We start from the raw sequence: 144,179 nt of genomic DNA on the forward strand, positions 1-144,179 counted from the left end.
ATCATCCTCATGGAAAAGAAATGCAAAAAAGCAAAGTGGCTGTCTGAGGAGGCCTTACAAATAGCCGTGAAAAGAAGAGAAGCAAAAAACAAAGGAGAAAAGGATAGATATACCCATTTGACGGAGAAGGCAATGGCACCCCACTCCAGTACTCTTGCCTGGAAAATCCCATGGGCGGAGGAGCCATAGGCTGAAGTCCATGGGGTCGCTAAGAGTCGGACACGACTGAGCAACTTCACTTTCACTTTTCAATTTCATGCATTGGAGGAGGAAATGGCAACCCACTCCAGTACTCTTGCCCGGAAAATTCCATGGACAGAGGAGCCTTGTAGGCTATAGTCCATGGGGTCGCAAGGAGTTGGACACGACTGAGTGACTTCATTTCTAATCCACATGACAACCCTATGTGATGAGTGCTCTAATTATTTTATTTAATTTTTTTTTGGATTCCCTGGTGGCTCAGACTGTAAAACATCTGCCTGCAATGCTGGAGACCCGGCTTTGATCCCTGGGTCGGGAAAATCCCCTGGAGAAGGAAATGGCAACCCACTCCAGTATTCTTGCCGGGGAAATCCCATGGACAGAGGAACCTGGTGGGCTACAATTCATGGGGTCACAAAGAGTCGGACACGACTGAGTGACTTCACTTCACTATGGCTAATTAATGATACAAAAACAGCAGAAGTTGACTGGTTCTGTGAAGACCTACAAGACCTTCTAGAACTAATATCCAAAAAAAGATGTCCTTTTCATCATAAGGGATTGGAATGCAAAAGTAGGAAGTCAAGAGATACCTGGATTAATAGGCAGGTTTGGCCTCAGAGTACAAAATGAAGCAGTGCAAAGTCTAATAGAGTTTAGCCAAGAGAACATATTGATCATAACATTTTTTTCCAACAACGCAAAAGATGACCACATATGGACAATACCAAATGTTCAATACTGAAATCAGACTGATTATATTCTTTTCAGTCAAAAATGGTGAAGGTTTATACATTCAGCAAAAATAAGACTGGAGCTGACTGGATCAGATCATGACCTGCTTATTGAAAATTCAGGCTTAAGTTGAAAAAGGAGGGAAAACCACTAGGCCATTCAGGTATTACTCAAGTCAAATCCCTTATGATTACACAGTGAAGGTGACAAAAAGATTCACGGGTTTAGGTCTCATAGACAGAATGCCTGAAGAACTGTGGACAGAGGTTCGACCATTATACAGGAAGCAGGGACCAAAATCATCCCAATGCAAGAAGGCAAAATGGTTGCCTGAGGAGGCTTTGCAAATAGCTTAGGAAAGAGGAGAAGGGAAAAGCAAGGGGAAAAAGGAAAGATACACCTAACAATGCAAAGTTCCAGAGAATAGCAAGGAAAGAAAAGAAGGCCTTCTTAAATAATGCACAGAAGAAGAGGACAGCAATGTAATGGGAAAGACTAGAGCTCTCTTCAAGAAAATTGGAGATATCAAGGGAATATTTCATACAAGGATGGGAACAATAAAGGGCAGAAACAGTTTGGACCTAACAGAAGCAGAAGAGGTGGCAAGAATACACGTAAGAACTATACAAAATGGTCTTAATGACCTAGATAATCATGATAATGTGGTCAGTCACCTTAAGCCAGACATCCTAGAGAGTAATGTTTAGTGGGCCTTAGGAAGCATTACTACAAACAAAGCTTGTGGAGGGAATTCAATTCCAGCTGAACTATTAAAAATCCTAAAAGGTGGCCACAGGACTGGAAAAGATTAGTTTTCATTCCAGTCCCAAAGAAGGTAAATGCCAAAGATTGCTCAAACTACTGTACAATTGCACTCATTCCACATGCTAGTAAGAATATTCAAAATCCTTCAAGCTACTGGAGAATGAGATAGCAGAGGAGTAGGTGGATGTGGAGTACATCTCTTTCCACAGATACATCAGGAATACACCTTCAGACACAGAAGTGCAGGCAGATCACCAACTGAGAGCAAACAGGAGTACTTGACCAGTGGAAAAATATATATAGAACCATGAAAAATTTGGTAGGATGAAGTAAATAGGGGGGAAAACAAGAGTGTAAGTAGGACTAGACTTGCTCTTGGCAGGTGGGGGAACTGAAGCAGGTGTCTGATCCCCACATTGGGGCAGTTGTCTGAGTCAGAGGAGAAATATTTAAGGCTGAGAGTGAAACATCTGACTGTGGTAGCCTAAATAGAATGAGAATCAGGCAGCCCTTGCCACAGCCACACATACCCTGGACAGGGACGCAGGTCCCCTAGAAGGTGCAGCAGCTGGGAGCTGGAGTTTAGGGACTGTGGAGCAATTCCAGGGCGAAGGTTGCTGTTGACTACAGAGACAGATCAAGGGGATGTGAGGGAAGAGACTGTGGTGGGAAATGCCTGTGGAGGAAAGCCAGGCAGCCATGGAAGCAAGGCGATACGGCTGAGTCATGCATAGGGGGTGGAGCCATCACCATAGCCTCTCTCTCCCCACATGTCAGCATCTGCAGCTGAACAACAGAGAGGCTGGCCAATCAAACACCTGATGCAGTGAACTACAGAGTAGGACTCCACCCAGGGTATCCCTTTAAGTGCCTATTGTGCCCATCTACAGAGTAGGACCCAAGTCAGGGGGGCCCCCTCTATGTGTCTGATGCACCAAACAACAGAGAAGGACCCCAGGCAAGGGAACCCACTAAGTGCCTGAATGGGCGGAACTAGGGAAAAAGACTGACCAAAGAGGTCTTCTGGTAGCCAACTACAAGAGGCTCAAAAAAAGACTCTGATAGGGCCATAACTCCTGAGGTGGAGGCAGTCCGTGTCCCTACACACTTGGCACTGCCAGGGTCCACACAAGCCAAGCAGCTGTGCCATATTCATGCTCAACCGTCTCTGGGGCAGTGTTGCCACAAGCAAAGAGAAGTCTTGCATCTATGCACACAAGGTCACTTTGGTCATTTCCAACTCTTTGCAACACTGTCAACAGTGACTTGCCAGACTTCCCTGTCAAGTGGGTTCTCCAAGAAAGAATACTGGAGTGTATTGGCCAATATTGGTTGTCACACCCTTCTAGAGCACTATATTTCCTGCTGCACTAGCTGCCAACTCCCCTGAATACCTCGTGCTGCCAGAACCCCTGCAACCCAAGAAGCTGCACCACCTCCACACCTGGCCTTCACTGGGACAGACCCAAGTCCTCCAGGGCAGCCTCAGGAGCAAATCCCAATGGACGACCCACATGCAGAGATGGAAATAAAACCACAACCGAAACCTAGGGGCAGTGTGACTAAGGAAGAAGATCCACAATCTTCCCACCTGTTATACACACAGCAGATTAAATCCACATGACTAGGCAGATTCTGTGTCTATGCTATATGTAAAAGGACACTGAGAGCTCCCACAAAAGAAAATACATTAGTTCTGATAGTGCATTTCCCTCAACTCAGCTATAAAGGTCTTCTCTCATAGCTCAGTTGGTAAAGAGTCTGCCTGCAATGCAGGAGACCCTGGTTCAATTCCTGGGTTGGAAAGATCCCTTGGAGAAGGGATAGGCTACCCAATCCAGTAATCTTGGGCTTTCCTTGTGGCTCAGCTGGTAAAAAATCCGCCTGCAATATGGGAGACCCGGGTTTGATCCCTGGGTTTGGAAGATCCCTGGAGAAGGGAAAGGCTACCCACTCCAGTATTCTGGCCTGGAGAATTCCATGGACTGTGTACTCCATGGGGTCACAAAGAGTCGGACATGACTGAGCAAACTTCACTTTCACTTCCTGATAGCTGTGTTTATTGGAGGCAATAACAGACAGGAGTAGGACCAGATTAGAATCGGAGTTGCTCCACAGCAGGTCCAGAGACCAGCACAGTGTTGGAGGACATCTTAGGGGTGAGGTGGATTATGATTCCCAGCAAGGGAAAAGACTGACAGCAGTGACTCAAGAAAATATTTATTATTCTTATGTTTTGACTTGTTCTGTAGATTATTTTAGATGTTTTTACCTTTTTTTCCTTTTTATCCCCCTCTGTTGTAGTTGTCAATTTTATTGGCACTATGAAATCTAATTAAGTTTTTTAGCTTTTTTTATTCTCGGTCACATTTTTTATTGCTCTTATAAACCTTAGCCTCTATGTTGGGCTTTTGCAGTTCCTTGGAGTCCCCCCTACCCCCACCTTTTTTTCTTTCCTCTTCCTTTTTTATTTTTTTCTTTATTTTCACTTTTTTATTTTAATTTTTTTAAATTTTATTTTATTTTTAAACTTTACAATATTGTATTAGTTTTGCCAAACATCAAAATGAATCTGCCACAGGTATACCCGTGCTCCCCATCCTGAACCCTCCTCCCTCCTCCCTCCCCATACCCTCCCTCTGGGTCGTCCCAGTTCACCAGCCCCAAGCATCCAGTATCGTGCATCGAACCTGGACTGGCGACTCATTTCATACAACCTATTATTAATTTTTCTACATTTATTCCTTTGTTTGCTTTTCCTACTGTTCTTTTCCACTTGCAGTTAATCTTTAATGTATATAAATCTGCTTTATCTACCTCTATTTAACTTTGCCTTTCTTTCTTTCTTTCATTTCTTTCTTTCCTATCAACATATTTCTCAGTTTTGTTTTTATTGCTTTATTCCCCACTTGGCACCTTGTTTTAACTTTGTTTCCCAGTTGGTGCTTTAATTAGTTTTGTTCTTAACTGGCAGGTATAAATTTAGGTTTCTTTTGTTCACTGGGTCAATCTATTGTACTTAATTTTTGTTGGAGTGTTTTGATTTTGCTTATGGGTGTATATGTATATGTGTATATTCAGTCACATTTCTTATTGTTGTTATAAACCTCTGCCTCTACATTGGGTTTTGCAGTTCTGTGGAGTTCTCCCTTTTTCTTTTTTTCTTCTACTTTTTTTCTTTCTTTTCAAATTTTTAAACCAATTATGTTTCTACATTTATTCCTTTGTTTCCCTTTCCTACTGTTATTTTCCCCTTGCAGTTAATCTTTAATGTATATAAATCTCCTTTATCTACCTCTATTTAACTTTGTATATCTATTCTTTCTTTCTTTGCTTTCTTTCTTTCCTCTCAACATATTTGTTAGTTTGGTGTTCATTGCTTTATTCCCCACTTGGCACCTTGCTTTAGTTTTGTTTTCCAGTTTCTTTTTATGTATGTTATTTTGTTGGACTGTTTTGATTTTGATTATGCGTGTATATGCATACGTGTATATTCCATTATTTTAATTATTATTTGCCTGATTTTGTAACTACCATTTGTCTGGTGTTCATATTTGGTTTCTCGTTTTTGGGTATTTGTTTTAATTTCACTTAATGTCATAATAAACCACTTGTGGAATCTTCGTTTCTGACTAGAGATCAGGGCCTGAGCCTTTGGGGTGGGAGCAATGACTCCAAGACCCTAGATTACCAAAGAACTAACCCTAGGGAGTATCAAATAGTGAGAACTCACACAAAGGAAACTACTTGAATACAGGATCCGGCATCACCAACCACCAGTAGCACCCTGTGCAAGACAACTCATCTAAACAACAAAGAAAACAAAAACACAAAACAAATCATCAGCAGACAGGATTATCACCTGTCCATCGGATGGACAAACAAACAAACCTCACCACAAGTCTCACCTGATAGGAAGCTTACACAACCACTGGACCAATCTTAGGAGGGCAGAAAGGGAAAAGAAGAAAGAATCCAACCTTTAAGCCTGGGAAAAGAAGATCTCAAACACAATCAGTTAAAAAAAATTTTATGAAAAGGCAGAGAAATACTACACAAAAGAAGGAACAAACTATAATCACAGAATTCCAAACAAATAAAGAGGAAATAGGCAAACTACCTGAAAAAGAATTCAGAATAATGACAGTAAAGATGATCAAAAACCTTGAAAATAGAATGGAGACAATGCAAGAATCAATTAACAAAGACCTAGGAGAATTAAGGAATAAACATACAGAGACAAAGAACACAATTACTGAAATTAAAAATACTCTAGAAGGAATCAATAGCAGAATATCTGAAGCAGAAGAACGAATCAGTGAGCTGGAAGGTAAAATGGTGAAAATGACTTCTGAAAAGCAGAATAAAGTAAAAATAATGAAAAGAGCTGAGGACCAGACCTCTGGAACCATATCAAATGTACCAACATTCAAATTATAGGGTTCCCAAAAGACGAAGAGAAAAAGAAAGGGTATGAGGAAATTTTTGAAGAGATTATAATGGAAAACTTCCCCAAGATAGAAAAGAAAATAGTCAACCAAGTCCAAGAGGCATAAAGAGTCTCATATAGGATAAACCCAAGGAGAAACAGGCCATGATAAATACTAATCACATTAACAAGACTAAACACAAAAAAAAGAATATTAAAAGCAGCAAGGGAGAAGCAACAAGTAACGTAAAAGTGAAATCCCGTATGGTTAACAGCTGATCTTTCAGCAGAAACTCTGCAGGTCAGAAGGGAATGGCAGGATACATTTAAAGTACTGAAAGGGAAAAATTTACAACCAAGATTACTATAGTCGGCAAGGATCTCATTCAGAATTGATGGAAAAATAAAAAGCTTTTCAGACAAAAGTTAAGAGAATTCAGTACCACCAAATCAGCTTTACAACAAATGTTAAAGGGACTTATATAGTCATGAAATATAACAGAAGAAAAAAGATTTTGTAAATCAACCCCAAACAATTAAGAAAATGGCAATAGGAACATATATATCAACAATTACTTTAAATGTAAATGAATTAAATGCTCCAACCAAAAGACACAGACTGGCTGAATGGATACAAAAGCAAGACCCATATATATGCTGTCTATGAGAAACTCAATTCAGACCCAAATATACATATACACTGAAAGTGAGAGGTTGGAAAAATATATTCAATGCAAATGGGAAGCAAAAGAAAGCTGGAGTAGCAATCCTCATATCAGACAAAATAGACCTTAAAATAAAGAATATTCCAAGAAATAAGCAAGGACACTACATAATGATCAAGGGATCAATCCAAAAGGAAGATACAACAATTGTAAATATCTATGCACCCAACGTAGGAGCACCTCAATAAATAAGACAAACACTGCTGCTAAGTCACTTCAGTCGTGTCCGACTCTGTGCGACCAGATAGACGGCAGCCCACCAGGCTCCCCCGTCCCTGGGATTCTCTAGGCAAGAACACTGGAGTGAGTTGCCATTTCCTTCTCCAAAGCATGAAAGTGAAAAGTGAAAGTGAAGTCGTTCAGTCGTGTCCGACCCTCAGCGACACCATGGGCTTGAAGCCTTCCAGGGTCACCCTCCATTCATAGGATTTTCCAGGCAAGAGTACTGTAGTGGGGTGCCATTGCCTTCTCCGAAGACAATCACTAATAGATGTAAAAGGAGAAACTGACAGTAGCACAATAATAATAGGAGACTTTAACACCCGACTCACACCAATGGACAGATCATCAAAACAGAAAATTGATAAGGAAACACAAGTCTTAAATGATACATCAGATGAGATGGATCTCATTGATATCTTCAGGACACTCCATCTAAATGCAGAAGAATACAATTTCTTCTGAAGTGCACATGAAACATTCTACAGGAGAGACCACATCTTGGGTCACAAATCAGACCTCAGTGAATTTAAGAAAATTGAAATAGTATCAAGCATCTTCTCTGACCACAACACTATGAGACTAGATATCAATTACAAGAAAAAAACTGTAAGAAACACAAACACATGGAGATTAAACAGCACATTTCTAAATAACCAACAGGTTACTGAAGAAGTGAAAAGGGAAATCAGAAAATTTCTAGAAACAAATGACAATGAAAACACAACAACTCAAAACCTTTGGGATGCATCAAAAGCAGTTCTAAGAGGGAAGTTTATAGCAATACAATCCTACCTCAAGAAACAAGAAAAACATTGAATAGACAACCTAACTTTACAACTAAAATAACTAGAAAAAGAAGAACAAAAATACCCAAAATTAGTAGAAGGAAAGAAATCATAAAGATCCAAGCAGAAATAAATGAAAAAGAAATGAAAGAAATAATAGTAAAGATTAATAAAGCTAAAAGCTGGTTCTTTGAGAAGATAAACAAAATTGACAAAACTTTAGCCAGACTCATCAAGGAAAAAAAAAAGAGAGAGAGAGAGAGAGAAGAATCAAACCAACAAAATTAGAAATGAAAAAGGAGAGGTTACAACAGACAATAAAGAAATACAAAGGATTATAAGTGACTATTGTGAACAACTATATGGCAATAAAATGAATAACCTAGAAGAAATGGATGGATTCTTAGAAAAGTTCAATCTTCCAAGACTGAACCAGGAAGAAATAGAAATTATGAAAAACCCAATTATAAGCACTGAAATTGAAGCTGTGATCAAAAATCTCCCCCGACCCCCCGCCAAAAAAAAAAAAAACAAACAAACAACACCTAGGACCAGACAGCTTCACAGGAGAATTCTATCAAACATTTAGAGAAGACCTAATGCCTATCCTTCTAAAATTCTTTCAAAAAATTCAGAGGAGGGGACACTTCCAAACTCATTCTACGAGGCCACCATCACCCTGATACCAAAACCAGACAAAGACTGCACCAAAAAGAAAACTATAGGTCAATATCACTGATGAACATAGATGCAAAAATCCTCAACAAAATTCTAGCCAACAGGATTCAGCAACACACTAAAAAGCTCATACACCATAATCAATTTGGGTTTATTCCAGGGATGCAAGGATTCTTCAATACATGCAAACCAACCAATATGATACACCATATTAATAAACTGAAAGATAAAAACCATATGATCATCTCAATAGATGCATAAAAAGCCTTTGACAAAATTCAACACCCATTTATGATGAAAACTCTTCAAAAAATGGGCATAGAAGGAACCTGCCTCAACATAGTAAAGACCATGTATAATAAGCCTACAGCAAGCATTATTCTAAACGGTGATAACCGGAAAGCTTTCCACCTAAAATCAGAAACAAGACAAGGATGTCCACTTTCAGCACTATTACTCAACATAGTTCTGGAAGTCCTAGCTATAGCAATGAAAGAAGAAAAAGAAATAAAAGGAATTCAGATCAGAAAAGAAGAAGCAAAGCTCTCACTGTTTGCAGAAGACATGATACTGTACATAGAAAACCCTAAAGATAGTATCAAGCAGCGAGCATTGGCTGAGCGGAGCTGGAGCAGTGAGTGGCGGCTGTGTGGCACTGGAGTGGTGAGTAGCAGAGAGGAGATACCCCACGTCCAAGGTACTGAGGGGCGGTGGAGAGGAGATACCCCATGTCCAAGTCATGAGTGGAGGCCATGAGGAGATACCCAGTGTCCCAGATAATAGAAACCCCAGTAAGAAAGTAGGCACTGAGAGAGGGCATCAGAAGGTAGACAGACTGAAACCATAATCACAGAAAACTAACCAATCTGGTCACATCAACCAAAGCCTGTCTAACTCAATAAAACTATGAGCCATGTCATGTAGGGCCACCCAAGACAGACAGGTCGTGGTGGAGAGTTCTGACAAAACTTGGTCCACTGCAGAAGGGAATGGCAAACATTTTCAGTATTCCTGCCTTGAGAACCCCATGAATGGTATGAAAAGGGAAAAAGATAGGACACTGAAAGATGAACTCCCCAGGTCGGTAGGGGCCCAATATGCTACTGGAGATCAATGGAGAAAAAACTCCAGAAAGAATGAAGAGACAGAGCCAAAAAAAAAAACAACACCCAGTTGTGGATGTGACTGGTAATAGAAGTAAAGTCCAATGCTGTAAAGAGCAATATTACATAGGAACATGGAATATTAGGTCCATGAATCAAGGCAAATTGGAAATCGTCAAACAGGAGATGGCAAGAGTGAACATTGACATTCGAGAAATCAGCAAACTAAAATGGAGTGGAATGGGTGAATTTAACTCAGATGACCATTATATCTACTACTGTGGGCAGGAATCCCTTAGAAGAAATGGAGTAGCTATCATAGTCAACAAAAGAGTCCAAAATGCAGTACATGGATGTAATCTCAAAAAGGACAGAATGATCTCTGTTCATTTCCAAGGCAAACCATTCAATATCACAATAATCTAAGTCTATGCCCCGACCAGCAATGCTGAAAAAGCTGAAGTTGAAAGGTTGTATTGTACCTACAATACCTTTTAGAACTAACACCCCCAAAAGATGTCTTTTTCATTATAGCGGACTGGAATGCAAAAGTAGGGAGTCAAGAGATACCTGGAGTAACAGGCAAATTTGGCCTTGGAGTACAGAATGAAGCAGGGCAAAGGCTAATAGAGTTTTGCCAGGAGAATGCACTGGTCATAGCAAACACCATCTTCCAACAACACAAGAGAAGACTCTACACATGGACATCATCATGGCCAACACCAAAATCAAATTGATTATATTATTTGCAACCAAAGATGGAGAAGATCTATACAGTCAGCAAAAACAAGACTGGGAGCTAACTGGCTCAAATCATGCGAAATTCAGACTTAAATTGAAGAAAGTAGGGAAAACCACTAGACCATTCAGGTATGACCTAAATCAAAACCCTTATGATTACACGTTGGAAGTGAAAAATAGATTTAAGAGACTAGATCTAATAGACAGACTGCATGATGAACTATGGACAGAGGTTCATGACATTGTACAGGACACAGGGAGCCTGTGAAATGCAGAAAAAGAAATGCAAAAAAGCAAAATGGCTGTCTGAGGAGGCCTTACAAACAGTTGTGAAAAGAAGAGAAGCAAAAAGCAAAGGAGAAAAGTAAAGATATAACCATTTGAATGCAGAGTTCCAAAGAATAACAAGGGGAGATAAGAGAGCCATCCTCAGTGATCAGTGCAAAGAAATAGAGGAAAACAATAGAATGGGAATCTCTTCCAGAAAAATAGAGATAACAAGGGAACATTTTATGCAAAGATGGGCTCAATACAGGAAATAAATTGTATGGATGTAACAGAAGCAGAAGATATTAAGAAGAGGTGGCAAGAATACACGGAAGAACTGTACAAAAAATATCTTCACGACCAGGATAATCATGATGGTGTGATCATTCACCTAGAGCCAGACATCCTGGAATGTGAAGTCAAGTGGGCCTTAGAAAGCATCACTATGAACAAAGCTAGTGGAGGTGATGGAATTCCAGTGGAGCTATTTCAACTCCTGAAAGATGATGCTGTGAACGTGCTGCACTCAATATGCAAGCAAATTTGGAAAACTCAGCAGTGGCCACAGGACTGGAAAAGGTCAGTTTTCATTCCAATCCCAAAGAAAGGCAATGCCAAAGAATGCTCAAACTACCGTACAGTTGCACTCATCTCACACACTAGCAAAGTAATGCTCAAAATTCTCCAAGCCAGGCCTCAGCAATATGTGAACTGTGAACTTCCAGATGTTCAAGTTGGGTTTAGAAAAGGCAGAGGACCCAGAGATCAAATTGCCAACATCGTTGAATCATTGAAAAGGCAAGAGAGTTCCAGAAAAACATCCATTTCTGCTTTATTGACTATGCCAAAGCCTTTGACTGTGTGGATCACAATAAACTGGGGAAAATTCTTCAAGAGATGGGAATACCAGACCACCTGACATGTCTCCTGAGAAATCTGTACGCAGGTCAAGAAGCAACACTTAGAACTGGACATGGAACAACAGACTGGTTCCAAATAGGAAAACGAGTACGTCAAGGCTATATAGTGTCACCCTGCTTATTTAACTCATATGCAGAGTACATCATGAGAATTGCTTAGCTGGATGAAGCACAAGCTAGGATCAAGATTGCTGGGAGAAATATCAATAACCTCAGATATGCAGATGACACCACCCCCTTATGGCAGAAAGTCAAGAAGAACTAAAGAACCTCTTGATGAAAGTGAAAGGGGAGAGTGAACAAGTTGGTTTAAAGCTCAGCATTCAGAAAACTGAGATCATGGCATCTGGTCCCATCACTTCATGGCAAATAGATTAGGAAATAGTGGAAACAGTGGCTGACTTTACTTTGGGGCGCTCCAAAATCACTGCAGATGGTGACGGCAGCCCTGATATTAAAAAACACTTACTCCTTGGAAGAAAAGTTATGACCAACCTAGGCAGTATATTAAAAAGCAGAGATATTACTTTGCCAACAAAGGTCTGTCTAGTCAAGGCTATGGTTTTTCCAATAGTCATGTATGGATGTGAGAGTTGGACTATAAAGAAAGCTGAGCCCCAAAGAATTGATTCTTTTGAACTGTGGTTTTGTAGAAGACTCTTGAGAGTCCTTGGACTGCAAGGAGATCCAACCAGTCCATCCTAAAAGAGAACAGTCCTGGGTGTTCATTGGAAGGATTGATATTGAAGCTGAAACTCCAATACTTTGGCCCGTTGATGCAAAAAACTGACTCATTTGAAAGGACCCTGATGCTATGAAAGACTGAGGGCAGGAAGAGAAGGGGATGACAGAGGATGAGATGGTTGGATGGCATCACCTACTTAATGGACATGAGTTTGGGTGGACTCAGGGAGTTGGTGATGGACAGGGAGGTCTGGCGTGCTGCAATCCATGGTGTCACAAAGAGTCAGACATGACTGAGAGAATGAACTGAACTGAAAGATAATATTAGAATATTACTAGAGCTAATCAGTGAATTTAGCAAAGTTGCAGGATAGAAAATCAATACACAGAATTCACTTGCATTTCTTTATACTAACAATGAAAAATCAGAAAGAGAAATTAAAGAATCAAACCCATTCATCATCACAACAAAAAGAATTAAATATCTAGGAATAAACTTACCTAAGGAGACAAGCAGAAGGAGAAGGGGATGACAGAGGATGAGATGGCTGGATGGCATCACTGACTCATGGATGTGAGTCTGAGTGAACTCCGGGAGTTGGTAATGGACAGGGAGGCCTGGCGTGCTGCGATTCATGGGGTCGCAAAAAGTCACACACGACTGAGCAACTGAACTGAAGGAGACAAAAGAACTGTACACAGAAAAGTATAAGACAATGATGAAAGAAATCAAAGATGACATTAACAGATGGAGAGATATTCCATGTTCCTCAATAGGAAGAATCAGTATTGTGAAAATGAGTCTACTACCAAATGAAGTCTATAGATTCAATGTGATCCCTATTAAATTACCCATGGCATTTTCCACAGAACTAGAACAAAAAATTTCACAATTCATATGGAAACACAAAAGACCCCAAATAGCCAAAGCAGTCTTATGAAAGAAGAATGGAGTTGGGGGAATCAACCTTCCTGACTTCAGATTATAGTACAAAGCTGCAGTCATCAAAACAGAATGGCACTTGCACAAAAGCAGAAATATAGACCAATTGAACAAGATAGAAAGTCCAGAAATAAACCCATGCACCTATACACAGCTTATTTTTGACCAAGGAGGCAAGAATATACAATGGAGCAAAGACAGACTGTTCAATAAATGGTGCTGGGAAAACTGGACAGCTACATGTAAAAAATCAAATTAGAACACTTCCTAACACCATACACAAAGATAAACTCATAAATGGATTAAAGACCTAAATGTAACCCAAAAACTATAAAACTCTTAGAGGAAAACAGGCAGAACACTCGATGACTTAAATCAAAACAAAATCCTCTATGACCCATATCCTAGAGTAACAGAAATAAAAACAAAAGTAAACAAGTGGGACCTGATTAAAGTTAAAAGCTTTTGCACAGCACATGAAACTATAAGCAATACGAAAAGACAACCCTCAGAATGGAAGAAAATAATGGAAACTGAAACAGCTGACAAAGGATTAATTTCCAAAATATACCAGCAGCTCATAAAACTCAATGCCAGAAAAGCAAACAACTCAATAAAAAAGTGGGAAAAAGATGTAAATAGATAGACATGTCTCTAAAGAAGGCAGACAGATAGCTTCTAACACATGATGGCTAACTAACACATGAAAAGATGCTCAACATCACTCATTATTAGAGAAACACAAATCAAAACTATAAGGAGATATCACCTCATACCGGTTAGAATGGCCATCATCAAAATTCTACAAAAAATAAATGCTGGGGAGGGTGTGGAGAAAAGAGAACTCTCTTGCACTGTTGGTGAGAATGTAAACTGATACAGTCACTATGGGAGATGGTATGGGGATTCCTTACAAAACCAGTAATAAAACTGCCATATGACCCAGCAATCCCATGCCTAGGCATACACCCTGAGGAAACCAAAATTGAGAAAAACACATGTATCCCATTGTTCACTGAAAAACTATTTACAATAGCTAGAAAATGGAAGCAACCTAGATATCCATTGACAGATGAATAAATAAAGAAGTCGTGGTACATATACACAATGCAATATTCAGATCAGAGATCAGATTAGTCGCTCAGTCGTGTCCGACTCTTTGCGACCCCATGAATCGCAGCACACCAGGCCTCCCTGTCCATCACCAACTCCTGGAGTTCACTCGGACTCACATCCATCGAGTCAGTGATGCCATCCAGCCATCTCATCCTCTGTCGTCCCCTTCTCCTCCTGCCCCCAATCCCTCCCAGCATCAGGGTCTTTTCCAATGAATCAACTCTTCGCATGAGGTGGCCAGAGTACTGGAGTTTCAGCGTTAGCATCATTCCTTCCAAAGAAATCCCAGGGCTGATCTCCTTCAGAATAGACTGGTTGGATCTCCTTGCAGTCCAAGGGACTCTCAAGAGTCTTCTCCAACACCACAGTTCAAAAGCATCAATTCTTCGGCACTCAGCCTTCTTCACAGTCCAACTCTCACATCCATACATGACCACAGGAAAAACCATAGCCTTGACTAGACGAACCTTTGTTGGCAAAGTAATGTCTCTGCTTTTTTTTTTGAATATGCTATCTAGGTTGGTCATAACTTTCCCCAGTCATAAAAATGAATGCATGTGAGTCAGTTCTGATAAGGTGGATGAACCTAGAACCTATTATGCAGAGTGAAGTGAGTCAGAAAGAGAAAGATAAATATCGTATTCTAACGCATCTATATGGAATCTAGAAAAATGGTACTGAAAAATTGATTTATAGGGCAGCAGTGGAGAAACAGACATAGAGAATAGACTTATGGACAAGGGAGAGGGGAGGAGAGTGTAAGACATATGGAAAGAGTAACATGAAAACTTACATTAACATATGTAAAATAGATAGCCAATGAGAATTTGCTGTATGGCTCAGGAAACTCAAACAGGGGCTCTGTATCAATGAAGTGGGGTGGAATGAGGAGGGAGATGGGAGGGAGGTTCAAGAGGGAGGGGATATATGTATATCTATGGCTGAATCAAATTGAGATTTGACAGAAAACAATAAAATTCTATAAAGCAATTATCCTTCAATAAAAAAATATTATTAAAAAACATTTTAAAAAAAAGTAAAAAAGCTAGTGGAGGTAATGGAATTCCAGCTGAGTTATTTAATATCCTAAAAGATGATGCCATTAAAGGGCTGCACTCAGTATATCAGCAAATTTAGAAAATTCAACAATGGCCACAGGACTGGAAAATGTCAGTTATCTTTCCAATCTTAAAGAATGGCAGTGCCCAAGAAAGTTCAAACTATCATACGATTTTACTCATTTCACATGTTAGCAAGGTTATGCTAAAAAATCCTTCAAGCTAGTCTTTAGCACCATGTGAACTGAGAAATTCCAGATATACAAGTTGGGTTTCAAAGAGGCAGAGGAACAAGAGATTAAGTTGCCAACACTGTTGGATCATAGAGAGAGCAAGAGAATTCCAGAAAAACATCTACTTCTATATCATTGACTACTCTAAAGCCTTTGACTGTGTGAATCACAACAAATTGGAAAAGTCTTAAAGAGATGGTAATATCAGACCACCTCATTTGTCTTCTGAGAAACATGCATGTGATCAAGAAGCAACAGTTAGAAACAGACATGGAACATTGGACTGGTTCAAAATTGGGAAAAGGGTATGTCAAGACTGTATATTGTCACCCTACTTAGATAACTTATATGCCATGCTCAAGGAATCACAAGCCGGAACCAGGATTGCTGGGAGAAATATCAAAAACCTCAGATATGCAGATGGTAGAGGAATTAATGAGCTTCTTGGTCAGAGAGGAGAGTGAAAAGGCTGGCTTAAAAGTCAACATTAAGAAGACTTAAGAAGACTAAGATCATGGCACCCAGTCCCATCACTTCATGGCAAATAGGAGCGGAAAAAGTGAAAGCAGTGACAGATTTTATTTTCTTGGGCTCCAAAATCACTGCAGATGGTGACTGTAGCCATGAAATTAGAAGACACTTGCTCTATGGAAGAAAACCTATGACAAACCTATATAGCATATTAAGTGGCAGAGATATCACTTTGCTGACAAAGGACTGTACAGTCAAAGCTATGGCTTTTCCAGTAGTCATATATGGATGTGAGATTTGGACCATAAAGAGGACTGAGTGCTGAAAAAATTGATGCTTTAGAATTGTGGTGCTGGAGAAGACTCTTGAGAATCCCTTGGACTACAAGAAGAAAAAACCAGGCAATCCTAAAGGAAATAAACTCTAAATATTCTTTGGAAGGACTGATGCTGCAGCTGAAGCTCCAATGCTTTGCCACCTGAGCCAACTCACTGGAAAAGACCTGACACTGGGGAAGATTGATGGCAAAAGGAAAAGGGAGTGACAGAGGATGAGGTGGTTAGATAGCATCACTGACTCAATGTACATGAATTTATAAAAACTCCAGGAGATAATGAAGGACAGGGGAGCCTGGCATGCTTCAGTCCATGGGATTGCAAAGAGTCAGACATGACTTAGCAGCTGAACAACAACAAGGGAGAAAATTCAAACTTTGCTGTTAGAATGGCATATATAATTGTCATTTAAATTAATTGATTTCTGCAATATGTCCTGCTTATGAAAGCACACAAAACATAATCTTTTTTTCCATTTCTGTTAAGTAATTATTGGAAAGAAGCTATAAATTATCTTCCTTAAAAACAAATAAACCAAGTCTTCACCCTACATCTCCTTACTTTATGGCACCCCTCCCATTTTTCTGTTCCTGGTAGTGATTTATAATCTAATTTTCTTTTTTCCCTCTTTTTCTTAGAAATAATTCTTCATCCCCATCACTCTGTTGACATTTTATTTTTAGGTTGCAATGACTTCCATTTTATAGAATAGATCAATTGTCAATCTCCTGATCACTTGATCTATCAGAAAGATTTGAAGCTGTGCATCATTCCTCTTTTTGAAACACTTTATTTCATTGATTTCTGGGGATTCCATCTCTCATGGCTTTCATCTTACCACACTGGCACATCTTTCTCAGTCTCTTATGGTATGCCCTTTCTTCTTTTTGACCTCTAAATGTTGGGCTGCCCTAGAGTTTAGTCTAGGACCTTCTATTTTTCTTTATTATAATCCCTTTCTAGATGACCTCTGCCTAATCTCATACTTTAATATCATATCACCTATATCCTCATGATGCCCATATCTATGCTGCTGCAACTTCTCTTTTTTGATCTGAATATCTAAATTACCTACAATGATATTTCCTTTTAGAATTAACACCTACAGTAAAGAACTTTTCATTTCCCTCCCAAACTTGATCCCCAGGGTTCCTATTTTAATAAATGGCTTCCAGGCACGTCCCACTCCCATGGATCCTACCTGGGCTGTCCACCACAGTTGTGCTTCTTGGGCACCCAAAAAACAAACTTCTCCAGCAGCCTATGGAATCCTGTCCCTAAGAAGCATACAACTATGCAACTGGCTACTGAACCAGATTTCTTATGGTTAAGGATATTTACTGTTGAGGCAGAGCAATGACTTTCACTGTTCTTCACTGTGTAGTGATCTGCAAGTACAGGGTGACATACCAGTAATCTTATGGTGCCAAGTAATCTTATGGTGCCCTCCTAGAAGCTCATATGTAGCAGTTTGCAGATGGAGATGATTGACTCCACTGGGGCTCTGCTCCAGACTCCCTTTACTTCCCTGAGAGCAAACCTATGGCATTTGCAACACATTAGTGTGCTTTGGCTTATGCATATGCCTTGACACACATGTTTGGGATTTGGAAAGAAAATAACTAGTAAACCTCAAAGAGCTGTTTCATTTGTACTGCACAGATAGTGTTAACTGTAAGTTAACACAAAACTGTTTTATATATTTGGTTAATGTACTTGCTGATACTGAAAAACACAAATTCATCAAATATATAGAAACATGAATTCTGTTTCAAAGAAACATCTAGGCTCTATATTCATCATTGATTAATACCTTCAACTCTCTTTTTGTCTGTTCAATACCAAGGTTCTGTGGAAGTTTTATTTATCAACATAATTGTGGTAGAGTTAGAAAGAAAGCCAAATGATTCTTTTAATCATATCTGTTAAAATGAGAAACCTGGAGATAGAAATGGTTCCATGTTTTCAGAAAAATATCAATTATGTTTCTTGGTGAAAGTCAAAATATGCTTATGTGTTCTATTAATAAATCCAGTTGTTCAGTCACTCAGTCATGTCTGACTCTTTGTGACCCCATGGACTGCAGCACACCAGGCTTCCCAGTCCTTTGCTGTCTCCAAGTTTGCTCAAACTCATGTCCATTGAGTTGATGATGCCATCCAACCATCTAATCCTCTGTCATTCCTTTCTCTTCCTGCCCTCAATCTTTCCCAGCATCAGGGTCTTTTCCAATGAGTTGACTCTTCACATCAGGTTTCATGTGTATTGAAAGACTAGAAATTAAATGTGAATTGGAAGTAAAGAGGAGAAAGTTGACAGTGTATCATCTATACATGAGTGTGTTCCCTCTTATAGCCTGCTGTGGATAGCAGTAGGGCAATATCTTTCATAATTAAAAAACATCTTTCAATTCAGCAATTCCAGTTGTCAGCACTGATGCTACCATTATATTTTCCACACATACAAAATTCTTCCCTGCAGCATTTCTGTGAGTTATTCTGAAGAGGGAAATGGTACATTCCTGGCCTGAATAAGACAAAGTGCTAACTAAAGACACAGACAGGAATTTTCCTGGAACAGTCTTTCATATATACATTATCGACACTAATCTCAAGGTTTTACAAAGACTCTATAAACAGCTGAAATTGTTATTATAACGATCTCTCTAGATGGTCCAAGACAGAATACACCAACTGGCCTCTGAATAGAACTAGCCAGCGAATCAGCAGCTTATTCAAGGAGAGGAAAATATAATATACACAGATTGTTATTATATTTTTATTCTTTATTTTGCCTCTATTTTTCCTCTATAATCCCTGGTGGGCTTTTTTTTTCTTTCATTTTTAGATGAAATCAATCTATTGATTGCTTTCCCTTATATACAAGTAAAATAACATGTTAATGTTACTATATGTCTGATCTAATTAGTTGACACTATCATATAGAAGGATTGGAAAGAAATTGTCTGCAGCCAAATCTATTTCTAAATTAGAAAAACCTAGATGTACAGTTACTCGAAGGGGTTAATAGACCAAATAAGGATGAATTTCACAAAGTAGCACAGTGGAGATTTTTACTCTTTCAGATGGTGGAGGGCAAGAGAAGAAAGGCTTTGGGAACTTCAATAAAAATTGGAAATGACAAGGAGAGAAAAGGAGGAGGGTAAAAGGAAAGGTGGAATCTCTAAAAACAAATCTCTGGGCTGCTAAAGTGTTTTGAGGCAAAGCATGGCTGTCAACAAAGGCTCTCTCTTGTGCCCCTTCCTCCTCTCCTGAGGGTCTTCAAATGTCATCTTCCCCATGAGATGGTATTCCGGCTGCTATTCCCAAGGCTGAATTCATTCACTTTAGTTTGAATGATGACCATAGGCAGGCATGACTGAGGACCCTGTAAATACTCATAAGGACATTGGTGTGTGTTATGGAGACACCACAGTATAGGAGTTAAAGACAGATTCTGCTGTCACCTGTGTGATCTTGGACAAATTTCTCTCTGATCCTTGGTTTCTTCATTATAAATGAAGTTAATAATAGTACCAACTACTTACAGTTAAATAAAACAAATATGCTGTTACATGTAAAGCACTTCAAGTGCTTTGAAACATCTCAAAAAAAAAAAAGAAAGAAAGAAATTGTCTTTCAAAAAAGAACTGTTTAAGTAAATTATTAAATATCCGTGTAATGTAATGGTGTGCATGCATGCTCAGTTACTCAGTTGTGTCCAATTCTTTGTGACCCCATGGACCATAGCCGTCCAGGTTCCTCTGTCCATGGGGATTCTGCTGGCAGGTATACAGGAGCTGGTTACTATTTTCTACTCCAGGGGATCTTTCTGGCCCATGGCTTGGCCCTGAGTCTCCTCCTTTAGCAGGCAGTTTCTTTACAACTGAGCCACCTGGGAAGACCCAATGTAATGGCATGTAGCTATACATAAGAACAGGATAGTTCTATAAGCATTAATCTGTAAAGTTTTCTAAGATACAAGCAATGTGCAGAATAGTACATGTAGTACACTATCTTGGAGCAGGCGATGGCACCCCACTCCAGTACTCATGCCTGGAAAATCCCATGGAAGGAGGAGCCTGGCAGGCTGCAGTCCATGGGGTCACAAAGAGTTGGACATGACTGAGTGACTTCACTTTCACTTTTCACTTTCATGCATTGGAGGAGGAAATGGCAACCTACCCCAGTGTTCTTGCCTGGAGAATCCCAGGGATGGGGGAGCCTGGTGGGCTGCTGTCTATGGGGTCGCACAGAGTCGGACACGACTGAGGTGACTTAGCAGCAGCAGCAGCACACTATCATTTGAAGAGGTTAAAAGAACAAATAATTATATAGTTTTAATACATACCACATCTTTGGAAAGAAACAAAAACTAGTAATGACAGTTGCTTTCTGGAAAGGGATGCTGGGGGCTGAGAACAGTAAAGAGAGACTTAACTTTTTCTGTATATTCTTGGAAATGGCAACCCATTCAAGTATTCTTGCCTGGAAAATTCCACAGACAGAGGAGCCTGGCAGGCTACAATCCATGGGGTCGCAAGAGTTGGACATGACTGAGTGACTTTCACTTTCACTTTGTAACTTGTTCAGTGGGATCTGCACCAGATTATAACATATGGAGGGCTTTCCACACTATCAATAAGCAATTCTGTGACACAAGTGGAAATGTCTACAATTCAACTCCATTCTATCTACCCAGAGATAGCATTGGATCCCACAGGTAAAGGTGCTCAGTTCCACAGGACTGTGTTGTGTTCCTGTCCCAGCCCACCACCCAGTTCAGATGCCAACCACAAGCCCAGTTTGTCACCTGTGCTTTTGACAAATGGGCTGCAGATTGGAGGTTCCCATGACCCCTTTCTTGGATTGGTTTAATTTGCTAGAGCTGCTCACAGAACTCAAAGAAACATTTTACTTACTAGATTACTGGTTTATTATAAAAATATATAATTATGGAACAAATAGATGGAAGAGATGCCTAGGAAAGACATGGGTAAGGGCACAAAATTTCCATGCCCTCTCCAGACATGCTGCTCTTTCCAAATTTCCTTGTGTTCACCAACTCTGAAGTTGTCTGAACTTGTCCTTTTGAGTTTTTATGGAGACTTCATTACATAAGCATGATTGATTACAATATTAGCCATAGATATAGATAGCCATACATATTAACTCCATCTCCTTTCCCCTTCCCCAAAATCAGAGGTGGGACTGAAAGTTCCAACCCTCCAATCACATGGTTGGGTATCCTGGCAACCAGCCCATACTCAAGTTACCTGAGGGCTTTCCAAAAGGGACTTCATTAACATAGGACAAGACATGTATATTGCTGTCACCACTTTGTAGGAAATTCCAAAGAGTTTTAGGAGCTCTGTGCCAGAAATAGGGATAAAGACCAAAATTACACAGACATATGTGTGTATGTGTATGTGCGTGTAGGCTCAGTTCTGTTTGACTCTTTGTAACCCCGTGGACTGTAGCCCACCAAGCTCCTCTGTCCATGGAGTTTTCCAGGTAAGAATATTTGAGTGGGTTGCCATTTCCTCTTCCAGGAGATCTTCCCAACCCAGGGATCAAACGTGGATCTCTTCCATCTCTTGTGTCTCCTGCTTTGTCAGGTGGCTTCTTTACCATTGTGCCACCTGGGAAGGTAACCGCCCCCCCCCACATATACATATGAATGTATATATTTTTCTTACTATAAATCACAATAAAACACTTGTGAATTCAGTATTTTGTGAATCTGTCAGCTGTTAGCTATGGAATAGAATATTAAGTTTGCATTTATGTTTTGCTTGACATTGATCTTTTTAATTTTTTAAATTACTTTTAAAATTTTGGCCTGTGCTGGATCTTTGTTAAAGTGTAAAAGCAGCTAGCTTTCTCTGAAGCAGCATGTGGGTTCAGTAGTTGTAGTGCATGGGCTTAGTTGCCACCAAGGAAGTCTGCCTCCCACAAATATTTATTAATATGCAAAATTGGAAAGTTACTGGAAAAAGAGTGAAAAAAACAAATATGTCACATGGCCCAAGCAACTATCGTTACCCCTAGTCTTGATATACTGAAGTGAAAGTGTTAGTCCCTCTGTAGCATCAGAACTCTTTGTGACACCATGGAATGTAGCCTGCCAGGCTCCTCTGTCCATGGAATTCTTCAAGCAAGAATACTGGTTGCTGTTCCTTGTTCAGTCACTCAGTTGTGTCCAACTCTTTGTGATCCCATGGATTGCAGCATACAGGCCTCCCTGCCCTTCAGTGTCTCCTGGAGTTTGCTCAACTCATGTCATTGAGTAGGTAATGCCATCCAACCATCTCATGCTCTGTTGTCCCCTTCTCCTCCTGCCCTCAATCTTTCCCATCAACAGAATCTTTTCCAATTAGTTGGCTCTTTGCATCAGGTGGCCAAAGGATTGGAGCTATAGCTTCAGCATGAGTCCTTCCAGGGCTGATTTCCTTTAGGATTGACTGGTTTGATCTTGCTGTGCAAAGGACTCTCAAGAGTCTTCTCCAGCACCACAATTCAAAAGCATCCATTCTTCAGCACTCCATCTTCTTTATCACCCAACTTTCACATCTGTACATGGCTACTGGAAAAACCATAGCTTTAACTATATGAACGATGGTCAACAGCAAAGTGTTGTCTCTGCTTTTTCATATGCTGTCTAGGTTTCTCATAGCTTTTCTTCCAAGGAGCAAGCAAACGTCTTTTAATTTCATGGTTGCAGTCGCCATCCACAGTGATTTTGGAGCCCAAGACAACAAAGTTTGCCACTGTTTGCATTTTTTACCCCATCTGTTTGCCTCGAGGTGATGGGACAGGATGCCCTGATCTTAGTTTTAACAGTAATGGAGTGGGTAGCCATTCCATTCTCCAGGGAATCTTCCCCACCCAGGGGTCCCTGCAGGGAGAGGGAGAGTTCTCTTCCATTGCAGGTGGATTCTTTACCATCTGACCCTAGCCCTAATCCAATTTCTTCTCTCAACTCTCAGGTATTCTACTTAGTAGAGGAGAGCCATGTACTGATTTGTGCTATTTGTCAGTCGCTTGCTTTTTCTTAAATTAATCGCTACTCTCTGATGCAATGTTCAGATTTCTTTCGAGAAGAATGAAGTGAAGTGAAAGTCGCTCAGTTGTGTTCGACACTTTGTGACCCCATGGACGACTATACAGTCCATGGAATTCTCCAGGCCAGAATACTGGAGTGGGTAGTCGTTCCCTTCGCCAGGGGATCTTCCCAACCCAGGAATTGAACCCAGGTCTCCCGCATTGCAGGAGGATTCTTTATCAACTGAGCTATCAGGGAAGCCCATGGAAAAGAATAAACAGCTGTAAACACTACTTTATTAAGCACGAGTGTGTAATTCTCTGAAATATTTCTTTGTGGGAAAGAGATTCTGCCCCGCACGGCCCAATTCAAAGCTTCCGCTAGTGCTAAGCCCAATGTTTCCGAATTTCCCGCTGACCGAGACTCCAGGTCCACAGATCGCCCCTCGCAGCCGATCCCCGACCCCGGCCCTGGCGGAGGCGGGAGACGGCTGCGGACCTGCAGCCCCGGTAGACAGAGGACCAGAGTGCGGGCCTCTCAAAGGCGGGGACTTGGTGGAAGCGGTCCAGTTCTCGCGAGGTTTCGTCCTGACCGGAGCAGGCGACAGCTCCGCGGAGAGAGTGGGTTTCGCTCACAGGAGGGAGCCGAAGGGCCCGGAGTGGTCGTTGCTACCCGGGGTCCGAGCCGGGGGAGAAGCCGTCACCTGTAAAAAGCCAGTTCTCCCTAAAGTCACCCCTGGGGAAGTCCAAGGCAGCGCTGGCCTCTTCCTTCGGCTGTGGGGGCAGCGCAGGCAAACCTTGCCGGCTAAAGAGAACCGCCCTAAGCAAAGTGAGAGCGGGGCCGGGATTGTGGGGAGTTGGGGACGAGTGGTGGTGGGGGAAGGGAGCCGGCAAACCTCGCGATAAGAGGTCTGTCCGGAGCAGTTGGGGGCGGCCGGGGGAGGGGCGGGAGCTTCAGCACCGAGGACAGAGGCCGGGGGAGGGGGCGGTGTCTGGGCGGCGAGGACGCTCTTAGACGTGATCTTTTCTGGCTTCGGAGAAAGAAAAATCGTTTCAGCCCGTGGATGTTTCCCGTCGAGGCTAGGACACTGGGCCCTCCAGCGCCGCATAGTGGTCTTGCATACTGCTGAGGGCCGCGGATCCGCCCTGTGGGTGCCCGATCTCGCAATAAGGAGCGTGGGGGCTTCACCGCCAACGACTGTCTGGTTTTAATTAAAAGATTTCTTGAAAAACGGCAGTGTGCACAGCCTTTTCTGACCTCACAGATCCCTTTTAGATTGTTCAGCCCTCGTCATCCTTTTGACAGCAGTATTCTCCGTGCATTTTATCCTTGAAATGAAATGAAGTCGCTCAGTCGTGTCCGAATCTTTGCGATCCCATGGACTGTAGCCCACCAGGCTCCTCGGTCCATGGGATTTTCCAGGCATGAATACTGGAGTGGGTTGCCATTTCTTTCTCCAGGAGTGGAGATTATCCTTAATCTTTCCTAAAATTCGTGTTTGTGTTGGATACGCCAAGAACATAAACACAGGTGTCCGGGCTCCCGGGGAGCTGGAGCTTAAGGTGGATCTAGTGAAGCAAACCAGCGGCGTCTCTCCCAGGTGGTCATCCGGTGGCTGCCCCCCAGCATCACCAAGGAGCAGCTGGAACAGCAGCTGCACCTGCTGCCCGCACACCTTTACCGAGCTCAGGTGAGAAGCCTTTACGAACATTAAAAGGCCAACCTGGAGTTCCCTGGTGGTACTGTGGTTAGTACTCCGAGCTTTCTCTGCTGGGCCTGGGTTCAACCCCTGGTTGGAAACTAAGACCCCACAAGCTGCACTGCGGGACCTTTGATTTTCTACCTCTGAGGACCAGCTTTCTAACCCTGGCTTTGTGCAGTAGAGAGACCAACCTAAAGTGCCTCTCTGAAATCTTTAAAAAGATCTGTTAATATTTTGTTTGGTTTTCTTGCTAAAGAATATCCAGATTGTTGAAAGTAATTGAGAGGTTATTCTTTGGCATAAAGGTTTTATCTGAAGTTGTCGGGAGCCACGTTAGGCATTACTGACAAAATGGAGGCATGGCCCCAGGCCCCTCTCCTCATTCTGCAGGCATGGACCTGGGATGAAGGAGTTAGGCCTTGTAATTCTGACTTGTTTTTTCCTCTCCTTGGCTGAGTTGACTAAAAAGGAATATGAAGGTACTTATTGTTCTTGCACAAAGCAGCTGTGCTCAGAGAATAATTCATAAGGTTAATCATTGACATTTGTTTAAGGACTTTTACAAAAGAGTGTTCCAGGATGAGCGCATAGGCTGCAGCTTGATAACATGAGAGGGATTGCTATCTGAAGCCTATTTGTGAGGAAAATGTTTATGGCAAAGGCATTTACTGAATTTAGGGCTTAGAAATAATTAAAATAGTTAGAAGTTAAAGATGTAAGGAATGTTGTAAAGTTAGCATATTTTACTATAGCTTATAGAAGTTAGGAATTTTTAGAGACACTATACTAGAAGTCTTTGTAAGAGATAGTGAGCTCAGGATGTTAGGGGCAAACAGGATTTAGGAAGATAAGTAGTAAACTGAGGAATGTAGCATGAGTTACAATGTAATCACAAGTTAACTATAGGACACATAAAAGGAAGTAGATACTAGATGGTAAAGCTGATTTGGAGACAATTGCTGAAGCAGAAACTCTGTTTGAAGAGCAACAATGATTTATGAAGATAATAAATCTGGGTGAGGGGGAACTGAAAATGTCAAATCTCTGACCTAATGGTTTTGTAAAAGTATAAAAGAGAATCTTAAACTTGAAATAAATAGGCAGTCCAAGAAAACTGAAAGGCTACCTCATTTTTCTCGCCGACACCGTCCATCTCTTCAGGTTGATTCCCTGGCTGCTGGGGCTGGACTCTGGCATGAAATAGTTTGTTATATTCAGGAAAAGAAAAATAAAAAGACATCTTGAGTTTCTTACTATTTTCATTGTTGTCTCTTCTTTAGTCTTTATACTCACCCCCACTCAAGAGCATACATTAACTTTAGAAATCCTGATGACATCCTTTTTTTAGAGATCATTTTGATGGATATATCTTCATTGACACTAAAGTTTGGGTCATTGGCCTTTTAAACTCTTTATTATAATTTCTAAGTACATTAACTTTTGCCAGATGTTTGTGAATTTTAATTAAGAATACTTAGATGCTAATCTAAAATAGTTTCATACATTTTGATTATGTTATTGTGATTATGGGCTTATGTTGAAAATTAAAATTACATATAAGCCAAAGAATTCTAGCAATTTTGTATGGTAATAACAACGTATTTATGTACTTTCATTGGAGAGTGAAGTTTTTCTCATAAATGAGTGTTCTGGATAAGTAAACTTCACTCTTTTATGTTCTCAAAGTAAATAATTTTATCCTAGTACTAGGTAATAGGCATTATGGATGTAGCATTAAATATGAATCAGACATTGTCCCTGTCAGCCTGAAGCCTTGCTCTCCTTTTGGTTCTTAACTTTATTCTGAGCATGACAGTGAAAGTGTTAGTCACTCAGTTGCATCCAACTTTTTGCAACCCCATGGACTGTACCCTGCCAGGCTCCTCTGTCCAAGGAATTCTCGAGGCAAAAATACTGGAGTGGATAGCCATTTCCTTCTCCAGGGGATCCTCCCGATCCAGGGACCAAACCTGGGTCTCTTGCATTGCAGGCAGATTCTTTACCATCTGAGCCACCAGGAAAGAGTTGAGTATGAAATAAATACACTCAAAAGTGATGATGTCCCTAACCAAGTCCCTTATGATCTAAGTCCTTGACGCTGTTTGTAAAGTCCCTGATACTTTTTACCTAATTACCTAACTCTTTCGCTAACTAACGACCTGACACTGTGCTAACCAACGTCTTGACACTATCTCTAATTAAGATGTTGATACTCTCTTTCCCCAAGCTCCAAGGATGTCCTTATCTAAGGCCCTGACATTGTCTCTAATTGCCTGAGCTTTCCATCACTAATACCCAGATGCTGTCTGTAACTAAAAGCCCTGATGCTATGCCTAAATCCCTGATGATACCATAACTAGCAGTCTTAAAAAGCTTTAACTAAGGCCCTGATGTTATCCCTAACTAAGGCCCTGATGCTGACTGTAATGTCTTGGTCTGTCCCTTACTAATGTTCTGACACTTTCCATAACTAAAGACCTGACACTGTTTCTACCCAACAGCCTGACTTGCTACCTAACTGATGTGAAGAACTTAGCCTCTCTGCACCAGTGCTAAACTGAACCCTAGAGACATAATTTTAGGAAGTAGAAAAGATTAGTTTTATCACTTTGCCAACCAGTTGGGGACACAGCATACTGATACCCTCAAAAATGTGTGTCCCAATGACAAAAGATTTGGTAAGGTATTTGTAGAGATAGTTCAAGGACAGAGTTTTTTTTTAATAAGGATTAGACTGTGTTCAGGCTTGCACTCCTTTAATCTGGCCTCAATGGTCTCTTAATCAGCTTTTCTGGAATGAAGAACGCCATCATCTTCCATTTGTTGGAGTTTTAGTTCTGTAAGGAGCTCAAAACTACTGTTATGTGTATCTCTTAAGGCAGAACCAGGACCCTGCCTAAAGATTGCACTATTGTTCTTGACTGTTCCTCCCTTGTCTCTGCATCCCCTTCTTTCCCTGACTAGCAACTGTTCAAATCTGTGCTTTGGAGCTCAGGGAAGTTCCCTGCAAAGAAGCACCAGGGTACACAGAAAGACTTCTATGCCTAAGAAACCCTTAATGTCCCTCTCAGTTTCACCCCTCTCTTCTCTTTGATACTCCTCAATCTTGCGGAGATCAGATGTTTTATAAGAAAAGGAATAATCATTTCAGATTGAGACATTAATCGTAAGTTTTGCAGAGGAAGTTGGTTTTAGGGAGACTCACTTTTAATTCCCACTTTGGTTTTATCTTTCCCCACATCTTTCAGGGGGTGGGGTGATGACTGCTCTGACTACTTAAATGGGACATAGGCCTGCCTAAATTTGGGGGAATGGATATCAGAGTAGTAATATTTGACTTTTAAGTCCTGAATCAGAATCTTGTATGGTGCAGCAAACGTAGTTAAAAGTAGGAGGAGTGATTGGTGTAGAATGGATACATAATACATGTATGGTTGAGCCCCTTCACTGTTCACCTGAAACTATCACAACATTGTTAAGCAGCTACACCCCAATATAGAATAAAAAGTTAAAAAGGAGGAACTATTACTAAATTTTAATAGTAAATATACATCTCATTTCCTTAGGAATTCAGGAGGCTGAGTCTGAAACCCAGTCTGGAATAAGCACTTTGCAGAGCCTGTTGTCTAATTCTATCTCAGTAGGTTTTAACTTCTGATGTACTATTAAAATATTCATAACAGGAGCTACTGACCGTTACAGGTATGTCTTGTCTTTCTATTAACATCTGATCTAATTTCATTGTTTAAAATTTGACAGTTAGGAGAGGAGTTCTTGAAAACTAAGGTTGCAACTACCTTCAGACATTGTTTTGAGAATGGCTAATGGCATCCAAAGTCTGACATGGCTCAGACGTATAAGCTCAGCACTGCAGGGATGCATCTACAATCACACCCACAGTGGTCACTTAGCTTCACCTTGGGTACCTGAAACATAGGTACTTCTTTTTGACTTTCAAAAGCACTCCCTTCCTCGATGCCAAAACAGATGTACAATGCATGTCTGAAAGGCCATGAAACAGGCCACTTTGGTTAGTAACATTTAGGTTAAACCATGTATCAGAGTGACTTCCTCATGCCTCAGTACGTGAAGATATTTTTTTCCCTTTTGATTACATGTCTTCAAAAGAGAACACTGATGATCAAAATATATATCCCTCAGTGCAGGAGTTATTCGGCTCTTTGCCCTGCATGTGTATCATGTCCCTCAGTGCTAGGATTCTTCTCTGTTTGCTGAGGTAATCCATGTGGGGGGAATACTGATCAAGTATTGTGAACATGCTCAGAGGCATGTTAATGAGAAAATGCTTTACAGGCCATACATTTTATCATTTATACCCACTTGTCACACAAGCATTATGCATGTGCTTTGAGCAGTAGACCTAAAGTAAGTAGTGATACATCATGCATCATTACACTCTGATAACTTCACTAGACAAGTTCCCTTTCCTTCTAAACATTAGGGAAAAAGCAAAGCTAACATAAATATGGAGTTCAGTACAGAGGTGTCATTCATCCAATTGCTCGAAGTCCTACTTAGCTTGAAGGGAAGGATTTCCCTATATCTGGAAAACAGATCTAAACCAGTAATGAAAGAAAACCCATAAACATAACCATGTTCACCAATTCACTCAGTAAACAATCCTTCTGTTAACTTTTTATGAAGCCATGAGATTTTCAAGTAAGATTTTTAATTTCTTATCCAGTTCAGTGGTATGATATGATGTTTGTTAAACAGTCCTCTACATCAACCTTGTCGAAGGTGGAGCACTTTTGCAAAATCGTTAGAGTACAATAACTGTCTATAAATCACGAAAAGACTTAAAAGGTCATAGTTAAACATTCATTCACAATGTGATTGACCAAGGAAACTTAGTTACTATTTTGACATTCAACATTTAAAATAGCTAGAATTATGACTGATAACATTTTATCAGGACTTACTAGATTTTTATGAATTCCATGTAATTTAACATACTGATCAAACATTTCTAAGATGTCTCAGTGGCCTTTTAAAGCATCTCAAAGTTAGCAGGAGATCAAAAGAACTATTAGAATCTGTCGAATAGTACTTACTTAGCCAAAGAGAATAGTTAATTCCAGCACAAATACAGATAACTTAAAGGCAAAGGAACTCACAGTTCAGTTCAGTCACTCAGTCGTGTCCAACTCTTTGTGACCCCATGAATTACAGCACGCCAGGCCTCCCTGTCCATCACCAACTCTTGGAGTTCACCCAAACTCATGTGCATCGAGTCGGTGATGCCATCCAGCCATCTCATCCTCTATCATCCCCTTCTCCTCCTGCCCCCAATCCCTCCTAGCATCAGGGTCTTTTCCAATGAGTCAACTCTTTTCATAAAGTGGCCAAAGTATTGGAGTTTCAGCCTCAGTATTAGTCCTTCCAATGAACACCTAGGACTGGTCTCCTTTAGAATGGACTGGTTGGATCTCCTTGCAGTCCAAGGGACTCTCAAGAGTCTTCTCCACACCACAGTTCAAAAGCATCAATTCTTTGGCGCTCAGCTTACTTCACAGTAACTTCACAGTGGAGTTACTTTCACTCCACTGGAAAAACCATAGCCTTGACTAGACGGACCTTTGTTGGCAAAGTAATATCTCTGCTTTTTAATATGCTGTCTAGGTTGGTCATAACTTTCCTTCCAAGGAGTAAGCGTCTTTTAATTTCATGGTTCCAGTCACCATCTGCAGTGATTTTTGACCCCACAAAAAATAAAGTCTGACACTGTTTCCAATGTTTCCCCATCTATTTCCCATGAAGTAATGGGACCAGATCTTAGTTTTCTGAAGGAACTCACAAGCACCTTCCAAATGAAATTTTCTGAAACAAAAAAAAATCACCCAAATGGGAACCAAGATTATGCCAAATATACGAAGTTAAAAGGACTTCAGACTTCATGCCAGGGAGTTACTACATGCGGGCCAAGGAGTCGCAACATCCCAAGTGATACTTTTCAGGTGTCCAAAATTAATTCCGTGGAGTAGGACATGTGAATAGGTCCAAACAGGATGAGTAACATTGTACAGGAGGCAGGGATCAAGATCATCCCCAAGGAAAATAAATCAAAAAAGGCAAAATGGTTGCCTGAGGAGGCCTTACAAATAGCTGTGAATAGAAGAGAGGCAAAAGGCAAAGGAGAAAAGGAAAGATATATCCATTTGAATGCAGAGTTCCAAAGAAGAGCAAAAAGAGATAACAAAGCCTTCCTCAGTGATCAGTGCAAAGAAATAGAGGAAAACAATAAAATGGGAAACTCTAGAGATCTCTTCACGAAAATTAGAGATACCAAGGGAAATTTTCATGCAAAGATGGGCACAATAAAGGACAGAAATGATATGGACCTAACAGAAGAAGAAGATATTAAGAAAAGGTGGCAAGAATACACAGAAGAACTATACAAAAAAGACCTTCATGACCCAGATAATCACGATGGTGTGATCACCAACCTAGAGCCAGTCATCCTGGAATGTGAAGTCAAGTGGGCCTTAGGAAGTACCACTACAAACAAAGCTAGTGGAGGTGATGGAGTTCCAGTTGAGCTATTTCAAATCCTAAAAGATGATGCTGTGAAAGTGCTATACTCAATATGTCAGCAATTTTGGAATACTGAGCAGTGACCATAGAACTGGAAAAAGTCAGTTTTCATTCCAATTCCAAAGAAAGGCAATGCCAAAGAATGCTCAAACTACCACACAATTGCACTCATCTCACATACTACTGAAGTAATACTCAAAATTCTCCAAGCCAGGCTTCAACAGTACATGAACCGTGAACTTCCAGATGTTCAAGTTGGATTTAGAAAAGGCAGAGGAATCAGAGATCAAATTGCCAACCTCCATCGGATCATTGAAAAAGCAAGACAGTCAGAAAAACATCTGTTTCTGCTCTATTGACTATACCAAAGCCTTTGACTGTGTAGATCACAACAAACTAGGGAAAATTCTTCAAGAGATGGGAATACCAGACCTCTTGACCTGCCTCTAAGAAATTGTACGCAGGTCAGGAAGCAACAGTTAGAACTGGGCATGAAACAACAGATTGGTTCCAAATAGGGAAAGGAGTACATCAAGGCTGTATATTGTCACTGAGCTTATTTAACTTATATGCAGACTACATCATGAGAAATGCTTGCCTGGAGGAAGCACAAGCTGGAATCAAGATTGCCAGGAGAAATATCAATAACCTCAAATATGCAGATGACATCACCCTTATGGCAGAAAGCAAAGAACTAAAGAGCCTCTTCATGAAAGTGAAAGAAGAGAGTAAAAATTTGGCTTAAAGCTCAACATTCAGAAAACTAAGATCATGGCATCTGGTCCCATCACTTCATTGCAAATAGATGGGGAAACAGTGGAAACAGTGAGAGACTTTATTTTTTTGGTTTCCAAAATCACTGCAGATGGTGATTGGAGCCATGAAATTAAGAGACAGATGCTTGCTCCTTGGAGGAAAAGTTATGACCAACCTAGACAACATATTAAAAAGCAGAGACATTACTTTGCCAACAAAAGTCCATCTAGTCAAGGCTATGGTTTTTCCAGTAGTCATGTATGGATGTGAGAGTTGGACTATAAAGAAAGCTGAGTGCAGAAGAATTGATGCTTTTGAACTGTGGTGTTGGAGAAGACTCTTGAGAGTCCCTTGGACTTCAAGGAGATCCAACCAGTTCATCCTAAAGGAAATCAGTCCTGAATAGTCATTGGAAGGACTGATGCTGAAGCTGAAACTCCAATACTTTGGCCACCTGATGTGAAGAGATGACTCATTTGAAAAGACCCTGATGCTAGGAAAGATTGAAGGCAGGAGGAAAAGGACAGAGGATGAGATGGTTGCCTGGTATCACCAACTCAATGGACATGAGTCTGAGTAAACTCTGGGAGTTGGTGATGGACAGGGAGGCCTTGCATGCTGCAGTCCATGGGGTCGCAGAGTCAGACACAACTGAGCAACTGAATTGAACTGAACTGCAACAGGATGAGAGAGGACTGTCCTCAAGGCAAAGTTGGCTTTGGTAGCTTCTAGGGCAAACCCTCTTCTTCTGTCTGCTCCTGTCCTGGAGTTTCAACTGCCAGGATGACAGATGGGTTATGACTAGGGCTCGGCCTTTCCAGGCAAGGGTCCCAGGTGATATGGTCTCTAAAGCAATTATCCAACCGTCCACTCTCTTGAAAGAGGCTGGCATGGAGAAAATCTTGGAGCATCTCATCAAGTCAGGGTACCCACAGGAACTGTGCCCAAGTCAGCACCTCTTGAGCACTCAATCTGATCCCAAAACTCCACATCTGTGCACATGTGCCAAACCAAAAATCTCAGAGACAGATTATCACATGAAGTAGAAAAGCATAGCTTTTTTCTCCAGGTAAAGAGGGACACAGGAAACTTGTGCTCTCAAAAACTGTGCCCCAATGCAGGAGTTTTTCGTTATGAGTTTTATAGCAATGTTTTAAGGGCAGAGATTTAATAAGGAGTAGGGTGTGTACAGGGTCTGAAATCCTTTAATCTGGCCTCAGGTGGTCTCTGGAATGGAGAATACTAAAATCTTCCATTTTCTTTGAGGGGGCAGGGTTATTTCAGTAAAGAACTCATAGATATTGTTATGTGTATCCCTTTAGCCAGAAACAGGACCCTGACCCAAGACCAAATTACTGTTTCTTGACCATGCCTCCCTTCTCTCTGCATCTGCTCCCCTTCCTGATTAGCATTTGCTTGAATCTGCCTTTTGGAACTCAGGGAAGGTCATAGAGCCTGGAGTCTATTCCCAGTAAATAAGAAACAGGAGACATGAGAAAGGCTTCCATTCCCAGGAGCCCCACAAGGTCCTGCTCAATTTCACTACCAGGCCCTGACCATATACTAATTATGGCCCTGAGCTGTCCGAGATGGCCTGAGCTTTCCCTTACTGTAGACTTAACTCTCTTCCCTAAGGCCCTGATGTTGGCTCTAATGAATGCCTTGACAATGTTGGTAACAAATGGTCTAATGTATCTTTTACTAAGATCTTTACATTTTCTCTGAGGCCCTGACACTGTCCCTAATTAAGACCTTAATGTTGTTTCTAAGTAATGGCCTGACACAGTCCCTCACTGCGTTGATGATTCTCTTACTAAGGCCTTGAAGAAGTCTCTACCTGAGGAGCTGACACTATCTGTAACTAATTCCCTGACTCTTTTCCTAACTAACATCCTAATTTTGTCTCTAAATAACACCCTGTGCATTCTCCAGATAAGAATACTGATGTGGGTTGCCATTTCCTCCTCCAGGGGATCTTCCCAACCCAGGGATGGAACCCGCATCTCTTTTGTCTCTTACATTGGCAGGTGGGTTCTTTACCACTAGCGCCACCCTGGTGGCGGGTGGTCCAATCCCACACTGGTCCTAACTAAGAGACTCTCAAGAGTCTTCTCCAACTATAGGATACAGGAAGAATAAAAGAAAAGCAGGCCCTGGCAAGGGCCACAAAAGAAATTTATAATTATTGATAAACTGGATGCTATAAGGCATGAGACTCTTGGAACAAGTCCAGAGGAAACAGTTCATAGTCTTGAAAACAGGGTATCATCCTGGGGTTGGAAAATCAACCCCGACTGTTCTCAATGGGTGTCTCAGAGTCACATGTTTTACATATCTGGTGGAAAATCTATAGATAAGAATATTAGTCTTAGTTACTGATTTGTTATTGATTACTGTTTCTCAGTTACTCAGTGGTTAATGATCACTTTGTTCTTTGGCCCTGAAGGCCACATGAGTTACAGCTTAACTCCCCGCATGTTCTTTCCTTCATGGCTGAAAGTATAATAAGCTGGCTTGGATTCGGTTTTGGCACCTTCAGCTTGGAGCGGTGTTGGTCCCCTGATCCTCACTTTTCACTGAATTCTTGTATCTTGTTTCTCATTCTCCCGCCATATCACGCTTTCAGAAACCTTGCTTGTCGAGCCGGTCTCGACATCCAGCATAGTTGGAGTGTCCCTAATAGCCCTTGATGTCCCTACTTTTGCCATAGTTTGTCTGTTACTAAGGCCCTGAATATGTGCCTATGTTTCTGACCATGAACCAAGACCCTGATCCTCTTTCTAAGGCCTTGATGCTGTCTCTACAGAAAGCCCTGACAATGTCTGTAATAATGGCTTGACTTTCCCTCACTAAAATCCTGATGCTATCCATAATCAGTTCAGTTCAGTTCACTCACTCAGTCGTGTCTGACTCTTTGTGGCCCCATAGACTGCAACATGCAGGCTCCCTGCCCATCACCAACTCCCAGAGCTTGCTCAAACTCATGTCCATCCAGTCAGTGATGCCATCTATCCATCTCATCCTCTGTTGTCCCCTTCTCCTGCCTTTGGTCTTTCCCAGCATCAAGATCTTTTCCAATGAGTCAGTTCTTGGCATTAGGTGGTCAAAGTATTGGAGCTTCGGCTTCAGCATCAGTCCTTCCAATGAATATTTAGGACTGATTTCCTAAATATTCTGGTTTGATCTCCTTGCAGTCAAAGGGACTCTCAGAGTCTTCTTCAACACCACAGTTTAAAAGCATCAGTTCTTTGGCACTCAGCTTTCTTTATGGTCCAACTCTCACATCCATACATGACTACTGGAAAAACCATAGCTTTACTAGATGGAGCTTTGTCAGTAAAGTAATGTCTCTGCTTTTTAAGATGTGGTCTAGGTCATAACTTTTCTTCCAAGGAACAAGTGTCCTTTAATTTCATGGCTGCAGTCACCATCTGCAGTGATTTTGGAGCCCCAGAAAATCCATAATAGCCTGAGTTTTCTTTCAGTAACCTTCTGATCCTGTCCATGACTAAGGCCCTGTATATTTAATTAAGTAGGTCTCTGATGCTGTCCCTAAATAATGCCCTGACACTGAGCATAACTATGGACCTGATGCTAGCTGTATTAAAGTCCTGAAGATTCTGTTCAGTTACAGCCCGAACTTCTTTAACTAACATCCCCAAGTTATTTCTAACAGAAGCCCTGATGCTTTCCTTAACTAAACCCTGGGGCTTCCCTGGTGGCCCAGATGGTAAAGAATCTGCCTGCAATACAGGAGAACCGGGTTTGATCCCTGGGTCAGGACGATCCCCTGGAGAAGGGAATAGCAATCCACTCCAGTATTCTTTCCTGGATATTTCCATGGACAAAGGAGCCTGGTGGGCCATAGTCCTTGGGGTCACAAAGAGTCAAACATAACTGAGCAATTAACATTTTCACCATAACTAATCCCCAGATACTGTCTCTCGGTAAGGGCCTGAACTATAACTTATGAAGGCCCTAACCCTATCCCTAACACCTTGACACTGTCCCTGACTTATGCTATGATGTTGTCCCTTACAGCCTAAGCTGTCACAAAATAAACCCTCTGATCTTGTCCATAACCAAGGCCCTGAGTATATCCCTGGGGAAGTCTCTGAGGTGTTCTTAACTTATAGCCTGAACTGACCCTTGCTAAGGCCCTCAGGTTACCTCTGAGATCCTGTCCCTAATTAAGGCCCTGATGCTGACTCTAACAACCCGACACTGACCTTTACTAAGTCCTCACCCATGGGTTGTCCCAGGCTGCTGGGCAGCTTTCTCTTTTTCCACATCTCTAGCCAGCTATCTGCTATTGGCCCATCTAAGGTTCAGCAGTGCAGCAGGCCCGCATGGGATGAGCCTAAGCAGGCTCACCTCCAGGAGAACAGTCCCAGCTACTTTGCCCTCCAAGGGACCTCCGTTCAAGGTGGGAATCTCTCAGCCAGTGTCTGATCATGGGTTCTACGTTCCTATTTGTTGTAAAACCTTGGAGTTACCTCAATAACATTTTTTAAATGGATCTCCCTTTTGGCATATTTATGAGATAAATTACTGAATTAAAATTCAGGAATGACATTATTAGAATGAGCAGGAAGACACAGGATGTCCCCCAGTGATCTATTTGGAGGATTTTAAAATTCTAATGTGAAAACACTCTCATCATCTTGAGCATCAGCAAGGTGCAGGAATCAGCTACGTTCTTGTTAGGGAAATAAAACAGAAGTAGTCTTGTTCAGGCTTCACAGGCAAGAGTATAGCAGGCCTCTGACCTTGCTTCTGACCTTCTGGACACTGCCCTGACTACTGCTGTGGGTGTCAGCCACACCTGCTGTGGAAGAGAAACACAATAGGAAGCAGATTTTGTAACTTGTTAAGTCTCTGTGGAGGAGGTCTGGCCAACCACTCCCTGGACTTAGCAACATTCCAAGATTTGCAGAACAAACCAAATAGCATTGTAAAAAATTAACATAATACAAGAGCTGCAGTTTTGCTCACAGACTGATAATGATATTCACAGTTTTTGGCCTGGGGTTTATTAGGGGAGGACCAGGAGACAGCAATGCAGAAACTCTGCCTGGGACTTTTTGCCAGTTGGAACTCCGGATTGCTGTCACACAGAACTTCTCAGCACTCTTTAAGTCTGGATGCTGGCAAATCCAGTTTGGTGATGTATGTACTATTGCTCTCCTCTGCTGTTTCCATTTCTTTTTTCTTTTAATGTTAGTATATTGAAAGTAGATCAGATAGTTCACTAATAAATATTTGTATTGTTTATTTCAATATAACGAGTGACTTATTTTTGTTAACAAATCCTTTGAACCTGAGACAAAAGAGAAAACATTTGGCAAAACAATTCTTTATTTATCCCTCCATTTTTCCCAGAACCTTTCCTTTAGGAGAAATTGCTGAGCTCTGCAGGAACTGTGAATGGTGACTATCTGGTAATTCTAAGACTGAAAAGCAAGAGGTAAAGAGATGGGAAATGAGAATTGATGGGGAGAAGCAGGGGCATCCATGTTCAACCTCAGCCTGAGAGTCTGAGTTAATCTGCAGTGAAGGTAAGGACTACCAGGAGCTGGCCCCCTCCCCGACTTTGTCACCTGGGAACAGCCAAACTGTCGTGGCCACTTTCAGAGAAATAAAGAAGGTAGGAGAGCACCCCTGGGAGCTAGATTGGAAAAAGTAACTGCTATGAAATAAGATGCATTTTCAAGAAAGTTAAGGATGATCTCTTTGTTCTCAAAAGACTTGCAAAGACTCTGTGTTCTTCTGGAGGCATGTTGCAGCCTCCAGTCTTTGAAGGCAGTGTTGAGAGGGAGCCTGGGCTCAAACCAATCCAGCACTCGCTCCTTGAGCGTGCTAAGGATGACCAGTGTCTCCTCATGAGTGCTGTAGGGCTGGAAGGCCCCTTATCACCTGTGATGGGAGGGGCCCCACAGGCACCCCCATTTGACCAGCAGAGGACTGGTGGGCTACAGACCTTTATCAAGGACATGATTTGTAAACATCTTGTGCTCTTTTGGATGGTAGATTATCTTCTACCTACTCCTTTTGTGCACAGCAGTTTTCATTTTAAAGAAGCCCAATTCATCTATTTTGTCTTTTGTTGCTTGTGCTTTTGGTAGTAAATCCAAGAAACCATGGCCAAATCCAAGGTCATGAAGTTTCACTTCCATGTTTTTTTCCTATGAGTTTTAAAATTTTGGTTCCTATGTTTAGGCTCTTGAGCCATTTTGAGTTGATTTTGTATAGAGGGAGAGGCAAGGGTCCAACTTTATTCTTTTACTTGTGGGAGCTCATTGACCCAGGACTTGTATTAATTGTTTGGGAGAAAATATCTGCAAATGATGTCACCAAAAATGGTCCAATTTCCAAAATATACAAGCAGCTCATACAATTACCCCCCTGCCAAAAAAAAAAAAAGTTGGGCAGAAGGTCTAAATAGACATTTCTCCAAAGAAGATATGCAAATGGTCAATAGACATATGAAAAGATACTCCGCATTGCTAATTATTAGAGCAAAGCAAATCAAAACTACAGTGAGGTATCACCTCCTGCTGGTCAGAATGGCCATCAGTAAAATGTCTACAAATAACAAATTCTGGAGAGGGTGTGGAGAAAAGGAAACCCTCCTACACTTTGGTGGGAATTGGTGCCACCACTGTGGAAAACAGTTTGGAGTTTCCTCAAAAAAACTAACAAGAGAGTTGCCATATGAACCGGCAATCCCACTCCTGGGCATATATCCAGACAAAACTGTAATTCGAAAAGATACATTCACCACTGTGTTCATAGCAGCACTATTCACAATAGCAAAGACATGAAAGCAAACCACTTTTCCAACAATTGATGAATGGAGAAAGAGGATGTGATAAGACAGCCATCAGACTTTTTATAGAGATCAGGACTCACCCAGACCAAGTTCACACAAAGTTGGTGATACTCATTTTCCTTGTAGGAGTCCGTACGGTATTAAGAGGCACTGTGGGCAGTGTATATTATTAGCTACCATGTCTTGGGTCCTGCAGTGACCTGGACTACAGTAGAAACAGTGAGATCTCCATTACAACATCACATTACTTCAAAAAATATATTAAAAAATCAGTAAAGTTGCAAAAATGGATTCTATATACACAAATCAATTTTGTCTCTATATACTAATAAATCATCAGGAAGAAAAATTAAGACAATACCATTTATAATTCCATCAAAAAAACCACAAACTATCTAGGATAAATTTAACCAAAGACATGAAAGACCTATAATCAGAAAACTATACAGCACTGCTAAAGAAAGAAACTGAAGATGCAATAGAAAAATATTCCATGCTCATGCATCAGAACAAACTATTATTAAAATGTTTAGTCTACCCAAAGCCATTTACAAAAGGTGCCAGGAAAACTAGATACCACGTTCCAAAAAATGACACTGGTCACCATCTACACTGCACATAAAATTAACTAAAAATGCACAATATTCCATAAACTCTTTTTCTCCTGAGTCCCCTGAAGATGGATCCCACACCCTCAGCAGTCAGCTGTACACAGGAAGCTTCTCCCCACTTGTTTGTTTTTTCCTCTTGTGGCATTTCTTCATTGGTGGGTCCTGAGAAATCCCAGCTCCTATCAGTGCGGACACTACCCTTTTGTCCAGAAACCTAAGCCCTGATGAGTCCCAAGGAGACAAAGCTGTTGTCTGCTTATCACAGAGCAAATGCTATGGGCAGGATGCACCTGTGCCCCAGAGGGCAGAGATGTGTGTTCTGTGCACCCGGTGAGATGTCAGAGAAGTGCAGGGAGGCCTGCACTTAACCAAAGGTCTCATCCCAAATGTCAGAGAAATGCAGGGAGGCCTTCATCTTACCAGAGGCCTCATCCCAAATGCAGTTCTGCTGCACATACTCAGTTTGAAGCCAGACTGAAATGGAGCCAAGTATCTCACCATACCTTCTCAAAAAATTATTAAGAAACAATTAAAAACCAAATGGAATGAAATGAATGAAGATACAAACTTTATGGCTGAAACCAAAATTCACTCAAAATTTCCCATGCTGCTGCTGCTGCTGCTAAGTCGCTTTAGTCGTGTCCGACTCTGTGCGACCCTATAGACGGCAGCCCACCAGGCTCCCCCGTCCCTGAGATTCTCCAGGCAAGAACACTGGAGTGGGTTGCCATTTCCTTCTCCAATGCATTAAAGTGAAAAGTGAAAGTGAAGTCGCTCAGTCGTGTCCAACTCTTCGCGACCCCATGGACTGCAGCCTACCAGGCTCCTCCATCCGTGGGATTTTCCAGGCAAGAGTACTGGAGTAGGGTGCCATCGCCTTCTCTGAAAATTGCCCTTAGACAAGTTTAAATTATCAAACTATAAAAATTCTACACAAAAATCTACATGACTTTGGTTTCAGTGATGGGTTTAAAACATAATACCAGGGTGTCATTAATGAAAGGGTGGATGTTGTTTCCCTGAAAGCCAGTGGCCTTTGACCCCTGAAGCCGCTGTGCCTGAAGGTCAAAAAAAAAAAAACAACATAATACCAGGCTTCCCTGGTGGTCCCTGGTGGTTGAGAGTCTGTCTGCCAATGCAAGGGACATTGGTCCAATCCCTGGTCCCAGAGGATCCCACCCACCTTGGGGCAGCTAAACCTGTGTGCCACAGCTACTGAGCCCACGAGCCTAGAAGCATGCACTCCACAGTGAGAGGCCACTGCATAGAGAAGCCTGCACATCGTAACCAGAGAGTACCCCCAACACACCACAACTAGACAAAGCCAGCACACAACGATGAAGACAGTGCAGCCAAAAATAAAAATAATAAAAATAACAACTTTTAGTAAAAAATCTATCAACAAAAGAAAAAATAATGTGGCTTTTATAAAATTAAAAATTTCTACTCTATGGAAGATCATACTGGAAGAAGCTATTTCCAAAACACATATTTAATAAAGGATCTGTACTCAAATTATACCAAATGACCCTACTAGAATTTGGTAAATGTTGAAACACACACCTGACTAAAGAAGATAAACAGATAGTAAATGAGCATATAAGAATATACTCAAGATGCTGGTGGAATGCATGTACAATCAACTTCAAAGACAGTTTGGCAGTTTTCTCCAAAGCTAAACAGTCTCACCTTAGGATCTAAGAAGCGTATCTCTTGTATTTAGACAACTGCTTTGAAAAACTCTGTTCAGTAAAAACTAGCATCAAGTAATGCATGACAGTTCTATTCATAATGGCTAAAAACTTAAACATATCAGGATGTCCTTCTGTAGATGAATTTATAAGGAAATTATGGCACAAACTTGTCAAAGGGAGCATAATACAGTACCCCAAAAATATGCCCATTTGACAAAAGGATTATTTTGGGCTGATTAATTTAAGAAACAACAGACCCAGGAGAATCTTTGAAAACCAAGAAGAAAATGCCTTTTCATGAAGTAAATTTTTTTTATTAATGATATCTCGATTTGAAAAGATGTGTCCCTCTCTGAGTCAGGAATTGGGTGAAGACTAAATATCAGGAAAATTTTGTCAATGGAATGGGCTTGTATGTAAATCTGTGTAACCGCCATTCTCTTCTTTACAGTGCTTTGCCTAATAACATCTCTTAATTGGTGCCTTCCATTCCCTCACATCCTTCTTTCATTCTTAGCTGAAGATCACATTTAAAAATGGTTAAGTCTTGGGCCATTTCAGAGAGTGACTGAGATTTCCCAGGTATCTTTCAAGTATTGTTTTTTCTCCAATTCAGCTCCTTTTCATTATAAGCGGGAATCTCCATGAAGAACACAGAAGAATAGAGGGAAAATTATTTTTCCTTTTATATAATGAAATGCAATACTATTCAGCGATATAAAGGAATGAACCATCAACCCCTACCAAAAAAGAAAAAAAAAAAAAAAAAAAAAGGATGACTCTAATCCTTATATTGCTAAGCGAAAGAATCTAATTTGAAGTACTACACTGTATGGCCATATTTATAAGACATAGAAAGAGCAAAATGGACATAATAAACAGTTTATGGAAGATGTCATTGAAATATTCCATATGATAACTTAGTGATGACTACCTGCCACTATGCATTTAATCAAACACATTAGATTTTTTTTTATATACAACCCAACAAATAAATTTTTATCTGTTCAAATTTAGTTATTTAGGGTATGGGAGTGTCAAAGACTGGAATGCAATATTTAACAAAGAACCTAACTGATCGAGAAATGTATGAAAAAACTCAAGACTTCCCTGGTTGCCCAGTGGCTAAGACTCCACGTTGCTTGCGGGGGATGTGGGTTCAATTCCTAGTTGGAAAACTAAAAGCTCATATGCCATACAGTGAGGCCAAGAGATTAAGAGGAAGAAAAAGAAAAAAAATTCACACTTGGTGGTGGGACAAAATGGGCTGAACTGAGTTAACTGGGGAAATGAATGGAACCTGCAGGTCAAAAGCAAAATGTACCATATATACATAAAGAGTGGACTCTGAGTTCTTTCCCATGGAGGGTAGTAGCTAATAGTTCTGAAACTGCTATGTCAGTCATCAAATGGAACAAGCACTGAATTCAATAAATGACAAGTAGTGGAAGCCAGTTTTCTTACCACTGGTATGGGAAGATGCATACAGACAAAGGGCGAAGGCTACAATATACATGTCATTACAGATCAGGTTGGATACATCAGTATAAACTGTCTTTCAGTTCAGTTCAGTAGCTCAGTCGTGTCCGACTCTTTGCAACCCCATGAATCGCAGCATGCCAGGCCTCCCTGTCCATCACCAACTCCCAGAGTTCACTCAGACTCACATCCATCGAGTCAGTGATGCCATCCAGCCATCTCATCCTCTGTCATCCCCTTCTCCTCCTGCCCCTAATCCCTCCCAGCATCAGAGTTTTTTTTTCAATGAGCCAACTCTTCGCATGAGGTGGCCAAAGTACTGGAGTTTCAGCTTTAGCATCATTCCTCCCAAAGAAATCCCAGGGCTGATCTCCTTCAGAATGGACTGGTTGGATCTCCTTGCAGTCCAAGGGACTCTCAAGAGTCTTCTCCAACACCACAGTTCAAAAGCATTAATTCTTCAGCACTCAGCCTTAGCCTCATATGTGTGTAACATGTATGTGTGTAACACATAGTCACACATGGAAATACATATAATTATATGTGTGTGCATAGGCTGGGATGCATACACATATTTTCATGAATTGTCTGCTGAGAGTATTAAGCTCCTGCATGCAAGTTTTTAATACTATTCTCTAATAAAAAGGAACAAGAGCTCTTTGAATAAAGCACCGATATAGGACTGAGAAAATAAATATGTGAATCAGGATAATGTTAAAATGAAAGAAAGAATTACCCCCCAAAATGCACAAAAGATAAATTATGTAAAATGAAAACAGGACCAAGTGGGAAAAGCTCTCAATAGTCAAAGCAAGAATGAACTAAACAGTCTAATAACATAGTGCTGGATTATAGTCAAAAGTTTAAAATAATTTTCATGTGTCCAAACTGATTAAAATAAATTACATAATTTTTATGAATGGTGTTAAATAGAAGTCTCTATGCAGAAAAATTCTAAAGAATTGATAGAGACACTTAGCTGTCCACCAAATATTTGAAGCTAACTCCCCTTTCCTCAAATATGGGTCCTGCATTATGACTTCTTCCTAAATAAAACACACAGGATGAACATGGGAAAAATTAACAAAGAAAAACAACAAACGTTGGCAACAGTGTAGAGAAATTGGAACTCAAACTTTACTTAAAGAGATGTACAATGGTGCAAACTATGCATGCAAAATTTTGGCATTTTCTTAAAAATATAAAAGTGTAATTATCATATGTTTCAACAACTCCTCCACTCATAGATATATGCTCAAAGAATTTAAAACAGGTGTTCAAATATAAACTTGTACATCAATATTCATAGTAGCACTGTTCTCAATAGCCCAAGGTAAAAACAATTACAATGTCCACTAATGGATGAATAGATACGCAAAATAGGGTAGATCCATAAGATACATTATTCTGCCATATAAAGGAATAAAGTAAAATAGAGCCACAGCTGTGGAGAACAGTAGGGAGGCTCCTCAAAAACCTAAACACAGAGTTAATGTAGAATCTCTCAGTTCTGTTCCAGGGTATACAACTGAAATATTTAAAAGCAAAGACTGGGACAGATATTTGTACCCCATATTCATACCAGCATTATTCACAGTAACCAAAAGATGGAATCAACACAAGTGTCCTTCAGCAGATGAATGGATAAACATAATGTAGTATATACACAATGGGATACAGTTCAGTCTTTATCAGTTCAGTTCAGTTGCTTATTTTTGTCCAACTCTTTGTGACCCCATGGACTGTAGCATGCCAGGTTTCCCTGTCCATCACCAATTCCTGGAGCTATTCAAACTCATGTCCATCCAGTCAGTGATGCCATCCAACTATCTCATCCTCTGCCATCCCATTCTCCTCCTGCTTTCAGTCTTTCCCAGCATCAGGGTCTTTTCAAATGAGTCAGTTCTTTGCATCATGTGGCCAAAGTACTGGAGCTTCAGCTTCAGCATCAGTCTTTCCAATAAATATTCAGGACTGATTTCCTTTAGGATTGACTGGTTTGATCTCCTTTCAGTCCAAGGGACTCTCAAGAATCTTCTCCAACGCCACAGTTCAAAAGCACCAATTGTTCGGTGCTCAGCTTTCTTTATTGTCCAACTCTCACATCCATACATGGTCCATTTGACTAGATGGACATTTGTTGGCAAAGTAATGTCTCTACTTTTTAATATGCTGTCCAGGTTGGTCATAGCTTTTCTTCCAAGGAACAAGTATCTTGGGTCAGTGGTAAAGAATCCACTTGCCAAGGCAGGGGACACAGGAGACATGGGCTCAATCCCTGGGTTGGGAAGGTCCCCTGGAGAAGGAAATGGCACACCTCTCCAGTATTCTTGTCTGGGAAATCCCATGGACAGAATAGCCTGGCAGGCTACAGTCCTTGGGTTCATGAAGAGTCAGACATGCCTGAACATGCACACATGTCCTTCTTTGCACCAGAAATAGAAGAATGACTAAATCTCAAGTAACTCATCACTGTAGAAGCCCTGACTTAATTCTGCAAACAATCATACCCTTGTGTACCCTGCTTTTTATAATATCCTGCCACAACTGGCATCCCCTCTTTCACAAGGTCTTCTTTTGTTTTTATCTGAAGATTTATATTTAAGGTGATAGCTGTGGCTATTTCTGGGAGTAACTCAGTTTTTCTGGGTAGTTCCCTTGTATAGAGAAGGTATACATGCTATTAACTTCTTTTTTTATCTTAGTAATCTTTTATTACAAGGGGGTTCTCAACCAAGAACCTAGAAGGACAGAGTAAAAATTGTTTTTCCTCCTATACACATAAAATGAAATACTACACAGCGATAGAAAGCAGTGAACCATTAACCAATTGAAACACCTGGATAAATCATCAGTGTATACTGTTAAGTGAAAGAATTCAGTATGAAGAGGCTGCACACAGTATGACCCCATTTATAACATTCCAGGAAAGGCAAAGCTACATAGATGGTAAGCCAATCCTGGAGTGGGGGTTTGAAGTGATACAGTAAAATGGATAACTGTCACTATGCATTTGTCTAAGACCATAGATTTGTACAGCCCAAGGGGTCCATCATAATTTATTCAAATTTAGTTATTTAGGTTGTGGGAGTGTCACAGGATGGAATACACAATATGGCAGAATGTAACCATATTAGAAATGTATGGGAAAACTCAACTGTAGGGGATGGAGTAAAAGGTGCTAACCTAAATTAACTTTGGAAATGAACAGCATCTGTAGACAAAAGGCAACCTGGACTGTCATAAACAGTGGGCTTTGTTTTATAGAGTTCTTTTCCAGGATGTAGTAGCTAAGGATGCTGAAACCTCCGCACATGTAACCTGGAAAGGAGAAATGCACAGATAAATGGCAGATGGTGGGAGCCAGGCTCCTCACTGTGGGAGTGGGAAGTTACAGATAAGCAAGGGGAAAGCCTCTACCTTCATAATCATGGATCTGGGCTCCCTGGGAGGATGACATGGGGAGTTGACTGCCCAGGAAAAAATGCACAGATCTTCACCCTGGAAAGGCCTGGCTGACATAGGAACTCAGATCCCATCTTTCCACCCATATCTGCTGCAAGCACTCAGCCCTCCATGATTTGTTAGTTGCAGCTTTTTAGATATTCTAACCCCCAGGCAGATAAAGGAGTGTAAGGGTCTTACTTACCCTTACAGTGTCCCAGAATCCAGTCCCTGAATGTTGGAGCCAGGATGGGGGTACCTGGGCCTCTAACCTGAAGCTGGCTGGAAGAAAGGAGACCAGTCCTGAGGGCCAGGATTCCCTGGAGTCTGTGAGCCCTGGTGCCCTGGTGAAATTCCTCCCCAGTGGGGACATGGGCAGGGTCTGCAGTCATTCTGTGTTCCTCTGATGAAGCCAAGCAGCACTGGTCTCAGAAATCTCTTGGCGGTGTTTCAAACAACTGGGTGGTTTTACAAATGAACAAGAGAAGGAAGCCTTCAAGTGAGTTTAGCTTACTTCTCCCTTCCCTAAACCTCCATTTGTCTAGCTCCTTGGAAACCTGAGGATAAATCTTATTAATGTTTCAAAGTCCTTATACAAGTTCTTTCCCCATCTTTCAGTAAATTGAGCTTCTTATTTAGGACAAAAACTTCAGGACATTAGACTTGACAATGATTTCCTGGTATGACACCAAACAACAATTATGACAGGCAACAACAACTATTAATAAAAAATGAGCAAATTTTGTTGCTGTTCAGTAGCTCAGTTGTGTCCAAGTCTTTGCGACTCCATGGACTGCCAGGCTTCCCTCTCCATCACCATCTCCTGGAGCTTGATCAAACTCATGTCCATCAAGTTGGTTTTGCCATCCAATCATCTCAATCTCTGTTGTACCCAGTAGGATGACTACTCTCAAAAAAACAAAACAAACAAACAAAAAAACAAAACAGAAAATAACAAATGTTGGCAAAGATATGAACAAATTGGACCCCTTGTTGGTAGGGATAGAAAATGGTATAGCCACTGTAGAAAGCACTATGGCAGTTCCTGAAGAACTTAAAAATAGGACTCTCCTGGTGGTCTAGTGGTTAAGAATCCACCTGCCAATGCAGGGGACACTGATTCTAGCCCTGGTCCGGGAAGATCCCACATGCCACAGTGCAACTAATTCCACATGCTGCAACTGATGCAACTTGCATACCTAGAACCCATGCTCTACAAAAGAAGCCACTTCAATGAGAAGCCTGCACACTGTAACTAGAGAGTAAAGAAAATGTATGTAGCCTGGTCAGTGTAATGGTCCAGATGTAATTACCATATGGCTGTGTCTTCCTAGGGCTTCCCTCATGGTTGAGATGGTAAAGAATCTGCTTGCAACATGGGAGACTGGTTTCAGTCCCTGGGTTGGGAAGATCCCCTGGAGAAGGGAATGGTTACCCACTCCAGTGGACAGAGAAGCCTGGCAGGATATAGTCCATAGGGTTGCAAAGAGTCTTTCACATATACTGAAGTAGCCCATACTAAATATGATGGGAGAAGGCAGAAAATACTCACCAAACAGCAAGGGAAGTGGTGACTAGACTTGTGATTGGGCTTAAGTCATGCATAGGTTGTCCTGGGACATAATTGCTTCCTGGTACAGATCATAGCTCAGGCTTGAGGTGTCCTGTGCATAAGACTGTTGTGGGGTTTTGTATGGTATGTGTCAGTCAAGGAGCAAGCAGGGTCAGACATATACTCAGGTCAATCAGCATCTCCTTCTCCTATCTCTTCACTAGACTCTGAGATGTCTGGAACAAATTCTCTTAAATCTATCATCCACCATTCCTCACACTCCAAAATCTTTCACCTTCACATTTATCTGAATAAAAGGCATCACCATCCACCCACTGGCCCAGGCTATGATGAAATCTTGAACTCAGTGTTGATTTTTCTCTATCCTTCATATATCATACTTAGTGCACTAGAAAAGTCTACTTTCTACCTCCTAAAACATCAAGGAGATCAAACCAGTCAATCCTAATAGAAATCAACCCTGAATATTCAATGGAAGGACTGATGCTGAAGCTGAAGCTCCAACACTTTCGCCACCTGATACAAACAGCCAACTCATTGGCAAAGACTCTAATACTGGGAAAGACTGAGGGCAAGAGGAGAAGGGGACAGCAGAGGATGAGATGGTTAGATACCATCACTGACTCAATGGACATGAGCAAACTCCGGGAGATCATGAAGGACAGGGAAGCCTGGTGTGCTGTAGTCCATGGGGTTGCAAAGAGTCAGACAGACTGAGCAGCTAAATGACAACAATGACATTTCTTTATCTGTAGCACTGATGTGATCTTACAAAATGATCCATAACACTTTTCTCATATTGTACATGTACTGCAGCAAGAAGGTTAATCCTTCTTGAAGTGAAGTCGCTCAGTCATGTCTGACTCTTTGTGACCCCATGGACTGTAGCCTACCAGGCTCCTCCATCCCTGGGATTCTCCAGGCAGGAATACTGGAGTGGGTTGCTATTTCCTTCTCCAGGAGATCTTCCCAACCCAGGGATTGAACCTGGGTCTCCCGTATTTACCATCTGAGCCACCAGGGAAGTCCAAGGAGATCAAACCAGTCAATCCTAATAGAAATCAACCCTGAATATTCATTGGAAGGACTGATGCTGAAGCTGAAGCTCCAAAACTTTCGCCACCTGATACAAACAGCCAACTCATTGGCAAAGACTCTAATACTTGTAAAGACTGAGGGCAAGAGGAGAAGAGGACAGCAGAGGATGAGATGGTTAGATGCCATCACTGACTCAATGGACATGAGCAAACTCCAGGAGATCATGAAGGACAGGGAAGCCTGGTGTGCTGCAGTCCACAGGGTCGCAAAGAGTCAGACAGACTGAGCAACTAAATGACAACAATGAAATTTCTTTATCTGTAGCACTCATGTGATCTTACAAAATGATCCATAACACTTTTCTCATATTGTACATGTACTGCAGCAAAAGGTTAATCCTCAGAGTATGAAACCTGATTAACTGTCTTAAATCCTAAGTTCCATAACCTGCTGGATGTACTGATATTTTAAAATCTGGTTACCACATATGCAGACTGATATAATTTTTTAAGAATAATAACATGTAAGTGTGAATATATTCATGTATGTGCATGTATTGTAATTTATATACTATATATATATATATATACACACACACACACGTATATACAGACATATAGCAGCATGGTAGAGAGAGAAATACAGAAAAACATAGAGAGGGACTGTACCTCTACCTTATTCACTCTTGGCTTAATTTTATGTATGTGGGAAAATGCTTTAGAAAATAAAATTTGGAAAAAATATAATATATTAACTATGATTATCTTCGGGAAATGGAATGTGGGTGATTTTTGCTATGTGCATTTTATAGTTATGTAATTGCTCTCATCTCACACGCTAGTAAAGTAATGCTCAAAATTCTCCAAGCCAGGCTTCAGCAATAGGTGAACCGTGAACTTCCAGATGTTCAAGCTGGTTTTAGAAAAGGCAGAGGAACCAGAGATCAAACTGCCAACATCCAATGGATCATCAAAAAAGCGAGAGAGTTCCAGAAAAACATCTATTTCTGCTTTATTGACTTGTCAAAACCTTTGACTGTGTGGATCACAATAAGCTGTGGAAAATTCTGAAAGAGATGGGAATACCACACCTCCTGACCTGCCTCTTGAGAAACCTACATGCAGATCAGGAAGCAACAGTTAGAACTGAGCATGGAACAACAGATTGGTTCCAGATAGGAAAAAGAGTACCTCAAGGCTGTATATTGTCACCCAGCTTATTTAACTTATATGCAGAGTACATCATGAGAAACGTTGGGCTGGAAGAAGCACAAGCTGGAATCAAGATTGCTGGGAGAAATATCAATAACCTCAGATATGCAGATGACACCACCCTTATGGCAGAAAGTGAAGAGGAACTAAAGAGCCTCTTGATGAAAGTGAATGAGGAGAGTGAAAATTTTGGCTTAAAGCTCAACATTCAGAAAACTAAGATCATGGCATCTGGTCCCATCACTTCATGGGAAGTAGATGGGGAGACAGTGGAAGCAGTGTCAGACTTTATTTTTTTGGGCTCCAAAATCACTACAGATGGTGATTGCAGCCATGAAATTAAAAGACGCTTACTCCTTGGAAGGAAAGTTATGACCAGCCTAGATAGCATATTCAAAAGCAGAGATATTACTTTGCTAACAAAGGTCCGTCTAGTCAAGGCTATGGTTTTTCCAGTGGTCATGTATGGATGTGAGAGTTGGACTGAGAAGAAAGCTGAGTGCCGAAGAATTGATGCTTTTGAATTGTGGTGTTGGAGAACTCTTGAGAGTCCCTTGGACTGCAAGGAGATCCAACCAGTCCATCCTAAAGGATATCAGTCCTGGGTATTCATTGGAAGGACTGATGCTGAAGCTGCAACTCCAGTATTTTGGCCACCTCATATGAAGAGTTGACTCATGGGAAAAGACTCTGATGCTGGGCGGGATTGGGGGCAGGAGGAGAAGGGGATGACAGAGGATGAGATGGCTGGATGGCATCACCGACTCGATGGACTTGAGTTTGAGTAAACTCCAGGAGTTGGTGATGGACAGGAAGGCCTGATGTGTTGCAATTCATGGGGTCACAAAGAGTCAGACATGAGTGAGCAACTTAACTGAACTGAACTGAACTAATAATTATGTACTTATATTACCTTTGTAATCTCTGTAGTGTTTTAAGTAATAAAAAGCTTTATGTCCAAAATTTCAGTCCTTTTAAATAAAGTTTTATAAAAAAATATGATTATTTCAGGGGCTTCCCCAGTGGCTTAGTGGTAAAGAATCCCCCTGCAATGCAGGAGCCAAGGAGATATGGGTTCGATCCCTGGGTTGGAAAGATCACCTGGAGAAGGGCTTCCTGCCTGGAGACTCCTGTGGACAGAGGAGGTGGGCTACAGTCCATAGGGTTGCAAAGAGTTGACCATGACTGAAGTAATTTAGTTGCTTCATGCACACACGATTATTTCATCTCATCATTGTTGTTCAGTTGCTAAGTCATGTACGACGCCTTGTGACCCCATGGGCTGCAGCACACCAGGCTCATCTGTGCTTCACTATCTCCCCGAGTTTCATAAAATTCATGGTCATTGAGTCAGTGATGCTCTCTAGTCGTCTCGTCCTCTGATGTCCCCTTCTGCTTTTGCCTTCAGTCTTTCCCAGGGTCTTTTCCAGTGAGTCAGCACTTCAAACCAGGTGGCCAAAGTATTGGAGCTTCAGCTTCAGCATTGGTCCTTCCCATGAATTTTTGAAAATTGAGTTTTAAGCCAGCTTTTTCACTCTCCTCTCTGAATCTTCATCAAGAGTCACTTTAGTTCTTCTTCACTTTCTGGTATTAGAGTGGCATTATCTGTAGATCTGAGGTTATTGATATTTCTCCCAGCAATTCTCATTTCCATCTTGTGGTCCATCCAGTCCAGCATTCTGCATGATGTACTCTGAATATAAGTTAAATAAGCGGGGTGACAATGTATAGCCTTGACACCTTCCTTTCCCAACTTGGAACCAGTCAGTTGTTCCATGTCCAGTTCTGTTGCTTCCAGACCTGCACACAGGTTTCTCAGGATAGGTAAGGTGGTCTGGTACTTCAATCTCTTTAAGAATTTTCCACAATATGTTGTGATCTATACAGTCAAAGGCTTTAGAGTAGTCAATGAATCAGATAGTTTTCTGGAACTCCCTTGCTTTCTCTATGATCCAATGAATGTTGGCAATTTTACTGCTGGTTCCTCTGCCTCTTCAAAAACCCTGCTTGTACATCTGGATAGTCTCAGTTCATATACTGATGAAGCCTAGGTTGAAAGATTTTGAGCATAACCTTCCTAGCATGTAAAATTAGCACAATTGTATGGTAGTTTGAGCATTCTTTGGCACTGCCTTTCTTTAGGATTGGAATGAAAACTATTTCCAATCCTATGGCCACTGCTGAATTTTCCAAATTTGTTGACATATTTTGTGCAGCACTTTAAGAGAATCATCTTTTAGGATTTGAAATAGCTCAGCTGGAATTTCATCACCCCCACTAGCTTTGTTCCTAGTAATGCTTTCTAAAGCCCACTTGACTTCACACTCCAGGATGTCTGGTTCTAGTTGAGTGACCACTGGTTATACAGGTCATTAGGACCTTTCTTGTATAGTTCTCACTGCATTCTTGCCACCTCTTAATTTGTTATCCTTCTGTTAGGTATTTACCATTTCTATCCTTTATGACCCCTATCCTTGCATGAAATGTTCCTTTTCTATTTCCAGTTTTCTTGAATAGATCTCTAGTCTTTCCATTCTTTTGTTTTCCTCTATTTCTTTGCATTGTTTATTTAAGAAGTTCTTCTTATCTCCCCTTGCTATTTTCTGGAACTCTGAATTCAGTTATGCATATCTTTTTCTTTTGCCATTGCCTTTTGCTTCTCTTCTTTCCTCAATTATTTGTAAACCCTTCTCAGAGAACCACTTTGACTTCTTGGATTTTTCTTTGGGATGGTTTTGATCACTGGCTCCTGCACATGCTATAAATGTCCATCGATAGTTCTTCAGGCACTCTGTCTACCAGATCTAATCCTTTGATCTATTCATCACCTCCACTGTATAATCATAAAGGATTTGATTTAGGTCATACGTCAATGGCCTACTGCTTTTCCCTATTTTCTTCAATTTAAGCCTGAATTTTGCAGTAAGGAGCTGGTGATCTGAGCCACAGTCAGTTCCAGGTCTTATTTGTAGCCCTTTAGCCCACAAATAAAACTAATACAATATTTCCTATCATTATGAAATGAAACTTGGACTCAGTAAATATCACCCAATAAAATACATGTTGAATGATTCACTTTTAATGCATCATATGAAATTATGCTACTAAACATCAGACATTAAACACATCTCCTAAAATAATTCTTAAAACATCATTTAGGAAGAGTTTAGTTCACTCGTCAACATTATACAACTACATGTAATACATATGTTTCAAAATAACCAAATAACATGAAATTTTAACATAAAAAGAATTCAGAGAAATCTCCAGTTAAATGTTACATAACATTCTTTATTTCTGGTAGCCAGTGTATCCAGGATGCAGGATACTTGATAGTATCTTTGCTTTGCATAGAATGGAGGCATGTGGGTTTAAATATTTTTTAATACAGCATTATTGAAAGCAGAGTCAAAATTAAATTCAGGACAGTGAGTTTCTTTGCACTAGTTTATTCTTGGGAATGATTTTGAGAAATATCAATTTCTCCTATTTTGTAAAATTCTTTTTCTCTACTGTATCTTAGCCCATGATTCAGCATTTTAAAAACTACAGTATTTCCCCACATTTTCCATGAGAATGTAGGTGCACAAACAGCTCTGATCTGAGGTTATGGAGAAGGCTGTGGAAGAGCAAGGACACATCTGAGAGTATAAAAATCAATGACATTAATAATGGCAGATTATCAAAACTGTAGAATGGTGGACAATCTACAGCTGGGAAACCTGATACCTGAGTTGTAATTCTAGATTTCTTATGGTCCTTTGTGTGAGAACAGGCAAGTGCAAGGCTTTGGAAATCAGTTTCTTTAACTTAGAAATAAGAATTTGGACCAGGTTTATTAAAATCTCTTTCAGATGCATAGTTGTATCACTCTATGGTACCAAACTTTGGACATGTAACTAACAGCTACTGCTTTGGCAACAGTGAAAAACATCAGTTTCAACACTATTTAAAACAGTAAATGAACTACTCACATTTTCAAAATGTGGTGCAATACAAATCATTGGAATACTGCTATCCCCGAACAATTCTTACTTTCTTTTTCTTTATAATTTTATTTATGTATTTGTTTTTGGCTGTGCTGGGTCTTCATTGCCTCACGGACCTTTCTCTGTCCATACCTGCAGCGAGTGAGGCTGCTCTCTTTAGCTGTGTTGTCTGGGCTTCTCACTGAAGTGGCCTCTCCTGTTGCGGAGCACAGGTTTTAGGTTGCACAGATGTCCACAGTTGCAGTATATGGGCTCAGCAGTTGCGGCTCCAGGGCCCTAGAACACAGGCTCAGGAGTTGTTGGGCACAGGTTTTGTTATTCCGAGGCATGTGGGATCTTCCTGGAATGTGGATCAAACCTGTGTATGCTCCTCTGGCAGGCAGATTCTTTACCACTGAGCCACCAGTGAAGCCCTAGTTCTTATTTTCTTACATTAAGAAAATTTTAACCTCTTCCTGATCTAACATGCCATATCATTTCTTTTTATTTATGTAACACTAATTTTCTTGGTTATTATGAACTTTGATTCTGAATAAAATGGTGGCGCTAGTGGTAAAGAACCTGCCTGCCAATGAAGGAGACATAGGAAACTTGGATTCGACTCCCTGGATCAGGAAGATCCCCTGGAGAAGGAAATGGCAACCCATTCCAGTATTCTTGCTTGGAGAATCCCATGGGCAGAGGAGCCTGGTGGGCTACAGTCATAGGGTCACAAAGAGTCAGACACAACTGAAGTGACTTAGCACAGTTTCCTTGGTTATTATGAAACTTCAGTTCTGAATAAAATTTTATCTTTTACTATCATTAAAATTTCTAGGGAAATTGTTATCAGTAATGTTTTAAAATATTCATTAAATTGCTCTTTACTTGAAAGTGTCAGCATTTTTCAAGTACTCAATACAGTTTACAAAAGTAGAAGTTTAATCTGAAAATCTGTAGGGTTTTAGTGTTTTTAATTTGAATTAATATTCCCTCATATTCCCAGGTGGTGCAGTGGTAAAGAATCCACCTGCCAAGGCAGAAGAAACAGGAGACAGCCAGTTCAGTCTCTGGGTGAGGAAGATTTCCTGGAAGAGAAGGAAATGGCAACCCACTCCAGTATTCTTGCCTGGAAAATACCACGGACAGAGGAGTCTGCCAGGCTCCTGGGGTTGCAAAGAGTTGGACATGATTGAGCACACACATATTTTAAGAAAAACTTAATAAATGTTAATGATATTGATATCTGATCATTTTAAAAGAAATACACGGAAATCATATGCCTTAAAAAGATAAACATCTTCCAGAGAATATTATCAGGCTTGATTTGTCTCTTCGGACCTCAAAAAGTAAATTCACTCAGCTCTCAGAACTAAGGTTTATTTCTGCTACAGGAGAAGAGGTTATTTCATTCTGTTAGACCATTCAATCAGTACAGCTTGCTGTAAACAGGAAATAATATTTTATTTAGCATAGTAAGATGAAAATTCTATTTGAGAGAAATGACTTGTTGGGTCTTTGACAACACCTCAGTTTCCCTTTTCATTTACCTCACAAGAATGCTATGGAATTACTATTTAGATTTCTTTTTAGAAGTCCCAAATGCAGGTCATCTCTATATTTTCTTTTGAGTGCTACAACTAGGCTGTCCAGGGAAGCAGAGATTTATTCTTGTACATCAGTCATGTGCAATGTTAACTTACCATTATCAGCCCCATCCATGTTAATCTTGTCACAAACATGAGATGGGGAAACACACGGCTCAGCATAAGAAGTAAATGAAAACAATGAACACTTACTTATTAAGCCTTTCCTTATGCTTTGTTAATTAACTATAATGTGATAACTATTAATTCACTAAGCATGATAAATTAGAAGAAAATGGTCAGGATGCTGAAGAAAATATTTCATGTGAAATCTATCACACACATAGTGAAGATCTCAGCCATAAAAGTAGATGTACTTTTTTCTATTTTTCTTTACCTCCATGGAATTTGCAAATATCTTTTAAGCTCTAAATAGCTAATTCAATACAATACATACTTAATCTATTCTGTTTTATTTATGATTTATTTTTTAAAATCTGTAGCACTGATGTGATCTTACAGAGATATGCATGACATTTTTCCTACTTTGCACACCCACTGAAGCAAGCAGGCTAATCCTCAGAGTGTGAAACCTCCTGAATAACTGTCTCAAAGTCTAAGTTTCTTAATCGACTGGGTATTCTGACATTCAGTTAATAGACATGGGCATTTGAACTAACTCAAATATTATAAATTCCTTTTTTACATTTTTGATTGATTTCTATCTCAGTACTTTTATCTGCAAAATGAAGATAATAACATATACTCTGAATAGCTGTTGTAAAGACAAAAAAATAATACTTGTAAAGATCTAGTAGAGAGTATACAACAGATGCTTAATAAACAGTAATTTTACTCTCATCTACTACTGCATTGCCTCACTGGTTAAAGCAGTGTTTCAACTCAGAGCATACACTTGGTCTGTGATAAACTAGATGACAAGTATGAGTACGATTAATGAGGACATGCAGAGATCAAATAAATACATACTTTGGACATTTTCTACAAATTATCTTTTCATAATTTCTTCTAAATTTAAGTTATATGATTCTAGATTAGCTAAGAGGACAAAAATTGTCTATCATTTTTATGGCTTTAGTCTAGAAAATAACAGTTATAATGACCCTGGACTCTTGTGAAATTTCCATAACTAACGTATACCACTACTATGAAATGGACATCTTTTGATATCAATGAAATGATAAAGTGAGATAAAATTTAGGAGATACAGTTTAGAGGTCTACTCATAAAGTGCCTATGATTGTCATTTTAGCAGGAACAGATAAAGTACACTCATATTAAAACATAAGGTAACATTCTTAAATAAAATTCCTTGATGATTTGAATGATTCTACTGTAACTACTGCCTCAGCTGACCAAAATTCTAAGTTGTACAGTGTAAATGCAACTACTTTGAGCTAAAGGCTAGTTTTAGAAGAAATAGTATATGTATACTGCGGTAATCATTCATTTTAAAACGTGAATCTAGATGTGCAGTCAATCATTCAGAAATTTAATTATTTCTATGATTAAGGTACTAGATGATTTTCTTTTGATATTGGGGAATAAACACACTTAAATAACATGCACAGGTTAGTGCAAGTCATCATGGATCATCAGACTGTAAGAATTATCAGGACATGATAAAGGGTTATATATTTCAATGGTTAAAAGCAATCTGATTATTAGCTCTTCATTTTTGGCAATTTACCAGATGGCACAGTAGTAATCTGCCTGCCAATGCAGGAGACACAAGAGACGTGGGTTTGATTCCTGGGTCAGGAAGATCCCCTAGAGAAGGAAATGACAACCCACTTCAGTACTCTTGCCTGGAAAATCCCATGGACAGAGGAACCTGGCGGGATACAGCCCATGGGGTTGAAAAAGGTCAGTCAGATGCAACTGAGACGCAAGCACACACACACATCTAGAGATAAAAATACCTTCATTGCTTTCACTGAGTAAACTCCAAAGCATCTTTTTCATTGTCAGCAGAAATGATCAGCATTAATTAAAACAGACTCTTCTAACAATAAATAACTGAATGAATAGCTTTAAAGTTAGTTTGGCTAAAATAGTTGAACTGATAAATAACTAAATAAGGCAAGAATCAGTTCAGTTCAGTTCAGTCACTCAGAGTCTCTGACTCTTTGCCACCCCCATGGACTGCAGCACGCCAGGCCTGTTTGTCTATCACCAACTCCCGGAGTTTACTCAAACTCATGTCCATTGAGTTGGTGATGCCATCCAACCATCTCATCCTCTGTGGTCCCCTTCTCCTCCTGCCTTCAATCTTTCCAAGAATCCAGGTCTTTTCAAATGAGTCAGTTTTTTGCATCAGGTGGCCAAAGTATTGGAGTTTCAGCTTCAGCATCAGTCATTCCAATGAATATTCAGGACTGATTTCCTTTAGGATGGACTGGGTGGATCTCCTTGCTGTCCAAGAGACTCTCAAGAGTCTTCTCCAATACCACAGTTCAAACGCAATTCTTTGGTGCTCAGCTTTCTTTATAGTCTGACTCTCACATCCATACATGACTACTGGAAAAACCATAACTTAGACTAGCCAGACCTTTGTTGACAAAGTAATGTCACTACTTTTTAATATGCTGTCTAGGTTGGTCATAGCTGTCTAGGTTGGTCATAGCTTTTCTTCCAAGGAGCAAGTGTCTTTTACTTTCATGGCTGCAGTCACCATCTGCAGTGATTTTGGAGCCCCCCAAAATAAAGCCTGTCACTGTTTCCATCGTTTCCCCATCTATTTGTCATGAAGTGATGGGGCCAGATGCCATGATCTTAGTTTTCAGAATTATCAAAACACTTTTGAGAACACAGTTCTACTTGGAGGGCTCCATGGAGGAAGTGTCTCATTTTCAAGAAAGGGATGGTGTTTCTTTTGTTTTCGTTCAATTCTTTCCTTCCTTTCTTTTTTTTCCTAAAGAGAAAAGAAAAAACTATAAATTTATATACAAATATGACCATTATTTTAAAATCAAGTTGCTTGCTCAAGAACAAAATAATCATTATAAGGTATTTAAATGTCATTTGTTAGCTTTGTTAAGTCATGTCTGATTCTTTTCAACCCCATGTACTGCAGCATGCCAGGTTTCCCTGTCCTTCAGTATCTTCTGGAGTTTGCTCAAACTCATGTCCATTGAGTTGGTGATGCTATCTAACCATCTCATCCTATGCAGCCCTCTTCTTTCCTTGCCCTCAATCTTTCCCAGCGTCAGGGTCTTTTCCAATGAATTGGCTCTTTGAATCAGGTAGTCAAAGTACTGGAGCTTCAGTTTCAGCATCAATCCTTCTAATAAATATTCAGGGATGATTTCCTTTAGGATTTGATCTTCTTGCTGTTCAAGGGACTCTGAAAAGTCTTCTCTGGCACCACGATTTGAAAGCATCAATTGCTCAGTGTTCAGTCTTTTTTATGGTCCAACTCTCACATCCATACATGACTACTGGAAAAATCATAGCTTTGACTATTTGGACCTTGGTTGGCAAAGTGATGTCTCTGTTTTTCAATATGCTGTCTAGGTTTGCCACGGAGAAGGCAATGGCACCCCACTCCAGTACTCTTGCCTGGAAAATCCCATGGGTGGAGGAGCCTGGTAGGCTGCAGTCCATGGGGTCGCTAAGAGTCGGACACGATGGAGGGACTTCACTTTCACTTTTCACTTTCATGCATTGGAGAAGAAAATGGCAACCCACTCCAGTGTTCTTGCCTGGAGAATCCCAGGGATGGGGGAGCCTAGTGGGATGCTGTCTATGGGGTCACACAGAGTTGGACATGACTGAAGTGACTTAGCTTAGCTTAGCCATAGATTTTCTTCCAAGGAGAAAGCATCTTTTAATTTCATGGTTGCAGTCACTATCCAGTGACTTTGAAGTCCATGAAAACAAAGTCTGTTACTGGTTCCACTTTCTCCCCATCTATTTGCCATGAAGTGATGGGACCAGAATGACATGATTTTAGTTTTTTGAATGTTGAGTTTTAAGCCAGCCTTTTCACTCTCCTCTTTCACCCTCATCAAGAGACTCTTTAGTTCCTCTTTGCTTTCTGCCATTAGAGTGGTATCATCTGCATATCTAAGGTTGTTGATGTTTCTCCCAGTAATCTTGATTCCAGCTTGTGAGTCATCAGCCTGGCATTTTGCATGATGTCCTCTGCATAGAAGTACAATAGGTGGGTGACAATATATAGCCTTGATGTACTCCATTCCCAATTTTGAGTCCGTTGTTCCATGTCTGGTTCTAACTGTTGCTTTTTGATCTACATACAGATTTCTCAGGAGACAGGTAAGGTGGTCTGGTATTCCCATCCCTTGAAGAATTTTCCACAGTTTGTAGTGATCCACACAGTCAAAGGATTTAGCAGAGTCAATGAAACAGAAATAAATGTTTTTCTCAGTTCAGTTTAGTTGCTCATTCATGTCTGACTTTTTGCAACCCCATGCCAGGCTTCCCTTTCCATCACCAACTTCTGGAGCTTGCCCAAATTCATGTCCATCCAGTCAGTGATACCATCCAACCATCTCATCCTCTGTCATCCCCTTCTCCTCCTGCCTTCCATCTTTCTCAGAGTGAAGGTCGTTTCCAATGAGTCAGTCCTTCACATCAGGTGGCCAAAGTACTGGAGCTTCAGCTTAAGCATCTGTCCTTCCAATGACTATTCAGGACTGATTTCCTTTAGGATTGACTGATTTGATTTCCTTGCAGTCCAAGGGACTCTCAAGAGTTTTCTCCAACACAGTTCAAAAGCATTAATTTTTTTGGCACTCAGCTTTCTTTATAGTCCAACTCACATCCATACATGACTACTGGAAAAACCATAGCTTTGACTATACAGACCTTTATCTGCAAAATAATGTCTCTGCTTTTTAATATGCTGTCTATATTGGTCATAGCTTTTCTTCCAAGGAACAAGCATCTTTTAATTTCATGGCTGCAGTCACCATCTGCAGTGATTTTGGAGACCAAGAAAATAAAGTTTCTCACTGTTTCCGTTGTTTCCCCATGTATTTGCCATGAAGTGATGGGACAAGATGCCATGATCTTAGTTTCTTGAATGTTGAACTTTAAGCCAACTTTTGCACTCTCCTCTTTCACTTTCATCAGCACACTGTTTAGTTCTTCGTTTTTAGCCATAAGGGTGGTATCATCTGCATATCATGTATTTCTGGAAATCCCTTAATTGGTTAGACAGCAATAGCAGCTAGGGAATGTTGCTGATTTATAAGTATACTATCAACAGGTATTAGCACACCACTTAATTTTTTTAAATATTAAAAGTGATAATATTTTAAAAGAATTATGTAAAATAGGAAGAAAAAGACCTGTAATTCCATAATTCAAAGAGAATAATTGTCAGAAGTTAGTGATGACTTTTGGAAAACAGAGTCTCAGAAATAAATTACTAGATGCAAAGGTTGAGTATGTGATGGCAGCAGAAGATACTTCAGTGTTTACAGATATTTGAATATTGAGGCTCATATTTCTTTGCTTATTATTGAGCTTGAGCATCTTTTCACTTGTTTAGTCTTCTTGTGAATTTTTTGTGCAATTATTTGCTCATCTAACTGCATGGGTATCAGTGTTTACAATTTTTAGCAATTTTCATATTTTCGTGTAATGCATATTATCCTTGTAGCATTTTATCTATATTATTTTTAGTCCTTAATTTTTTTTTAAAAATTAATATTTCAACCATAGACAACTTTAAAGAGTAATACAGTTAAAATCTGTACACTCACTACCTGCCTTTTGAAATAAAACATGATCAATACTTGTGCAGCCCTTGTATCCTTTCTCTCACTGCACTTGTTTTTTCTCTACCCTCCAGACCTAACCATTACTCTGAATGTAGTGCTATAGTTGCAGTACATCTCAATACCTTTATCATGCATGCATTCATCCCAAATAACAAGTTTTTGGCAGATTTTTAAAATTTATGCAAAAAGGTGTTACTGTTGGAGTCTCAAGAGTCTTCTCCAGCAACACAATTTGAAAGCATCAATTTTAAATCAATGCTAAATGGCATCATACTATATATTCTTTGGCAACTGTCTTCTGTATCATTTTATCTCTAAGATAAATCTATATAGAGTCATAGTTCTAATTCAGTGAGGCACAGAATCCTAGTATATCAACATATCACAATTTACAACACACGTATTTTGGTCTTGAAGACATGATGTCCTAATGTTTTCTTCCCACACAAAGACAATGCTGCTGTAAACGTCTGATTCCTTGTGCTTGAAAGTCAAGAATCTCCATATACATGCCTAGGAAAGAAAATGCCAGTTTGTAGGGTATGAATATGTACGGATTTGCTGGATGACAACGATTTATTTTCCAAAGTGGTAGAAAATTATCGTCCAACAACCTATCAATCAGCAGTCAATTCAGTTGCTCATTCGTGTCCAACTCTTTGAAACCCCATGAACTGCAGCACGCCAGGCCTCTCTGTCCATCAGCAACACCAGGAGCCCACCCAAACTGATGTCCACTGAGTTGGTGATGCCATCTAACCATCTCATCCTCTGGGTTCCCCTTCTCCTCCTGCCTTCAATCTTTCCCAACGTCAGGATCTTTTCAAGAGTCAGCTCTGTGCATAAGGTGGCCAAAATAGTGGAGTTTTAGCTTCAACATCAGTCCTTCCAATGAACACCAAGGACTGATTTCTGTTAGGATGGACTGGTTGGATCTCCTTGCAGTCCAAGGGACTCACAAGAGTCTTCTCTAACACCACAGTTCAAAAGCATCAATTCTTTGGCACTCAGCTTTCTTTATAGTCCAACTCTCACAACCATACATGACTACTGGAAAAACCATAGCCTTGACTAGATGGACCTTTGTGGACAAAGTAATGTCTCTGCTTTTTATATGCTGTCTAGGTTGCCCATAACTTTCCTTCCAAGGAGTAAGCATCTTTTAATTTCATGGCTGCAATCACCATCTGCAGTGATTTAGGAGCCCAGAAAAATAAAGTCTGACACTGTTTCCACTGTTTCCCCATCTATTTCCCATGAAGTGATGGGACCAGATGCCATGATCTTCGTTTTCTGAATGTTGAGCTTTAAGCCAATTTTTTCACTCTCCTCATTCACTTTCATCAAGAGGCTTTTTAGTTCCTCTTCAGTTTCTGCCATAAGGGTGGTGTCACCTGCATATCTGAGGTTATTGATATTTCTCCTGGCAATCTTGATTCCAGCTTGTGCTTCCTCCAGGCAAGCGTTTCTCATGATGTACTCTGCAAAGAAGTTAAATAAGCAGGGTGACAGTATACAGCTTTGATGTACTCCTTTTCCTATTTAGAACCAGTCTGTTGTTCCATGTCCAGTTCTAACCGTTGCTTCTTGACCTGCATAAAGTTTTCTCAAGAGGCAGGTCAGGTGGTCTGGTATTCCCATCTCTTTCAAAATTTTCCATAGTTTATTGTGGCCACACAGTCAAAGGCTTTGGCATAGTCAATAAAACAGAAATAGATGTTTCTTTGGAACTCTCTTGCTTTTTCGATGATCCAGCAAATGTTGGCAATTTGATTTCTGGTTCCTCTGCCTTTTCTAAAACCAGCTTGGACATCTGGAAGTTCATGATTCATGTATTGCTGAAGTCTGCCCTGGAGAATTTTGAGCATTATTTTACTAGTGTGTGAGATGAGTGCAATTATGCAGTAGTTTGAGCATTCTTTGGCATTGCCTTTCTTCAGGATTGGAATGAAAACTGACCTTTTTCCAGTCCTGTGGTCACTGCTGAGTTTTCCAAATTTGCTGACACACTGAGTGCAGCACTTTCACAGCATCATCTTTTAAGGTCTGAAATAGCTCAACTGGAATTCCATCACCTACACTAGCTTTGTTCATAGTGATACTTCCTAAGGCCCAATTGACTTCAAATTCCAGGATGACTGGCTCTAGGTGATCACACCGTTGTGATTATCTGGGTTATGAAGATCTTTTTTGTACAGTTTTTCTGTGTATTCTTGCCACCTCTTAATATCTTCTGCTTCTGTTAGGTCCATACCATTTCTGTCCTTTATTGAGCCCATCTTTGCATGAAACGTTCCCTTGGTATCTCTAATTTTCTTGAAGAGATCTCTAGTCTTTCCCATTCTGTTGTTTTCCTCTATTTCTTTGCATTGATCGCTGAGGAAGGCTTTCTTATATCTCCTTGCTATTCTTTGGAACTCTGCATTCAGATGCTTATATCTTTCCTTTTCTCCTTTGCTTTTCACTTCTCTTCTTTTCACAGCTATTTGTAAGGCCTCCTCAGACAGCCATTTTGGTTTTTGCATTTCTTTTTCTTGGGGATAATCTTGATCCCTGTTTCCTGTACAATGTCCCGAACCTCCGTCCATAGTTCATCAGGCAGTGTGTCTATCAGATCTATTCCCTTAAATCTATTTCTCACTTCCACTGTATAACCATAAGGGATTTGATTTAGGCCATACCTGAATGGTCCAGTGGTTTTCCCCATTTTCTTCAATTTAAGTCTGAATTTGGTGTTCATGATCTGAGCCATAGTCAGCTCCAGGCCAGAGCTTTTTTTTTTTTGCTGACTGTATAGAGCTTCTCCATCTTTGCCTGCAAAGAATATAATTAATCTGATTTTGGTGTTGATCATCTGCTGATTTCCATATGTAGTCTTCTCTTGTGTTGTTGGAAGAGGGTGTTTGCTCTGACCAGTGCATTCTCTTGGCAAAACTCTATTAGTTTTTGCCATGCTTCATTCTGTACTCCAAGGCCAAATTTGTCTGTTACTCCAGGTGTTTCTTGACTTCCTACTTTTGGATTCCAGTCCCCTATAGTGAAAAGGACATCTTTTTTGGGTGTTAGTTCTAAAAGGTCTTGTAGGTATTCATAGAACCATTCAACTTCAGCTTCTTCAGCATTACTGGTCGAGGCATAGACTTGGATTACCACGATACTGAACGGTTTGCCTTGGAAATGAGCAGAGATCATTCTGTCGTTTTTGAGATTGCATCCAAGTACTGCATTTCAGACTCTTTTGTTGACTATGATGGCTACTCCATTTCTTCTCAGGGATTTTTGCCCACAGTAGTAGATATAGGGTCATCTGAGTTAAATTCACCCATTCCAGTGCATTTTAGTTTGCTGATTCCTAGAATGTTGACGTTCACTCTTGCCATCTCCTGTTTGACCACTTCCAATTTGCCTTGAATCATGGACCTAACATTCCAGGTTCCTATGCAATATTGCTCTTTACAGCATTGGACCTTGCTTCTATCACCAGTCACATCCATAACTGGGTATTGTTTTTACTTTGGCTCCATTCCTTCATTCTTTCTGGGAGATATTTCTCCACTGATCTCCAGTAGCATATTGGGCACCTACTGACCTGGGGAGTTCATCTTTCAGTGTCCTTTCTTTTTGTCTTCTCATACTATTCATGGGGTTTTCAAGGCAAGAATATTGAAGTGGTTTGCCATTCCCTTCTCCAGTGGACCACATTCTGTCAGACCTCTCCACCATGACCCATCCATCTTGGGTGGCCCCACATGGCATGGCTTAGTTTCACTGAGTTAGATAAGCTGTGGTCAGTGTGATCAGATTGGCTAGTTGTCTGTGATTGTGCTTTCAGTCTGTCTGCCCTCTGATGCCCTCTCTCAACGCCTACCATCTTACTTGGGTTTCTCTTACCTTGGACATGGGGTATCTCTTCACGGCTGTTCCAGCAAAGCATAGCCACTGCCCCTGATGTATACTTACTTTTTATTTTGTATTATTATGTATCGTATTGTTTGGAATTTTACTGTTGTTTTTTAATCATTAAGTCGTGTCCAACTCCTTGCAAACCTCATGGACTGCAGCCTGCCATGTTACATGTCCATGGGACTTCTCAGGCAAGAATAAAGGACTGTTTTGCTATTTCCTTCTCCAGGGGATCTTGCCAACCCAGAGATTGAATGCGCATTCTCTGAACTGTAGGCAGATTCGTTACCGCTGAGCCACTGAGGAAGCCAGCTTAATGCTTGAGTCTTTTGAAGTATGTATTACAATAAAGAATTGTTTGAAGTGACTTTATGTCCAAATGTCATGAATAATGCCAATTGTTACTGCCTCACATCCATTAATTTGTGTTACTTTATTATATAGTACATCCTTACAGGTAACAGGTTCTGAGGAGTCCATGGTCTATTATTCTCCTTGTTGCTGCTGTTGTTCAGTTGCTTAGTAATTTCTGATTCTTTGCGACCCCATGGACTGCAGCACGCCAGGCTTCCCTGTCCTTCGCCATCTCCCAGAGTTTGCTCAACCTCATGTCCATTGAGTAGTCGATGCCATCCAACCATTTCATCCTCTGTCGTCCCTTTCTCCTCCTGCCTTCAATCTTTCCCAGCATCAGGGTCTTTTCCAATGAGTCAGCTCTTCGCATCAGCTGGTCAAAGTACTGGAGCTTCAGCTTCAGCATCAGTCCTTCTAAAGAAATTTCAGGATTTATTTCCTTTAGGATTGACTGGTTGCATCTCTTCACAGACTAAGGGACTCTCCAGAGTCTCCACCAAAACCACAGTTCGAATGCATCAATTCTTCACCGCTCAGTCTTCTTTATGGTCCAACTCATACGGATCTTTGTTGGCAAAATGATGTTTCTGCTTTTTAATATGCTCTCTAGGTTTGTCATAATTTTTCTTTCAAGGAGCAACCATCTTTTAATTTCTTGGCTACTGTATGCTCTTTCATTCTGTTAAGCACCAAGACTTTACCATGGTCAAGTAGTATACAAGAAGCCATGCATGAAGTGATTATAAAATCGAAACACATAAATTACTGTCCCTGTCCATTAGGGAATTTTCAAAATAGATGGTTAATAAACAAGTACATAAACAACAGATAATTCCAAATTGTGTGAAATTTTATGAAATTTATAAATAAGCTGTTGTGACTGATAAAAAAAATAAAAGGAAATTCTTACTTTCAAAGAAAAGTGGATTCAGGCATTCGCTTTCAGTGAGATGTGATGGGTAAGAGGAGACACTGGTGATGTGCACTGAGGAGAGGCATCTGCGTGAGACTCTCACACAAGGAGAAGATGGGTGAATAGAGTGCCAGTGTGAACACAGCCTGGCAGGGATGGGAGAGGGTCCCCAATGAGAATGACACGGTGAATGTGTAAGATCTTCTATCTACTGTGGCAGGTCATTGTAACATTTAGAACACAAGTTAAAAAAAAAAAAAAAAAAAAGAGCTGTCAACTGGTGATTTGGAGAAGGAAGACAGAGAGTTGAGAGGTAAACGGGGGACCAGGGCAACAGAGGAGGAGACAGTTATAAATGGAAGGAGAAATTGAGTATGCAGAATGCCCAGAGGTCTAGGATATGGGGCAGAAAAGAATACATCCTATAGGTTAAATGGTCTGGCAAAATCATAACTCTCAAAATGGAGTTCTGGGAAAGGGTTAAGATTGGAGTTTATTAAGGATGGAAAGAATATGAAGAACTAAGGAAGTATAAACAAACTTTCCAGAAGTTTAGCTATAAAAAAGAGTAATGAAATATGGAATTATAGCTGGAGAGAAATGAAGAATTTAAAAAGTTTATTTTTATTTAAGATTATATATACTGAGACTTGATGGGAATAATCCAGGAAGCTAGAAGAATGTGGATTCATAGGTGAGTGAAATGGTAAGTTCATTGTGTGATTGATATAATCCTGTTTCACATTATTTTGAAAATTTATCTTCCATAGTCTCACATTTTTATTATATCAGGTGAATTTTAGAACCATTTGGTTTCCCTGCTATATTCTCTTCCAAGAAATGACTGTGTATTTGAGAATTAATATAAAATCCAAACAGTGATATAGGAATAGCTGAAATGTTAATAGCATTTGGTATTTTCATCCTGCAGCCTTGACTGTCTGTTTCTTTAAGTCTATGCTAAAACTATAAAGCAGTTTCCTTGTATTCCAAAAAGCAGTGGTATCAGGGAGCCCTTTGACAATCTCTGCTGAATGGCTTGGGAGGAGTGGCAGTTTGGTAAATTATTAGTTGTCTATGCTTCTTTGCAGCCATGAAACTAAAAGATGCTTATTCCGTGAAAGGAAAGTTATACCCAAGCTAGACAGCATATTAAAAAGCAGAGACATTACTTTGCCAACAAAGGTCCGTCTAGTCAAGGCTGTGGTTTTTCCAGTGGTCATGTATGGATGTGAGAGTTGGACTGTGAAGAAAGCTGAGCGCTGAAGAATTGATGCTTTTGAACCATGGTGTTGCAGAAGACTCTTGCAAGTCCCTTGGGCTGCAAGGAGATCCAACCAGTCCATTCTGAAGGAGATCAGTCTTGGGTGTTCATTGAAGGACTGATGCTGAAGCTGAAACTCCAATACTCTGACCACCTCATGTGAAGAGTTGACTCATTGGAAAAGACCCTGATTCTGGGAGGGACTGGGGGCAGGAGGAGAAGAGGACGATAGGGGATGAGATGGCTGGATGGCATCACCGACTCGATGGACATGAGTTTGGGTGAATTCCGGGAGTTGGTGATGGACAGGGAGGCCTGGCGTGCTGTGATTCATGAGGTCACAAAGAGTCAGACACAACTGAGCGACTGAACTGAACTGAACTGAACTGATGCTTCTTTTATCAGTACATAAAAGGAATTGAAAATGTCACAAGAAGAATATGTTAATACAAGGGTCCATTAGCATGCAATTATTCACATACAACAAAAGAAGTGAAAAAAAAGAGACTTATTTTTGTTTTAACATTTTGCTCTTCCTCATGAGAATGTTTGCATCCTTCCTACTCCTAGTAAAGAATCTCCTTTCAGAATACTAATTGAGAAAATAAAAGGTGTAATTGGACCACTGTCAATCATCTTAATACTTTAGAGAGTGGGAGGCCCACTTAGCTAGGTGAGGGAAAAACAGTGACCATGCTGTGTTCTTAGAAACTGACTAAACCAACCTCTTTATCCATTCCATTTAACATGGGGAGGAAGAGGAACTTGAAGCAACTTTGAGTTTACCAGCAGATGCTAAAAAGTCAGGGCAGGAAAAGGGCAATTAAGTATCAACCTTAATATCAATTAAGATAAACTGATGTTATCTTGAGTAATAATTAAAAGAGGCTTGTTAAAGTTCTTCTGTCGTTGTTTGTTGGAGAATGAATCTTTTGCTTTATTGTTTTATTAAAGGTAACGAACTCCAATACTTTGGCCACCTCATGTGAAGAGTTGACTCACTGGAAAAGACTCTGATGCTAGGAGGGACTGCGGGCAGGAGGAGAAGGGGACGACAGAGGATGAGATGGCTAGATGGCATCACCGACTCAATGGACGTTGAGTTTGAGTTAACTCCGGGGGTTGGTGATGGCGTGCTGCAATTCGGGGGGTCAGAAAGAGTTGGACACGACTGAGAGACTGAACTGAACTGAACTGATGAATTAATATGGAATTCCCTGGTTTTTCAGATGGTAAAGAATCCACAATATGGGAGACCTGGGTTTGATCCCTGGGTTGGGAAGATCCCCTGCAAGAGGGCATGGCAACCTACTCCAGTATTCTTGCCAGGAGAATCTCCATGGACAGAGGAGCCTGGCTGGCTGCAGTCCAGGTGGTCACAAAGAGTTGGGCATGACTGAGCAACTAAGGACACACTAAGCACATCAATTAATATGGGAACCAGCATGAAGCATCTTACTTGATCTTTGACGACAATTTTCACCTAAAACAGTGAGCCATCAAATGCTCACTCCACAAGCTAGGTTGTACACCAAAATTGTGATATGTTCAATTCAGTTCAGTTCAGTTCAGTTGCTCAGTCATGTCCGACTCTTTGCGACCCCATGAATCACAGCACGCCGGGCCTCCCTGTCCATCACAAACTCCTGGAGTTCACCCAGACTCACGTCCATCGAGTCAGTGACACCATCCAGCCATCTCATTCTCTGTCGTCCCCTTCTCCTCCTGCCCCCAATCCCTCCCAGCATCAGAGTCTTTTCCAATGAGTCAACTCTTCACGTGAGGTGGCCAAAGTACTGGAGTTTCAGCTTTAGCATCATTCCTTCCAAAGAAATCCCAGGGCTGATCTTCAGAAAGGACTGGTTGGATCTCCTTGCAGTCCAAGGGACTCTCAAGAGTCTTCTCCAACACCACAGTTCAAAAGCATCAATTCTTTGGCGTTCAGCCTTCTTCACAGTCCAACTCTCACATCCATACATGACCACAGGAAAAACCATAGCCTTGACTAGATGAACTTTTGTTGGCAAAGTGATGTCTCTGCTTTTGAATATGCTATCTAGGTTGGACATAACTTTCCTTCCAACGAGTAAGCGTCTTTAATTTCATGGCTGCAGTGACCATCTGTAGTGATTTTGGAGCCCCCAAAAATAAAGTCTGACACTGTTTCCCTATCTATTTCCCATGAAGTGATGGGACCGGATGCCATGATCTTTGTTTTCTGAATGTTGAGCTTTAAGCCAACTTTTTCACTCCCCACTTTTCACTTTCATCAAGAGGCTTTTGAGTTCCTCTTCACTTTCTGCCATAAGGGTGGTGTCATCTGCATATCTGAGGTTATTGAGATTTCTCCTGACAATCTTGATTCCAGCGTGTGTTTCTTCCAGTCCAGCTTTTCTCATGATGTAATCTACATAGAAGTTAAATAAGCAGGGTGACAGTATACAGCCTTGATGTATTCCTTTTCCTATTTGGAACCAGTCTGTTGTTCCATGTCCAGTTCTGTTGCTTCCTGACCTGCCTACAGATTTCTCAAGAGGCAGGTCAGGCAGTCTGGTATTCCCATCTCTTTCAGAATTTTCCACAGTTTATTGTGATCTACACAGTCAAAGGCTTTGGCATAGTCAATAAAGCAGAAATAGATGTTTTTCTGGAACTCTCTTGCTTTTTCCATGATTCAGCAGATGTTGGCAATTTGATGTCTGGTTCCTCTGCATTTTCTAAAACCAGCTTGAACATCAGGAAGTTCACAGTTCACATATTGCTGAAGCCTGGTTGGAGAATTTTGAGAATTATTTTACTAGCGTGTGAGATGAGTGCAATTGTGCGGTAGTTTGAGCATTCTTTGGCATTGCCTTTTTCAGGATTGGAATGAAAACTGACCTTTTCCAGTCCTGTGGCCACTGCTGAGTTTTCCAAATTTGCTGGCATATTGAGTGCAGCACTTTCACAGCATCATCTTTCAGGATTTGAAATAGCTCAACTGGAATTCCATCACCTCCACTAGCTTTGTTCATAGTGATGCTTTTTAAGGCCCACTTGACGTCACATTCCAGGATGTCTGGCTCTAGGTGACTGATCACACCATCGTAATTATCTGGGTCGTGAAGACCTTTTTTGTACAGTTCTTCTGTGTATTCTTGCTACCTCTTCTTAATATCTTCTGCTTCTGTTAGGTCCATACCATTTCTGTCCTTTATCGAACCCATCTTTGCATGAAACATTCCCTTGGTATCTCTAATTTTCTTGAAGAGATCTCTAGTCTTTCCCATTCTGTTGTTTTCCTCTATTTCTTTGCATTGATCACTGAGGAAGGCTTTCTTATCTCTTCTTGCTATTCTTTGGAACTCTGCATTCAGATGCTTATATCTTTCCTTTTCTCCTTTGCTTTTCACTTCTCTTCTTTTCACTGCTATTTGTAAGGTCTCCCCAGACAGCCATTTTGCTTTTTTGCATTTCTTTTCCATGGGGATGGTCTTGATCCCTGTCTCCTGTACAATGTCACAAACCTCATTCCGTAGTTCATCAGGCAGTCTATCTATCAGATCCAGGCCCTTAAATCTATTTCTCACTTCCACTGTATTATCATAAGGGATTTGATTTATGTCATACCTGAATGGTCTAGTGGTTTTCCCTATTTTTCTCAATTTCATTCTGAATTTGGCAATAAGGAGTTCATGGTCTGAGCCACAGTCAGCTCCTGGTCTTGTTTTTGTTGACTGTATAGAGCTTCTCCATCTTTGGCTTCAAAGAATATAATTAACCTGATTTCAGTGTTGACCATCTGGTGATGTCCATGTGTAGAGTCTTCACTTGTGTTCTTAGAAGAGGGTGTTTGCTATGACCAGTTCATTTTCTTGGCAAAACTCTATTAGTCTTTGCCCTGCTTCATTCTGTATTCCAAGGCCAAATCTGCCTGTTACTCCAGGTGTTTCTTTTTTTTTTTTTTTTAAATTTCTGGCCTTCACAGTGGGCCTCATCCCCACAGGAGAGGCCTTCACACACACACACATGTAAAGCTTGGGGTTTACCTTGGGCTTCTCATCTTCCATACTAGGGGAAGGGAAAGCAATCATCACGAGCACAGGAAGAATCATCACTCCATCCACCATTGTAAAACTTAGAGCTGGCTCCCAGGCATCTCCTCCCACGGTCCTTCCAGCAGTGGGCTCTTCCCCAAGGCTCCATTCACTCACTCCTAGCGGTGGGAGAGGCACTCCTGGAGTCTCCAGGAATAAAGAGAACTCTCCAGTAGCTCTTGCGCTGGCAGCGTGATGCTCACAAGTGGCCCAGTGCTCTTGTCCGGCGGCTGCGGGGGGCTGAGCCGGGGGGGAGGCGGAGTGCTAGCCAGCGGGGCGCTGCAGGTCGGCACCGGGCGGGGCGGGGCGGCGCAGCCCGCGAGGGAGCCCGGAACTCCGCCGGGGCTGAGGGCCGGCGGCCGTCCCCGAGCGGCGGCGGCGGCAGCGGCGGGCGGGTGCCGGGGGGGCCGGGTGCTTTCCAGCCCTGGGGCCGGTGCGGCTGGCCGAAGAGCAGCCTGGCAGCAGCCGCGGCGGCGGCGGCAGCGGCAGCCACCCTGGGGAAAGAGCCGGGGGAGGGAGGGGAGGCGGGGTGAAGAGGAGGCGGAGGAGACTCCAGGTGTTTCTTGACTTCCTACTTTTGCATTCCAGTCCCCTATAATGAAAAGGACATCTTTTTTTGGGTGTTAGTTCTAAAAGGTCTTGTAGTTCTTCATAGAACCATTCAACTTCAGCTTCTTCAGCATTACTGGTTGGGGATAGACTTGGATTACTGTGATATTGAATGGTTTGCCTTGGAAATGAACAGAGATCGTTCTGTCATTTTCGAGATTGCATCCAAGTACTGCATTTCAGACTCTTTTGTTGACCATGATGGCTGCTCCATTTCTTCTGAGGGATTCCCGCCCGCAGTAGTAGATATAATGGTCATCTGAGTTAAATTCACCCATTCCAGTCCATTTTAGTTCGCTGATTCCTAGAATGTCGACATTCACTCTTGCCATCTCTTGTTTGGCCACTTTCAATTTGCCTTGATTCATGGACCTGACATTCCCGGTTCCTATGCAATATTGCCTTTTACAGCATCGGACCTTGCTTCTATCACCAGTCACATCCACAAATGGGTATTGTTTTTGCTTTGGCTCCATCCCTTCATTCTTTCTGGAGTTATTTCTCCATTGATCTCCAGTAGCATATTGGGCACCTACTGACCTGGGGAGTTCCTCTTTCAGTATCCTATCATTTTGCCTTTTCATACTGTTCATTGGGTATTATAGGGATATACTGTACATCAAAACAAGTTATTTTGTCCTATGTCTTTGATGAGTTTTTCTTCTCCACAGGATTGATTAGAATGAGAAAGTGACTAAACATTATAATAAAACTTAATGTACCTAACTTAGTATTTTACATTAGTCATGTATGACTTAGTCATTTGGCAAATTCTATCAAATTTTTGAGACAATGTGAAAATAAAACTGAAAAGTGAGACATTTATATTCAATCACTACTCTAAAGGACTTCCCAGGTAGTGCTAGTGGTAAAGAACCTTCCTGATAATGCAGTAGAAGTAAGAGAAACGAATTTGATCCCTGGGTTGGGAAGATCCCACTTTAGTGTTCTTGAAGAATCCTGCAGACAAAGGAGCCTGGTAGGCTACAAGTCCGAGGAATCCAGCATGAATGAACAAATTGAGCACATATGAACTACTCTTAGAGATACTATTAGAATTAGCATGCATCTCCTTAATATAAGAAAATTTTTAATTTTTCTCAGAACAAAGCTTAAATAATACAGCATTAAAAGTTCAGTCTAAGAAAGTATCATAGAACATTACTATTCTCATTCAAACCACTGCAACAATTTTGATTGCCTTATTTTATTACTATTTCTCTGCATAGATTTAGCATTATAGCAGTATTAGTCAACACATACACGAGAATAAATTCTGTTGGTATTTTTATTAGGATTACATTAAATTTGCAAATTACTTCAGGGAAAAACTGACATCTTTATAATATCATTATAATACCATTTCTATCCGATGGTAGTTTTGTTCTAATTTCTCAAATATTCATTTGTGTATTTCAGGAGTATTCTAAAGTTTTCTTCATACTGGTCTTCTGCATTTCCTAAGTTTATTCCAAGGTATTTCATCTTTTATCCTACCTTTAAATAGCCTGCTTTGGGTCCTGTGTGCTTTTCTAGTTACTGATTCTAAACTTTATGTGAAGAAACCTAGAATATTCAGAAATACTTTGAATGAAATTATAAAGGGAGATTAATACAAACATATGAAAATATATAAAGTCCTGATAAGGGGAAGAGTATAGCACTGGAATATTTCTAGTGAGAATGACCAATGAAACAGGAAGTCAAGAAACAGACACAAAAATATGGGAATGATCTAATGTATCTCAAATCAGTATCTCAAATCAGTGTTGTTTCATGAAAGATGCATTTGGAAAAAATAAAGATGGAATCATATTTTCCATCATACACCAAGACAAGTTCTAAGTAGAGCAAATGTTAAAATGTTAAGATATTAAAATCATAATGTTATTAGAAGAAAAATGGGAGCTTTGACTTCAGATTTTGGAGAAGGTCCTTTCAACTATTCCTAAAATTGAGAAGCCATAGAAAAAGACTAATAGATTTGATACCTGAAAATAAAATAATGAGCAAAGGTGACAATATAATGCAATTGGAAAAAAATTTTGTAACTCATATCAGAAATGATAGGCTAATTTCCCTAGTACATATAAAAGCTTCTAGAAATCAATAAGAAGAAGACCAATGAAAAAATGTTCAGTTTATGTTCAGTGTAAAATGGACTCTTTATAGGAAAAATAAATACAATTAATACTTATACAAATGAAAAATGCTCAACCTCAATCCTAACCAGAGAATACAAAAATGCAAAAAATTAAAAAATATGCAATGATGCAAAAAAAAAAAAGTCTGAATGACATACTTTTAACTTGCTGATAGACATGAATTCAAAAATTCATGTCAAAATACATGAATTTTTTAATCAGAAACCCTATTGGACCCTAGTCCCTGTGGAGAAATTTTGCACTTTTTGACTAATATAAAGTATTCAATCAGGCTTCCCAGGGTGGCGCTAGTGGTAAAGAACCTGCCTGACAATGCAGGAGACGAAAGCGACATGGGTTCGATCCCTGAGTCACGAAGATCCCGTGGAGGAGGGCATGGCAACCCACTCCAGCATCCTTGCCTGGAGAATCCCATGGACAGAGGAGCCTGGTAGGCTACAGTTGATGGGGTCACAAAGAGTCAGACATGCCAAAAGCAACTTAACATACAAAATACTTATTCATCTGAAATGTATTTACTTATTCAAAAATCAATTAATACATATTTATACTGATGTTTTAAGATAGAAAATGTTATTTTGCTTGCCCTCAATGAAAAGCAAGTATAAACATAAGTATATTGAAAGAAACAAAAAAATATAAAGTCATTTATTATCATTTCTCCCAATCTTCACACTTGCTTTCTTTCATTTAAAAACCACTTAAGTAAGATCGTCTCCTTGAGATCATCAGGAAGATCAAAAGGAAATAAAAAATGAAATAACTTTCTCATTAAATACTATTTTACTGTGTGTTGGGACCAAGTTCTACATAAACTAACCTGGTATAGCTTCAGTAATACACTTGTCAGCTTTTTATGATTTTAGATATGAGAATTATTGCAAAGGATAAATGGGCAACAATATCATCACTAAAGTTTTAAGCCTGAGTGCTTTAAGGAATAGTAGAATCATTAATGATTCCAAGGGAGCTCAGACGGTAATCTGCTTGCAATGTGGGAGACCAGGGTTTTACCCCTGGGCCAGAAAGATCCCATGGAGAAGGGAATGGCAACCCACCCCAGGATTCTTGCCTGGAAAACCCCATGGACAGAACAGCCTTGTGGGCTACAGTCCACTGAGTCACAAAGAGTCAGACATCACTGAGCACACACATAATCATTAATAGAAATGAGTAGATTGAAGAAATTATGATATATGTAGAAGGAGAGGATGAATTCAACAAGGCAACTTCCAGGCAGAAAGAGTCAGTAGTCATGAGACAAACAGAACTGGAATTAGGGACAGAAAAGTCACAAAAAGTACATTTAAGATACACAACTGCATTAACAAAGAACACCTACCAGCCATTTTTCATATTCCTCGAGAGCTTGTTTATCTTTTTCTTTTTTCTCAGCTCTTTTCTGTTCTTCTTTTCTTTTCTCATGTATTTTTACTTTTTCCTTTTCCTTGAAAAAAACTTCCTTTTTTTCATTCCTATGTAGGGTAGTATAAAACATTGGCAAGTTAAAGGAGAATATATAATAAAGATTCCCTAATGTGTCTCTGGAATAAGATTGAGTACATTAATAACATTCAAGTAAATGAATTTTAGAAAAACCTAAAGTGTTACTAATTTCAGATCTATCAAAACACTTGCTGTTTTAGATTACCATTTTTCAACAGCAGTTAAGTTATCTTTTCTTTTCTCAGCAACAGTTTCCTCCTCTTTCTGTTTCTTTGCTCTTTCATATTCTTTCTCTTTTTTATTTTTCTCCTTAAGGTATTCCATCTTTTTTGCTTTCCATTTTTCAAAAGCCTGAAGAAGTTAAGAATTACCTTCTTATTGAATGTGAATATAATAAAATAGTAAAAGCACAGTTAATCACTAATTTTAAAATATTTAAAATTAAGAAAGATATTAAAGCTATTGCATACTTGCAGTGCTTCTCCTTTTCTCATAGCATTTTCTTCTTCAGTTTTCTTCTTGTTTTTTTCCTCAAGCCTTTTTTTTGCAGCTATTTTCTTTGCTTCCTTTTCTTTCATGGCTTTCCAGGCCTCAAATGATGCTAAGGCTTCTTCTCTCTTAGCAGCTCTTTTCTATTTTGGAAAAATAATAGTCATATGTGTATGAATAAATATAAATTTACAAATATAGATAGATATACATATAAGTATGTGTCTTTATTTTCCTTAATGTTCATCAAGTTAGGTTTCAAAGCAATCTATTCTAAATGATTTAGAAAAATTAATTTTTAAAAAAATGTTATCTGAATTATTCACTATATTTTAAAATGTCCTTTTCTAAGCACTTCTCAGATATTGATGTACTACCATGCATGGGAAGGAACCTTTTTTGGGAACTGTACTGAACAAATGTTTTCAGAGTAAACTGAAATAGGTTAATTGGTACTGCAAAGTGCTCATAATGAAATATTGCATTAAGAGAAAAATATCAGGGAAGTTACAGGCCAGAGAGGTAATTTTTAAAAAAATTTTTAATTACTAATTTTACCTCTCTGGCCTGTAACTTCCCTGATATTTTCCTTTTAATGTAATATTTCATTATGAGCACTTTGCACTACCTATTAACCTATTTCAGTTTAAAATTACAGTCAAAGTAAGATAAATTGGCCAAGTCACACAGTAAGCCACAGGTCTTTGCTTTAACCCTGAGTTTTGATTGACATCAGAGCATACAATTCTTACTGCATAAACATGTCCCAGATGTTGAAAGCATAGGCCAGACTGGAAAATGTTATTACTTTGCTTACTTCAGTCTAATCCCATAATATTCTGTTTGCCTTATAATATTGCTTAGGATTAAATGCTATAAAGTCTTATTACAGAGAAAACATAATTTAGAAGGAGAAGTATAGCCACCCTCACTGAGCTGTGAAGACCAAATGAGGAGTCTGGCACTGACTGTGGCAGATCAAGCTGAAACATGGCCCAGAGTCCAGGCACCACCCCTGCAGGGCTGCTCCACTCAGAGTTACTTCTATTCCTGGTAGTATTGAAAAACACAATGGAGGGTTTGTTTTGTTTTGTTCTGTTTTCTTCAGTGGTTTTACTTTAGTAGATGAGAAACAAATGAGCATGTTGTAGGCTATGGGGCAGGAGTTAGAGGCAGGAAGTGAAGTACAAGTGAGACTGAAATGAGAGCCCAGATCCATTCAATGGGAAGGACAGGGGCAATCACTCAGGTAGAGCTTGGTCTTAAAGACACAAAAAAATTCAAGATAGAAAAGGGGACAGTTCAGTTCAGTTCAGTTCAGTTGCTCAGTCGTGTCCAACCCATGAATAGCAGCATGCCAGGCCTCCCTATCCATCACCAACTCCCAGAATTCACCCAAACTCATGTCCATTGAGTCGGTAATGCCATCCAGCCATCTCATCCTCTGTCATCCCCTTTTCCTCCTGCCCCCAATCCCTCCCAGCTTCAGGGTCTTTTCCAATGAGTCAACTCTTCGCATGAGGTGGCCAAAGTACTGGAGTTTCAGCTTCAGCATCAGTCCTTCCAATGAACACCCAGGACTGATATCCTTTAGGATGGACTTGTTGGATCTCTTTGCAGCCCAAGGGACTCTCAGGAGTCTTCTCCAACACCACAGTTCAAAAGCATCAATTCTTCGGCGCTCAGCTTTTTTTATAGTCCAACTCTCACATCCATACATGACCACTGGAAAAACCATAGCCTTGACTAGATGGACCTTTGTTGGCAAAGTAATGTCTCTGCTTTTGAATATGCTATCTAGGTTGGTCATAACTTTTCTTCCAAGGAGTAAGCGTCTTTTAATTTCATGGCTGCAATCACCATCTGCAGTGATTTTGGAGCCCCAAAAAATAAAGTTTGACACTATTTCCACTGTTTCCTCATCTGTTTCCCATGAAGTGATGGGACTAGATGCAATGATCTTTGTTTTCTGAATGTTGAGCTTTAAGCCTGGCTTGGAGAATTTTGAGCATTACTTTACTAGAGTGTGAGATGAGTGCAATTGTGTGGTGTTTCGAGCATTCTTTGGCATTGCCTTTCTTTGGGATTGGAATGAAAACTGACCTTTTCCAGTCCTGTGGCCACTGCTGAGTTTTCCAAATTTGCTGGCATATTGAGTGTAGCACTTTCACAGCATCATCTTTCAGGATTTGAAATAGCTCAACTGGAATTCCATCACCTCCACTAGCTTTGTTCATAGTGATGCTTTCTAAGGCCCACTTGACTTCACATTCCAGGATGTCTGGCTCTAGGTGACTGATCACACCATCATGATTATCTGGGTCATGAAGACCTTTTTTGTACAGTTCTTCTGTGTATTCTTGCCACCTCTTCTTAACATCTTCTGCTTCTGTTAGGTCCATACCATTTCTGTCCTTTATTGAGCCCATCTTTGCATGAAATGTTCTGCGCTTCAGCTGTGACCGACTGCACAAAAGCCTGGCCAAAAGGACCTACCCCTTGCTCAAGGTCAGGGGTGGGGGCCAAGAGGAGCTACCCCATATCTGAGGTCAGGGGCGGCGGCTGAGAGTGCCAGGCTGTGACGGTGCGGCAACTGCTGAGAGGAGCTACCCCAAGTCCAAGGTCAGGGGCGGTGGCCGGGAGGAGCTACCCCACATCCAAGGAGAGGTGGCTGCGGTGGCGCAGGAGGGCCAAGAGGAGCTACTTCACGTTCAAGGTCAGGAGGGGCGGCTGTGAGGAGATACCCCTCGTCCAAGGTAAGGAGCAGTGGCTGCACTTTGCTGGAGCAGCTGTGAAGAGATACCCCACGTCCAAGGTAAGAGAAATCCAAGTAAGACTGTAGGTATTGTGAAAAGACATCAGAGGAGAGACACACTGAGACCATAATCACAGAAAACTAGTCAATCTAATCACACTAGGACCACAGCCTTATCTAACTCAATGAAACTAAGCCATGCTGTGTGGGGCCACCCAAGAAGGGCAGGTGATGGTGGAGAGGTCTGACAGAATGTGGTCCACTGGAGAAGGGAATGGCAAGCCACTTCAGTGTTCTTGCCTTGAGAACCCCATGAACAGTATGAAAAGGCAAATGATAGGATACTGAAAGAGGAACTCCCCAGGTCAGTAGGTGCCCAATATGCTACTGGAAATCAGTGGAGAAATAACTCCAGGAAGAATGAAGGGATGGAGCCAAAGCAAAAACAATACCCAGTTGTAGATGTGTCTGGTAATAGAAGCAAGGTCCGATGCTGTAAAGAGCAATATTGCATAGGAACGTAGAATGTTAGGTCCATGAATCAAGAACAGAGGACGACTGAAGGTTAATGTCTGAAGACCCTTTATATTCTTGGCTAAGTTGTAATACTGAAGTCAATGTTTAAGAATGAAATAGGTACATGGTCACAAGAAAAAAAATATTCATAATCAATAGTGCCAAAGCTATTGCACACATATAAGAAAATTTGTGTATCTTTGTTTTCATGTAAACCAGTTACATCAACTAAAAATGTATAAAGGACTAGAGGAATAAAATCAGAAATCATTTCTTTTATATATAATTTATTTCACCATTTAAAAAACAGGTGATTTAAAAATATTAAGCATTCGAGACTATTTTATTGACTTAAAAATCCAGAATATTTTTCATTTCTATATTTCAGAATACCTGTTCATTTTGAATCCTTAAGTTTTCACTTTCGATTCTTTTAATTCTGTGCATTTCATGTAAATAAATATTTTTCTTTTCTAACCACTCCTGTGAGAAGAAGAAAAAGGCTATATATTATGCAAAGTTTTGCAAATAAATTAGAATTCTTGTTTATTTCTGAAATATATAATAAAAACTTAAAAAAACTAAAACATAAACTTTACAAACTTTATATGTGCTAATATCATTCCTCTTTTTCTGATAATATTCTAATATATAACAATGAACAAGAATTAAGAAAATCATATCTATGTTATCTTTCTCAGTACTAGGAACAGATTTCAAAGACTGACTATGATGACTGAATATATTACCATTTTCTCTGAAATTCACATGGACAATTTTCTATTTTCATATTTCTATGTATTAAAAATACATATTAAAATACATTTTCAATTTGTATTTTATATAACAAATAAGACCAAAAGAGACATCTGTTTGAATTTTTGAAAAATTAGAAAAGCTTTTTTCTAGGTAAGTTTAACTCAAATACAAAAAGTCTCAGGGAAGAAAAAAATATTAAAACACTTTTGTTCGTAACAATATAAACTTTAAGTTGAAAAAGTATAAAAACATAGATATACCTTAACTATATTTTGCTTTTGTTATATTTTTATCAATTGCTATGGCAAATTCTCTTTCTTTACAATTATGATCAGTTAAGCAAAGTTTAAAGTAGCCCTGGTGGCTCAGATGGTAAAGAATCTGCCTGCAATAAGGGAGATCTGGGTTCAATTCCTGGGTTGGGAAGATCCTCTGGAGAAGAGAATGGCAACTCACCCTAGTATTCTTGCCTGGAGAATTCCATGGACAGAGACGCTTGGCAGGCTACAGTTCATGGGGGTCACAAAAAGTCGAACACAACTGAACGACTAACACACACACACAAGCAAACTTGGGAGGAGATTTGGATTGCTCAGGTATTATAAAGGAAATGAGTTAATAAATCATTTCTGACAGGTTCATTCTACTCCCTGATAAAAAAATCTTATGTGATTAATTCTAATTTTAAAAGAATATATATTTTCCTTTTTACCTGATAAACAGTTGCCCTTAGGTTATCTGCTCTGTCAGGTTCTGTGTTCTGTTTCTGTGAGGGCTTTTGGTCCAAGACTCTCAAAGTCCCTAAATAGTGAGAAGCTGAAGCTGTCGACGGAATCCTCCTTAGAGAACTAGGCTTCTTTAAGAACTCAGAGGTCATTAATCTGAAAAGACCCAAATGAATCAAGACAAACTATTACAATTACAATGGTAGAAGAAAGATTCATTAGATTTTGAAACTACTATATCTAAAAACTACATTATAATTTAATAATTTATAATTACTTTGAAAATGATGTGGTATTTTATTAGTACACAAAGACCCTTTCAATATAATTTAAATTTTATTACTTTAATTTATATATAGCTTCAAAGTAATTTTTCTTTTTAGGTTATTTATAATTAAAACATTTTTTTTTAAAACATGGATTCAACTTACATGGGAAAAAACAATAAGTCGGTTTTAATAGTTTCTTGTATTATTTTGCTACATTGCTGCTGCTGCTGCTGCTACTGTTGTTTAGTCGCTAAGTCATGTTCAACTCTGCAATCCCACGGACTGTGGCCCGCCAGGCTCCTCTGTTCATGGGATTTCCCAGGCAAGAATACTGGAGTGGTTGCCACTTCCTTCTCCAGGGAATCTTCCTGAACCAAGGATCAAACTCCTTCTCCTGCATTGGCAGGCAGATTCTTTACTGCTCTGCTAGGGATAAATTATTATTAAGGTCCTACCATGCAGCCTGGGTCGGGAAGTTCCCCTGGAGAAGGAAATGGCAACCCACTGCAGTATTCTTACCTGGAAAATCCCATGGACAGAGAAGCCTGGTAGGCTACAGTCCATGGGGTCGCAAAGAGTTGGACATGACTGAGCGACTTCACTTCACTTCACCAGAGAAGCCCCATTTTGCTACATAAACCATCTTAAATATAAAGTTAGACTAATAACCTCTAACTTGGGGTTAGTGGGAAAATCTGGCTCACAATCTCTTCTGGTATATAAAATTATTACACCACAGCTATTTCAATTATTTTCATAATGCCAACAATGGCCTCCCTGCTACAATAGCAGATGTGAGTAATTACAACAGAGACCATATGGCCTATAGGGCCAGCCATATGTACTAATTGGCAAATTCACTGAAAAAGTTTGCTGACCCCTGTTCTACTTGAGTAATGATAATTTAAAAGATGCAGAAGGTTTTGATTAGCACCTATGAGTTAGGATTCAGCGTGAATGATGATCAGTTCTTATCATTTTAATAAACCAACTTAGTGCATAGAACCTCAAAGTTTAAAGTATAATTTTACATGTGTTGTTGGACAAAGACACTTAACAGAGAAGGTGAATGCTAGACTTCAGCTTTATTACTACTTTATATCTACTGTCTCAGGAAAAATAGGAGAAAGAAACTCCATCTCATGAGCAATGTAGAACACAGAGGGTCCTTAATCAATCCCTTTTATAAAAGAATATATTCAACTAGGGGGATTGATTATGAAGTAACTAATTCATTCTTCTCATAAGAAGAAAATTAAGAATACCAAATGAAATTTACTTTCAGAAATTAAACTAAAACCTGCTTTGTTGAAATATAAACCTATTACTGAAGGAAAATGAAAACTTTATTACCTGCCAGATGCACTGGATGCTCTATTATTTGTTGATTTTTTATTCTTCATATTTCTGTCTTGAATTGCTTTCTATTAAATAGAAAAGCAAAAGATTACTCACTGTATATATCACAATTATAATTAGAGGCCAGCTGCTAGAAAGTCAATGTTTTTTGAGCATCTACTATGTGTTAAGCATAGTGGTCATCAGGAACAAATAAGGATATCACATTTCAGGGAAACTCACTGATACTAAACACATAAATAATATGACTCATGAAAGTGATAAAGTAGGGTGTAACGGCAGTGACAGAGTGGAGTTGAGGAGCTACTTTAATGCAGGTGATCGGGGAAGGGCCCCTGAGAATGTGACATCAGAGCTCAGACAGATGATGGAAAGAAAAGGGCCATGTGACACTCTGTGGAGACCTTGATAGCTGTGAGAAGCAAAAGCCAGTGAAAGATGCTGAGACACAGTGAGCGTCAGGGAGAGCTGAAGAGCATGAGGTCCAGAAAGAACCAAGAGAGACCTCCAGGCAGTGGCGAGAAGCCTGCATTTTATTCCATGATGAGAGTCCAACAAAGAGACCTTAGAGGGGAATTATTCAGACTTAAAAGCACTTGGTAACGAGTAAGAATAAAGACAAAGATTCAATCAAAAGAAACATGTTATAATCTTACTTGCTATATATAAATCACCTGTTCTAATTTAGAATTACCTCTGTTAAACATTTCTAAAACCTTGTCTTTAAATTCCAGAATACCATTCTTCCTTTTAAGGAATGACTTTTCTACTTTCCACAGACAGATGGGTATTAGCACGAACATGACAGCACAGATGTAAACACATCCCTAACTTGGCATGAGCGTTTTTCCTAAGGAAATATATCTGCGATATGGCTTAATGAACCTTCTCCTTAAAATGTAATAAAAATCTAATAGCCTGTATTATAAAAGTCCTGTTTGACCACAAGTTTTCAGATAACTGTTATTTTCCCCAATAGTAAATATACATATCTACCAGTTAACTGCAGGAGAAACTGGATAAAGAAAACTCAGGAGAAATAGACACTAAAAATGCTCCACCATAAATTTTAACAGTACAGTACTCTAGTGTATTATAGTATATTGCTGTTTGTTGTCAACTCTTTGTGACCCCATGGACTGTAGGCTTCTCTGTTCATGGGATTCTGCAGGCAAAAATACTGAAGTGGGTTGCCATTCCCTTCTCCAGGGGATCTTCCCAACCCAGGGACGAACCTGTGTTCCCCACATTGGCAGATTCTTGACCTCTAAGTCACCAAGGACGCCTGCAATATTGCATAGGGACAAGTAATCCTACATATCACAAATCTGGTTCCCAAGGTAATGATAATAATATTCCTGATAATGACCTGACCTTCCACTTAAATAGGTATGGATGCTGATAAATATTTATTAAAAGATTTTTATTTTTAAATTTTTTAAAGTATTTAAAGATGATATCCAAAGGAATACCTCTTACTAATTCCAAACCCTCAGAAATTATTCCAGAGAGCTATATTTTTATAACGTGAAGACCTACAGAAATCTACCCACTTCTGGGTATATATTTCTGAAACATTTAAAAGAATATTATGATCATATGCCTCTGAAAATTTTAATGAAATGTTGGGCTTTACTGTATTCACTCCAACACGTCTCTGAAGTGAAAATTCCACTGAGCAAGGACCACATGACAGTATGGTATCACTGTCAGAAGATGAGTCTCACACAGACAATTCAGAAGTGCCTAACATGGGAGATAAAACATTTAAGAGCCCTATGTGGAGTTTTAAGGTATAGTATAGAAGGCATAATTTTATATAAATACCTTTGAAGACTCAGTACATAAGATACTCTGAAGTTGTAGTAGTGGTGTATCTTCAGCTGTTAAGTCATCATTCATAATCAGGTGAGCTTTCTCCTTTTCTTCTTCAACGTCACCAACAGTCACTTGACTTTCCTTGGGTTTCTCAAGTGCAGTAGTAACAAAGTCTATCAAAAAGGAGTTCTTTTCATTTTCGGTTGATTTCAAGGAATTATGGCTTTCAGTGCATTCTTCGTTCTGATCTACTTTGTGACAAAGTAACAGAATTAAATCTCCCTTCTGAATTAATGAGGTAGATAACTGATTCATTTGCTTTCTGCTAAATGAAAACTGTCTCTGATCTTTCTTGTAAAATAGAAATGGAGAAAACAACCATATTAAACTTGAATAAACATTTTTCCAAAGTGATCTATAACAGAGAAAATGGCTACTAAACCTATTAAGCATTTGGCACACCTTAGAAAAATATCATATAAGTAAACAGAATGGAATAACCATCTTGAAATATAGACATGCCACAAATGCTTGTATAAATCAAGTAAATGAGATAGCAATATCTATTCTATTTAAAAGCTTGTGTTTCTTACCTGGAACAAAAGGCATAGATCTCTAAGCTACCACAGTTACTAGCAATGGCAGTTGTGAAATTGTACAGATACAGAGAAAACCAAGAATCAGTGCAATTCTAGAAGAGTCTACCACACAGAGAATAAAGTCATCTGCCAGAGTTTTACTCCCACTAAGATGCAGTGTTGCCTCTGATAACAAAAGGGCAGGAAAGGAAGGCCTAATACTCACCATCTCAGTGCTCTAGGGAAAGGCTTAGGCTCTGGCATGGAGGATTCAGTTTTGCTTTTACAGAATTGCTTCTACTATTTTGATTCTATTACACTTTAGAATGTACAACAGAAAATCAGTGCTTTCTGTGCTGATCACCAACTTTCAGTTCTACTAGTACCTGGCCAAACCTGTATCTTCACTGTCAAAGTCTTAATGCTGAGGCTTTCATTACAGCCATTTTGGGGGAACTCATTTTGAGGTAAGCTAGATATAATATCACCTTATAATTCCAATTATGTGTTCATATTTGGACAGTAGTCATGATTCAAAGTATCAATAATGTATTCTGCTAATCAGTGTAGTGTGACTTTGGAGCCAAAGATTCAAATTATGGCTCCATCACTGACCTTGGGTATATTTCCCAATATCTTTGCACTTCAGTTTTTCTCATCTGTAAAATGATAAAAATTATACTACATAGTAAGCACTTAATAAATGTTAGTTATACATCCCAACCTTAGAAACAACTATGCCTTTATATGTCATAGGACTAAGGAAAGAAAGAATGTTTACTTATTCATATCTCACACTGACTGTGTGTTAACTACAGTCCTGTTATATGTGCTTTACATGTACTAATTAATTTAATTCTTACAACCACTCTACTCTTATGCCCATTTTAAAGGTCCATACAAAGGGCCAGAAAGGTTAGTTACCTTCTCATGTAGTTGTACCTGGATTTAAGTCCACCTTAGTCTCAATTTAAAAGTTCACCTAACCATTATGCTGAGTACTGGAGCAACAAATACATAATAATAGCTTACCCTGAGTGAATACTCTACTTGTGTCAAGAATTGAGTTAGTGGCTAAAATGCATAGTGTCACTTAATTTTCACAATAGCCTAATGAGTTTGATTATTATAACTTGGTGGATTGAGGCACTGAGAAATTAAGTTCTGCATCTATAACCACAAGGTTAGTAATTTGCATCGTTGAGATTAAAACTCAGGCAAACATAAACATATATTGTTCCTGTAACTATGTGAAGTATTACTCCTTTGGCATACTTACATGACATTCTAAGCAATACAGAAGTTCACAAATAAGAATAAGGTAGGATACTTTAATATAATCACCTGTAATGGAGGCTTTTTCTTCAGATCCTAGTGAAAAGGAATCTTTAAGATTTTCTTTAACAGATGATGATGGTATACTTGTTAACCATGGATCCTATTTAAAGAAACTATGTAAGTTTACTTCTCAAGATTTGTGGAGGGCAATAGCAGTAGTAAGACTACATCATAACTCTGAAATATGCATTATTAGTTTTCTATTGAAACACCATAAGGGTTAAGTCAAAGGAGGTTATAATATACTTTACTTTCAAGTTAAGAGCTAGTTCAGTTCTTTAACTGAAACTTCTAAATCCATTTTTAGCAATTTTTAAAACTACTGCTGCTCTAGAATCAAATCCCAGAAATACTTAAGTATTTGACATCTCTTTCTCTAAGTATATACTTCCTGCTGCTGCTGCTGCTAAGTCGCTTCAGTAGTGTCCGACTCTGTGCGACCCCATAGACGGCAGCCCAACAGGCTCCGCCCTTCCTGGGATTCTCTAGGCAAGAACACTGGAGTGCGTTGCCATTTCCTTCTCCATATACTTCCTAAGAAAGCATAAAGATCGTAGGTCAAAAACCCTTGAAAGTGAAGTCGCTTAGTCGTGTCTGACTCTTTGCGACCCCATGGACTGTAGCCTATCAGGTTCCTCCATCCATGAGATTTTTCCAGGCAAGAGTGCTGGACTGGATTGCCATTTCCTTCTCCAGGGGATCTTCCCGACTCAGGAATCGAACCTGGGTCTCCCGCATTGCAGGCAGACACTTTACCGTCTGAGCCACCAGGGTTTGAAACAAATATTAATAGTTGTTCAAACAAAAGCAATTCATAAAACCAAGTGCATATGTGTGTGTGTTGTTGATTCAGTCATGTCTGACTCTTCGTGACTCTATGGACTGCAGCTCACCAGGCTCCTCTGTCCATGGCATTCTCCAGGCAAGAATATTGGGAGTGGGGTTGCCACTTCCTCCTCCAGGGAATCTTCCCGACCCAGGGATAGAACTCACGTCTCTTTTATCTCCCACATTGGCAGGTGGGTTCTTTACCACTAGTGCCACCTGGGAAGCCCAAAAACCAAGTAGCTATTCCAAATATTTTAGATTAAAAAATACATAGATTTCATGCACTTTAGTTTTCCTCAAAATTGCTGTATCTGAAATAAAATAATTATATATGAAATGAAGAAGGCAATGGCACCCCACTCCAGCACTCTGGCCTGGAAAATCCCATGGATGGAGGAGCCTGGAGGGCTGCAGTCCGTGGGGTCGCTGAGTCGGACACGACTGAGCGACTTCACTTTCACTTTTTCACTTTTATGCATTGGAGAAGGAAATGGCAACCCACTCCAGTGTTCTTGACTGGAGAATTCCAGGGGCAGGATAGCCTGGTGGGCTGACGTCTATGGGGTCACACAGAGTCGGACACGACTGAAGTGACTTAGCAGTAGCAGTATATGAAATGAAGTAATTATATTTGTGTTCCTATATGAAACATCGTTTTATAGGATAATACTCTAGTCTAAGGGTGATGATACTATAAGAAGTTTGATTTTTGTTGTATAAAGTTTTTTATTTTTTTCCCATATATTTAATGTCAAAAGCAATAGAGAGAAACCATCTGGGAAGATGGCAGAAGTGCTAGAACACCAGAGTCTACCCTAAGGGATGAAGCTTCACCCAAGGAGATTTGCAAGTTAGTAGCTTTTCTCCTGAGAAAATTTCCCCAACAGTGTAGCTCTAGTAGTAGTGGGCTGCAACCCTACCAGATTTGCTTGAGGAGTCAGAGAATAGAATTTAGGAATAGATGATCAGCCAATAAATTTGGAGAAGAGTTGCAGAGGGCAAGAACCCCAAAATCTGCATATAAAATCCACCTCAAACCTTTGGTTCAACTATGCATGGCATGGAAAAGACCTCAGAGGGCCCTGTAAAACTGTAGTAGCTAGAAAGTGAAAAAACTAAGCAGAAGTTTCAGTCAATGTCCATGGCAAGGGAGACAGAGTTGGAAATTTGAGTCTGGCCATAAAATCAGTATGATAGAACACATGTTCAGAGAAACATAATAGAATCCAAAATGTCTACAACTTATCATCCATAATATTCAGTATTCAATCAAAATATTAAGTAACAGAAAATAGTGACTTATACTATGAATACAAACAACAAAAATAGTCTATAGTAACCAACCCAGCGATGACCCAGATATTGCAATTGGCAAATAAGAACTTTAAAGTAGGTTTCATAAATATCTTCAAGCATTTAGGAGGAAAAATATATACACAGTGGTGGAACAAATGGGTATCTTGTTAGATACAGAAAATACAACAACAACAACAAAAATTGGAAATTCCAGAGTTGAACAGTACTGAAAAAAAAAAATTACTGGATAGACTTAACAGCAGATCAGATATGGTAGAAAAAAGCAGTGAACTCAAAATCTCTGAAGACAGAAACTGAAGAAAACAAAGGGTAAAAAGACTGAAGAAACATGAACATGATCATGAGAGATCAGTGAGACATATTAAAAATTTCAATGCACTAGATTACAAACAAGAGAAAAGAAAAACAGAAAAAAAAATTAACTTCTCATTTTCATGGAAAATATCAGTTTACAGATCCTGAAACCTCAACGAAACCCAAGCAGGATAAATATAAAGAAAAACTACACCTATGTACCTTGTAGTCAAATTATTGTAATTCAAAGAAAAAAGATAAAGTCTGGAAAAAAAAATTCTGAAAGCTGTCAGAAAAAAAACCCAAAATGTTATATAATGAGTACAACAAGATAAATTTCTGCTGATTTTCTAACAGAAATCATAGAGGTCAGGAAAAATGGAAACCTATAAAGAGCTGGAGGTAGCAGAAGAGAACTGTCAGCCAAGTACATATTCAGCTAAGTCATCCTTCAAAAATGAAGATGAAGTGAATATTTTTTTAGATAAGTAAAGACTGAGCAAACCTGTCACTGGCAAATCTATATGACAAGAAAAATAAAAATAAGTTCTTAAGATTGAAGGGAAATAACATTAGAAGGAATATGAATCTAAAGGAAGAAATGAGGATCCTTAGAAATGGTATATAAATCTAAGAAAACTACAAATGTTTAGTCTACTCTTTTTGTTCTTTAAAAGTCTAAGACTAAAAGTTTAAAATCATTCACCATAAAATAACCATTTGGTCAAAACAGAGATCACAAGGAAAATTAGAAAACATATTTAAAGCAATGATAATGAAAATGAAAGTGAAGTTGCTCAGTCGTGTCTGACTCTTTGCAACCCCATGGACGGAGTAGCAGGCTACTCCGTCCATGGGATTTTCCAGGCAACAGTACTGGAGTGGGTTGCCATTTCCTTCTCCAGGGGATCTTCCCAACTCAGGGATCGAACCCAGGTCTCCCGCATTGTAGGCGGATGCTTTTACCATCTGAGCCACCAGGGAAGTCTGATAATGAAAATAAATGTCATCAAAAATGGGTGCTGTTAATCAAGTGTTAGAGGAAAATTCATAGTTTTTAAAAGTTTTGATAGAAAGGATGAAAAGCTTAGAATGAAGGGACACATTTTCTAACTTAAAGATAAGCAAATTAAACCCAAAGAAAATAAAAGAAAGAAATAATAAAGAATAAAAATCAGTGAAACTGGATACAAACAATAGAGAAAACTAAGTCAACATTGGTTCTTAGAAAAGTTTTAACAAAACTGAGCAATGCCTATCAAAATTTAACAAAAAAGACAGAAAACACAAACTATACATTAGAGATGGAAGATGGAATGCCATAATTTTATTGCCATCAAAAGCATAAGGGAATATCACAAACAACTTTATAAATACAGCATCTCAGAAAAAGTGGTCAAATTTCTAAACAGACAAAAATTACTAAACTGATGAAGTAGCAAATGTGAATACCAAAGTATCTATCCAAAAAAGGAAAAAATCAAATTTAGTATCAAAGACCTCTCCACAAAGAAAATTCTAATCCCAGATAATTTTGCTGGTGAAGTCTCCCAATTCTGGGAAAAATGATACCAAAATTTTGGTTTCATACCAAATTTTAGAAAACAAAAAGAAAGAGACACTCCCCAATTCATGTGATACCCATGCCTGACAATAACATTATAAGGAAAAAATTATAGTCTGCCTCCATAAATACAGATGCAGAAGTCTTAACAAAATATTAAGAAATAAAATCTCACACTAAAATAACCTACTATGATCGACCAGATTTTACCCCAGGAATACTGAGTTAACAGAAAAGTATAGATATGTATCATCATACAAACACACACATGAAGGAAACGTAGGAAGTGAGGCTGCAGCAAAATATAAAGAGTCACCTTTCCATATCCAGCTGTGACACTCGAAGGAAAGTAAGGCAGTAGAGAGAGGTGCAGTGTCATAAGAATCCATACATAGTTTAAGAGACATAAGCATAGTTGAATGTGGATGATAACAGACCTTTCCAGAAGCAAAGATAATGGATATAGGAGAAAGAAAGGTTGACAAAAAATTAATGGAAATCCCTGAAAAGGCGGGCTTAAAGAAGATTCACAGCACGCTCAGGAAAATTTTTTAATCAGGAATAAGAAAGTTTTAGATTATTAAAAACAAAAGTATTTCATATGCCCAACAATAAAATAATAAATCTACATTATGGGCTATGTTACCATCATTAAGGTGAATGTAGTCTCAAGATCACCTAGCAACACAGAAACACTTCATGAGCTCAGTGCTAAGAGATTAAAAAAAAAAAAAAAGCATAATATAAAACATTATGAATGTTAAGATGACAAATATGATAAAATAAGTATAGGAAAAATAGCCCCAAAGGGAATAAGAATAATGAACATTGTTGTTATTAAGTGGTGGGATTATGAGTAGATATTTTTCAATTAAACTTCTTGTCATTATATAATGTTACTTTAAAAACTTTAGGAATACTTTTTTCTTTAATCAAGGGACATAACATGCATCACAAAGAGGATTTAGTTAGGCATCACTACCAGTCTGAATAATGTCCCTCAAAATTTATGTCTATCCTGAATCTCAGATGGAATTAATTAAGATGAGGATATACTAGACTAGGGTGGACCCTAAGTCAAATGACTGGTGTCTTTTTTTAGAGGAAAGTGAGGAGAGACACAGAGACCAAGGGGAAGAGGCCATGTGATGATGGAGACAGGGATTAGAGTGATGCAGCTGACAGCCAAGGCCCACCAGAGATTCCTGACAACCACCAGAAGCTGGAAGGAGCAAGGAAGGATTTCTCTCTAGAGCCTTCGGAGAGAATATGACCCTACCCACACTTCGATTTTGGACTTCTGACCTCCAGAACTGAAAAAAAAAAAACTTCTGTTGTTTTAAGTCTAATTTGTGGCAATTTGTTGTAACAGCTACCGTGAACTACCATAATATCCACTTGGTCAGATGATCTTATTCAATATACAATAACTGTTTGGCTTTGATAAGCCCATCTCTTCTCCAGATTTTTATAACAAATTAGGACATACCACACTAAAGTTAGAAAGGCTTATATCAAATTGCCAGCCTTACTGGTAAAGCTAACCTACAGGACAAGAGTGGAATAAGAAGCCTGCTGTAATCACACTTCTGGTCTGAATTGGAGAGATCCATTCATTTAGCTGTGATACAAAGGACTTTCTCTGTCTCCCTTTGTACCACTTCTCTTACTCACATCTGAACCACAGAGGAGTCAGAAGAAAGAAGCTTAGCCAGGTACTGTTTAGTTTTCTCTGATCTGCTTAAGCAGATTGTGGAGCAAGAATGTTCTGCCCATACTTATCCCTTCTGAAATGTGAGGTGGAAGTTTCCTAGCCATAGTGCAATTTAAATACAGGAGGCCAAGTGTTCTTCCCTAATGACAATACACAGTAAACTCCTGATGAACTGAAGGATCATACCTACTCCCATTGTGGTATCCCAAAAAAGATAGGACACTGCTGTGACCATTCAATATGCATTTGTTGAGAGATTAAAACCAAATGAATAAAATGACACCAGCCATAAATTATACAATTAAAATATGTGTAAATATATACTTGCAATTAAAGTGTTGCAAAGATTCAAAAGAACTGCACTGTTTTTTCACATTTAACTTTCTCTGATATTGGATGCATTAATTAGCAGTTTTCTTCTTTCTTAGCAGTACACGAAATAATTCTGCATCTTTGCTCTATCTTACAATGCAGTTTTAGACCCAATAGAACATATTTTAAAAATTAAAGTTCCTTGTCATTTGCTGAAGAAAACGTGTACAACACACACAAACACACACATGCATGTACGCAAATATTCTCTTTCTCTTATAATCAGATGCAAAAATCTGAATCAAAATACAATTCAGCAACAGTGCTAACCTCAGGATCAAGGTTTTCAGAGAATGCATTCCTCTCAGCTTCTGGTTGTCTGTCATTTGGCCTTGGGAGGAACGAAGGTGTGGAATGTCCCTCTAAATCTTCGTGTGGGACAGTTTCTTTATTGTTTCCTAGGCTATCTTTCTTCTCCCCATGGCTGTGCTTTTTCAACATGCTCCTTGGTCGAGGTGAAGGCTTAAATTGGCTGTCTGCTTCGAGGCTGCTGTTATTTTCTGCAGAAAAATACAATGCTTTAATACATTTAATACAGTAAAAAAAAATATATTTTTAAGATGGTCATGGCTTCTCCTACACCCCAGGTACCACCAAACTTCCCTCCTCTTTCCAAGCACCTAGCACCTTGCCTCTGTCCTGGAGAAGAAGTCCACACCCTTCTCTACAAAGAACTCCAGAAAGTAAAAGTAGGTGATAGTTGACAATCAAAAAAAAAATTTTTTTAATGGCTGCCATTCTGACAGTAACTAGTATACTTCACTCTTGTGAGTAGTTAACTATTCTACTTTATCAACTCTCATAGTATTAACAATTTTTTTAAACAAACAAAACCATGTCTTGATTTTAGCCTTTATAAAATGAGGCAGTTCAGCCATCAAACCTTTATTGAGTGTCTGCCGCCAGGTCCCGTTCACATCACTCATATGAACAGATCTCAGAATCAAGACACTGGCAATGGCCCTGTCCTAGGATTTTAGAGGTTGGGGAGGGAGATGATTGTAAACAAATACAATTATAAGACAAAGGTAAGTGCTGTAACAAGTATGAAGACGATGTCGGTACAGGGGTAGAAGAGCCAATGTCCCTGGAAAGAGGAATGGAGATCTCGACAACTTGTGAGCTGCTGTTCTCCGAGTCCATAAAACCTCTCCAGCAGTTATTAAAATTTCTCAGTTACTATTTCCACTACTTCTAAGTTTAAAACAACAATCTAATGCTGGTATACTTTCAGCCCTCAAAACAAGATATACAGTTTTTTTATATGAACTTTTCCCTAAATTTCACCTTTTACATACATACATATATATATATATACATTTCTCCATTGTCCTACCAATGTATTCTTCTGACAAAGCTGCAAAATTGAATACCTTTCTCTTTTTTATCCGTAAGTGGGGTTATAAATCCTGCTAGAAGATTCTATAGTCAGACCTAATTGGAACCACTATAAATGTTTCACTGCCAATTTTAGGTATGTCCTAAATTCTGGTCAAATGTCCAATTTAAAATCCAAGAGTTATCCTAGATTCCTCCCTCAAAATCCAAAGCATCATGATACCCTATTGACTCTACCTCTAAATATCTCTCATTTATTCCACTTTCTGCAACCCCACTGTCAGTTCCTTATCCAGTCTTGCCTAGATTACTGCCTCAGCAGCATTTATAAAACACAAATCAGATCACACCACCCCTCTCCACGAAATTCTTCAGTGGCTCCCCATCATCCAGTCCTGCAAGTTCATTGCCTCCGAACAATATAAAAGGTTTCAGTCTTGTCCCTGGCTAACTATGCTGCCTCGTCACTGGCACACTCCTTTGGTAATCTGTCCTGATATGCTGGGCTCGCTCTCCTTCTGCAGTTGGGCCATCTCTCTTGCCACCAAACTTTTACCCTAGTTCTTCCTCTGCCTAGGATGTCCACTTCTGGCTTCTCCTGACAAATGTTTGCTTGTCTTTGGAATCTCAGTTTACACAGAATATTATATAAAGCTTGATAAAAGGTTTTTTGAGTCTTTTTTACTGTAATAACACTTAACAGGAGATCCATTCTCTTAACAAAATTTTAAGTGCAGAATACAGTATTATTACCTAAAGGCACAAAGCCATACAGCAAAACTCTAGAACTTGTTCATCTTGCTAACTGAAACTTTACACCTTTTGACTAGCAATTCCCATTTCCCTCTCCCTCTAGCCACTCATAACTACCATTCTTACATTGACATCTTAACCCCAAGAGTGATATATTAGGAGGTAGGACCTTTGGGAGGTGATTATGTCATAAAGGCAGACCTTCATGAATGGAATTAGTGCCCTAAAAACAATGTTCTAGAAAGTTCCCTTGCCCTTTCCACCATGTAAAGCTACAATGGGAAGCCTGCAACATGGAAAAGGACCCTAACCAACCATATGGGCCCTGTGATCTCAGACTTTCATCCTCCAGGACTGTGAGAAACAGATTTTTATCAATTATAATTCACAGAGTTTGAAGTTTCTGGTTGTGCTGACCTGCTAAGCTACTTCAGTCAGGTTTGACTCTTTGTGAACGCATGGACTGTGGCCCACCAGTCTCCACCGTCCTTGGGATTTTCCTGGCAAGAATACTGGAATGGGTTGCCATTTCCTCCTCCAGAGGATCCTCCCAACCCAGGGATTGAACCTGCATCTCCTGCATTGGCAGGTGGGTTCTTTACCACTAGCACCATCTGGGAGGCCCCAGTAGTATTTGGGAAGTATTTGATTACAGCAGCCCAAATGAGTAAGACAGTATTGGAGGATTGGTACCACATCTCTAATGCTGCAGTAACAGTTACCATCACAGTGCTTGTAACAGTGAAACATATCATACAAACAACAAATATGTGTGGATAAATAAAATGATCTGCCTATGAACAAATGCTGAATAATAAAGTGAAGAGTAAAAGCATTTATAGCATGCTTAATTTATGCCAGATTGCTCTAAACCCTTCAGATACATAACCTCATTTAATTGTCTCAAACCCCTTGTGGTGGTTCAACTATCGGCCCCTTTCACAGATAAATAAAATGAGGAGCAAAGAGCTCATGTGCCTATGGTTATAAACTCTAGTTTGTGGAATTAAAGCAGGAGCACCCTGGCTCCAATGCTAATGGAGTCAAGGTGCTCCTGCTTTAAAGTTAAAACAAAGACAGCATACCTTGTAAAAATTACTTTCTACAATCACCATCAATGTGACCATTACCTGATAAAGTGAAAGAGTTTGATTATTGTACTTTTTACAGCAGAAAATTTAAGTCTGAATTTGGCAATAAGGAGTTCATGATCTGAGCCACAGTCAGCTCCCGGTCTTGTTTTTGCTGACTGTATAGAGCTTCTCCATCTTTGGCTGCAAAGAATATAATCAATTTGGTTTGGGTATTGAGCATCTGGTGATGTCCATGTATAGCGTCTTCTCTTGGAAGAGGGTGTTTGCTGTGACCAATGCATTCTCTTGGCAAAACTCTATTAGCACTTGCCCTGCTTCATTTTGTACTCCAAGGTCAAATTTGCCTGTTAATCCAGTTAGCTCTTGACTTCCTACTTTTACATTCCAGTCCCCTATAATGAAGAAGACATCTTTTTTGGGTGTTAGTTCTAAAAAGTCTTATAGGTCTTCATAGAACCATTCAACTTCAGCTTCTTCAGCATTACTGTTTGGGGCATAGACTTGGATTACTGAGATATTGAATGGTTTGCCTTGGAAATGAACAGAGATCATTCTGTCATTTTTGAGATTGCATCCAAGTACGACACTTTGGGCTCTTTAGTTGACTATGATGGCTACTCCATTTCTTCTAAGGGATTCTTGCCCACAGTAGTAGATATAATGGTCATTTAAATTAAATTTGCTCAATCCAGTTCATTTTAGTTCACTGATTCCTAAAATGTCAATGTTTACTCTTGCCATCTCCTGTTTGACCACTTCCAATTTGCCTTGATTCATGGACCTAACATTCCAGGTTCCTATGCAATATTGCTCTTTACAACATCAGACTTTACTTCCATCACCCATTTATATCCACAACTGGGTGTTGTTTTCTCTTTGACTCCGTCTCTTCATTCTTTCTGGAGTTATTTCTCCACTGATCTCCAGTAGCATACCTACCAACCTGGGGAGTTCATCTTTCAGTGTCCTATCGTTTTGCCTTTTCGTACTGTTTCATGGGGTTCTCAAGGCAAGAATACTGAAGTGGTTTGCCATTCTCCTCTCCAGTGGACCATGTTTTGTCAGAACTCTCCACCATGACCCGTCCATCTTGGTTGGCCCTACACGGCATGGCTCATAGTTTCATTGAGCTAGACAGGCTGTGGTTCACGTGATCAGTTTGGTTAGTTTTCTGTGATTGTGGTTTTCATTCTGTCTGCCTTCTGATGGAGAAGGATAAGAGGCTTATGGAAGCTTCTTAATGGGAGAGACTGACTGAGGGGAAAACTGGGTCTTGTCGGGAGCTGGTAATTGACAGGGAAGCCTGGTGTGCTACAGTCCATGGGGTTGCAAAGAGTTGAACACAACTGAGTGACTGAACTGAACAGCAGACAAGCAAGAACAAAGGAAACTTTCAGGTTCTAATATTTTTATAAAGCATTAAATGATAGGCAGCAATATCTCATGATATTAAAAATATTAAGTTCTAAACATGATAAAGAAAAAAGTCTAAAAATTTAGATAGAGCTAAACTTGTTAACCACATTACTTCTTTAATGAATAAATTATTCATTTATATATTCAAATACTTAAAGAATTCTACATGCCAGGCACTAACCAGCAGACTCAACTTTGTCCTTCAACTTGAATAACCTTGGAATAATGATTTCAAATATTTTATACCAAAATTCCATTTCCAGAAGCATCAAGTTTTCAGAAAGAAAAAAAAAGTCTATACATTATCAAAATGTCTTGTTTCACTATCAAATGTGAATGATTACCTATTTCAGTAATTATTTTTATACTACATATACTGAATTGCAAATGGTTAATGATTGTTCAAAAATTCAGTATTGCACATTCATAATCCTAGGGCCATCTTGTGGTCAAAGTACAGTATTTCTCTAATTCATTTTGTCACAGGTTTTAAAAAAGGTATTAAATAGATGGATTATTGCTGATTATGTACCATAAAGTTTTAATTATATACTTATATCTATATCAGACTAAGTTTTAGCTTTTATAGAAGGAAATGGCAACCCACTCCAGTATTCTTGCCTGGAGAATCCCAGGGACGGGGAGCCTGGTGGGCTGCCATCTCTGGGGTCGCACAGAGTCGGACACGACTGAAGCGACTTAGCAGCAGTATGCTCACAGTTTCTTATTACCTAATGAAAAGCTTTTCAGAATCAGGACAAATAGAACAAACATAATCTATAAAAATAGATTTTTAAACTCAACTATGACTAGAGAATACTACATACTCTATCTTTCATAAAGATTCACTGTGCATATGTCTTTATTAATGGTTCCAAGTAGTTCTCTCATAAAGAAGTCGGTTTAAAATTTCTATAACTCTGTGTTTTCCCCTTAATACAATGATGAACAAACTGTGGAAAATACTGTGGAAAAAGGTGATTTATTGGATTACTCACTATTTGATTATGTTTTCCTTCTCTCCATTTTTTATTTTACTCAGTACACTGGTAAGGGACATTTTAGCAAGTAAATTCTGTTTCATTAGACCTTGTGCTTACACTTTTGTAGACGTTTATAGTTTGAGACATACTTTAGTGTGATGAGTGTGTGCTGTCATGTCTGACTCTTTGTAACCCCATGGGACTATAGATCGCCTGCCAGGCTCCTCTGTCCATGGAACTTTCCAGGCAAGAATACTGGAGTCCTCCTCCCGGGGGATCTCCCCAACCCAAGGATCAAGCCCACCTCTCCTGCCATCTCCTGCAATGGCAGGTGGATTCTTTACCACTGTGCCACCTGGGTACATTCTTCAAACAATTCTGTAGGAAGGGAGAGCAAGGTTCCTCTCCCTCCTTATGAGGACAGTAAGGCTTACCCTATTGCTAAGGTCAAACATAATTAACATACAGTGGCTTTTTCCCTAGTATCATTGCTGATTCATGTCTTCTCATTTGAAAGTGGATAGGATTGTCAGGGGTGGAAAAAGGAGTGGGTCCCTAATACATATCTGAAATAAAGCTTTGCCTGAGGTTATCCATGCTATCTAATATATAAAGTATGAAATACTTCCCAGTATTGTATTTAATGATTATATAAAGGAAAGAGGTTTTTGTGAAGGTTAGTATCAACTACTACTGTTTTCCATAAAACATAAAAAGACTGGAAGACCCCAAATCCTTCACCTTCTCTGCCCTTGTTCCTGCATGGTAGCCCAGGGGATCTCACGGCAGTTAGTGCCTGATTCACTCCATCCCTGCTCCTCTGTGCCCAGGGCTCAATAGAATTGTGGAGAAACTATTGTAATGGTCCTACCAGGAACTTCCCCACAGAAAACTGAGTTTTAGTGGATTTTCCTGGGGAACAGAGAAACCAAATGGAGATTCTCTTAAGGAAATCTGGAGGCTTAAACGATAAAAGTAACAACACCTCTCTCTCCCATCCCCATTTCAAATATACAAATGTCACATAGATATTCTGGCTGCATGGAAATGATTCTTTAGGACTAGCCCCAACGCTGCTCTCTATCCCTAATGTTTGGAGTGTGAGATGGATTAGAAAGGATTCCACTGTAGTTACAGTGCTAAAAGCAAAACTGGAGCTCATATGTCTACGCGAGGCTGGATGTGGATGCTCAAAGTTCTTGCACCTCCTGCATTCATTCAGTCTCGCATCTCTGCTGGTGCCTGATAGGAGGCCAAAGAGCTTTCAGTCATCCACATCCAGCCTCGCTAAGGCCTATGAGCTCCAATTTTGTTTTTAGCAGTGTAACTACAATGGAATCTTTTCTAATCAATCTCATACTCCAGACATTAGGGTTACAGCAGCACTGGGGGAGTCCTTAAAACAATCATATCCATGCAGTCATTTGCCAGAATATTTGTTTGACATCTGTATATTTGAAATGGGGGTTGGAGGACGGGAGGGAGAGGTGTTGTTGCTCTTACCATTTAAGCCTCCAGACTTTCCTGAGAATTACGACTTTCCTCTATGGTTCTGGGTTTCCCAAGTCACACTAGTGGTAAAGAACCTGCCTGCCAATACAGGAGACATAAGAGACGTGGGTTCGATCCCTGGGTTGGGAAGATCTCCTGGAGGACGGCATGGCAACCCATTCAGTATTCTTGCCTGGAGAGTCACATGGACAGAGAAGCCTGGTGGGCTACGGTCCATAGGGTCACAAAAAGTAGGACACAACTGAAGTGACTTACTACACACAGACGCACCCAACCTCTACACAGCCAGATCTCCAATTTATGGACTTCCTTGGTGATTCACATAATAAAGAATCTGCCTGTAATGCAGGAGACCTGGTTTCAATCCCTGGGTTAGGAAGATCCCTTGGAGAAGGGACCCACTCCAGTGTTCTTGCCCTGAGAATTCCATGGACAGAGAAGCCTGGCAGGCAATAGTCCATGGGGTCACAAAGAGTCAGACAGGACTGAGAGACAAAAATTTTCATTTTCATTTTCTATACTTCTAGTATTTTTATTTATATCTGCAAAATTGAAATGTTAAGTCTGTCTTTTTTCTTAAATATTTATTAGCTCCTACGTAAAAATATTTTGTAATTATCTTAAAATAAATTTTCAAGAAATGCAATTACAGTAACCTAACAAATTACCTGAAGATGTACTTTTGATCCACTCTAATATTCTTGCCTGGAAAATCCCATGGACAGAGGAGCCTGGCGGGCTATAGTCCATGGGATCGCAAAGAGTCCAACACAACTTAGCGACTAAACCAAACCAAACCAACAAATTACCTGAAGATGTACTTTTGATTGGAAGAATTCTAGGTTTAGTTTCCATTTTAATTTTCTCTTTTTCAACTTCCTGTTGTTTATTTTGAGATTCAGGTAAGGGATTTACAACCATGCCTTCACCATTATCAAATGCAATGTCATCGTTTTTGATAGAGACTATTGGCTCATGTTTCCTCACATCATTGCTTGATTTCTTTGTTTTCAAAAAAGACAGTTTTGGAGAATTGTTTTCTTCATCATCTGATATGTGAAAATTATTCATTTTTTTATTAACTGAATTTTCATCTACTGAGGTGTCAGAAAAATCACCTAAGGAAACAGAAAAATAGAAGAGAAAAATATTTTCAATAGTACATTTTAAAGTTTTGAAGGTTACATTAATCAAAAACATTACGTTAAAGGCTAGATATGAATTTACAACTGTGAATAGATTTGGAACCCTAAAAAAACTCCTAACTTAGGCAGTCTATAAATTAAAATTTTCAGTTTCATTTATTTAAAACATACTTACTGAGTATGAATAGTGTATCAAGTCAAGCACTGTGCTTGCTCTGAGAGAAGTCATTCAAAGGTTCTTCAAAACAACAATCAGTCATAGACATTTAGATTTTGGACTGTAAAACTTATTTATTTATTTTTTTCAAAAACTTCATCATATAAAATCAAGAATATTTGTAAATGGAAGAATTAGCTAATAATGTTTTTCCAGTAAAATTTTGGAACTGCTATTCCATCCATACCAGAGTATTAGATTTTATTATGAGAAGAAGAATAAAGAATGCTAACTTAACTATACAGTAATGATTTAATTATTGTTCTGGTACCTTTTACAGAGAACACCGAGAGTTTTTCACTGAATATCAAAGAATAAAACACTGAATTTCAAGTTCAGAATTTTGTATGTTTATCTTGAAATGTGAAATGTTAATATCTTACATAACCAAAGAAACCAAATTAATCATACAGTACTGACATACTGGGTTTTTTAAACGGATTCCCTTTCACAGCCAAAAAACCTTGATTTAGAAAAAGCATTATAAAAGTGATTCTGATGTACCCAAAGTTCAGTTCTATGGTCCCTAATTATTACCTCACTGTAGGTCTCATAGGGTTGGCCTTAAAGATGAACGTATCATCTCTAATATAATTTACCACTGACAAGCAAATCTGCTATCAGTTACTTTTCAGTTTTGTATACACATTCAGAAAAAAACAAGGACAATCATACAACTTTTTGAAAATTAAGAGTGACTTTTTATTCATTAAAAAGTTGGAGACCTAAAACCAGTGAATTCACTGGTATTATTTTAGAATGGTGATTTTAGTTTGTTTTGTTTTCAGGTTTCGGCTATAAATAACTAAGGAAGCAAAAAGAAGACATTTCTTTTCTCACGGTCTCACATACCAATCTCATCACTGTCAAAGTCATCTGAGTATTCAGAACTTCTTTGTCTGGCTGAGCGAGCTGTAATTGCTTTTATTAGCTCATCCTGAAATGAGATAATTAAAATCAGTCGCCACCCAAATGTGTACTCTCATATGTAGAATTAATTCTTTAAACAGATAATGCTTGATTAATAACTGCTTTAAAACTCAGATTTCATTCATCTAACAAATATTTACCGAAACTCTACTTTATGCCATGCACCCAAACTCTAAGAGGCAACACAGAACATCACAGATGACCCCTTTTTTCATGGAACTTACAGTTTAACAAGAAACACCAAGAAAATTAATTGAGGGACTCTATCTGGACCAGGTTCATTATAAACTGATATTTGGAAGAAACTGGTATTCTTCATGATCTTTTGTTTCAGCATATTGCTATTAACAGATGTAATCAATACCATAAATTGAGACCTTCAATTCAAAATTGTAGCAACTGGACACAGAAAGCTTAAATGTTATTATGTTAAACCAGAAAAAAAATTAACAATATTTATATGAAAATGGCAATTAGAAGTTGCTATTTAACTTTCACAAGCGAATTTAACTTTTAATATACTAAGAACCTAGTATTTAGTTTGGTAGTCTTAAAGCCACACAGAGGAGCTGGTAATACTAGAGCCCAAATACAATCACCTGCAAAATCTCAAAAGAAACATAGGATTTACTCATGCTCTTTATAGGACTGCTCTAGGATTACTTTCAAGTCCAATATTCCTAATACAGGAATTACCTTGTAAAATCATTCAAAATAAAAATACTTTACCTGGAAAGTAGTTCTTTTGGTGACTTTTGGACTCTTTGTATACGCCAAAGTTGTGCTAAAAACTTCATCAGACATAGTGTGTTTTAATTCTCGACCTTTATAAAATGGCTAACCAATGATAGGAATAATTCAACCTCTGATGATGGCTGAAACACACAAAAAACAAGTCAGAGATTTTTGCATGCTTGAGAATTTGTATTATTACATTTAATGCTTCCTTGGCCACCAGAAAGTGAAGTCGCTCAGTCGTGTCCGACTCTTTGCGACCCCATGGACTGTAGCCTACCAGGCTCCTCCGTCCATGGGATTTTCCAGGCAAGAGAACTGGAGAGGCTTGCCATTTGACCACCAGAAAAGCCAAACAAAAACAAGAAAAGCATCATTGAGCTGCATGTTCACTTCAACAGAGTTCTTGAAAATAAATAGCAAATTCTACCAACAAACTGGTTGTCAAAGAGAAAAGAAAATTCAAACTTAAGTTATCTTAGTTTTACAATTATTTTATTATCCTAAATAAGTTTTACAATTATTGCACTCACTTGAATAATGAGCGCAATGGCTTGTTGCCAATTAAAACAGAAACTTTTCTACCTCTCTTCCATTCAAAAGTATAATATTGCCTACAAAAGAGGCATATTTATTTAAAAGGCTACTTTTATTTTTAAAATGAAGTCTACTTTTATTTAAAAGAAAGTGAAGTCGCTCAGTCGTGTCCGACTCTTTGCGACCCCATGGACTGTAGCCTATCAGGCTCCTCCGTCCATGGGATTTTCCAGGCAAGAGCGCTGGAATGGATTGCCATTGCCTTCTCCAGGGGATCTTCCGGACCCAGGAATGGAACCGGGGTCTCCCGCATTGCAGGCAGACGCTTTACCCTCTGAGCCACCAGGGAAGCCCTTTATTTGAAAGCCATACTTACTTAAAAGAAGAGTACTGTCAGCATAAAGGATCATCTAAGAACTTCATCATTTAATTTTTTTTTTTTCTTTCACTCTTCCCTCTCACAAAAATGTTAATACAATTAGATAAAACAAAATGAAGTTGCTCCAGGAGGAGACTGCCGGGCCGCCCCGCTGCCCTCCGCAGCGCGCGGGGACCGCTCTGGCCCTACAAGGTGGTGGCGCCCTGTGCCTGACCGCTCGGCCCATTGCGGCCGACCCAGCAGCCACCACTAGCCACGCCAGTGCACAGCCGAGCGCGGCTCCGGCCCCAGTTCTCCGCGACCCGCAAGTCCCGCCTTCTGTATTCACCTGGCATTCCTGCGGAGGGCAGCCAGCAACCCGAGAACCCAGCGGCTGGCCCCTCTACCCGGCCTGCCCCTGGCTGCTTTCAGAGACCTGGCTTCTTAGGAAGCTTGGAGGCGAGACGAAGAACGGAGGTGGGGGGGCGGTTGCTAGGATACAAGATCTCTGGGAGGAAGTGACTACTCCTGCCCCGGGCCTCGGGTACCTAACACCGCCCTGCAGCCCTACGTGTCACTGAGGCGACCGCCCAGAGGAAGGAAATGACGTCAGCCACTCTGGGTCTGGGGAGAAGGATGTTTTACCTGTCGCCTATGCCTCAGTCGTTACCTAGGAGACGGGACCCGTCTGGCTGCCTTAGAGTTGGCGCCTGCGCACTGAGAGTTGGCGCCTGCCAGTGGCGTGAGGGGCTTCATCAGCGCAAAGCATATCCGTTGTTTTGCCACAGTTGTCACAGACATGAAGTTCTGTGAATCGGAGTAGTGTACTGACAGACTAATGCACTGATAGATGGGACAGAAAGGCAAGATAATGTCTTTTGCAGGCTCAGGAGTCAAAGGGCACATTTGAATCCTGGCGCACCTCTCTCTATCCATGTGATGTCCTGCAATTTAAGGTCTGTATACCCTAGTTTCCTCTTCTGTATTAAAAAAAAAAAAAAAAGGAGGCTATAATATTAATAATAACCTTAATAGCCATAAAGAAAGCTGAGCGCCAGAGAATTGATGCTTTTGAACTGTGTTGTTGGCGAGTACTCTTGAGAGTCCCTTGAACTGCAAGGAGATCCAGCCAGTCCATCCTAAAGGAAATCAGTCCTGAATATTCATTGGAAGGAATGATGTCGAAGCTGAAGCTCCAATACTTTGGACATCCCACGCGAAGAACTGACTCATTGGAAAAGACCCTGATGCTGGGAAAGATTGAGCACAGGAGGAGAAGTAGACGACAGAGGATGAGATGGTTGGATGCCATCAACGACTCGATGGACATGAGTTTGAGCAAACTCCTGGATGTTGGTGATGGACAGAGAAGCCTGATGTGCTGCCGTGCATGGGGTAGCAAAGAGTCGGACACGGCTGAGTGACGGAACAGAGGTGAACTGGTGTTGCTGTGAGTATTGAACGAACTTATGCAGATGGAATACTTGAAAGATTGCCTGGGATTGCATTCCATCAGTGTTAGATAACACTGTATGTAACTCAGCCACAAAGGGCCTGGACAGAAGTCATTCCTTGGCCACACAGCTTAAAACCCATTCCAAGTGTTTCTTTAATGTAAATTCTTTGGGTATGTACTCAGTGGATATTCTGGCAAAAATTAAATCAGTCAACAAAATAAACTAAAAGGGCAGAGGACTGTGTGCTGATAAAGTAACCAAAAATAACAACACTTAACTAGCGTAGGTAATCCTTAACAAAATAAACAAACAAACAAAAAAGACACTTCTTCAAAGACTTTAAAATAACAAGGATTTCTACTATTTTTTTTAATTTAGAAGAAGCTTAATCCTAATTGAATTGTCTGAATTTATTATTCATTGACTAGTAAATTAAACTTGTTCTCAGTATTTTTCCCCCTACCTCTGAATTTTTTTTCACTTCTTCAACAATTTATTTATAAAGAAATCACAGTGGATACAAGTTTAATAAATCAATATGTTGAAAAACTAAATGTGCATAGCAAGAAATACTAAATTTAGTTTTTTAAAAAAGACAGTTCATGCTTTTAACAATCTGTGCAATGTAACTTTTTAAATACAGACTTCAGTTTATGCTCAACTTGTTTGAAAAATTTAGTTTGATCAACATTTGCTTAACTTCGATGTTTTCAAGAAATTCTTTTTTAACTTTTTACTTTGTATTGGATTATAGCCAATCGATTATCAATGTTGTAATAGTTTCAGGTGAACAGTTAAGGGACTCGGCTTCTCATATACGTGTATATATTCTCCCCCAAACTCCCCTTCCATCCAAGCTGCTACATTACATTGAGCAGTGTTCTGTGTGCTATACAGTAAGTAGGCTATTGTTGGTTATCCATTTTAAATATAGCAGTGAGTACACGTCCACCCCAACTCACTAACTATCCCTTTCCCTCATGCTTTCCTTCCTACAACCATAAGATTGTTCTCTAAGTTTATGGGTGTCTTTCTGTTTTGTACATTCATTTGTATCTTTTCTTTTCAGATTCCACATAAAAGGGATGTCATATGCTATTTTTCCTTCTCTGTCTGACTTACTTACACTCACTATGGCAATCTCTAGGCCCATGTTGCTGCAAATGGCATTGGTTTATTCTTTTTAATGGTTGATTAATATTCAATTGTATATTGAGAAACCTATATGCAGGTCAGGAAGCAACAGTTAGAACTGGACATGGAACAACAGACTGGTTCCAAATAGGAAAAGGAGTACGTAAAGGCTGTATATTGTCACCCTGCTTATTTAACTTATATGCAGAGTACATCATGAGAAACGCTGGGCTGGAAGAAGCACAAGCTGGAATCAAGATTGCTGGGAGAAATATTAATAACCTCAGATGTACAGATGACACCACCCTTATGGCAGAAAGTGAAGAGGAACTAAAGAGCCTCTTGATGAAAGTGAAAGAGGAGAGTGAAAAAGTTGGCTTAAAGCTCAACATTCAGAAAACGAAGATCATGGCATCCGGTCCCATCACTTCATGGGAAATAGATGGGGAAACAGTGGAAACAGTGTCAGACTTTATTTTTGGGGGCTCCAAAATCACTGCAGATGCTGACTGCAGCCATGAAATTAAAAGACACTTACTCCTTGGAAGGAAAGTTATGACCAACCTTGATAGCATATTAAAAACCAGAGACATTACCTTGCCAACAAAGGTCTGTCTAGTCAAGGCTATGGTTTTTCCAGTAGTCATGTATGGATGTGAGAGTTGGACTGTGAAGAAAGCTGAGTGCCGAAGAATTGATGCTTTTGAACTGTGGTGTTGGAGAAGACTCTTGAGAGTCCCTTGGACTGCAAGGAGATCCAACCAGTCCATTCTAAAGGAGATCAGTCCTGGGTGTTCTTTGGGAGGAATGATGCTAAAGCTGAAGCTCCAGTACTTTGGCCACCTGATGCGAAGAGTTGACTCATTGGAAAAGACTCTGATGCTGGGAGGGATTGGGGACAGGAGGAGAAGGGGACAACAGAGGATGAGATGGGTGGATGGCATCACTGACTCGATGGACGTGAGTTTGAGTGAACTCCAGGAGTTGGTGATGGACAGGGAGGCCTGGCGTGCTGCTTTTCATGGGATCACAAATAGTCGGACACGACTGAACTGAACTGAACCATATCTTCTTTATCCATTTTCTGTCAATGGACATCTAGGTTGCTTCCAGGTCTTGCTATTGTATCAGTACTTCAATAAACATTGGGATGTCTGTATCCTTTCAGATCATGTTTTTCTCTGGATATATGCCCAGGAGTGGGATTGTGGGACCCTGCATATGTCCATATGGTAACTCTATTTTTAGTTTTTTAAGGAACCTACATACTGTTCTCCATAGTGGCTATACCAATTTACATTCCCACTAACAGAGTAGAAGGATTCCCTTCTCTCCACACTTTCTCCAGCATTTATTGTTTGTATTTTTTGATGGTAGCCATTCTTGCTGTTATGAGGTGATATTTCATTGTAGTTTGATTCATATTTCTCTAATAATTAGCAATGTTGAACATTTTCATTTTCATGTACCTCCTGACCATCTGAATATCTCTTTGGAGAAATATCTATTTATGTTTTCTGTTCTCTTATTGATTGGGTTGTTTGTTTTGATGCTTTAAGTATCATGAGCTGTTTGTAAATTTTGGAGACTAATCCCTTGTTGGTGATATCATCTGCAAATATTTTCTCCCAATCAGTGTGTTGCCTTTTCATTTTGTTTGTTTCCTTTGCTGTGCAAAAGCTTTTATGTTTAAGTAGGTCCCATTTGTCTTTGTTTTTATTTCCATTATTCTGCAACATGTATCAAAAAAAATATTGCTGCAATTTATGTCAGAGAGTGTTCTGTTTTCCTCTAGGAGTTTTATAATGTGCAGTCTCACATTTAGAATCCTTTTTGAGCCTTTTAAAAAATATGGTATTAAATAATTATCTAATTAAAATTTTTTTCATACTAATATATATTCCTTTATTAAATTTTCTTAAATTACTAAAACATTTTAAAATGTCTTTTGTATCCTCTGCTGATGGTATGCTATAATTTATTTAGCGGGTTTCCCTGTGATGGACATTTAGGTTGTTTACATTTGTTTGCTCCTGAGAAATGTGTACAAGGCTTGTGGGGCAGACCTGCATAACAGAGATGGGGGTGCTCACCCAGTACCCCGGCAGTCCTAACCCAGAGACAGTTTGTCATGTTCACAGCAGTTATATTCCCAGGGGCTCCAGAGAACTCATAAATGACTGAAATTGTCTTCTTTGATCACCCATCCCACTGCCAAGGGCAGAACATCCAGACCACTCTCTTAGCTTGCTGTTCTTATTGTTTAGTCACTAGGTCATGTCTGACTCTTTTGTGACCTCATGGACTCTAGCCCACCAGGATCCTCTGTCCATGGGATTTCCCAGGCAAGAATACTGGAATGAGTTGCCATTTTTATTTCCTTCTCCAGGGGATTTTCCTAACCCAGGGATTGAAATCACATCTCCTGCTTTGCAAGCGGATTTTTTACTGCTGAGCCACCCTCTTAGCTCAGTTCAATCCAGTTGCTCAGTCATGTCCTACTCTTTGAAACCCCATGGACTGCAGCACACCAGGCTTCCCTGTCCACCACCAAATAGCTGTACAGATTTCCCAACACCATTTGTTGAAGAGACTGTCTTTCCAACATTGAATAATCTTGCCTTCTTTACCTTAGATTAATTGACCATAGGTCCGTAGGTTTATTTCTGGGGTTTCTATCTTGTTCTGTATCTTTATTTTTGTACCAGTATCATACCATTTAAATGACTATAGCATTGCAATATAGTCTGAGGTTAGGAAGCCTAATTCCCCCAGCTAGTTTTTTTTTTTTTTTCCCACCCTAAAGTTTGCTTTGGCTAGTCAGGATATTTTGTGTCTCTATACACATTTTAAGATTTTTGTTGTTGTTGTTCTTCTGTGAAAAATACCATTGGTAATTTGATAGGGATTGCATTGAATCTGTAGATTGCTTTGAGTAGTGTAGTAGTCATTTTGACAATATTGATTCTTCCAATCCACAAAGTGATATATCTTTTCATCTCTTTATGTCTTCCTCAATTTCTTTCATCAGCATCTTATATTTTTCAGAGTACAGGTCTTTTGCCTCCTTAGGTAAGATTATTCCTAGGTATTTTATTCTTTTTGATGTGACAGTAAATGGAATTTACTTAAATTCTCTTAAATTTTTCTTCCTGATCATTCATTGTTAGTGTATAGAAATGCAGCAGATTTCTGTGTATTAATTTTTTAACCTGCAACTTTACCAAATAAATTGATGAGTTCTAGTAGTTTTCTCATTGCATCTTTAGGATCTTATGTGTACAGTATCATGTCATCTGCAAATAGTGACAGTTTAAATTCTTTTCCAATTTGGATTCCATTTATTTCTTTTCTTCTCTGATTACTATAACTAGGACTTCTAAAATTATGCTGAATAAAAGTTGTGAGAGTGGACATCTATGGCTTGTTCCTGATCTTAGAGCAAATACTTTCAGCATTTCACCATTGAGTATTATGTTAGCTTTACTTTTGTTATATAGGGCTTTATTATATTGAAGTATCTTCCTTATATGCCCAGTTTCTGGAGCGTTTTAATCATAAAAGGGTGCTGGATTTTGTTAAAAAGCTTTTTCTGCTTATATTGAGATGATCATATGGTTTTTATTCTTCAATTTCTTGATGTGGTGTATCACATTATTTGATTTGTGGATATTGAAAAATTCTTGAATCCCTGAGATGAGTCCCACTTGATCATGGTATATGATCTTTTTAATGTATTGAATTTGGATTGCTAGTATTTTGTTGAGAATTTTTGCATCTATGTTCCTCAGTGATATTGGCCAGTAATTTTCTTCTTCTTCTTCTTTTTTGTTTTTGTGGTATCTTTGTCTGGTTTTAGCATCTGAGTGATGGTGGCTTCATTTAATGAGTTTGAAAGTTTTCATTCCTCTGAAATTTTTTGGAACGTTTCCAAAAGGAAAGGTCTTCTCCAAGTAGTTGGTAAAATTTACCTGTGAAGCCATCAGGTCTGGGACTTTTGCTTGTTGTTAAACCCAGTTTCAATTTCAGTGCTTGTGTTTCATCTGTTCATATTTTCTATTTCTCCCTGGTTCAGCCTTTGGAGATTGTACCTTTCTAAGAATTATCCATTTCTTCTATGCTGTTTATTGACATACACTTGCTCATAGTAGTCTCATGATCCTTTGTATTTCTGTGGAGTCAGTTGTAACTTCTTTTTCATTTCTAATTTTATTGATTTCAGTCCTTTCTCTTTCTTCTATTGATGAGTCTGGCTAAAGGTTTATCAATTTTGTTTATCTTTTCAGAGATCCAACTTTTAATTTCTTTGATCTTTTCAGTTGTTTTCTTTGTATCTATTTCATTTATTTCTGCTCTTTCTGAATTCTTTCCTTCTACTAACTTTAGGTCTTGTTTTTCCTTCTTTTCTAGCTATTTTTAATGTAAGATTAGGTTGTCTACTTGAGATTTGAGTGACTGAACTGACTTTGTCTCTTATAATAGTTTTTATTTTTAAGTCTATTTTGTCTGATATGGGTATTTCTACTCCAGCTTTCTTTTGATTTCCATTGACATGTAATACCTTCTTCCATATTCTTACTTTCAGTCTGTAAGTGTTCCTAGGTCTGAGATGGATCTCTTGTAAACAATGTATATTTGGGTCTTGTTTTTGTATCCGCCCAGCCAGTCTATGTCTTTTGATTTGTGCACTTAATCCGTTTACATTTAAGGTAATTATTGATGTGCATGATCCTATTACCGTTTTCTTAATTGGTTTGTTTTGTAGGTCGTTTCCTTCTCTTGTATTTCCTGCCTAGAGAAGTTTATTTAGCATTGGATGTAAAACCATTTTGGTGGTGATGAATTCTCTTAACTTTTGCTTGTCTGTAAAGCTTTTGATTTCTCCATCAGATCTGAATGATAGTCTTGCTAAATAGAGTATTCTTGATTGTAGGTTATTCTTTCTCATCACTTTAGTGCCATTCCATTCTTTGGGCTTCCCTGGTGGCTCAGCTGGTAAAGAGTCTACCTGCAATGCAGGAGACCTGGGTTTGATCCTTGGGTTGGGAAGATCCCCTAGAGAAGGGAACAACTACCCATTCCAGTATTCTGGCCTGGAGAATTCCATGGACTTTATAGTCCATGGGGTCACAAAGTCAGACACAACTGAATAACTTTCACTGGGCTTCCCTGATGACTCAGCTGGTAAAGAATCTGCCTGTAATACAGTTGATCTGGGTTCAATCCCTGGGTTGGGAAAATCCCCTGGAGAAGGGAAAGGATACCCACTCCAGTATTCTGGCTTGGAGAATTCCATGGACCATGTAGTCCATTGGATCACAAAGAGTTGGACATGACTGAGTGACTTTTACTTCACTTCCCTTCTGGATTGTAGAGTTTCTGTTGAGAAATCAGCTGATAACCTTATAGGAGTTGTCTTGTATGTTGTCATTTTTTCCTTGTTGCTTTTAATATTTTATCTTTGTTTTTAGTTTTTGTCAGTTTGTTTACTATGTGTGCTCTTCCTTGAATTTAGCCTACCTGGGACTTTCTGTGCTTCCTGGATTTGGTAAACTGTTTCTTTACTTTATGTGATGGACATTTTCAGCTATTATCTCTTTAAATATTTTCTTGGATCCTTTCTCTCTCTCTTCTCCTTCTGAGACCCTTATAATGAGAATGTTTGTGCATTTAATGGTGTCCTAGAGGTCTCTTAGGCTGTCTTCATTTCTTTTCATTCTTTTTTCTATTGTTTTGCAGCAGTGATTTTCACCATGTTTTCTACCAGGTCACTTATCCATTCCTTTGCCTCAGTTATTTTGCTGTTGATCCCTTCTAGTGTATTGTTCCTCTCTATTTATTTGTTCTTTAGTTCTTCTAGGTCTTTGGTAAACATTTCTTACATTTTCTCCATTCTTTTTCCAAGATCTTGGATCATCTTCACTATCATTATACTGATTTATATCTGGAGATTTGCCTATCTCTATTGCATTTAGTTGCTTTTTTCTGGGGTTTTATTTTGTTCCTTTAGGCTATAACTCTGCTTTTTCATTTTGATTAACATCTGTGATTGTGGTTTTTGTTCTGGAGACTATGGAGTTGTACTTCTGGCTTCTCTTGTCCACCCTCCAGTGGATGAGACTGAGGCTTGTGCAAGTTTACTGATAAGAGGGACTGTTGGTGGGGAAAACTGGCTCTTTCTCATGTGGGCAGGCCACACACAGTAAAATTTTAATCCAGTTGTCTACTGTGAGTTGCTTGGCCTGTGCAGGCTTGGAGTCTATAGGCTGTATGGTAGGGATAATGGTGACCTCCAAGAAGACTCACACCAAGGGGTACCTCCCTAGACTGCTACCACCTGTGCCCCCATCCATGTAACAGGCCACTGCTGACCCATACCTCCATAGGGGACCCTGCCACACAAGCAGGTAGGTCTGATTCAGTCCCCTGTGGAGTCACTGCCCCTTTCCCCTGGGTCTTGGTGCACACAACATTTTGTTTGTGCCTTCTAAAAATGGAGTTTCTGTTTCCCCTAGTCCTGTGGAAATCCTGTAATCAAATCCCACTAACCTTCAAAGTCAGATTCCCTGGAGATTCCTAGTCTCTTTGCTGGACCTCCATGCTGAGAAGCTGACATGGGGCTCAGTACCTTCACACCAGTGGGAGAACTTCTTGGCATTACTGTTCTCCAGCTTGTGGGTCACCCACTCAGCGAGTATGGGATTTGATTTTAGCATGATTACACCCCTCCTACTATCTCACTGTGGCTTTTCCTTTGTCTTTAGATGTGGAGTATCTTTTTTTGGTGGGTTCCAGCATCCTCCTGTTGATGGTCATTCAACAACTAGTTGTGATTTTGGTGCTCTTGCAGGAGGAGATGCGCAATGTCCTAGTACACGACCTTGAACCAATCTTCTGATGTTTTCAAAAATTTTTAAGTGAATGTATGCATCAGAGAGTTTCATTTACCACTTACTGTTAACTTCCTGACCCATATAAGTTATTAACCAACAAATATGATTTCATCATAGTACCTATATCCACAATGAGAGGACCATGTCCACATTTTCCTTATATATGAAATACTAATTTGCTTATGTTGAAATATTTATATTCATTCAAAAACACTCATTTTTTTCATCTATTTGGTTAATATAGTTTGTACTTAGATTTGGTTTAAAAAATAAAATTCAAAAAAATTAGAGAGCCTTTAAGGAAAGAGAGTATCTTTTTTACAAACCCACTAGATTTATATTTTCAACTTAATTCAAAATAATTAATGCAGGATATCAAGTCTATGCCATACATAGCTACAATAAACAAGACAGTTAACCTGAACTAGCTAAGTTCTTCATAAGCCCTAATGCACAGTGGCTTTCACTATTATCTTAAGCAGCAGAATATTATGTACTTTATTAATACTTTCAGGTAACCAGTATAATAATATGTTAATAACAGCATTATATAAACCTGAATTAATATTGGGTTGGCCAAAAAGAACCCAAATGAACTTTTTAGCCAATGAACTGATAGTATGATGTTGTTTAATGTACAGTTTGCAATAAATAACTTTTGAATGAATGAAATCAAGAATAAACAAAAAGCATTTTAAGTTGAAAAATAATTTTTGAAACACTCCTAAAAGAGCTTATAGATACTCAAAATGAAACACTCCAACATGCAAAATTTCAGTAGCTTATTTAACATTTTCTCTATATTTTATTTTTCTAATATGCATTTGATCACAGCAAACTTCTTTAGAGTTCAGTACTCTTTCCATTTCTGAACTTTGCCTTTGTTCATTCAATAAGTAAATAAGTATACCTATAACATTCTGTGTCAAATTTGGTGAGTTCCAAGGTAAAGCAGACTAAGTTCCTGTTTGGGGATCATATACAATAGAGAGAGCTAGGAGACTGGGTAAACAAATAATGACTATACATTGTGAGAATTTCTGTATCAGAGTACATAGTAAGAAACTCTCAAGAGAGAAAAATTCATCCTGGAGGTCCTAAAAAATTATTCAGAGAAAGTGAATTTGAGTTGATTAATGAGTTTAGGAGATAAGGAAGGATCAGTAGTCTATTTTAAGCAGAGGAAATGGTCTATGAATATGGAGGCTCACACTGTGTTGTTTGCTGAGCAAGGAAGGGAGTCAGAAGGCCCATTTCCAGATCAAGAAGCAACTGAGAAGTGATTCTTCTACAAAAGATCCTTGCTTCACCTGAGTAGGCAAATTATTATATTCTGTGACTGGCAGCATGAGTTAGAGACAAAGGATCTTGTACTCAAAGATCCTTGCACTCATTGCTGGTTGAAAACACAAAGCACCCATCTAACATTTTGAGAGGTGTACTACAAAAGCAATTCCATATGGGTGTCAATTGATAAAGATTATACTTACATTAAACACTGAATGCCCATGTTGGCAGAGAATAGGAAAAAGCACCCAGATTCAAGTGCATTTGCCAATCAATACTTGTGGCTTATAGAAGGCTTATAGAAACAAGAGGCTTATATAGAAGGGAAATATTAGAATCTTGGGAAAGACAACCATGACCAGCTACATTAGATAAAGTGTTTATCAGTTTCTTATGAGTCATGGAAAACTGGCCATTGTTAGTCAAATATTCCAGTATATATTCTTTTGAGCTGTTATGTAGAAATACATGAGGTATTATGCAGCAAGAGAAATATGATTCCTTATCGTTCCAGCTCAGAACTTGTCATTCTGAACATATTAATTTTGTTATTAGGATAATGTCCTTAATTAAATACCCCCTACAGATATTGTTCTAGACAAAGATAAATGATCTGAGTGAATATCACTTTTACTACCTGTATGTTACTAACTGTCCTATACTTTACTTGTATCACTTCATTTATTCCTTATAAAGCTCGGTGAAATTGGTGCTTTTTATATCTACATTTTATAGATGAAAATGGAAGACACGAAAACCATTTTTCCCCAAGATATTATGGCTAATAATTGATAGGAGAAGGATTTGGATTTAGGCAGGATAACCTAGAGCCAGTGCTCTTAACAATGTTCTTGTTGGCGGGGAGGAATGTCCCTCCAAAATCAATGTCCTAATCACCAGAGCATGTCAAAAGGGACTCTGCAGAATGCTTTAGTTAAAAATTTTAATGTGAAGAGATTATCCTGGATTATCTGGGTGGGCTCAACATAATTACAAGGGTCTTTATAAAGAGAATCAGGCAAAGTAAGAGTCAGAGAGAGGATGTAATGACAATGGAAGTGGAGATTGGAGTGATTTGGGGCCAGCCATCAGAAAATGTGGGCAGCCTCTTAGAAGCTGGAAAAGACTAGGAGACAGATTCTCCACTAAATTCTTCAAAGGATTTAACCCTTTTTCTCATTTTAGATTTCTGCCCTCATAAGTATAAAAGAATAAATGTGTGTTGTAAGTCACTGTTTGTAGTAATTTGCTATGAGAGCAATAGGAAATTAATACAAGAATTGTGCCAAATTTTCATATTCATGATATTTTCAGTCAACTTCCTGCTACTCAGAATGGGAAAAACTGGGCAATATTTATCTATTTCTATGTTAATATGTCTTATTTCTTTTTCTGCTCCACATTACAAGGAAGCAGGGCCAATCATGGTCTATCCAGGAGCTAAAAGCTAGTGTTAGTCTGGTACATGGCTCCCTAGGACACTGACTAGGGAGTTAGTACGATGCCTTAAACTAATTGAAATTAATATTTTGCTGGAAAAAAAAACTAGAAAATATTTGAAAGATGACTTGAAGGTTAAAGAAACTGGAAAGAAACTAAAAGAAAGATATTGTTATTGAACTTAGGTTTGGCTGCTTGCCCCTTGAAAGCCAATACTGGCAAGTTGGAAAGGAAAGCTTGCATTGTGCAGGAAGTCAGCAATCTGGGGAGAAGGTGGATGCATATCCAAAAGCCAACTCCCAGCTGCCAACCAGGGAGCAAGAGCTTTTCAAGGGGTGTTTCAATAGTGTGTAGGTGGAAGGAGGGCACTACATGCAGAACAGCAGTCAGCTCTGACAGTCCTCTTGGAATTGGTAATGCAGTGGTCTGATCAGCGTCTTCTTGATTATTTTAGGTACAGTTTATCTTCAGCTCCAGGGTCAGTTTGTTCCCATCTCCTTGAGTCTTCTTAAAATGGTGCAAAATGGAGCATCTTATGTCACGGGCACTGTCTGGGCCCTATGCAGAGGATGTAGGGTGGGACATGGGCTGTCAGAGGGTTTTGCTCAGTTACAGTGTCACCCACAAAGCTCAGGAGAGCTGTGACATGGCCATGGAATTGCAGTGAAGCTAGAAAGGAATGGATAGATTTTAAAGTATTTTAAATAATATGACTAGAAATTTAGTGAAAAATGTGTGCTCGGGAAGTAACAGGGTAAAAGGAGACAATATGATGTTAGGTTTGGACTTGCTGTGTTTGAGGAGCCTGAAATATATGGCAGTGGGTGAGAGGCTGGGAAAATAAGGAGTGGAAATGGAAGGCAGTAGGGAACTTCAGCCTGGGTGTGAGCAGGGGCTATGGGAAGCCCAAGAAGGGAAGTGACTGCCAGAGACATTGAGGGAAAACCAGAGGAGAACGTCCACAAGTAAGGGAGTGCCCAATGCTTCGGAATCGTCACACAGAGGCAGCAATTGAGAGTTTGATTTTGTCCCTTAGGAGGCCCCTGGGATTTGCATAGTACCCAGGTGAGGACAGTTACAGTAGAAAAGTCAGAGATGTGTTAGAGGTGCTGGTACCTGCAGGAATCCGTTGTGCACATCCTGTTCCAACCCTGCATCCAGCAGCATCAAGCTAGTGGCTTGAAATCAGTCATGGTGGAGTATTCAAGTACCACAGTGTTACAAATCGGGTTATTTATTCTCCCCTCCCCCCAGATTAAACACTTACCTGCCTTCAAATGGGTGAGAAAGAAGGCGAAGCATAATTACATTACATCTAGCAGTTAATGGGAGGTGAGAAAAAGTGGGATGGAGAGACACAGGTATTGTTTCCAGAAGTTAGTGGGGCAAGGATTCTTTCTTATGGTATGGTATGTGTGTATGTATGTATATATGGCATATATGGTATATAAGGTATGAGAACATCTCGAGACACAGGTAGGTTTGAAAACTATTTTTGTCTGTGAAATGTCCCAGACAAGACTGATTTGCTACACAGACTTCATTATATAATTACAGTTTTCATAAATTTTCACTACTAATAAAACTTCGTACATAAAAACTCATATTATTCCTCAGGAGTTGACCTAATGTTCTCTCTTTCCTACTCTAGTGGCAGGTGGGGCATAATGTATTTCTGCTCTTTCTTCCACGTGTAGCTCCCCCTTTTGTTTGTCTTTTTGAAATTACTTGGTGCCTTCCTGCTTTGTCTTTTTAGCACAAATCTGATTTGAGGATAGAGAAGAAACATCACTGATTTACATGGTTTTACATAAGAACTTTATGAATTTCTGGGGAAAGGCATCACAGAGTGGGAAGTCTCCTTATAACAGATCATCCCTTTCAGAATTTTCAAGGAAAGACAGGCCAGAGCCTGGTGATAAGTGATGAAAACAAAACAAAATCTTCAACACCAGGCACAGAAGCTAATTCGGTTTAGCATTGTACTGCAATTATTCCTTCTTTTTCTCTTAGGAAAGTTTTTTTTTTTTTTCTCCCTGAAGGGGAAAGAAATCCTATGGATGCATTAGTAACCAAATTCCAGAAGATGGCAGCAAAGAATTTAAACAGAATATAGAAGGAACATAATCACTAATATTTTGGGGATATTGTAGTTTGCTTTGAGTGTTAAAAATTACACTGGGCTTCCCAGGTGGTGCTAGTGGTAAAGAACCTGCCTGCCAAAGCAGAAGACATAAGAGACACGGGTTCAATCCCTGGGTTGGGAAGATCCCCTGGCTAGGGATTGGCAACCCACACCAGTACTTTTGCCTGGAGAATCCCATGGAGAGAGGAACCTGGCGGGCGATGCTCCATGGGGTCACACAGATTCAGACAGAACTAAAGCGATTTAGCAGGCATGCAAACTATTTTAAAATAATTTATAAAGATTTAATGATCAACTTTTTCTGTATCAGATCAGATCAGTCGCTCAGTCGTGTCTGACTCTTTGCGACCCCATGAATCGCAGCGTGCCAGGCCTCCCTGTCCATCACCAACTCCTGGAGTTGACTGAGACTCACGTCCATCGAGTCAGTGATGCCATCCAGCCATCTCATCCTCTGTCGTCCCCTTCTCCTCTTGCCCTGAATCCCTTCCAGCATCAGAGTTTTTTCCAATGAGTCCACTCTTCTCATGAGGAGGCCAAAGTATTGGAATTCTAGCTTTAGCATCATTCCTTCCAAAGAAATCCCAGGGCTGATCTCCTTCAGAATGGACTGGTTGGATCTCCTTGCAATCCCAGGCACTCTCAAGAGTCTTCTCCAACACCACAGTTCAAAAGCATCAATTCTTTGTCATTCAGCCTTCTTCACAGTCCAACTCTCACATCCATACATGACCACAGGAAAAACCATAGCCTTGACTAGACAAACCTTTGTTGGCAAAGTAATGTCTCTGCTTTTGAATATGCTATCTAGGTTGATCATAACTTTCCTTCCAAGGAGTAAGCGTCTTTTAATTTCATGGCTGCGGTCAGCATCTGTAGTGATTTTGGAGCCCAGAAAAATAAAGTCTGACACTGTTTCCCCTGTTTCCCCATCTATTTCCCATGAAGTGGTGGGACCAGATGCCATGATGTTCGTTTTCTGAATGTTGAGCTTTAAGCCAACTTTTTCACTCTCCACTTTCACTTTCATCAAGAGGCTTTTTAGTTCCTCTTCACTTTCTGCCATAAGGGTGGTGTCTTCTCCATATATGAGGTTATTGATATTTCTCTTGGCAATCTTGATTCCAGCTTGTGTTTCCTCCAGTCCAGCATTTCTCATGATGTACTCTGCATAGAAGTTAAATAAACAGAGTGACAATATACAGCCTTGACGAACTCCTTTTCCTATTTGGAACCAGTCTGTTGTTCCATGTCCAGTTCTAACTGTTGCTTCCTGACCTGCATACAAATTTCTCAAGAGGCAGATCAGGTGGTTTGGTATTCCCATCTCTTTCAGAATTTTCCACAGTTTATTGTGATCCACATAGACAAAGGCTTTGGCATAGTCAATAAAGCAAAAATAGATGTTTTTCTGGAACTCTCTTGCTTTTTCTATGATCCAGCAGATGTTGGCAATTTAATCTCTGCTTCCTCTGCCTTTTCTAAAACCAGCTTAAACATGGAAGTTCACAGTTCACGTATTGCTGAAGCCTGGCTTGGAGAATTTTGAGCATTACTTTACTAGCATGTGAGATGAGTGCAATTGTGTGGTAGTTTGAGCATTCTTTGGCATTGGCTTTCTTTGGGATTGGAATGAAAACTGACCTTTTCCAGTCCTGTGGCCACTGCTGAGTTTTCCAAATTTGCTTGCATATTGAGTGCAGCACTTTCACAGCATCATCTTTCAGGATTTGAAACAGCTCAACTGTAATTCCATCACCTCCACTAGCTTTGTTCGTAGTGATGCTTTCTAAGGCCCACTTGACGTCACATTCCAGGATGTCTGGCTCTAGGTCAGTGATCACACCATTGTGATTATCTGGGCTGTGAAGATATTTTTTGTACAGTTCTTCTGTGTATTCTTGCCACCTCCTCTTAATATCTTCTGCTTCTGTTAGGTCCATACCATTTCTGTCCTTTATCGAGCTCATCTTTGCATGAAATGTTCCCTTGGTATCTCTGATTTTCTTGAAGAGATCTCTAGTCTTTCCCATTCTGTTGTTTTCCTCTATTTCTTTGCACTGATCGCTGAAGAAGGCTTTCTTATCTCTTCTTTCTATTCTTTGGAACTCTGCATTCAGATGTTTATATCTTTCCTTTTCTCCTTTGCTTTTCACTTCTCTTCTTTTCACAGCTATTTGTAAGGCCTCCCCTGAAGCCATTTTGCTTTTTTGCATTTCTTTTCTATGGGAATGGTCTTGATCCCTGTCTCCTGTACAATGTCACAAACCTCATTCCATAGTTCATCAGGCATTCTATCTATCAGATCTAGTCCCTTAAATCTATTTCTCACTTCCACTGTATTATCATAAGGGATTTGATTTACATCATACCTGAATGGTCTAGTGGTTTTCCCTACTTTCTTTAATTTTAGTCTGAATTTGGCAATAAGGAGTTCATGGTCTGAGCCCCAGTCAGCTCCTGGTCTTGTTTTTGTTGACTGTATAGAGCTTCTCCATCTTTGGCTGCAAAGAATATAATCAATATGATTTTAGTGTTGACCATCTGGTGATGTCCATGTATAGAGTCTTCTCTTGTGTTGTTGGAAGAGGGTGTTTGTTATGACCAGTGCATTTTCTTGGCAAAACTCTATCAGTCTTTGCCCTGCTTCATTCTGTATTCCAAGGCCAAATTTGCCTGTTACTCCAGGTGTTTCTTGACTTCCTACTTTTGCATTCCAGTCCCCTATAATGAAAAGGACATCTTTTTTGGGTGTTAGTTCTAAAAGGTCTTGTAGGTCTTCATAGAACCATTCAACTTCAGCTTCTTCAGCATTACTGGTTGGGGCATAGGCTTGGATTACTGTGATATTGGATGGTTTGCCTTGGAAACGAACAGAGATCATTCTGTGGTTTTTGAGATTGCATCCAAGTACTGCATTTCGGACTCTTTAGTTGACTATGATGGCTACTCCATTTCTTCTGAGGGATTCCTGCCTGCAGTAGTAGATATAATGGTCATCTGAGTTAAATCCACCCATTCCAGTCCACTTCAGTTAAAGAAATGTGATTAATATGATAAGAAAACAGTTTTTAATAAATATTTTTAAAAGACTTCATGTAAGATGTTCATCAGCCAGTCCATTCCCTACTCCTACAAACTCAGCCATAATCATTGTTAATAGTTAGTACTCTTTTCTATACTATTTTTTCTATGTACATAAAAATGTTTATATTGTATGTGTTCTTCTATTACCTGGTCTCTTTATTTGACTGTCATTTCATGTTAATAAAAAGCTGAATTGTGCATTATTCTATGATTATAGAAATGGATTATAGAGTGTCAGTGACAAATAGATTCAAGAGACTAGATCTGATAGACAGAATGCCTGAAGAACTAGGGACGGAAGTTCATGACATTGTACAGGAGGCAGTGATCAAGACCCACCCAAGAAAAACAAATGCAAAAAGGCAAAATGTTGTCTGAGGAGGCCTTACAAATAGCTGAGAAAAGAAGAGAAGTGAAAGGAAAAGGAGAAAAGGAAAAGTATACCCATATGAATGCAGAGTTCCAAAGAAGAGCAAGAAGAGATAAGAAAGCCTTCCTCAGTGATCAATGCAAAGAAATAGAGGAAAACAATAGAATGGGAAAGACTAGAGATCTCTTCAATTAGAGGGACCAAGGGAACATTTAGTGCAAAGATGGGCACAATAAAGGACAGAAATGGTATGGACCTACAAGAAGAGGTGGAAAAAATACACAGAATAACTATACAAAAAAGATCTTCATGACCCAGATAATCATGATGGTGTGATCACTCACCTAGAGCCAGACATTCTGGAATGTGATGTCAAGTGGGCTTAGGAAGCAACACTACTAACAAAGCTGGTGGAGTTGATGGAATTCTAGCTGAGCTATTTCAAATCCTAAAAGATGATGCTGTGAAAGTGCTGCATTCAATATGCCAGCAAATTTGGAAAACTCAGCAGTGGCCACAGGACTGGAAAAAGTCAGTTTACATTTGAATCCCAAAGAAAAGCAATGTGAAAGAATGTTCAGACTACCCCACAGTTGCACTCATCTCATATGCTAGCAAAATAATGCTCAACATTCTCCAAATCAGGCTTCAACAGTACGTGAACTATGAACTTCCAGATGTTCAAGCTGGATTTAGGAAAGGCAGAGGAACCAGAGATCAAATTGCCATCGATTGGATCATAGAAAAAGCAAGAGAGTTCCAGAAAAAAACATCTATTTCTGGTTTATTGACTATGCCAAACACTTTGACTGTGTAGGTCACAGCAAACTGCAGAAATTCTTCAAGAGATGGGAATACCAGACAACCTTACCTGTCTCCTGAGAAATCTGTATGCAGGTCAAGAAGCAACAGTTAAAACCGGACATGGAACAATGGACTTGTTCCAAATGGGGAAAAGAGTACGTCAAGATTACATATTGACACTCTACTTGTTTATCTTATGCAGAGTATATCATGCGGAATACCAGATTGGATGAAGCACAAACTGGACTCAAGATTGCCAGGAGAAATATCAATAACCACAGATACGCAGATGACACCACCTTTATGGCAGAAAACAAAGAAGAACTAAAGAGGCTCTAGATGGAAGTGAAAAAGGAGAGCAAAAATTTGGCTTAAAACTCGACATTCAGAAATCTAAGATCATGGCATCCAGTCCCATCACTTAATGGTGAATAGATGGGGAAACAATGGTAACAGTGACAGACTTTATTTTTGGGGGCTCCAAAATCACTTCAGATGGTGACTGCAGCCATGAAATTAAAAGGTGCTTGCTCCTTGGGAGGAAAGCTATTCCAACCTAGACAGCATATTAAAAATTGGAGACATTACTTTGCCGATTAAGTGTTCATCTAGTCAAAGCTGTGGTTTTCCAGAAGTCATGTATGGAGGCGAGAGTTGCAGTATAAAGAAAGCTGAGCACCAAAAAAACTGATGCTTTTGAACTGTGATGTTGGGGAAGATCCTTGAGAGTCCCTTGGACTGCAAGGAGATCAAACCAGGCAATCCTAAAGGAAATCAGTCCTGAATACTCATTGGAAGGACTGATGCTGAAGCTGAAACTCCAATACTTTGGCCACCTGATGTGAGGAACCGACTCATTGGAAAAGACCCTGATGCTGGGAAAGATTGAAGGCAGGAGGAGAAGGGGATGATAGAGGATGAGATGGTTAGACAGCATCACCGACTGGATGGATGTGAGTTTGAGCAAGCTCTGGGAATTGGTGATGGACAGGGAAGCCTGGCATGCTTCAGTCCATGGGGCTGCAAAGAGTGGGACATGAATGAGTGACGGAACTGAACTGAACTGAAACAGTAACTAAACCATATGTACATTAATTGTCTTGGTACTTATTCCCAAAATCTTTTTCAGGAGATTTACAACATACATTCCAATGTAATACATTATAAGATTTTTTAAATTGTAATGATTATTATATTTTGTATTGGGGTATAGATGATTAAAATGTGATAATTTCAGTGACTTGGCCATGCATATATAAGTATCCTTTCTCCCTCAAACTTTCCTCCCATCCAGGCTGCCACATAGCATTTTTGAGCAGAGTTCCATGTGCTATGCAGTAGGTATTTGTTGGTTACTCATTTCCAATATAATAGAAATATAACAAATATCCCAGACTCCCTAACTATTCTTTCCTCTCAGCAATCATAAGATTATTTTCTCTGTTTGTAGTCTCTTTCTGTTTTTTAAGGAAGCTCATTTGTATCATTTCTTTTTAGAGTCCACATATAAGAATGTCATATGATATTTCCCCTTCTCTGTCTGACTTACTTCACTCAGTATGACGTTCTCTAGGCCCATCCATGTTGCTACAAATTGCATTAGTTCATTCTTTTTTAATGGCTGAGTAATATTCCATTGTGTATATATGTACAACATCTTCTTTATCCATTCCTCTGTTGATGGACATTTAGGTTGCTTCCATATCTCGGTTATTGTAAATAGTGCTGCAATAAAAATTGTGATGCAAATATATAAGATTTTTAATTGAAATTTATTCATTAGACATCCTTATTGCACCCTTTTAATATGCCCTTTGCTTTGTTAAAATTTTCTTCTTATTTTATTCTATGTAACACTATTTTTTGTCTCCTTTAAATAAAATTGAATGTATGGCCACAGAATTAAAAAAAAAAAACAACAGCAAATAAAGGCATAAATATAAAATATTTTCTTCAGCCTTTTAAAGGAATATTAAGGGCTAAAGGAAGAAGGAATTATTAAAATATAACTGGAAAATATTTTACTCTGGGTAAAAACAAAATTTTTCAAATTTTCTTAATTCTGTAACTATTATTCCTAGCATTAGGAAGATTCTATTTAGTACAGTTCTCTTAAGGAAACTCATTTTGCCACAAGAACTAATAATAGCATAAATCAAAGCTCTTTATTTTTAAAACAGACAATGACAAATGCTAAAACATGGCTAAATATTTTATGTAACTTCAAACGTACTGCATTTGGCCAATTATGGATTTAATTTTAGGCATTTTATATACATGTACTATAGCCAAACTTAGAGTAAACATTGATGAAACCTCGTATTGTGCCAGCTTCTTAACCTTTAGATGAACTTTTTTCATTCTCTGAGTAAATATATAAGATGATGCTTTTATTCCTTGGCCTGGATCCAGATTTCAACTTTCTGTTTTATAACAGCATGTTCATGCAACCCGTAGCCACTGATTTCTTGTCCTATTATGGAGAAAGAATAACGAATCTGCCTGTAAAAAATCTGACAGTCTTCTTTTTCTGAAATTTATATCTTTTTTCCTACTTCAATTAAAGCTCCCCAAATATTTCCTTTAAAAAGGCAATACTGTACCTATTAGACAAGACAGATTTCCTCTGTTAGCTGCCAGTGAATCTGTTTTGCTTCTGTTTTTATTATTTTGTTTTTATTTTATTAATAATAATTAATAACAATAATAATAATTTTATTATTATGTTTTTAAATTTTGGTGTGTTCTCTCTGGGGTTGGTTGTGGGGTGAAAATTAGTGTTGTCTGTAAATTTATATATAGTACAGACTATTTTGAGAGGGCTTTTATTGCAAAATCCAAATTTTTGGAAAGCTTAGGCTCACATTTTTGAAAAATGCTTATTCACTGTTTTAGATGAAGTGAGACAGTAGTGTAATGAGAGGTGACTTTGCACCTGCCTTACAAAAATCAGGTTGAGTTTATATTTAAGTGAGTTTTAGACTATTTCTTTGAACAAAGCAATTCAGGAACTTTATATCTCAGTTAGAAGTCCACTATATAGTTGACACTATGCCACACTTGTGACAAGACAGTTGGAATCCAAGAACACCATAGAAATTACAACATGAATCCTTACATGAATCTATTTGACAGTCTTATGGGAAAACACCTGCTTGAATACTTCCAATATACATGGACTAAATATATCAGTACACAGTGCATAATTCTGGAGAAGGCAATGGCAATCCACTCCAGTACTCTTGCCTGGAAAATCCCATGGATGGAGGAGCCTGGTAGGCTGCAGTCCATGAGGTCTCTAAGAGTCAGATACGGCTGAGCAATTTCACTTTCACTTTTCACTTTCTTGCATTGGACAAAGAAATGGCAACCCACTCCGGTGTTCTTGCCTGGAGAATCCCAGGGACGGGGGAGCCCAGTGGGCTGCCGTCTATGGGGTCTCATAGAGTCAGACATGACTGAAGCGACTTAGAAGCAGCAGCAGCAGTGCATAGTTCCTTGTTGGGCAGCTTTAATTATCACAATTTTATTCTTCATATTAATTCAAATAGATTTCTTCACTTTGTGTACCTTGATCCTAGTTCTATTCTGAAGAGTTTTGGAAAATAATTCTAATATTCCTTTTACTGAATAAAACATAACTCTCAACTTTTAGGTTGTGAAAAATTTGTAAGTCCACAGGAGCACTAACTGGTGAGTGAGAGATGAGAGATGTGGAAGTTCCCCTAAGTTGTCTAACTGGATTTCTTCTTCATTAGAAAACACTTACTGCAGCATTCTTGGAGTGAAAAGAAACAGCCTCTATGTAATTTATCAACCTTATTTTTTTCAAATGTCATAATTTTTATATTAAAATATAAATATTAAGTGATAAAATTTTTCTAACCATATTTACCTGCATATCAAAAGATGCTATCTTTTTTTAATGCAAATCAAAACCACTATGAGGTACCATTTCACACCAGTCAGAATGGCTACAATCAAAAAGTCTACAAATAATAAATGCTGGAGAGGGTGTGGAGAAAAGGGAACCCTCTTACACTGTTGGTGGGAATGCAAACTAGTACAGCCACTATGGAGAACAGTGTGGAGATTCCTTAAAAAACTGGAAATAGAACTGCCTTATGATCCAGCAATCCCACTGCTGGGCATACACACTGAGGAAACCAGAAGGGAAAGAGACACGTGTACCCCAATGTTCATCGCAGCACTGTTTATAATAGCCAGGACATGGAAGCAACCTAGATGTCCATCAGCAGATGAATGGATAAGAAAGCTATGGTACATGTACACAATGGAGTATTACTCAGCCATTACAAAGAATACATTTGAATCAGTTCTAATGAGGTGGATGAAACTGGAGCCTATTATACAGAGTGAAGTAAGCCAGAAGGAAAAACACCAATACAGTATACTAACGCATATACATGGAATTTAGAAAGATGGTAACAATAACCCAGTGTACAAGACAGCAAATGGGACACTGATGTATAGAATAGTCTTATGGACTCTGTGGGAGAGTGAGAGGGTGGAAAGATTTGGGAGAATGGCATCGAAACATGTAAAATATCATGTAAGAAACGAGTTGCCAATCCAGGTTCGATGCATGATACTGGATGCTTGGGGCTAGTGCACTGGGACGACCCAGAGGGATGGTATGGGGAGGGAGGAGGGAGGGTTCAGGATGGGGAACACATGTATACCTGTGGCGGATTCATCTTGATATTTGGCAAAACTAATACAATTATGTAAAGTTTAAAAATAAAATAAAATAAAAAAAAAAGATAATCCATACTCAGACAAAATTTCTTTGACTTACACTTATGACTACTGGGCGTTTAACTGTAGAAAAAGTATTGCTATTGCCAACTAAAAGTCTATATTGATAAACTGCATATATTTTCAAATTACAATGAAATATTTGTATGGAGAGTAATATACATGCAGTTAGTTCACTTTTAAGATTAGTCTATAATAGTTACCAAAACTGTCCTAAGAAATGTGACTTAATGACGATTCAAATGGAGTAAAAGATTAGTCTCTTAAGTATAACATTTATTTTACCACTCATGAGAGAACACAAGCATTCCATGACTATAGAGGGAGTCCCACATTTCTTGGTGTGCTCTCAGAGTCCAGTACATTTTAGACAGGAAAAATTGACTGTGGAGGAGCTAACTGCTGTGTTCAACATGTAAAGTTGGAGGAGCTGTAGCCCAATGAGGTGTTGACTGGAAAAAAAACACAATCTAAAAGTTGAGAGTTATGTTTTACTCAGCAGATATTCAAACCTGGGAGGCAGACTTCAAGTCCCAGAGATAACATTTCAAATAACCCTGAAAAAATTCTCTGAGGAGGCAAGGGGCATAGCCAGGGTATATAGGAGTTTTGCAATAAGAGCAGGTATCTGAAATTCAAAAGATAAATCTTTAAATAAATATTTAATTAAAGAAAACCAGATAGCTCAAGTTAAGGAATTTAGAGCTTTTCTATGTATGGGAAGATGTGAGAGTTGAGGCTTGCTGAAATTTTTCTTTGGGTATATATCTCAGGTATCTGGGGTCAGCCTCCTGTGCTTTCTCATTCTGAATTTCCTCAGGGTGTACCCCTGGGGATGGCTGCAGTCTGGCTGCAGCTAGATGACTGGTATTCTTCCTTACCGAGTTCCCTCAGGGCTCACAGTTGAGGGAGGGAATAGGAAAGGTTACAGTTATTGATAACTGTGACATCCTTTAGTTATTGACATGGAAGACAATATTTTATTTCTCAATCCCTCCTCTTTGACCAAAATTTGATCAATATTTGGGAGACATTTCATGACTAATTTTTGTTCCATGGTGCTGGGAGACTCATCCAAGTTCTGGCCAATGTTCTTGTTGCTGTGCCACTCCAGGTGCTAATTTCTGGATTAAGCACTGTTGATAATTAAAGATTCTCTGTATCCTTTGTATCACTAGTAATACGTGTTTACATATTTTATTATTATCCAAGAAATATTTCCCTTGTTATTGCTCCCCATACCTAGAATCACACTATTATGATTGTTCTATAAGCATAATAAATGTGATCTATTTCCTCGAGATGCTTAGCCATCGATTTTGCTGAAGGCTCTGTTGCTCATTGGATACTATAACAGACAATAATCTCATAAATAGGCAGCATATAAGTAATACAATTAGTAACATTGACAAAGTCATAGGGCAGCAGGGAGACCCAAGCATAAATAATTTGGAAACAAAGGAAAATAAAAACAATGATAAGTATAACAAGCTGTAATCAAGGTGCAATAAACCATCAATTCCACAGGAGAGTTGGAGAAACCAAATTCAGGATCAAATATAGCGAAAAAGAAAAATGTTTCATCTTTGTTTACAAAGGTATACTTTATCAACTTGTTGTATTCCATAACATAAGAGGAAAGGTTTTCTCTGGAAAGAAAAGATTAAAGCTAGTATATTTATCAAAAAATCATAAAGTTTCATCAGTTCATTCAGTCCCATGTATTATTCCTGTTGATCTGGATGAAGTCATCGGGTTTTCCATTAGACTTTTGTTATTTATTCCCAACTACAGTGGTTTTATCTAAAGACTTTCAGAAACTTAGATATTTGTTTTACAAAGTACTTTTTGTATGTTTTCTTGAAGATCTTTATTTTGTAAATGCATCAATGTAAAATAATGATTGTCTTTAAAGGACAAAATAAATAATATGATTAAAATTTTACATATAATGCAATTGGCAAGAGACTTGGATATTTCCATAACATATAACATTTTAGATAATAACTAGAATTATGACTGATAACATTATTTCAGGGTATATCAGATGTTAAGAATTTCATGTAAATTTTGGGATATCTCTATTAATGAAATTTATCCATACACTATAACCTGAGGTTCATGTCCAATCATGTGAAAATTTTTCTCAAGTAATTTAACATACCAGATAAACATAATTAGATTAATATTCTTCTCTGAGATATCTCAGGATTCCTTTGAAGTACCCCAGAGTCAGCTGGAGGCTAAAAGAACTTTAGATTTTGATAATGGGGAATTTTGTTTAAAATATCAAAAAGGTTTTTAAAAACAGGTCACTGTGAAACAATACTTTTTCATTTAACCAAAATCACAAAACATTTTAAAAATACAGATCACAGAAACTCACACAATCTGTTATCAAAAAGAAGCACTCTAAAAAACTTCATTTTCTTAGTAAAGAAATCAAATTCCAGTCTGTACTAGCTTACTTTTAACAATAAAATTTACTTACTTAATTAACTTAAGTCAAAATTTGCTTAATATTAACCACACTTAAAACTTGTTTTCTTCTCAAGTTTCCTTTCCACAACCTTTTGTCATTTTCTGTATCCATAATAATTTTAATTCCTTATTTTTCATTCCAAAAATAACCAGCTCTAAGACATACTTTCTTTTTTCTCAATAAAATGTAATTTATTCCTCATATCTTTACTGAAAACATGCAATCTAATTTCCTACTATATACATAAATAGTTCTTTACTATTTCTATTGGCTTTAATAACATGTTGAAATTAGAATTCTCAACTCTTAAAAACCTTAATTTCTAATGAAAACAAAGAAGTAAGCAATGATGAACTGCCTTTTAATTAGCATTCTGTTGGTCAATGAACATAAATACCTGTGATAATTTCTAAAAAAACATTTGTTTTCTTGTAGAGAACATCTCAGAGTGACACCAAACATATTTATTAAATACCTTTAATATTTAATAAAGGTTTAGTAATTCATGTTTCAGTAATGTCTCAGTATCTTGTTTTAATGGGGATGATCCAGCTATTCAATAAATTTCTATCACTCAAATTATCACAACTCTAGAATTTTAAGTTACCAAATATCTGGAGATATAAGTATTAGAAGACACCTCTAAGATAATCAGTTTTAAAGCATTTACCCAAAAGCTCTTATCTCATTTACATTTAATTTAAAATTTCATCATGTCAAATTATTTCCTTGCTGACAAATTTGTACTGGATACAATAAGGTCATATTTGACTTCTATTAAACCTAGGTATGATAGAAGTATGACACATAATGCTGATGACTCTAAAGACATGTCTTTGTTAATTAGATCAAACTTAAATGTTAATGTCAGAAAGCAACTTAATATTGAATATTTTTCAGTTCACATAAAACTGAAAGTCATTTTGGCCAATGTCTTTTATATTTAATTTGTAAGAGCTTACTTTTAAATTGAGCTCTTGGAGAGACCTTCAAGATAGCAGAGGGGTAAGATGTGGAGATCAACTTCTTACTCACAAATCTATCAAAACTCTATCTACACACAAGGAACAACTCTTATAGAACATCTATTGAATGCTGGCAGAAAATGTTAGTGTTCCAAAAAAGATTTCCAAAAAGGCATTCTGCTTTCCACATAATGGGATAGGGAAAAGGAAATAATACTAAAAAAAAAAAAAAATAGAGAGAGAGAAAGGAATTGGAATTGGGATGGGACCTTCATCTCAGGAGGGAGCTGTGAAGGAGGGAAAGTTTCCACACATTAGGAAACCCCTCACTGTGGAGACGGGGGGACCTTTGGAGCCTCAGAGGAGAGCACAATAAGAGGTGTGTGAAGAGCAAAATGGAGAGAAATCTACACACAGATCTGTGCCAACTAGTACCCCTAAGTTCGAGATGCTTGTCTGCATGCCTGCCACAGAGGATGAGGACTGGTTGCTGAGCCTGAGGCTTTGGTGGTTACCCAGAGAGAGGATGGGAGTTGGCTCTGTGAGGACAGCCTGAGGAAGCTAGCACAACACAGCTAAGGGAGTCCAGGACAAAGCCTGGGCTTGCCAGAGAGGCAATAGATCATTGTATGTGGGCAGTAGATCATACCCACTCTTGGGTATGCAAAGAAAGGCTGGGACAGACAAGGAGCATCTAACTCTGCATTCACACAAGTCAGGGCACATCTGTCGGAGCTCCAGAGGTAATGTGAGCAGTGGCTGCTGTATCTACTCTCAGACATGGGTGGGACAGCTGCTCCCACTTCTACCAAACTTTGAGTGGCAGTAGGTCACTGCTCGCACCTTCCTGGAAACTTGTGCAGCCTGGCGCTGCTGAGGGTCTTGCAATCCTGGGTCAGTTTCCTGGGAGAACACTTGTCCTGCTTCAGTCTGTAGTAAATTTGTGCTAACCTCTGCCACTTCAGGCACTCCCCATACAGCCCATTTGCAGCTGCCCTATTCCTCCCTCTTTCTGGCATGAGTGAGCAAGTGAACCCTAATCAGCTCTGCCTTTGCCCCCTCTTGTCTGAGCAGGTAACAGACACTGGAGGGTCACATACAAACAGAGGTGGGGCTAGAACCAAAGCTGAGTTCCAGAGGCTACATAACCAAAGAAGATTCTCTTGTGCAGCTGGTGGAGAGTGGAATGAATTGCCACTGTTGGCTCGGTAACCCTGCATCTGTGGAATATATGAATAGACAACAAGTGTTCCCACATTTGAAGCTGTGGACTTTGGGAGAAACTATGGATTTTTGAAGCACGTACAAGCTGAAGTAAGGCCAAATCAGAGTCTGCTGAGCTAGACCTACAGCGTCCATTGGAGTTTCAGGGACCTTCCTATACATATTGAAGGACTTCCTGGGTAAGGAGATTGGCTGGAGATACCCTGACTGTGGGGGTCAGGATACTGACAGTTGAGGCCACAGAAAAATAATATTTTTACTACTACTTGCTCATTTATTTTTTCTTTTCTTTTTTGCTCTGTTCTATTTCTATTGCTGTTCCTTTTTTATATTCTTTTATTTTTATTTACATTTAAATGCTTTTAATTCCCAATGTATTTTTTTTCTATTTTTACTGAACTTTTTTGTTATTTTTTATTTTTCCATGCTTTTGCCTTTTCCTTTGTTTTGCCTGTTTTTATTTTATTTTAAACTGTATTCTGTATTCTCCTATTTTATACTTTACTTCTTTGTTACTTTGTAGTTTTCCCCTTTGTTTTCATCTCTATTATTTTTCCTTTTAATCATATCATTATGTTTGCTTTATGTTTTCTTTGCCTCTTTTAGTTTGCTTTCTGTATTTGAATTTCTCTTGATTTTGTGTTTTTCTAGTTTAGTTTTTAGTGTTTGTTTCCATTTATGGGATTTTTCATTGATTTGATTGCTCTCTTTTTGGTTTTCTCTCTCTCTCTCTCTCTCTTTTTTTTTTGGCTTCTTTCCTTCTTGTGAGTCTGATGGAGTCAGTTTCTTTGTGGTTTTTTTTTTTTTTCTGTTTAGTTTTGCTTTTACCATTTGTTTTAGGTTTTGTCTGTTTTCTTTTTTTCCTATTCTCTTCTGTTCCTTATGGCTGGCAGAATATTGGTTCTCCAACCAGAAGTTACCACTGGAGAACCCCCAACTACATGGAATATTAATTAGTGAGACCTCTCCAAAAGGCCTTGATCTCAGCACTAAGACCTGGCTTCACTCAAAGGCCAGCAAGCCCCAGTGCTGGAGGCCTCAAAACAAAAACCAAACAAAACAGGATCACAACCCTACCCATTAGCATATAGGCTACTTAAAGATATACTAAGCTCACAGAAACCCCAAAACACATCACAAGGTACAGCACTACCCATCAGAGGGAGAAGATCTAGCTCTATGCACAAGAACCTCTATGCACCAGTACCTCTAATCAGGAAACCTACACAAGGCACTGGTCCTACCCCATACTCTGTGTGAAGACATCACAAGTAAGATAGAAACAATGAGCCTGCAGTCTGCAGAAAGGGGACACCAAGTACAGTAAGTTAAACAAAATTAGAAGACAGAGAAATATTCAGCATGTGAATGAGAAAGGTAAAAACCCTTAAAACCAAACAAATAAAGAGGAAATAGTCTATCTGAAAAAGAATTCAGAGTAATGATAGTAAACGTGATACAAAATCTTGGAAATAGAAAGGAGGCACAGATAAATAGAATGAAGGCACAGATCAAGAAGCTACAAAGACATAGAAGAACTAAAGAACAAACAATCAATGAATAACGGTACAATAACTAAAATAAAAATACACTAGAAGGAATCAATAGCAGAATAACTGAGGCAGAGAAACAGATGAGTGAGCTGGAAGAGAATGGTGGAAATAACTGAAGCAGAGCAGAATAAAGAAAAAAGAATAAAAAGATGTGAAGACAGTTTAAGAGACCTCTGAAGTGACGTGAAAATCACTCAGTCATGTCTGACTCTTTCCAACCCCATGAACTATACAGTCCATGGAATTCTCCAGAATGCTGTTCCCTTCTTCAGGGGATATTCCCAACCCAGGGATCAAACCCAGGTCTCCTGCACTGCAGGCAGATTCTTTACCAGCTGAGCCATCAGGGAACCCTAAGAATACTGGAGTGGGTAGCCTATCCCTTCTCCAAGGGATCTTCCTAACCCAAGAATCAAACCAGGGTCTCCTGCATGTTAGGCATATTCTTTACCAGCTGAGCTACCAGGGGAACCCTCAGAGATGTCTTAGTTAACATTAAGCACTTGAACATTCAAATTATAGAGATTACAGAAGAAGAGAAAAAAAAAAAAAAAAACACGTAAGAAAATAGTTGAAGAGATTATAGTGAAGAAACGTCACTAACATGGGAAAGGAAGTAGTCACCCAAGTCCAGAACCACACAGATTAAACCCAGGAGAAACACAACAAAACACATATTAATCAAACTAACAAAAATTGAACACAGAGAAAAAATACTAGCAACATCAAGGGAAAAGCAACAAAAAAAAATCTATAAGGGAATCTTTATGAGGTTAATAGCTGATCTTTAATCAGAAGCTCTGCAGTTATGCATGAGGAGTGTCAGGATATACTTAAAGTGATGAAATGAAGAAATCTACAACCAAGATAACTATCCAGCAAGGATCTGATTCACGTCCGATGGAGAAGTCAAAATCTTTGCAGATAAGCTAGAGTTAAGAGAATTTAGCACGACCAAACCAACTTTACAAAAAACTGCTGAAGGAACTTCTCTAGGCAGGAAACACAAGGTAAAGAAAAGACCTACAAAAACAAACCCAAAACAATAAATGTCAATTGCTGTTGTTCAGTCACCCAGTCATGTCAGACTCTTTGCGAGTCCATGGACTGCAGCATGACAGGCTTCCTTGTTCATCACCATCTCCCAGAAATTGCTCAAACTCATACCATCCAACCATCTTGTCCTCTGTCATCCCCTTCTCCTCCTGCCTTCAATCTTTCCCATATCAGGGCCTTTTCTAATGAGCTGTCTCTTTGCATCAGGTGGCCAAAATATTGGAGCTTCAGCATTAGTCCATCCAATGAATATTCAGGGTTGACCTCTCCTTTAGGATTGATTGGTTTGATCCCCTTACAATACAAGGGACTCTTAAGAGTCTTCTTCAATGCCACAAGTCAAAAGCATCATTTCTTTGGTGTTTAGGGTTCTTTATGGTCCAACTTTCACATCCATAACATGACTACTGGAAAAACCATTACTTTGACCATATGGACCTTTGTCAGCAAAGTAATGTCTCTGCCATGAAGTGATGGGACTGGATGCCATGAATATTGTTCTTTGAATGTTGAGTTTTAAGCCAGATTTTTTACTCTCCTCTTTCACATTCATCAAGAGGCTGTTTAGTTTCTCTTCACTTTCTGCCATAAGGGTGGTATCATCTGCATATCTGAGGTTATTGATATTTCTCCTGGCAATCTTGATTCCAGCTTTTGCTTCATCCACAATACTGAAAATAGAATCATACATATCAGTAATTACTTTAAATGTAAATTAATTAAATGCTCCAACCAAAAGACACATACTGTCTGAATGGATACAAAAACAAGACCTATATATTTACTGTCTACAAGAGACCCACCTCAGACCTAGGGACACATTCAGACTGAAAGTGAGGGGATGCAAGGAGATATTCCATGCAAATGGAAATCAAAAGAAAGCTGGAATAGCGATACTCAGATAAAATGGACTTTAATTTTAAAAATCATTTTATTTATTTATTTTATTCTTGGCTGTTCTGGGTCTTCATTGCTCCATAGACTTTACTCCAGTTGCAGTGGTGAGTGGTGGCTAGTCTTCATTGCAGTGTGCAGCCTCCTCATTGCAGTGACTTTTACTGTTGTGAAGCATGGACTTTAGAGTGTACAGGCTTCAGTAGTTGCAGCTTCTTTTCTGTAGAGTACAGGCTCAATAGTTGTGGAGAATGGACTTAGTTTTTCTGCAGCATGTGGGATATCCCTAGACCAGGGATTGAACCCTTGTCTCCTGCAAGGAGATCCAACCAGTCCATCCTAAGGGAGATCAGTCCTGAGTGTTCATTAGAAGGACTGATGTTGAACCTGAAGTTCCTATACTTTGGCCACCTGATGCGAAGAGCTGACTCATTTGAAAAGACCCTGATGTTGGGAACGATTGAAGGCAGGAGGAGAAGGGGACGACAGAGGATGAAATGGTTGGGTGGCATCACCTACTCAATGGACATGAGTTTGGGTAAACTCTGGAAGTTTGTGATGGACAGGGAGGCCTGGCATGCTGCGGTCCATGGGGTCGCAAAGAGTCAGACAGGACTGCGTGACTGAACTGAACTGAACTGAACTTGAGAAGATAAGGGGAAAAAAAAAAAACCTGACAAACCATTAACCACATTCATCATGAAAAAATATAATAAAATTAATAAAATAATGAAAAGGGAGCGGTTACAATAGACAACATAGAAATACAAAGGATCATAATAGACTACTATGAACAATTATACTAATATGAGTATATGAGATAGTATGACAATAAAATGGACAACTTGGAATAAATGGACAAATTCTTAGAAAAGTATCTATCTGAGTCTGAACTAGGAACAAATACAAAATATGAGCAGGCCAATCACAAGCCTTGAAATAAAAACTGTCATCAAAATTCTTCCAAGAAACAAAATCCCAGGGCCACATTCTTTCACAAGTGAATTCTATCAAATGATTAGAGAAGAGCTCACACATGTCTGCTTATACTGTTCAAAAAATTACAGAGGGCAGAACATTCCCACGGAGGGAATGTTTTTCTGAGGCCACCATTACCCTGACACCAAAACCAGATAAAGATATCACAAAAAAAGAAAATCCCAGGCCAATATCACTAATGATCATAAATGCAAAAATCCTCAACTAAATACTAGCAAACAGAATAAAACAGCAAATTGAAAGGATCAACCATGATAAGCGGGATTTATCCCAGGGATGCAAGGATCCTTCAATATACACAAATCAATTAATGTGATACATGACATTAACAATTTGAAAGATAAAAAAAACCAATATGATAATCTAGATAGACATAGAAACAGTTTTCAAAAATCTTCAACACCCATTTAGGATTAAAAAACAAACAAACAAACAAAAAACCTTTCCAGAGAAAATTCTTAGTGGTGAAAAACTGAAAGTATTCTTGTCTAAGATCAGAAAGAAGATGAAGGCACCCACTCTTATCACTATTATTCAATATAATTTGTAAGCACTAGCCATGGCAATCAGAGAAGAAAAATAAATGAAAGGAATCCAGATTGAAAAGAATTAAAACACTCACTGTTTGCAGATGACATAAACTATACATCATAAAGATGTCACTAGAAAATTACTAAAGCTTATCAATGACTTTAGTAAATTTGTAGGATACAAAATTAATACACAGAAATCCCTTGGATTCTTATACACTAACATAAAAAATCAGAAAGAAAAATTAAGGAAGCAATCTAATTCACCATTGCAGAAAAAATAAAATATCTAGGAATAAGGCTACCTAAAGAGATGAAAGATCTGTATGCAGAAAACTATAATACATTGATGAAAGAAATCAAACATAACACAAACAGATGAACAGATATACCATATTCTTGAATTGGGAGAATCAGTATTGTGATAAAGACTATAGTGCCCAAAACAATCAACAGATTCAGTGCAATTCATATCAAATTACAAATGTATTTTTAGCAGAACTAGAACAAATAATTTCACAATTTTTATGGAAATGCAAAGACCCCAAAAGCCCAATGCAATCTTGAGAAGGAAAAATGGATTGGAGGAATCAAACTTTCCTGATTTCAGACTACACTACAAAGCTACAGTCATCAAGACAGTATGTTATTGGCACAAAAGCAAAAATATAGGCCAATGGAACAAGATAGAAAGCCTCACAGATAAACCCAAGCACCTATGGGTTTTGAAGAAAGAGGCAAGAATGGAATAAGACAGCCTCTTTACACAGAAATGGGACAGATACACATAAAAAAATAAAATTAGGGCACTTCCCAACACCACACATAAAAATGAGCTCAAAGCGGATTAAAGAGTTAAATGTAAGACCAGAAACTATAAATATCTTAGAGAAAAACATAGAGACAAAAAGCCTTGACATAAATTGCAGCAAGATTCTTTTTGACCCACCTTGTAGAGTAATGGAAATAAAAATAGAAGGAAACAAATGATACCTAATTAAACTTGAAAGCTTTTGTAGAGCAAAATAAACAGTAGACAAGATTAAAAGACAACTCTCAGAATGGGAGATAATTGCAAACAAAGCAACTGACAAAGGATTAATCTCCATAATATATAAGCCACTCATACAACCCAAAATCAGGAAAGCAAATAGCCCAATAAAAAATGGGCAGAAAACCTAAACAGACATTTCTAAAAAGAAGACATACAGATGGCCGATAAACACATGAAAGATGCTTCACATCACTAATTACTAGTGAAATGCATACTAAAACTACAGGGAAGTATCACCTCAAACCAGTCAGAATAACCATCATCAAAGAAACCCTACAAATAATAAATGCTGGAGAGGATGTGGAGAAAGGGGAACCCTGGTACACTGTTGGTGGGAATGTAAACTGAAACAGCCACTGTATACATATACACAATGGAGTATTACTCAGCCATTAAAAAGAAAACATTTGAATCAGTTCTAATGAGGTGGATGAAACTGGAGCCTATTATACAGAGTGAAGTAAGCCAGAAGGAAAAACACCAATACAGTATACTAACGCATATATATGGAATTTGGAAAGATGGTAACAATAACCCTGTGTACAAGACAGCAAAAGAGACACTGATGTATAGAACAGTCTTATGGACTCTATGGGAGAGGGAGAGGGTGGGAAGATTTGGGAGAATGGCATTGAAACATGTAAAATATCATGTATGAAACGAGATGCCAGTCCAGGTTCAATGCACGATACTGGATGCTTGGGGCTAGTGCACCGGGACGACCCAGAGGGATGGTATGGGGAGGGAGGAGGGAGGAGGGTTCAGGATGGGGAACACATGTATACCTGTGGCAGATTCATTTTGATATTTGGCAAAACTAATACAATTATGTAAAGTTTAAAAATAAAATAAAATTAAAAAAAAATAAGAAACAGCCACTGTAGAGAACAGCAAGGAGACTCCTTAAGAAACTAGGAATAAAACTACAACATGAATCAGCAATCCCACTACTGTGCATATACCCTGAGAAAACCATAATCCAAAAGACACATGTACTCCAGTGTCCATACCAGTTCTGTTTACAATAGCCAAGACATAGAAGGAACCTAGATGTCTACTGACAGATAAATGTATAAAGAAGTTGTGATATACATATATAATGGAATATTACTCAACTGTATAGAAGAATCAATCTGCCCACTAAATTTAGGTGGATGAACCTAGAACCTGTTATACAGATTAAAATATGTCAGAAAGACAAAAACATATATTGTATATTAACACATATATATGGACTCTAGAAAAATGGTATTGATGATCCTGTTTGCAGGACAGGGATAGAGATTACAGATGTAGGAAATGGACTTGTGGACACAATGGAGGAAGTAAAGGGTGGAACAAGTTGAAAGAGCAATGACATATATATATATATATATATATATATATATATATATACTACCATATGTAATAGAAGCTGCTATATAACAGCTCAGTCTGGTACTCTGTGAGAACCTAGACAGGTGGCATGGTGGTGGGTGGGAGGCAGGCTCAAGAAGGAGGGGATATATATAGACTTATGTCTGATTTGCATTTTTGTATGGCATTTTGTATGACAGAAAACACCACAACATTATAAAGCAATTATCCTCCAATTAAAAATAATAAATAAATTGAGTTGTTCATAAATTCAATTTAGATTAGTACTTTCCATAGAGATATCTCACACACACACACACACACACACACATATTTAATGTGTACACAGGCAAAACTAGAGATCTCATGGCTTCTCTTAAAAAAAAAGAAAAACATAAGTGACTTCATTGGTTTTCCAGTGGCTAAGACTCTGAGCTCCCAATGCAGGGGGCTTAGGTTTGATCCCTGGTCAAGGGAGCTAGATCCCACATGCCACAACTGAGAGTTTTCATGCTGCTACTAATGATCCTTCATGGCATATCTAAAGATCTCTCATGCCTCAGGTAAGACCTGTCACAGTCAAATAAATATAAAAAAACCTAGTTATGAATCAGGTATTTCAATATAAACTTACTAGTTTATGAAGAACAGTTGGAATACATTAAAGTTGCTTGCTCAGATGACTAATGTTTTACTATTAGTAACCCAATTCGTTTCTTTTATTAGGTTCAACTAATATTTCCTGAAGGGCAGATTCATATGCCTTGTCTTATAATACCATGAGGGGAAGCATTCTTTAGTGAAACAGGCCTACCCGGCAATATAATTAAATTGTTACTGGGTCCAAGCTCTCTCTGCTTGCCACATGAGAGGACAATAATTCCTAGGGAGAAGGTGTCAAGGCAAGGAATATGACTTATTCAGAAAGCTGCTGACTGAGAAGAGAGCAGACTAACGCCTCAAAATAACCATCTTGTGGTCTGGATGCCAGTTTCTTTTATGGATCAGAGATGGGGGAGGTTAGGAAACAAAGTAAAAACTCCATTTAATCTTGCAACTAACTCCTAGAATGGCAGGGGAATGTGTTTATTTCTTCCTTCTTGCCATCTACAGGTGGACAGGGTTCTGAATAAAGGCATTTCAGCTTAACAGCAGGGAGAGGGGCAGGATTCTCTGAGGCAAACCATCATGTATGATTATAATAACAAAAGTGGCCAAAGAAACAGATCTAGCGTGGAAAAGTCAACGTTAACTCTTTGTTATCAAAAGAGATATCTGTTATAAAGCCCAACTGAAATATCATTTTTTACACTTTCATCTCAATTCTTTCAACATTTACCCTCAGCTTTAATAGAATCAATAAACTTTGATCTTACAGGAGGGGTTCTAGAAGCTTTTCTTTCTTTTTATTCCCTTTCCATTTTACCTATTTTTACATAAAAGGCTCTGGGATCCCCAGAGGGGATTTGAGCCAAGGGATTCAGAAATTTTGGCCGAAGTGTTGCCCCCAGTTTTGACCAGATATCACAATATAAGTATTTTTAGTTCTTTAAATACATATATTTTTTTAAAGTGGAATAAATGGAGTGGACTATTTTTGACTTTAATAATGAAGACCATCATGGGGTCCCTTGTGGCCAATTTAACATTAGGTAGTATAATATCAAAACCTTGTGTTTTAATTACCTAAATGTCTATTTTATTTATTTCATTTTGTATAACCATCTAAAGATTTCTTTATTAATTTGAGATAAGTTCTTTTAAATTTTCTACCTTGTTGTAAAAAGTATCTAGACTTTTCTCACAGGTTTTTTCCCTATTAATATTAGTTATTCTAATGTTTTTCTGAGAGAAGCAGAGGCCACAAATAAGGCTTCCCAAACACGTTTTTCTTTGATTTAAACTAAGGAAGTTCTTAGATTTTTGTTGTTGTTGTTCAGGTGCTAAGTCATGTCTGACTCAGATTGACCACTAGGTGTATTTCTTTTTTCCACATTTAATTTAATTTTTGTTTTTTATAGGTACCAATAAAACAGCTATTTGTAATAATAATACTCAAGAAATTGTCCAATTTATTTATTTCTTCAATTTCAGTTCAGTCCCTCAGTCGTGTCTGATTCTTCACGATCCCATGGACAGCAGCATGCCAGGCCTCTCTGTCCATCACCAACTCCTGGAGTTTACTCAAACTCATGTCCATTGAGTCAGTGATGCCATCCAACCATCTTATCCTCTGTCATCCCCTTCTCCTCCTGCCTTCAATCTTTCCCAGCATCAGGGTCTTTTCCGATGAGTCAGCCCTTTGCATCAGGTGGCCAAGGTATTGGAGTTTCAGCTTCAACATCAGTCCTTCCAATGAATATTCAGGACTGATCTCCTTTACGATTGACTGGTTTGATCTCCTTGCAGCCCAAAGTACTCTCAAGAGTCTTCTCCAACACCACAGTTCAAAAGCATAAATTCTTTGGTGCTCAGCTTTCTTTATAGTCCGACTCTCACATCTATACATGACTACTGGAAAAACCATAGCCTTGACTAGATGGACCATTGTTGGCAAAGTAATGTCTCTACTTTTTAATACCCTGTCTAGGTCATGACTTCTCTTCCAAGGAGTAAGCATCTTTTAATTTCATGGCTGCAGTCACCATCTGCAATGATTTTGGAGCCCCCTGAAAATAAAGTCTGCTACTGTTTCCACTGTTTCTCCATCTATTTGCCATGAAGTGATGGGACCAGATGCCATGATCTTAATTTTCTGAATGTTGAGCTTTAAGCCAATTTTTTCACTCTCTTCTTTCACTGTTATCAAGACAGCCTCTCGATGACAGTGTTCTTCTTCACTTTCTGCCATAAGGGTGGTGTCATCTGCATATCTGAGGTTATTGATATTTCCCCTGGCAATATTGATTCCAGATTGTGCTTCAGTTTACAAGATACATCATTTGGCCATTAATGAAATATATTAATAATGAATCAAATCAATAAGATGCAAGGGGATTCCCCATAAGAGAATGGGAGGGGATGACACCTAAATAAGATCCAGGAAGTTTACTCTCAAAAATAGCATGGTAGAGATCAAGTTTTTAAAACACACACACACTCTCAGAATACCTTAAAATGAACATGTAGACCATACATCTCAAAGGCATAGGAAGACAAAAGCAAGTTCCCCCCAAAAATGCTTTACTTAATGTCAGAATTCTGAAAAGATATTTTTATCAAGCCAGCTTTTGAGACTTAACTACCTGTGTAATAAAAGAATCCCCTCATTTTTAGGGTGAGATTTCTTTTAATTCCCAATTAAATCAGTATTTTAAGTTTTGTACATACATAAAACTGGCTGGGTTATTAGTTGGAGGCTGATAGTCTGTCATTCCTTTTTTCTTTTGTTCTGAAAGCTTTATTTTCCAATTTGAGTTTAGTTTGTTGAAATAAAAATTGCTAGTGATGATTTTGTGGTGGGTCAATGTATTTTTTGAGACTGTAATTCATCAAGGTTTTGCTCCAAAGTTGTTTTAGTCCCATATTACATGTCTTTGTTTTTTCAGGTTGCATATAAGGCTCACACTGCAGAATAGCCAGTTCTCATTTACATCCCCAGTTGAGCAAGTTTTTAAGTAAAATGAGTGGGTTTCCCTATAGGGACAGCTGCATGGTAGAGGTCTTTGACTGTAAGTTTCTCAGCTGCCAGAGAAAGTTGTTGAGAGCCAGGAGGAGAGAATTTAATCAGCTCCACTAGCTTTGTTCATAGTGATGCTTCCTAAGGCCCACTTGACTTCACACTCCAAGAGGTCTGCCTCTAGGTGAGTGACCACACCATCCTGGTTATCTGAGTCATTAAGATCTTTTTTGTATAGTTATTCTGTGTATTCTTGCCACCTCTTCTTAATATCTTCTTCTATTAGGTCCATACAATTTCTGTCCTTTACTGTGCCCATCTTTGCATCAAATATTTCCTTGGTATCTCTAATTTTCTCGAAGAGATCTCTAGTCTTTCCCATTCTATTGTTTTCCTCTATTTCTTTGCACTGATCACTGAGGAAGGATTTTTTCTTTTTTTAATTTTTTTTTACTTTACAATATTGTATTGGTTCTGCCACACATCAACATGAATCCGCCACGGGTGTATGTGTGTTCCCCATCCTGAACCCCCACTCCCACCTCCCTCCCCATACCATCCCTCCGAGTCATCCCAGTGCACCAGCCCTAAGCATCCTTTCTTATCTCTCCTTGCTATTCTTTGGAATTCTGCATTCAGATGGGTATATCTTTTTCTCCTTTGCTTTTTGCTTCTCTTCTTTTCTCAGCTATCTGTAAAGCCTCCTTAGACAAACATTTTGCCTTTTTGAATTTGTTTTTCTTGGAGATGGTCTTGATCACTGCTTCCTGTCAATGTCATGACTCTCTGTCCATAGTTCTTCAGGCACTCTGTTTATCAAATCTAATCCCTTGAATCTATTTGACACTTCTGCTGTATAATCATAAGGGATTTGACTTAGGTCATACCTGAATAGTCTATGGATTTCCCTAGTTTCTTCAACTTAAGTCTGA

At 39.1% G+C, this 144,179-nt stretch overlaps 1 protein-coding gene across 4 annotated transcripts; it reads right to left on the minus strand.

The window, feature by feature from the left end:
* Positions 1–58,637: 58,637 nt before the first annotated feature.
* On the minus strand, positions 58,638–104,688 carry MAP9 (microtubule associated protein 9). Of its 4 annotated transcripts, XM_027513517.1 has the most exons (14): positions 104,468–104,688; positions 103,218–103,363; positions 102,411–102,495; positions 101,006–101,314; positions 93,371–93,600; positions 87,018–87,111; positions 85,105–85,343; positions 83,272–83,342; positions 81,637–81,805; positions 80,559–80,648; positions 76,876–77,037; positions 76,611–76,756; positions 76,302–76,434; positions 58,638–58,839 (listed from the first exon to the last, which is right to left on the minus strand). In XM_027513517.1, exons 2-14 carry the CDS (start codon positions 103,290–103,292, stop codon positions 58,717–58,719), a joined length of 1,926 nt encoding a protein of 641 aa, XP_027369318.1. In that variant the 5' UTR covers positions 103,293–103,363; positions 104,468–104,688; the 3' UTR covers positions 58,638–58,716. The 4 variants fall into 4 exon arrangements, with proteins under 4 accessions (XP_027369318.1, XP_027369317.1, XP_027369315.1 ...); XM_027513516.1 differs by lacking the exons at positions 58,638–58,839; positions 76,302–76,434 and having other exon boundaries at positions 76,573–76,756; positions 85,105–85,268; positions 104,468–104,687; XM_027513514.1 differs by lacking the exons at positions 58,638–58,839; positions 76,302–76,434 and having other exon boundaries at positions 76,573–76,756; positions 85,105–85,346; positions 104,468–104,687.
* Between the last annotated feature and the right edge of the window lie 39,491 nt (positions 104,689–144,179).

This window comes from Bos indicus x Bos taurus, chromosome 17 (assembly GCF_003369695.1).
Source record: "Bos indicus x Bos taurus breed Angus x Brahman F1 hybrid chromosome 17, Bos_hybrid_MaternalHap_v2.0, whole genome shotgun sequence".
Lineage (NCBI taxonomy): Eukaryota > Metazoa > Chordata > Mammalia > Artiodactyla > Bovidae > Bos > Bos indicus x Bos taurus.

Bases quoted from the DNA above. Each gene is read 5' to 3' on its own strand.
- MAP9 (XM_027513517.1), bottom strand. From the start codon at position 103,292: ATGTCTGATGAAGTTTTTAGCACAACTTTGGCGTATACAAAGAGTCCA. The intron at 101,315-102,410 runs GTATGTGAGACC...CTGTTTCCTTAG, and splicing joins CTTTGACAGTGATGAGATTG to GTGATTTTTCTGACACCTCA. The intron at 85,344-87,017 runs GTGATTATATTA...GTCACAAAGTAG, and splicing joins AGAAAAAGCCTCCATTACAG to ATCAGAACGAAGAATGCACT.